The sequence below is a fragment of the Myxocyprinus asiaticus genome, chromosome 19, assembly GCF_019703515.2.
Source record: "Myxocyprinus asiaticus isolate MX2 ecotype Aquarium Trade chromosome 19, UBuf_Myxa_2, whole genome shotgun sequence".
Taxonomy (NCBI): domain Eukaryota; kingdom Metazoa; phylum Chordata; class Actinopteri; order Cypriniformes; family Catostomidae; genus Myxocyprinus; species Myxocyprinus asiaticus.
Window position 1 is genome coordinate 43,926,940 of NC_059362.1, and position 144,179 is coordinate 44,071,118.

Genomic DNA, 144,179 nt, shown 5'->3' on the forward strand with positions numbered 1-144,179 from the left:
GGCGAAAGACAGGAATCTCCAAAACGGTTGGTCAGGATCAAATCAAACCAAGGGCGTAGCTATGTTTCAGGATGATTTGGCTAATGCGCATGCACGGTCTCGAGTTGATTGACAGCTGATTGGCTCTTTTCACTGTAAGGCGGGACTTCCTTTTCTACTACCGTGTAGGACGTAGTCCATCTCTGCTAAATAGCCTCTGCAACAAAACTGCAGATTACACTCATACAAATGTAAAAGACTAAGTCTACGCAGAACATGTAATCCAATAATATATGAACCACAATAAGATAGTATTGTAACAATGTTAACTTAAGGCAAGTTTATATGTAATATCATATAAAAGTATTATGGGATTAAATGCCAAGTTTAATGGATTGGTGAAAGATGTTTTTTGCACCAAAGACTAAGATATATTAAACATTAAACATGTAATTATTTCAAATAACTCATATAAATCAAACCAATTATTCATGAACTGGCCAAAGAATTTAAGGAGGCTGTATTAAATTAGAAAACACATTTTAACATTAGCCGTAGACAGAGATACAACCTTTGTAAATTTGTAAGAATCGTATTGTGGTTTCTGTGCAAATTGGCTAAATTTGCACATGATTTCACAGTGTAAGAGTTGCACATACGTTTGAGATTTGTTTGCTCGCAGTTACCCATTATCGTTCTTTTAGACCTTTGATCTCAGATTTGCCTACTCTGTCTACTGACATTTTAAATAAAAAAAAAAAAAAAAAGAAAATCTTCTCCCCGTCGGGGAATCGAACCCCGGTCTTCCGCGTGACAGGCGGAGATACTGTCCACTATACTAACGAGGATATGCATAATGTAGGTACGGAAAAGAAGACTTTTAGTTTATACAATAAAATATATTTTATATACAATAAAAGCCCTATTCACTCTTATGAGATCAGGTACATCCTCGTTAGTATAGTGGACAGTATCTCCGCCTGTCACGCGGAAGACCGGGGTTCGATTCCCCGACGGGGAGAAATACTTTTTTTTTTTTTTCTTCGAAGTGGGGGTTGATGTGAGGGTGGTGGGGCAACAGTAAGCGGGCTTTAAAAGATACTGCTGCAAGCGGTGCATTTTAATTCCTGGAACGCATTTTTTCCCATTATAAAGGCTGCATACCCACCAGCCCTGGTATTCCAAATCTTCCTCCAAGTGTCTTGTGTTAGTGCTCCAAATCCAACTATATTGTCAAGCTCTGACAAAACTGGTGCTGGATCTGGTCTTTCAGACAGATATCTGGTGATCAAACAAAAAATGCATTAAAATATGTGCAATTAATGCATTCAATGTTTCTGTTTTACCTATATTTTAACTTTACATTTCATTCAAAACTCGGAACAGCGCCATGAAATCTACGTGTGGCCAAAAATATATTGCATCCGTAGTGTTAAGCACTACCATAGAGAATGAATGGGAAAAGTTAAGGGAAGTTAAGCTTAACCCGATTCCCCGACGGGGAGAAAAAAAAAAAAAAAAAAAAAAAAAATTGTCTATTTTAATTAAAGGGTCATGAGCAGATGAGTCAATAGAAATCTTTGATCCTACAAAAACAACTGCAACCTGACACAAACTGTCAACTTATGAACAACGATAAGCCATTAATTTATGAACAAAGCGTTTAATTGTAAAAACTGCAAAACCTGACAACATACTACATCCATTCGAAATTATATTATAATATACTACATTATTCTCGCAGTACAACAGAAGCCCCACCATTAGGCAGTGCATTAAAAAATAGCTAAAACTCATAGTGCTCCATCAGCGACACCCACTGGTGATGGACGACATTGCACTCTAAAGCCCACACGATTCCAGTTACCAATCGAGGCCATCAAAGTAATTATGATTGTTAACAACGATTGTGAATGTTAGCACAATATTACATAAACTCTTTACACATTACCTGTTTTTACCAAGCGACCTTGATTCGGCCAAATTCATGATATTCCATCGTCATTTGCGCTTACATGTAAGTTCCATAAACATTCCATTAAAGTGAGCAAATTCAATTCAATTTAATCGTTTAATCGGTATAAACAGTGACCCACCTTCGCCATCTTCTTATAACTCAACAGCTGTCACAGGGTTACCCTCCCCCCATACCCCCTCGGAGTCTACGCCCCTGCACAGTTTACACTTTATCATTAGGCTGAGAAAGAAATCTGGTTTCACCTTCTCACCCCCAGCAGACACATTAACAACATGGCGGGAGAGCTTCACCTACAAGTCCTAATTTTTGTGGTCTAATGAGGCCTATAGCAAATTAGTGTGCACACTGTTTGTTCTGTGTTCCTATAGCCACAATTGATTTAGAAAAACATCAATAAAATAAACGCACAAAAGCAGCCATAATACAGAAAATATGTAGAAATTAATAAATCCAGGCATTTGACATGCACAGGCAAGAGTCAGTACAATTATCCGACACAGGACCGTAGCTAGTGGGGTGAAAGGTGGTAACGATTCTATGGGCCCAAAGGTCCAGGGGGGCCCACAACAAATGCAAAGCTTTTTATTAATTGCAAAATTGGAAAGTAGTTCTAAGTGAAATGTGAATTTCCGATGGATTTTGTGAACAGTTAAAGTGCGGAATGGTTTTCATAAACACTTTCAGATGAAGTGACTCCCAATTCTGACCATTTGAATACTTACCAGAACAAAAGCACAAAAGTTCTTGCATGCCAATTAAACCCAAACATTCCCATACAGTGCTCATACTGTGTATATTTGTCCAAGCTTTGTGTAAAGTTACTGTAAGGGAAAATTCAGTGATGATCTGTCTTAAAAAAACAAAAACAAGAACCATTTCTTTATACACAGCAAGACAAAGTTGAAAATGTTTTTATGAGTCAACAATTTGTAATGAGATTTTACAGTTGTCTATTTGCACGCAAAATTCATGCACACAAAATGAACTTTTAGGCATTCTGGGCATAATAACTGCTTAAAAAGTGGCACAGTTCGTATGCACAATATAGTTGTTGGTGGAAATTACCAGTGCGACAAGTATTATTGATATTGCTGCTGCAAATGTAACAGTGATGAGTGAACTATTGCCAAGTTATTTCAGTAGAGGATGTAATTGGTTTAAGTTTGGGATTGTGTGAAAAAGCAGTTTCAACCCAAAGCAGTCTGCAAAGACAAACCCAGTTGTTTCACTGTCTGCCTCACTTTTCCAAGTGAGGAAAACTCATCTTGCAGGATCAGGGCCAAAGGGCGTGAGGTAAGACATGGGTGGCCGTCTGCAGTCTTGACTCCACTGCTGAAATCTTTTTCCATGCTGCAGCTCTGCACTTGACAGTGTGGGAAGACTTGGGGATGAAAGAGGGTTTGGTTAAAGCCCCAACAGCACAATGTTTAAAGTGTATGCAGAGATGCTTAGTTCCTTTTGCCGATCAAGTCAAGCTGAGTCAGACCTCTCAGATCAACAGATTGGCTAAACCTGAGTTTCATGTCAAAAAATAAAAATCGCAGTAAAAGTGTTCCATTTCGCTCATTTCCTCACTAAAACCTTTCAGAAATAATAATAGGTGTTCTGAGAATAAATGCACAAGATTTCCTCTTTGATTCAATTTTCCACCAGCCTCACTTCTTATAGAGGAGCTTTTAGGTCTTGTTCAGACAGGCACCAAAAAAATATGATTTTCTTATTTGACTAAAATCCGTTTGAAGTCTGAACAGCAGGAAAAAAAAACAACAACACATGAAATCCAATTTAAACATTTTTGTTAATGCATCTCAGTCTGAGAGGTCAGATCGGATCTTTGACATCTGTTTTCTGCAACGAATGTGTTCAGATTTGTATACTGCCCTCATGAGAAACCATAATCAATGGTGAAACATCCATTGCTAAAGTCTTATGCATAGTGAACCTTGAAAAGCGACTGCAAATCAGATCTGGCCACATATACCTTGCAGTTTGAAGAGTCGTTTAAAAAAAATCAGATTTAAGAAAAGAAACGAATTTCCCTGACAGTGTGAACGAACAGTTCTCTTTCACTGTGTCATTGTTTCCAGGTCCACATTAGCTTTTGTAATGACCCCTGCTAATAGAGTGTTGCAGTATACAGTATTTGAGGTCTATCTTAGGACATCTCAATGGTGGATAGCTCACATGAGCGTGGATGGTTGTTGAATTTTTGTTAAATCATTTTATACAGACTTACATGGTTTTAGGCTATTAAGCTATTAAGGCTATTGTCAATGTTATATAAAATATAAATGTGACAATGTGAAGCTCAACATCTTTTGGACTGCAGTCTGCCAGAATCAATTTAACATCTGCTAGCTTATGGCCCAAAACACTGTTTAGTTTTGTTGGCTTCCTGCTCAGCTCCTTTGCCAGTCTGTGATCACACTTTGGCCCTCTAGAAGAGTGAGTAAGTGCCAGTGTGGTTCGGGTTTCCACTGTCCCTCCGGTCAGACCACGACCTCCAGTATGACCTACGGGAAAATGAGAACACAAAATATACAAGCACACGTAACACATTTACTGTCCATTTGGTCTTCCAAATACATACAGTATATATTCATATAAGTGGTTGTTTAAAAAAGATCCTCTCCTCAACAAGCTGCATGATTTGAGGTATTAAGTTCCTTATTTTAATATGAATGAGAGTTATGAGATTTGTTTCTTCCCCAGTTTAAGATCCCAATGGATTTGGGCTTTGGACATTTGGGCAAAAGTTTTTGGACAGTAAAGTCATTGCGTTAGTTAACAGAAAATCTAATCAAGTGTCATCTGCAATCAAATGATGCTAGAGCTTCTCTTTTCTGAGCCATTTGTTTCTATGACTTTTTAGCAACTGTTGTCAAGGCCATTTTTAGTGGATGCATGATGCTAGTTCCCATAGGAGTATTCCGGGTTCAATACAAGTGAAACTCAATCGACAGCATTTGTGACATTATATAGTTTACCAAAAAAATTAATTTCGACTCATCTCTCCTTGTCTTTAACCTCGTGCGACCCCGCATCCACATGCGTGGGCGTTGTTTTTATGCTTCGCTATTCACATGAATAACTACATTTTATTTACACCAACTGATCTCAGTTCAGGACACTCTGTGCTGTCAGTACAGAGTTAAACTTTTGACGTATGGAGTCCAAAACAACATGGCTTTGACCACAGCGGAGTTTGTCTTTAGGAGAAACGCCAACAAAACTACATCTGGTAAGAAACCCAATTAAGTTTTTACATTTAAAACCCAATGGATGCATCCAAAAGCTGGAAAATGTTGCTTTCAGAGGCTTTATATGGCGTTAGGATGAAAATGAGGTGCATTTCAAACTGTTCTGAGACCAGTGCAGACAGACAGCACACTGGAGGTTAAGTCATTCACTAAATAGGGAGCAAGCGAGCATCATATAGATCTCTCTGCAGCTAAGTGCATTAAATCCAAACTTCCGATGAAAAGTTCAGTTTCAGGCTACAGATGATGTTTGGATCACTCAACATGTTTGACAGACATGGGACAAAGATAATCAGTACATAGATTCAGAATTTTCATGCAAAAGTTTATTTTAACATGGTTGGCAGTGATTGGATGATGCTGGCCATTACTTTGAATCAGAATTAATTATGCTAATTTCTGATGACTCTGAACCTTTTTTAAAAACAAGGAGGGAAATGTCAAAAATAAATGCTGTCACTTGAGTGACATTTCCACTCATTTTTGACAACCAGAAAGTAACCAAATATTTTTGGTCTGCATTAGTTATCATTTCAAATGCTTTTTTAAAAAAATGAAATGCTTTGCCTAAAAAGTGTGCTTGTTCTATCTTTCTTTAAAATAAACAACATTTGCTTTGATATTTAATTATCTAATGCACTGACATCATAAAAGTGTGACTAAAGTGTCCAACTATGTTTTGAGGCCACTGTGTGTAAAGAAATGTTACTCCATTAGCAGGAGATGCTGGAAGAAGCTACAGACACATGACATTGAGAAGGTGAACAGAGATGTTAACGGGTCTGTCTCCAGCATGTGGACTCCATTTGTGTAGCGTATGAGAGCGTTTGGCACAGAAGCCTTTTGGTATCTCTCTATCCATCTGCTATAGGGCCAAATTATTATATTCTCTAGACTCCAATGAACATAAATCAGCACCAGGAACATGGACACGTTTTCCCTGGCCGTCATAAAACAATGATTTAAAGCCACGGGCTGTCAAAACACAGCCATGCAGATTTCACGCAGCAGTTTAGTGAGGGAACACAAAGACTTCATCTCATCTGAGCAATTTATGGCCTCTGAGGGAAACTGGACAGATGAGAGTTCAGGCCACCAGCACACAGAAACACAGAGGGAACTCAGGCCTGCATGCTCCAGAAGTTCCTGTCTTAGTAACCCAAGGCCTTGAAATAGCCATCAGCAGGGAGTTCTATCCGTTTTCCAGAAGAACGTGAAGATTCATCACTTCTGGCATATTGGTATGTGTTTGGAACATTCCTTTTGGTTTAACTGTGTTTGTGAGTTTTGGAGTTTCAGCTCTAAATAGTGTTAAAGAACACACAATGTTTAGACTCCAAGCAAAAACCAAGGCCAAGAAAAATAAATACTGGTAGTTTCCTGCATTTGAGTGAGATGTATGTGATCATAACTGGGTTATTAGTATATTTCCAGGTCCCCTTGCCTTATATACAGTATAACACAGTACATTTTTTATAGACTGAAATCATATTAGTTAGTTTTCTTTTGTCAAAATTAAGTGATCTTACTGGTGAATTTCAAACAATTTAATATGGTTTGCACAGACATCGCCTGTCCTGTCTCCTGGTGCTGTGCGCTGCCTTCTTAAAACTGGTAATTTCATGTGTTTTTTTCAATTTATCAATATCTGATTTTTTTTCTGCCCTTGATATCCCTTTCCATACGGTTAGTCTTCTGTAATATCCCTTTTACTACAAAAGTAAGTTCCTTAAAGGAATATTCCAGGTTCAATAGTTTAACTCAATCATCAGAATTTGTGGCATAATGTTGATTGCCACAAAAAATTATTTCAGCTTGCCCCTCGTTTATTGAACAAAAGTGGTTACAGCAAGGCACTTACAATGGAAGTGAATGGGGCCAATGCATACGTGCTAAAATACACATTGTTTTAAAAGTATAGCCACAAGATAAATGCAATATACTGTACATGTTAACATGATTTTAGTGTGATAAAATCACTTCCTTACCTTATCTGTGTAATGATTCCATTGTAAGTGCCTCAACCAAGATTTTTGCTTTTATTTAATTAGACAACATTATTTTTTGTTGTAATCAACATTATGCCACAAATACTGTTAATTGAGCTTAACTTGATTTAAACCCAGAATATTCCTTTAATAATTTTTGGAGGGAAAAACAGCTAAAATTAAAGTAGCAAAATATTTGATAAAGTATCTGACCTCGGTTAGTTTGTTTGTATCCTGTTTGATAAAATTACAGACCTCATTAAGGATATTAAATTTCAAAAATAACTACACCCCCATGTAACTTATCTTTAGCTATTTACTTCCATTCTGTTAGGTTCCACCCTGTTAGGCATCCTGTTCATTTTCTTTATGCAAATAATCCATTAAGTTGCCATTAAATTATAAGTAATAAAGTGCTTGACCTTGGCCAGAGCATATTTCTGAAAAGTCTGGTATGCCCTTTTAAAGAAATACTTGCTTAAATGACAACTCGAACATATTAACTTTAAAAGGAGTCTAATTCAAAAGATGCTGCATATCTGGAATGCCTGAACTGCACATTCTGAAAATGAATATAAAGTGGAAAATTATTACCAAGATGACTTATGTGAACTTACATTATTATCAAATACTGATCATTTTCTCATCCTTACAGTAAATTAGGGGAGAATAGGATTTGCTGTCTCTACTGCAACATGTGTGGGGTGGGTATTTGGTGGCAGATAAAACCAAATGACAGTACCATCAGTGATGGTTTGAATCTATGCAATGAATAGGAATTGACTTTTGGAAAGCAGTGTGACATGAAGCTGCTTGACTGAGTAGTATGTCAAATGTGGAAACAGTGCTGGCCTACAAGCTCCCAAATGAATGATAAATGTGATATTTTCCCTGCAAACGCAAACATCTTCAGTGATTTCAGCTGTAGAGGATACACTCGGGACAAAAAAACCAGACCACCGTCACAGCCAAATGAGGATGAATTCTTTTTCTGATTTTTTTTTTTTTTTTCATCTATTTTTACAACTTCCATTTAATTCCCTGGCCGATCGTAGAGTTGCATGTGAAGACAGGCTGCATAGGCCTCACAAGACGATCCTGATGAAGACGGCCATACCTGCAGGTGCTTAACACTGTTTTAGAGTGCAAAAGAGTTTTCTTAACATATGCATTCCTTAAAATCACTTTTAATAGGCAAGTCATTATTCAGTTTATCTCATGAGATGAGCTGACATTTTTCATGAGACATTTTTGTGCAAAATCTTCAAAAACATCTTCAAATCTTCAAAGGTTATTGATGATAAACACTCACTGTGACTTCAAATTTGTCACACAAACTCAATTTTAAAAGTTGATTGAACTTTCAAATGTAGAACATACATTAAATGTTACTTAAAACAATCAATGCAGTCAACTTTTATGCCATGCATATTGTTGCATCTGCTACTGAGCATGCCAACTGAAGAAGCATTGTGGCTGAAGGCAATACCCACAATCCAATCCCTTGCACTTGGTTTTATTTGAGTGCGTTTGGTCAAAGCATTTATGACTTGTGAGGACATGAAAATAATTAGTAAATAATCTGTTTTGAATTTATAGATGTTTTAGCTCAGTGTGTGTTTTTAATTATGTTTTGCTGTAAAAAGTTGTGTTTTGTTTAAAGTCACCATCAGGGTAATTACTGTTCGCTTTGATGAAGATTCTTCTGTTATAAAGTTGACTTAACTCCTGAAAGTTTGAAGTACTTTATACCTACATCACTTTTTAAGTTGGACCAACTATCTTGGTATCATGGTGGGGCTGACACATGATCATATGTAGAATTAAGGGTCTGCTTAATAAAGAATATAATTTGTATATATATTGAAAATTATTAACAGCTGTACCTAGAATGCAAGTTTATTGAACTGAATGATTTTTGAGATTGCTGAACTTATTATATTGAGTTCATGGAATTTACAATCCAACTTGAATTTTTAAGTTGACACAACTAATTTTCCTGAGGTTGAGTATACTCAAAAATGCTTTGCAGCTGGTTGCCTTACTTTTTTAAGTTTACTCAACATTTTTTACTCTACTCAATTAAATTGAGTAATCCAAAATGTGTGTAATTAAGTTCACTTTATGTTCATATAGAATGAACTTAACTATTTAAGTTAAATCTAAACTCATTTTAATTGAATTGACTCAAATTTAGATCATTCAATAACACAGCTCAAATCAAGAAGATTTTAACTGATTAGGTGAATTATAAAATAAACGTAATTCTTCACAGAAATGCTTATACTTCAATGCACAAGGAAAACTTAAAGAGTGTTAGGGTGCAAATTGACCAAAGGGAACACAGATCACTCAAATGGTGACATTAACCTGCAACAAAACAATTTTCAACTAATCAACATAAATAATACCAAAAAAAAAAAAAAAAAAAAAAAAAAAGAAAAGAAAAAAAAGCTAAACGTCTATGAATTCTGTATAACAACTATTTAAATTCCTCCATAACTTCCCTTTGACCAAGGAAACATAATTAAACAATTCAAGCACAAGGAATTATGGGTATTCCCCATAGCTCAGTTTTGTACTCAATGGTTTGAGCTATTAACACTTAAAATCTTAAGTCAAAGGATTTTTAAGATAAATAAGTTCAAGGAGCTTAGCTATTTGAGTTACTCATTAAAAACCATAATTTTAATAATATTTTGCTTTACAGTCTATATTGTTAAAAAAAATACACATTTTCAACATACTGTAAACTATAAGGAAATTCATACTTGTTAAAAGTTTTTTTTTTAACTATATTTTACAGTATAATTACATATTTTGTCCTTTAAAGTATAGTTATATTTTTTTCAGTTAACTTAGAACCAATTAACAGGTTTTTACTGTAACAATTTAACATTCTTTATCCCTTAAAATGACTAACATTTTTAGGACTAAAACAGTCCCGTACTGCTGCATCTCTGAAGATGAATGTCTGTGATGAGATGGAAGATGGACAACCGTTGGATCAGTTACTATGCACCAGCCAGGCTAGAAAGACCATGGCTGAAGTGATTTTCCAGAAGTTTGTTCCAGAGAAGTTAATAGGGCATTCAGAGTGGTGAAGCTTTTGCACTGCGCCACTCTGGTCAAACATCAAAACTTGATTCATGTCAGTGCTGGTGGTCAAAAATGTACAGGGTACAACTAAAAAAACTATCTAAGAACTATTTGTCCATATGAGAACATTAAGTATAATAATCAGTCATATTAAAGGTCACATAGCCTACTTGTACAGACATGAAACATATATTTCAAAATAGAACAAAAATAGCCATTTTCATATGAAGTGTGTAGCATATTTCCCCCAGATAATAGTGGAAAATTGTGGGGTTTTACAGTATGTGTGCATGTGTTAGATTTCAGTCAAAACATGCCATGCCATGCAACTAATTTATTAATAACCACACTTTATTTAATTTATTTATATATTTATATGTATATGTATATATATACTATAGGTTTGTGATTAAATCTGTCACCACAGCCACATCAATATCCAGCCGTCAGGAGATGGCAGTGTTGTAAAATCATTCACTGCTCAATTGTGGCTGAATGGTGGTCAGAGATTCTGGCCCGGTGAGAGTAATGATCTGTCCCGCAGGAGTCATCACGCTATTTCCCAAAAGTGATGCTTGAACCCTAAACACATGTTGCCTGTCCTGTTTCCTTTTGCATGGGAGTATTTTGGGGAAGAGGACAGTGATCGCCCAGAGATGGGCTGTTTGTTTTTATTTTTATTTATTTTTATTTATTTATTTATTTATTATTTAATTGTTTTGCTGGGTAAAAACTTTGGATTTTGGTCGTGTTGCTGTGGGACAAGTCTATCTGCCAAGCTATCAGATTTAAGGAACAGGAAAGTTACAAATGTTTTATTTTAATTTTTTTTTAATTTATTTATTTATTTTTATTTTTATTTTATTTTTTTGCTTCTTTTTAAAGTTTTAGCTTTTGTTTGTTATTTTGTTTTTTATTTTATACGTAAAATCAACTACACTATAGTGTCTCCTTTAATGGAGGTTTCAGCTCTCTCTCTCTCTCTCTCTCTCTCTCTCTCTCTCTCTCTCATAATCATCCTTTCTTAATGGAATAAACTTATACGCCTAAACATTTAGGGACATTTGTCAGGTAACGTAAATGTGTTTCATGTCATAACATAAATTAATTGTTTCTATTTAAGTCAAAAATATTTAATATGACTGAATCAATTAGGTTACACCAACAAAAGTTATTTGATTTAGTAATGTGTAAGAAAGATAAAGTAAATATAACCTTAAGGTAACAATTGTTTTGTACAGTATATCACATTCAATGTTCCTCATTAAATTGAAAGGCACTGTGACTGTGTAAAACCTCATATTATTATATTATTACTATATTACTCCCACTAATATTATTGAATGAAATGGTACGTGCACGAATGCCCCATGCAGAATTAATCATGGCAACATGACATTAGTTATTAGACATGTTTTGTCTGAACTCGAGTGAGCAACCAAATATGAAATATTTTTATTGCAAATATTTTATGGCTTTATGTCACTTATTGGACATTTATGGCATTTTTAAAGGACATTAAGGACAGATCTGCATTCCGTCGTGTTTGTTTTTATTTATCAGATAAAACAGGATTTCTGTGCATACTTAAACACGTATAATATGTACTGAAATAGTATTAAAGGAAGCATCCAGTTTCAAATCTTTTCTCTGTTAGTGAAGAGTGGATTGAGAAACTTTATGTCTTCTTGTTTTTACAGGATTGCGCTCTTAAAGATTTCTCTGAGCTGCCTCTCCTCTCTTCGGCTTTTGATGTTTCATTCCCATCGTATGTGCTTTCTGAAGGTTCTGTGTTGTTACATGTTTTGAATGAATGAGGATGTTTTAAAACGAGAGCAGAGGCCAACAATTCGTTTCCGTTTAGGCCTTCTGCAAATTATCTAATATGTTTCGCCTTTCCGTCTTTGTGATTCACAGACCTATTTTAATTCTAAATCTTTTCAAATCCAAATCAAAGCACTCTTTCAATGTTTCCATAATTTATTTGGCAATTTGGGGAAGTAGCAATTAATATATAGCCTACAGAACGAAAACAATTATTAAAACAATTCATTTCTGAATATCGAATTAAAATCGAGTCTCTGAAAACACCATAAATCAAAACAGAAAGCATGTTTCTCCAGCTTTATATATATATATATATATATATATATATATATATATATATATATATATATTTCTTTTTTTTTTTTTTTAAATAAAAAAATCACATAATTAAAACTATCCAGATTTGAGAAGACCTTTAAATATTTCAGCTCAGAAAATTCTGTTAAATTCACCTTTACAGCAGGTTTAACTAACCTACTCTCTCTCTCTCTCTCTCTCTCTCTCTCTCTCTCTCTTTCTCTCTCTGTCTGTCTCTCTCTCACACACACTCACACACACACACGCTATATAAATAACTCTTGTGGGCCTCAAACAGGAAATCGTTATATCCCGCTTATCTTTAAGGTGTAGGCTAATGAAACTGTTGAAAATCTTTATTTTTCCTAAATGAGCTGACGGAGATAAATCATTCTTTCTGTTTGGTGGAGGTGTCCACGGTGCTGCATTTTTAATTCAAGCCCTTTTAAAAGTGTTTTGCTGAATGAAAACTCTGAGCCAGGCCTTTAGTGTGTTCACTATGAAGTCAGATCCAGAGCTGAAACCTTGAAAAATTAAAAACAAAAAATAAAACAGCTTATTTGACTCTAAATGGGAAGTGTTTGTTTATCATAAACTAATTTTACACACAGTTAAGGAATATACAATATTTTTACAATTTGCATCAGGTTAATTATTGATTGATTGATTGTTCTCTTGGAAAGACAGTGGGCTATATGTTACCTGAAATACAGCCTATCCCATATATTTGTACAGTTAAAATGATTAGTATTATTATTTTTTATTATGGTTAACGTACCACATTCCTGTAATGCATATGTGTACAAATGTCTATCAAAATATCTCTCATGTTTACACTATTATTCAGCAATTTATTTTAAATGCACTGGATGCTTTGCACATAAAATGTTTGGCACATATTTAATGTGTGGAAACAATAAAACTGATTTTATTGTTGCCAAAAACATGTTTGATTCAAACATACAGAAAGGAAAGAATAATTGCAAACCTTCAATTACAGAGATAAATCAGACACTATTAAAAGAAATAAAAAAAATATGTAATTTGTTAACAGTAGTTAACAACATAAGTTAACATGAACTAGCAATGAACAATACTTTTACAGCATTTATTAATCTTGGTTAATGTTAATTTCAGTATACTGTAATAGGGTACAACGGGGCTAAAGGCACCCCTTAAGGAAAATGCTTTTTTCTGGTCACAAAATGCATCAAGATAAAATTTTTACAAATGTATTTTTATTGAATATTGATGGAGCAACATCATATGTGTGAAAAGAAATAATAACAGAAGGTTATTTTGATTAAAATTAAAAAAATATTTAAAAAGGGAGGGAGCATTTTACCCCACACTTGGAGTAAAAGGCCCCTGGGAGGGTGGGGGGTAATAGTGATGTTGTGTAGATATAGGGGCAGTAGTTAAAGTGCAAAATTTGTCAGCTAATGCAAAACATTTTGAGACAGCAATATGCTTTATTGAGTAACAAATTAAGATAATGCTTATTCAAAATAACTCCAGAAAAGGGTGCAAAATTACTTGTTAATTTCAAACACATTTGGCATTTTTAACATCTCAAGTATTCTGTAAACAAATGAATCTCCATTGTGATTGGATCAGTCAATGTGAGCCCACTTTGCATTTTTTTCAGAACACATTTATTCCCCCCACTTAAACAACAATGTGTTTTATGGGGCATTTAGCCTCTGCAACATGGGGATTTTTTTTTACCCCAGATACCATCTTTTCACTTATTGGACAGTTATTAAAAAACTTCTAGTTTAATGACCTTGATCAAAACTGAAAATGATAAATAGGTATTTTGTCTCAAAATAAATGTGTTGATTTCAGGGAGTTTCATTAGCTACATAAAGTTGCAACATTTTCAAAACTATAAAAAATTAGATCAAATTGCCTAAATATCAGCCTTTAGACATTACACACAAAGATCTCTAGGATCAGGAAAATGTTGCAGTGCATAGGGACAAACAGGTGTTTAGGAAAGTACTGTGGTAGTTTTTGGTGCTATTGAGTGCTTTAGGAGTAAATACAAACCAAAGGAGCCTTTACCACGTTGTTCCCTACATTTTTAAAATCAAAAGTTGTATGTGTTAACATTGTATATGCACTATGAACTAACAATGAACAATTGTATTATTATTAACTTACATTAACAACAATTTTAAAAATGCTGTTAAAAATATATAGTCATATTGTTAGTTTATAATATCTAATGCATTAACTAATGTTAACAAATGGAAACTTACTGCAAAGTATTACCAAAATGGTAATATGATGTGATGTGCAAATCAGGTATGTCAGTCATTTACAGTTGCTCTAACAAGACTCAGGTCACACAATGCATTTACAATGTTTTTTGTTGGTGGTGATGTTTTATTCGGTAGTATTTTACAATTACAGAGAAGTGTTTTTTTTTAATTTTTTTAGCATGGTCTGGTCAGCTCTCTGGTATGATTTCAGGTGCTCTTCCATCTGTTGAAAAAATAAAAACAATCATATTTCAATTTCTAACAATTAGACTATTTTCCTTTTTTGCAGACTCACATTTTTATAAGGGTATAGAGTGAGATGTAAATGTAAACCACCTAAATAAATCAAATACAGCTTAATTTGAGAAACTTTTTCAATTCTTTCTAGATTCTGCTAAAGACCTTTAACTATGCCACCCAGGATTATAAAAAAACAGTTAAGGCTCTTGGTATGTTTTCTGATTATTGCAGTCGGTTTAAATCTAATAGCAATTATACCAAAGTGTAATTACACTCAAATCCTTTGATAAGGACTGAGTGAAAACAAACAGAGCTTTTAAATCGTTTCTTCGCAGTTAAGTTCAATTGGCATCATTACCAAAGTGCTCTGGCCACTGGCTGGATCTGAAACAAACAGCCCAAATGATTGTAAGCGTTCCATAAACATTCCCAAAATAAAAGACGCTGGAAACCCCCCTACTGAGTTTTTTTGCTTAATCCCAGGAGATCTCCTGATTGTTAGATTGTGGCTATTGTAAACTTCAAATCCTCCCTTTTAATCTGATAATGGGGTAAATTGAAATCAAAGTTGGCAGGACACTGAACACATTGCTGTTTAAATTTCAGTTACAGTATCCTGTCTTGCAAATGTGTTACCCAATGAAATGTTGCTAACATAAACATTTAGTTGGCCTGCTAGTAAGCAGATGTATGTGTAAACATACAACAACATATCAGAGTCTTTTCAGAGTCGTCCTTCCAATAAAAGTTCATTTGGGTATTTGTGAAAAGAAATATAGGCATATCTAATCACAAGTATAACCAAAGGAAAGCAGTAAAAGACAACAAATACAACTGAAGAGATTTTGATTCTACAAGATTCAAAACCTGATTTAAACCACAGCTGGGCATTTAAAATACTCTATGCCACATGTGTGGTCTCTCCTTTGAGGTTGGAATTAGGAAAATATCCCTGAGCTTTAGTGACAGTGTTGCACTGACATTAAATCAACTCCATCGCAATTGTAGAAACAAGGATGTAAGTCATACAAATCTGACCTTTTGTCCTGAGAGAGACTATGTTCATGCTGCAGTTGAATTTGGCAATCTTTTTTCCCCCTTGATTTATCTACACTTGAGATATATGTGTTAAAAATACTCATTCTGTTTAGTTACAACAACTCAATTACATTGAGTAAAGTTCGGAAATTCCAACCAGATCGAATCATGTTCATTATATTTAACATACGGGTGCACATGAGGTTTCAAAAATCTATAAGTTATTTCCCTATTTTCCAACTTCAAAGGATTGTTCTGTAGAACTTTGCTGCCAACACCATCTCTCTAATATTTTCTTATAGTTAGAGTTATAGGTATAACAGCTCTTATAACCACAACACCTACCATGCAGAATGCCAAGAACAAGGTTTAACTTAGTTAGAAAGAACATTAATTTCTATGAGGGTGACTTCAAATGAAACACCATGATTTAACACAAAACAGCATGGTAACACTAAACAGAGCTGTAAAGAAGAGTACACCCCTTACAAAAATTTCTTATTTACACTCCACATAAGCCCCCATAACTTGCCGGGGCCTATTTAATTAAATATTCGGGTGTTAAAACCTATGGCCACTCCCCCAAACACAGCTCAGCTGAAACAAAATTTTTTCTTATAATGACCTTAAATAGTTGAAATAAGTTTGTTCAAAACAAAGAGAATACGTTTAAAAACAACATCCTATTCTTAAAGGTGCTGACAAAATGTCAAAGGTCACCCTAGACATTCTAAAGTTCTTTGAAGAAGACACTGTTTGTGAATGTTTCCACGTTGTGGTCTCACCATTCCTGGCTCCGCCCGCCATTACACTGTAGGTCGGCAACATGACTTCAAAGGATGGTATTATAAAAATGTTGCCCCCTTTTCACCTCCTCATATCATTAATTAACATGCAAATTGACGCTGTTTCTGCACATCAGCTTCGCTTGCATTGCCTCATTTTTTGTTTACTTTTGATGAGAAATGCCTGAATGTTTTTTACGCATACGGGTCAATTTAGTAGCATCGCCTGTTCAGACAGTGTCTGATATGGGCCACATTTAAAAGGTTGTGCAAACAATCTTGCAAAAATCAGATTTGTAGTAGAAAATATGAATTGGGCAATTTGGCTTTTGGCTTGATACTTGTAACTCTAGCTGTAAAAAATGTTTTGTCAGGTTTACCTGAAAAAATTAAGTTGCACCAAAGAAATTAATTTTATGATTTAGATCAAGTATAAATAGATCCTTGAGGTATCAATTGAAGGTTAACTTTTCCCACTACAATAGCTGTGAAGGCGGATGGCACCATATACATAGACTTGGAAATGTTCTGTCTATCAGTTACCATGGTTTGGAACATTTTGAATGCTTGTTTTGTTAATATTTTGTGTCCACTTACTCTAGCGTCACTTTAGATTAATAAGATTACCACTGTTTTTGAGTCCTCTGTAGATTTCGAGACTTCCTCTCTAGGGTCATGATTGTGGATTGTCATTCCTGCACTATCATCACAGATCAGGAATATTCTGTCGACAGGAAAACCATTATTCCCCTTGGTTTGACTCACCCTCTCATTTTCCCATCTGCCCGTGTGAGCTCCAGCCCAAATGATGTGTTCTGATCGGTGTGCATCAGTGCCTCTCCAACTGTCTGTGGCTACTGGGAATTCACGGCAGCTCAGCCAAACTCAATATCAATACTCGGAGATGAGCCTTCAGCGGATGAAATTGGGAATTTCCTGACGTCTTTTGATAACCCACATATACCAATGTGAACTATTATGAGAACATAAGCAAAGATGGTAGAGAAGCCGCAAAATAAAGGGCTATATTTTACAGTTTTAGTGTTTGCTTACATTTCACTGTTCTGGCGGTGTAATAAAGATACTAACTGTGTTGAAGGCATCATGAGTCAGTTTACCAGATTTTTGTTATGAATGATGATTCCAATATATGTATAAAACATGGCTTGGCATCTTTGCCAAAAACTGCTAACTTGTTTTTGGAGAGTAATGTAAACACTATCCATTTGGTGATTTTTTTTAGGTTTGTTCTACTCTAAAAAAAATTATTTTGTTTCTATGCCATTCGGTTCAAAAGTTAAAATCTAAAATGTACATGAAGATTTGAACTGTTGCTGGTGCTAGACGGTTTGGGAGACTGACCCCAAATTTGGTCAGGTTACATTTTGTACCATTCCCAATAACTGTACCAAATTTCAGAAATTTTTGCCATGTGGTTCTAGGGACAGCTATAGACGTCCATGACAGAGGAAGAAGAGACAGCTAAGGACGAAACACTATGTAAGTACTGGAATGCTTCTTGCTAGCAAGTTCAATATGGTGTGCATTCCAAAATGTGTCAGATCACAGCTGAACGCAAATACGCATTGCATTCTCAACATTGCCACAAGTGGTGCTATATTGATCATTAGTTTGAACAGTCCCCTGCTTCTACGATGAGTTTCCGGTAACTACTGTAACAATAGTTTGAAGAGAATATTGTTGAGCAATTAAGGTAAAGCCAAACCATTGCCCAAGTGCTCACATCTGCATATGCATAATTGCATGGAGGATGTTTTCTGCCTACACTCATTGCTTGATTTAAATGATAAAGAGAAGAGAGCTCATGTGTTCTAAACACATTTAATCCAAGTTTATTGCATAGTCTGCAATGTATATAACAATTAAAACACAGATTAGATTATGTCGTCTACTTTCAAAAACAAGCCATAACCACTTGTTCTCAGAAATTACATGTTGGCAAAACATTTGCTGACTGCCACCTCTACCCCGCCCGTCCCCCTTCATTTCTGACCCTTTAAGCCACGGCGCCTTCCCGGTCGGCCTGCCACCCTAATTTTGCCCATAATTGAGTCCCGCCATTTCTCTAAACCAACAACATCAAAGTTTGACTCCAGCACTCCTGATAGCTGGATAATTTAATGGTTGAGTCTCGTTGTTTAGTGGGTGGAGGTCTGGGAGATGCTATCACCCGTTTCCAACCATTTAATCATAGCAATTAGAACAAATTTTCAATCTGTAATTTGCTTTCATCTGTAACAACAGAATCGATTGTCTGATGGAGCTTGTTGCTCATTGAGTTAAAAAAAGGAGGGGATTTCAAGTAAGTTCTATTTTGGGCCATTTCTATTTTCAGTCACAATATTTATTTTGGGTTTGCTGTTTCTTTTGGGTGAAGTGAATGTGATGTTGTGGTCTTTTAGTGCAGTCCTACTCAGAATCTTAACAGATTCAAGTCAGCTTGTTCATGGCTTTCTTGTAATTAGTACACACTATCTGACAACCTTCTCTCACAGAATCATGTTGCATTTTTGCAAAATTATTTTTACATGGCTTGTTGTTTGTATCACAGAAGTTGGTGAAATGAACACTAGAGATGCTACAACAACAACTTTCACACAAATCATGAGTAAAACAGCAGATTATCAGTTCATAAACAGTCAAATTCCAAATTTTTGCACTGTAGCTCAACTGATAGAGCATTGCACTTTTGATGCATAGGACCAGGGTACAAGTCCTGAAGAGCATGCAGGTCAACATGTGAGCTGAAAGTGTCATGATGTGGTTGTTTCAGCAATTGCATTTTTCATCTCACATTGGCTTCTTCTGACACTATCAGTTAGTTTAGTTTCAAGGTTTAGGGTAGGGTAGGGTGATATAAAACTCTTTAGAGCCTTAAGCTTAAAAACCTAAGCAAGTTGGGGAGAAAATTACACTTGCTTTTAGTAAAATAAAATGGTTATTTCACTTTGGACTACTGTGATACGTGTAAGGAACCACACAATATCATTTTGCAAAAATGACCCATGGTCACATAATTTTTATTAGGATAAGGCTCAAATGAGGGCATACCATAAACTTATATTGTTTTATATAAAGCTATAACCCTAACCTTAATTGTGCATATTTAGAATGGTAAAAAAAGACATATAATGTATATTTAAACAGTTTTTCAAATTTAGGATGTTTCTGGATGTCCCTAAAGTGAGGTTTTGTCAGATTTAGCTAATTTCTGGACACACACACACACACACACACACACAGTCAAACCTTAAGATACACAGAACTCACAGAAATCTCTGCTGGAATGTCTTTGTAAGAAATGTTCATTAAGGTTAAATAAACCCTTCACTCCTACACTGAAGTCAACTGCATCCTGATTTTAATCTTTCAGATGAGACAATTCTGGACATGACTTTGTTGAAGCTCAGGTTCTGCGCGAGAGGTGCTCATGACATGGTTTATTGCCCACACCAGCAGATCATTTACAACGGCCCCCAGCTCTTATAAGCAGACAATCTTTCAGCTTTGCTTACAAACTGGGGCGACCGATGAGGGCTCAGTAGCTCACGTCATCACCTCTCTGCGTAGTGGCCTACATCTCACACATAAACTCGCTAAGCCTACCGTTTTTAACTCAACTCCTGTGTATTTACATTCTTGCATTTGGCAGATGCAAACAGAATATTACCATGAGACTACCATTCTGTGCATGTGGTGCCATGGTAATGCTCAATCTCTCTCTCTCTCTCTCTCTCTCTCTCTCTCTCTCTCTCTTTTTTGGGACATGTCATTCTTTGGAATAGCATGAAAGTACCATCGTACAGAAGTATGGTAATATGGACAGTTTTCATTTAGTACGAAAAAGAAATTCCCTTTGTCAGACAGCCGTGCACTTCTTACATTAACCGCTAAGTAGCTATTTATCAAAAATGTTGTTTTAAAAGAATTTACATTTGAATTAAGGGTTGAGATGAGGGTCAGATTCTGGTTAGTGTTATGGTTAAATTTAGATGCAATAAACATAAATTGATGTGTTTTGTTCTGTTTATGTTAGCTACAAATTCTTGTATGGCAATTTTTTTTTGTACACATAATGACAGCGGTAAACTGCTGCCTCAGTCAAAAGAGTCTAATTATAACTTTTGCACCTGCAACAAAATAGTATCCATCTGCAGAGCCGCAGGTTAGGGTAGAGCTAATGACAACAAAACAATCATGGCAGAGTCTTTGTAATATCTTATTAAATCTTTCTTTATTAGGTGAACAATGCACCTATATATTAATGCTTAGTTTTTATCTGCTTACAATCAGCAGTCAGAGACACACCATCAACCACCAGTGCAAAAGTGCCCACGTTAGCAGTCAGAGACACATCATCAACTACCAGTGCCCACACCAGCAGTCAGAGACACACCGTCAACCACCATAGCAACAGTGACCACACCAGCAGTCAGAAACACACCATCAACCGCCAGTGTCCACGCCAGCAGTCAGAGACACACCATCAACCACTAGTGCAACAGTGCCTACACCAGCAGTCAGAGACACACCATCAACCACCAGTGCAACAGTGCCCGCACCAGCAGTCAGAGACACACCATCAACCACCAGTGCAACAGTGACCACACCAGCAGTCAGAGACACACCATCAACTGCCAGTGCAAGTGCTCAGACCAGCAGTCAGAAACACACCATCAACCACCAGTTCAACACTGACCACACCAGCAGTCAGAGACACACCATCAACCGCCAGTGCAAGTGCCCAGATCAGCAGTCAGAGACACACCATCAACCACCAGTGCCCACGCCAGCAGTCAGTGACACACCATCAACCACTAGTGCAACAGTGCCCACACCAGCAGTCAGAGACACACCATCAACCACCAGTGCAACAGTGCCCGCACCAGCAGTCAGAGACACACCATCAACCACCAGTGCAACAGTGACCACACCAGCAGTCAGAGACACACCATCAACCACCAGTGCAACAGTGCCTGCGCCAGCAGTCAGAGACACACCATCAACCACCAGTGCAACAGTGACCACACCAACAGTCAGAGACACACCATCAACCACCAGTGCAACAGTGCCCACGCCAGCAGTCAGACACACCATCAACCACTAGTGCAACAGTGACCACACCAACAGTCAGAGACACACCATCAACCACCAGTGCAACAGTGCCCACGCCAGCAGTCAGAGACACACCATCACCCACCAGTGCAACAGTGACCGCACCAGCAGTCAGAGACACACCATCAACCACCAGTGCAACAGTGACCACACCAGCAGTCAGAGACACACCATCACCCACCAGTGCAACAGTGACCGCACCAGCAGTCAGAGACACACCATCAACCACCAGTGCAACAGTGCCCACACTGTGGGGTTTTCATGTTGATGGTGAGGAATATCATGTTTTTGAAATAAATAAACCTATAATTGGTGTGCTTTATAAGTGTTTGTTGAAAGAAAGAATAAGGATACATGCATTTACATTTATTCATTTGGCAGATACTTTTATTGAAAACAACTTACAGTGCATTCAGTCAATTGACTTATAAATGTGTTTCCTGGGAACCAAAAACCAGGGACTAAAAACATTCTGAGCAAAAACAGTATTTTTTCGTTCCTTTTCAAAATTTCCACAGCCTGCTTTCCAAAAGGTTACCGGTTAGAATAAAATAAAAGAACGGTTAATGACGTTCTTTTTAAAATGACAGTACTCTGCACTAAGGGGTGGGTGAAATACCAGTTGCAGTGTTTCCAGATCTCGCAAGAGAAACAAGCAACCTGGTCTGGAAAAACAAGCCCAAAATAAGCCACTTGGCTAACCAAATAAGCAAAAATTAGCATTTAAATTTTTTCCTGTGTTGTGGATTTATCAGCATAGAAATCATAACCCAGCAGCATCAAATCTGTATTAAGGCATCATATCTAACAATAATTCAGTGAAGACTTGGAAAACACAGTGAAAAGTATTTTTTTTACCTCTAATAATGTTTTCCTTGTTCCTCTGGATTAGCCATGCATGTATATGTAGTATGTTTACATAGTTATTAAAAAGGTCTTCATTCACAGAATGCTTCATCTATAACGGGCAATTAGGCAAAGAAATGTGTGATGAAGCAGTTTCCTTCAGGATCAAAGCACGTTTCATTTTTTTCAGGCAAAATGAGGTGGTGTAGTTCCAAAAATGTACTGTGAAAAACCCATTGCTCTTTAGTTTCATGAAAAAAATTATCGGAACTAAATTAACCAGTTATAACCGGTTACCAGCATTTTAAAATAATGTTTTCACTCCGGAACAATTGAAAATAACTTAGTTCCAGTTTTTGGTTACATTCTGCTAAAAAATCAGTTCGTTTTTCATTTTCGTTCCTTGAACCGTTTTTAAGTCCCTGCCAAAAAATTGTCGTTACTATCATCCTATCGATCTCTACCAGTTGAAATGCAGGAGCTCTGTAGCTCAACTGGTAGAGCATGGATCATGCTTAACTTGGCATATATGATACTGTAAACACATATTTGCATAGTACCTTTTATGGAATTTGAACTGTTTTTGAAATTGTATTTTGTTGTTGTTTTTTAGTATGCTCTGCACATTGTCTTGGGTACATCCTTTGATTTTACTTCTATAAGTAATTTATTGCCACTTCAAGTAATTCAATTTGACTCAATGCAGTTGATATTTAAAATGTTTCTTTTTTTCTGTCTTCAAGTGTGACCTTCCCATTATAAGGAAATGATGGACTCTACTTTGGAGTTATATCTGAAAGGTATCTCCCTATTTCCCTTCAGACCACACTAGCCACCCCCTGAATGACAATTCAAAAAATCAACAAAAAATTTATGTTACAGGACAGAAGCCTATGTTCAGGAGTCACTTCCAAGAGGAGAACAAGGCACTCCCAGCAGCAATGAGGAATGTGTGAAATATAGACATATACATATGGATATGTATGTATATTTTACACACACACACACTTGTTTTTATATCATTGTGGGGACTCTCCATAGACTTCCATGCATTTTATGGATTTTATACAGATCTAACGATAATTTCTATCCCCTAACCCTAACCATAAACCTACCCTCACAGAAACCTTTTTGCATTTTTACATTTTCAAAAAGACATAATTTAGTGTTTAATAAGCCCCGCTGGCTGGGCCCCACAATGTAGGTGATCTCAGGTTTTACTATCCTTGTGGGGACATTTGGTCCCCACAATGTAGTATAAACATCTACACACACACACACACACACACACACACACACACACACACACACACACACACACATACTGTATATATCTAGGTGTTTTTGCCTTTATTAAAAAAGAAGGAGCTACCAATAAATAAAGACCTCAAAACAGTTGTGAAATGGCTGCATGTGAATAAACAGCTGTTCAGGGGCACAGTTGAAGAGACTCGTTTCCTACAGCTGGAAGAAGAGGACAAGGAAAGGGCCATCCGCAATCGTTTTGAAGAACCAGAACTTTCCAGAGAAACCTTCACATTTAATTTTCTTTTCAGGGATGACATGGAGATTTGTCTCCTGGAGTGTCATGATAAGATGGGCCATGAGTTTGAAGCTGTCTATTTATTGTATAAAGTTTGAGTGTTTCTGTTAAAATTTTGCTGTTGTTTACAAGTTGTTTATATTAATATTTTAGTTCTATTTTACCAATATTAACATTTCTTATTAGTTTTCTAATTGTTCAATGTACATTTTTGCTAGGCTTTGAAATTGAATGTTATTTTTAATTTGATATGATTAAATATACATAACATTAAATGCCCATGCTTTGTTCATTTTTAAGTACTATTTGTAACATCATAAACATGAAGGAAATCATATTATCTCATATAAAATTGTTAAACGGGTGTATAAACTTTAAAATAAGGTTCCATTTGTTAACATTAGTTAAGTACATTTGTTAAAATGAATAACAATGAATCATTTTCAGCAATTGTTAATCTTGATTAACGTTATTTTTAACATTTACTAATATATTTTTAAAATTAAAAGTTGTATATGTTAACATTACTTCATGCACAGTAAACAAACAAAGAACAGTTGTGTTTACCCATTAACATTACCAAGATTAATTAATAATGGTTAAAAATATAATTCATTGTTCATTCATTATACCTAATGCATTAACTAATGTTAACAAATGGAACCTTATTTAAAGTGTTACCATTAAATGCTTAAGATGTGAAAACAGCAAGTTTTTTATCATTTTTTATTTTTTATTTTATCCCCTTTTCTCCCAATTTGGAATGCCCAATTCCCACTACTTAGTAGGTCCACATGGTGGCGTGGTTACTCACCTCAATCCAAGTGGCGGAGGACAAGCCTCAGTTGCCTCCACTTCTGAGACCATCAATCTGCACATCTTATCACATGGCTTGTTGTGCATGACACCGCAGAGACTTATGCTACTCTTCGTGATCCACGCACAACTCACCACATGCCCCACTAAGAGCGAGAACCCCTAATCAGGACCACAAGGAGGTTACCCCATGTGACTTTACCCTCCCTAGCAACCGGGCCAATTTGGCTGCTTAGGAGTCCTGGCTGGAGTAACTCAGCACACCCTGGATTTGAACTCACGACTCCAGGGGTGGTAGTCAGCATCAATACTCGCTGAGCTACCCAGGCCCCCCAGAACAGCACGTTTTAAATCTAATAAAGCAAACAAATGTAAGAAATTGCACTTCAGAACTGTAGGTGATGCTGCTGTCCAGAAACTGCTGTGGCTCCATAAGCTCTGCCCTAACCTCCGGCCTGAGACTGCTGGCCTGGCGCTGCTGTCCTGAAACTGTTGTGAGTTATGCTCTGCAGATAGATATATCTCACCTGCGCCTGCAGGATTTCATCTTGGGGTAACCGGTCCTGCTTGACCGGCTCTGAGCTGATTTGAACCAGCGACTCCGGCATGGGAGGCGGGCATGATAACGAGGAGGCTTAAGGCTACTGCCCCTAGTGTCAGTGGCTAGTGCGCCTCTTGAGGCCAAGGGAGTGAGGTTTACACACTGCACAGCTACCTACCAGCTGGCTAACGTTACACTCACCCCCTAAACCTCACTACCATCCGGGCACCAGTGTTGGGTAACGTTACTTTTAAAAGTAACTCAATAGAATATTGCTTTACTCCTTAAAAAAGTAACTTAATTAATTAAAAAGCCATTTTTTATGGAAAGTAATGTGTTACTTTACTTTTGCATTACTTTTTTCTCACAGCCACTATGCTATGCATTACATAGAAATAAGCCATGCATTCCATACAAGAGACATTACAAGTCATGCTAGCTACTGTACAACACTCATGTCAAAACAACATAGTAAACAAACAGATATTTAGAAATAAAGGAAAATCATATTTATAATAAAGAATTAATAACATGAATATGCATGATTTGTTTTTCCATCAGCATGGCAAACAATATGAATAATGAAGAGTAACCACTGTCTTAACTAAAGCTGCAAAGTCCAACGCTTACAACAACCAGCAGCCATATCACCTTGCAGCTAAAGACTGGTTGCCTACTGAAGCTAAGCAGGGTTGAGCCTGGTCAGTATCTGGATGGGAGACCTCCTGGGGAAAATTAAGCTTGCTGCTGGAAGAGGTATTAAGGAGGCCAGCAGGGGGTGCTCACCCTGCAGTCTGTGAGGGTCCTAATGCCCCAGTGTAGTGACAGGAACACTATACTGGAAAAAGGCACTGTCCTTTGGATGAGATGTTAAAATGAGGTCCTGACTCTTTGTGCTCCCTGGTGTCCTGGCTAAATTGGCCCTTCTCAATGATGGCCTCTTAATAATCCCCATCCACTATTTGGCTCTATAACTCTACTCTCTCTTCACCACCATTAGCTGGTGAGTGTACTGGTGCACTATGGCTGCTGTTCATCATCCAGATGGATGCTGCACACTGGTGGTGGTTGAGGAGAGTCCCCTGTTTACTATGTAAAGTGCTTTAAGTGTAGTGTCAGAAAAGTGCTATATAAATGTAACATTCATTCAACCTGCATCAAATATATCATCATGTGCTGCCCATTGACAATGTCAGAGTCAACTTAAGATGTTTTTCAAAATCAGGATAAAATCCAGTTGCTCGGAGCCACTGATCCAGAGTCAGCTTTTCTCATCCCATTCTCCCAGTTAAGGGGAGCTGTAACACAGAGCAGTTTGGCTGCATAAGTCAGTGAATTGAGCGAGTACTTCATCTTGTGTATCATGTCGTGTCCAGTGGAAGACTAGTCTTATAATCCCTCTGCCTAAACGCGTTTACTGATTTTTTAATGCAGTGTGTATTAACACATGAATCAATCGCGTTTCACTCAACCGAATGTTGTTGATCTCATATCACACAAAATGCGCATGCAAGTTAACGAGTTGATTGACAGGCGATGTCTGTATCTAAATGGTGATTGGCTCATTTACCTGAAAGGCGGGACTTCCTTTCTACATCCATTGACTGTTGGGTGCTAGAGCTTCTTGGTTGGGCGTTCCAATTTCTCCCATTCATTTAAATAGAAGTGACTTGTCTCTCTCCGCTAAATAGTCTCTGGCCTCACACTCTACAGAAATAGAATCATGCACTACGTCATCTCCCCGAAGTTTGCACACTTTTACTCCTGATTTCTGGGACAGTAGAGGTGTACAAAAGAAACGTGTTACTTTATTTAAAAAGAATCTACGATATTATGATCTAAAATAAAAAATATTGCGTTACTTTACTAGTTACTCAAAAAAGTAATCTGATTACGTAACACATGTTACTTTTATTGTGTTACCCCAACACTGCACAGCACCACTGTAACCGGTCCTGCTCGACCAAGCAGGATTCAAACCAGCGTCTCCGGCATGGGCGGAGGGCACGCTAACGAGAAGGCTAAAGGCTACAGCCACTAACGTCAGTCCCTAGTGTGCCTCTTAAGGCCAGGGGAGTGAGGTTTACACACTGCACAGCTACCTACCAGCTGGCTATCCTTACATATGCACACAAACCTTTTTTTTTGTTGTTGTAAAAACAACACCAAGCTAGCAAGAAGGCTAAAGCTGCCAATATCAGTCCCTAATGTGCCTCTTGAGGTCAGGGGAGGGAGGTTTACATTTATGCATTTGGCAGACACTTTTATCCAAAGTGACTTACAATACCCTTATTACAGGGACAATCCCCCTGGATCAACATGCCTTGCTCAAGGACACAATGGTGGTGGCTGTGGGAATTGAACCAACAACCTTTTGCTAACCAGTTCAGTGCTTTAGTTTACATCTGGAAGAAGTTTTTTTTTTTTTCTCCCCAATTTAGCATGCTCAATTCCCAATGCTCTCTAAGTCCTCATGGTGGCGTTATGACTCACCTCAATCCTGGTGGTGGAGGACGAATCTCAGTTGCCTCCACGTCTGAGAACGTTAATCTGCGTATCTTATCACTTGGCTTGTTGAGCATGTTATCACAGAGATCTAGCACGTGTGGAGGCTTCACACTATTCTCTGCGGCATCCACGCACAACTCACCACGCGCCCTATCGAGAGCGAGAACCACATTATAGCGACCATGAGGAGGTTAACCCAACGTGAACCTACCCACCCTAGCAACCGGGCCAATTGGTTGCTTAGGAAGCCTGACTGGAGTCACTCAGCATGCCCTGGATTCTAACTTGCGACTCCAGGTGTGGTAGTCAGAGTCTTTACTTGCTGAGCTACCCAGTCCCCTGGAAGACGTATTTTTTTTAGGTTGTTTGCTCATTTGCTATACGTCTATCAGATGTTTCCTCATGGATGCCAACACGACATTCAGCAGATGTCTTTGAGATGTTTATGATTTACAAATTTGGTAACTGATCTGTTTAACATGTTTAGCAGATGTTAATTAGAATGCGATGCTTTCCAGATTAAATGCTTGTAAACAGACATCTCGAAGACGTACGCATGCTATCTGTGTCAAGACGCGTTTTTACAGTTGACGTTCTTTTTAACTTGACAAAACAACTTTAAAAAAAGTGGTGCTCCTGCGTGAGACGCTGAAAACGTTACATTTGCAGTCATGTTTTCGATCATTTGGATTGGTCATATTAGCATGTCCTCTGAAACAATTATGACCCGCAAAAGTGCACGACCTAATGAGGTGTATACATTGTGCCTTTTGCCCTTTCATCTGTTTGAATAAAATCCTAATATTTTCTACCATTTTTAAAATAACATTTACATAAGGGGTGTGGCTAAGAGCTCAACCTGCATTGCTGTAGAGATACTTGAAATCTAGGCAATGATATTGTTTCAGAGCTGAAGCCAAAACAAGTGATAAGTAACCGATCTCCAGTGTGCGACTAGTTCTTCAGATCTGCCCAAGTGTGCGAGGCAGAGGTTTGACTTCATGCTAAAATCACAAAAGGTCAGCTTCACTGATGTGTAAAAAAACTGTGCGATGTTTGGCAGCTATTTTGTTATGACAGACCTTGCCTCGGTTCCAGTGGTGTATTGTTGCACATGTCTTGAAGTAGATAAAGTCTCCTTCAGCTAACGTTGGTTGCATAGACGAAAGATGTTGTATTTGGAAAGAATAACTTTGATTAGAGGTCATTGGGTGAACTACTGCTCAGCTAATGGTGTATTTATTGTAGTTCCACTGAAATTAAGCAATCGTTTTCACATGCAATCAAACTGTGCCCCTGTGTGTTACTTTTGCTTTCAAAATCCATTTATTCCAACCATTAGAAGTGTGATACTTGAATATCTATTCACAATCAGTTTATTTTTTGTAACCTTATGACTTGCTGAGCTTAGACGCAATTGGAAAAATTCACAAATCACTTGTTTCCACTAATAAAAAGCCAGTCTGCTTGAATGCTTTACAGACTTATCTGTTAGCATAAAGACTGAAATAGTGAAAAACGATTCCACATGCTTCCAAAAAGGCCAAAAGCTTCAGCCCTATACAGTTTGTCCCTTAATGACAGGTTTACTAAAGCACACAGAGGGGCATATCTCACAAAAAGATGTGTGAGCCCAATTTAACCTCAAAATAAATAAATAAATAATATTTTGCTTAAAGGGATAATTCACCCCAAAATGAAAATTCTCTCATCGTTTACTCACACTCATGCCATTCCAGATGTGTGTGACTTTCTTTCTTCTGCTGAATACAAACAACGATTTTTATGAAAAAGGCAGTTAAAGTAATCCATAAAACTCGGTTAAGGCAGCGGTTAAATCCATGTCTTCAGAAGCGATATGAAAGGTGTGGGTGAGAAAGAGCGAATTTTCTTTAGTCCTTTTTTACTATATATCTCCACTTTCACTTTCTTCTTTTTTTTTTGGCTATTTACATGCTTAATGCATATCGCCACCTACTGGGCAGTGTAGAGAATTCATAGTAATAAAGGACTTAAATATTGATCTGTTTCTCACCCACAGGGTTTGGGAGTAACGGAATACATGTAACTGGATTACGTATTTAAAATAACTGTATTCCACTACAGTTACAATTTAAATCATTGGTAATTAGAATACAGTTACATTCTAAAAGTATTTTGATTACTGAAGAGATTAGTTTGCATTATATTGTCATTTGTTTCATTTAATATTTAGTCCTTTCAGATGGAAAACATTTATACATATAAATGATGCGATCCAAAGTGCAAAGAGTCTTACGGATTACTTTTATGCTGCCTTTATGAGATTTTTGGACCTTAAGTATTCTGGCCACCATTCACTTGTATTATATGGACCTACATAGCTGAGATACTCTTCTAAAAATCTTTGTTTGTGTTCAACAGAACAAAGAAAGTCATACACATCTGAGATGGCATGAAGGTGAGTAAATGAGAAGAGAATTTTCATTTTTGAGTGATATATCCCTTTAAATAAAATAAAATACTTTAGGAAAATTAAGATGTTTTAATTTGGAAATTAATTTAAGGACAATTGATCATATTTCCCTTCAAATTCTCATTACTGTTATGCATCTAGACATTCTCAATGGTGATTCTCATTAGCTATATATATATATGGTTATAGATGCCATTGTAGAAAATCACTATTCACAGTCAGACATGATTAATTTGATCCAAGAGTAAAAGTGTCCAATAACAGGATGGATACTGAGATTAAGTGAGTAGTATTCACCTGGTCATGTGATCATAACATGGCAGCCCCCATGTGTGGACCCTCTTCGTGTAGAATAAAACAGCTTTAAAAAGGTTACTACTGTAATATGACTGGACTCTTCATCTCATATGCGTGCTCATGATTATATTACATATGTTTCAAAATTGCAGTTAGTTTCTTTAGGAGTAAAATATTTTTATCATAGAAAAAATTACTGAGTGCACCTTTAATTGTCATGAAAATAATGTCTCTATGCATGAAATCCTCATGGTCATAAATTTTTTTTGTATTTTTTAAATATGACCTAGAAATGTTCTTGACAGGCTTGGAGTGTGCCATTGGAACACCCCTACTCAAAACCTTCCCAAACTGCTTTTACAGTGAGACTTGTGTGATCCAGGAAAACAGCGTAATGACCCTCTCTGGACCCTGTTTCAAACATGCAGGGCTGGGTGGTCTGCCTTAGTATCCCTGACACAAACACTCAAATGTGTGCTGTGTGTCCATTAAAGGGAAAAATAACAAAACGCCTCATTAAAAACACTTGAAATGACTAAAGCATACATTCTTATTGGCTCACTTATTGGTTAGATTAGTAACAAAACAGCAAAAGTCAAACATTTGATTTCTGTGACCTCACAGCATTATCAAATGTTTATATTTCAGCAGATTTCACATATGTTCAGAAAATATCCTGCACAATAAAGCTATCTAGATATTTCAGTACTTGGATTTAAAAAGTCTATCTTTGCCAGCCAGATACAGAATAAATTAATTCTATTTCAGGATCAATGGGACTATTGAATGTTAAAGTTCAGAATAAACTGCAGAATGTTACAGTCGCAAAACAAAAAGGTAATAAGCTGTATGTTTTAAAATGCAACGGCTTTATTTTGGGTACAAATTTGTACACTTAAAGGGATAGTTCACCCAAAAATTAAAATTCTCTCATCATTTACTCACCCTCCCATTCCAGATGTGTATGGCTTTCTTTATTCTGCAGAACACAAACAAAGATTTTTAGAAGAATATTTCAGCTCTGTAGGTGCATTCAATGCAAGTGAATGGTGGCCAGAATTCTGAAGGTCCAAAAAGGCAGCATAAAAGTAATCCATACGACTCAGTCGGTTAATTCCATGTCTTCAGAAGCGATATGTTTGTGTGAGAAACACATCAATATTTAAGTCCTTTTTACTATAAATTCTCCTCCCTGCCCAGTAGGTGGCGATATGCATGAAGAATTACAATCACCAAAAACAAAAGAAGAAGAATGTGAAAGTGAAAGTGGAGATTTATAGTAAAAAAGGACTTAAATATTGATCTGTTTCTCACCCACACCTATCAAATTTCTTCTGAAGACATGGATTAAACCACTGGAGTCTTATGGATTACTTTTATGCTGCCTTTATGTGATTTTTGGACCTTAAGTGTTCTGACCACCATTCACTTGCATTGTATGGACCTACAGAGCTGAGATATTCTTCTAAAAATCTCCGTTTGTGTTCAGCAGAAAAAAGAAAATCATACACATCTGAGATGGCATTAAGGTGAGTAAATAAGGACAGAATTTACATTTTTTGGTGCACTATACCTTTAAGGAGATTGTGCAGGTACATTTTTGTTCTGAGAGGAACAAAACATATAAATGTATACAGGGTTGGGAGGGTTACTTTTAAACTGTATTCCACTACAGATTACAGAATACATGCTGTAAAATGTAATTTGTAACGTATTCCGTTAGATTATTCAAGGTCAGTAACATATTCTAAATACTTTGGATTACTTCTTCAGCACTGGTAGATTTTTTTCACTTGTTTTGACTATAAAAACTCTGCCAGTACAGTAAGACAAAATACACATGTTAAAAATACATTCTCTGAAAAACCGAAATATCTTATGCAGTGTTGTTTCTAAAACAAGATAAATCTAATTTATCTTATTTTAAGGATTTTTAGATATTTTTACAGAAAAACAATACAAAAAAAATCTCATCAATAATAAGATTTTTGCCCTAATATCAAAGGTCTTACAAGAGAAAAAACAAATGATCTAATGTGGTTTTCTTCATAAAAAAATTATGAATTATTATGATCGTGCCTGGTAACGTGCATGCAAAATGGCTAGAAATAGCATTTGTGCTAAGCATAAACTTAAATGTTCACATGACAGTTTTAGAAAAGGTTTATTACTGTTGCTCCAAACGTACTTCTCTGTCTGCTCGTATGAATGTAACACTTCATAAGAAAGTGTTTCACCGCTGTTCAAATGCACTTTGGATCACATCATTTATATGTATAAATGTTTTCCATCTGAAAGGACTAAATATTAAATGAAACAAATTACAATAAAATGCAAACTAATCTCTTCAATAATCAAAATACTTTTAGAATGTAACTGTATTCTAAATACCAATGATTTAAATTGTAACTGTAGTGGAATACAGTTACTTATATTTTGTATTTTAAATACGTAATCCCGTTACATGTATTCCGTTACTCCCAAACCCTGAATGTACTTTTAATACGTAGTAGGTCCTTAGGTTAAAAAAAAAGAAAACCCCAGTGATGGCCCTTGTACCAGAAAAAGTACTTTTTTATTTTATTTCTGGGAGCGTACATTCCAAAGTTTTAACTTGTTTTGGTTTTGCCTGTGCAAAAGTCACTGCCACAATGTTTGGGTGTTCTGGGTGGTTGCTAGGGTGTTGCTAAGATGCTCATAGGTTCTAGGTGGTTGCTACACAGTTGCTTCAAAAGACTCAAAAGAGGCCAGCTTCAAGTCTTTGTAATATTCTAGTTCAAATGCAAGTTTATGAGATTTTTTTCAACTGTTTTGTCATCCTCCAAACAACAATTAAATTATATAATAATACTGAGTTACCAGTTAAAGAGAAATAGTAATAGTGATGCTTGCCTTAGCGAACACCAGAAATTAATTACTTGCAGTCAAACCTTACTGTTTTGCAAGTTCAATGGCGCCATTTCCCCAACTTTGACCACCTATTAAAACTCATACACAAACAGTTAGTTCTGTAAGTGGAATTTAATAACAAAGTCGCTCTTTTAATGTCTTTTTAAAGGTTTTACTGCCTCTCTTCTTACACCTTTGCTGTCTAGAGCAGTTTATAAGTGCTGTGATAAGGTTTCAAATGCAGGAAATTTTTTTTACTGTACTGTATCTGATTAAACCATGTAGATGGATTTGATTTAAAACAAACTAAATATTCTATAGAATATTTTTTTTAAATGAGCTCAGCTGCTGTTAGTTAGATATTAACTTCCAATTTCCGTGCATACATTTTTTTTCTAGTCAACTTGTCCTTATCTAAACATTATTATCAACTGATAATCAAGGTTGTCATTGATATCCTTGTTATATCTGGTTAAACTGCTCTTTAAATCTACCTGAACCAATTATAAAAGACGTTATACTGTAGGTAGACCGTGAACGTTAGATCATTTGTCTCGAGACCGAGCCAATGATTAAAGAATCTTATCACTGACATGGAACAAATGAGGAGGCAGTGTGAGAGGCAATATCCTCTGATCACTTTTAATTGCACTTTTCTTAACCTGTTTTATTGTAAACTAATGAGTGTGGCCGTACTGTTTACCAGGGTCAAGGAATTTTTAAACACTTTGAGACCTTTTGATCAGTCAAAGACAGATTTGTGCAAGTGATATTAACAGTGGATGTGTGCATCTGTATTTTCAGTTTATTTTAACCCTAATTAAGTCCTAATAGAAACAGGGTCGGAAAGGTGTAGCGGTGGTTTTGAGCAAAAAACAGAATCTTTGTGTTTTTATAGTTACATAGATAAGTCTGTCTTGCGCCATAGAAAGCAGATGCTGAAGAGAGATTACCTGCACATGTATCCCAGCATGCGTCTCTCGTGCCCTTCCTCATTTTCTTTTGTAACACATCACTTTTTCACATTGACAATACTATCAGCATCAGAGGTGTTCACAGTACCACCCACAAGGGTTGAAAACATCCTCCTCCACCACAGGGACTTGAATGAGCCCCCATTAGATGCATCTCTCTCAGTGTACACAAAACCCTTTCAGAGCTGATGAGCTGAGAGGAAACAACACATTCACACACTCACACACACAGATGATGGATGAGAGGAAGACTAAAGGCTTCAAGTGAGACACAGACTTAATTCAGTTTAATGAGGGATTTTAGGAGAAACATCTGAGACAAAATTAAATCCCTTAAGATATAAAAGAGCAACGTCTGAGCAATAACATTATTCTATGGGTGTCTTTGCACTCACTGACGTCTCAGTCATGATCTTCACCTTCATGTTCACACCCACCTGAGTGTCTTTGATCTCTTAATCCGCAGAGATTTCTGGAGAGGCAAAAGCACACTGCATCAACAGATAAAATAATCTTAAAATATTTAGTTAAGGGATTAGGAGGGAAGCTTTTAAAGCCCCTCAGAGAATGAGGAGTGGCTCGGTCACACTCACTCGTCTGTCGACGCTGAAGACTCACGTTTCACTAGAGGGGGAACAGAATGAAACTGAAGCACCATCTCCCCTTTGAGACCTACGTGATCCTGAGGTAACAATGTTAACAATGACATCTGTCCACAGTTGCAGTGACTAGCAGAATATCAGCAGTGATTTAGAATGTTTCCCTTATATCAGCTCTATATGTCTGTGTTGTTTAGCTTCACATTTTTATCTTCAGCTATTATTTTTGTTCATTCTTCGGAAAAAAATTATGTCTCATCAAAATAATTTTTGTTAAAATGGTTGTTTTGTGTTGCTATTTTAATATTATTTTCCTATTTTTTTTTTATTTCATTTTAAAGGAATAGTTCACCTAAAAATTATGATTCTCTCATCATTTACTCATTACTTTCTTTCTTCTGTGGAACACGAATGAAGATATTTTGATGGCGATATGAGGTGTTCTCTTTGTTTGTGTTCGGAAGAAGACAGAAAATCATACGAGTTTGAGATGGTAGAAAGTGTGAGTAAATGATGAGAGACCTGTCATTTTAGGACAAACTATTCATTTAAGTTTTATTTTTCAAACTACAGAATATCAGTTATTATTACTAATCTTTCAAAATTAGTTATGTATTTATATCAATTGTTAAGTCCTTTTGTTTGCAAATTGTTTGCATCATTTTCTCATATTTAATACTTGCAAAGGTTTGTTCTAATTTATTTTCTAAATACATTTCTTCATATATATATATATATATATATATATATATATATATATATATATATATATATATATACAGAGAGAGAGACAGAGAGAGAGAGATTTATATATATATATATATATAGAGAGAGAGAGAGAGAGAGAGAGAGAGAGAGAGAGATTTGTATATATATATATATATATTTATAGAGAGAGAGAGAGAGAGAGAGAGAGAGAGAGAGAGACAGAGATTTATATATATATATATATATATATATGAGAGAGAGAGAGAGAGAGAGAGAGAGAGAGAGAGAGAGAGAGAGATTTATATATACATATATATATATAGAGAGAGAGAGAGAGAGCAAGAGAGAGAGAGAGAGAGATTTATATATACATATATATATATATATATATATATAGAGAGAGAGAGAGAGAGAGAGAGAGAGAGAGAGAGATTTATATATATATATATATATATATATATATATATATATATATATATCTTTTTTTTTTTAAGTGTTACATTAATTTGAGTGACATGAAAGTCAGGAACTGAAGCTAAAATAGGTTGTTATCATAATTGTGTATGCAACACTGAAGGACACATTGGCAAATCTATTTTGAGAAATCTAAAGTCCTTTTGATTCAGAGCACCAGAATATGCTGTCTCAGCGCGGATCAACTCTGATTAAACCAGCACAACCATCAGTAAAGCTCAGGCTCGCTGCAGCTAATAGAGCTATTTACAGAATCAGTACTGTGCTTTTGGTAATTGTTCACAGTCTCTTGCCAAAACTGCTGATAATGTAGGAAATGGAGGAATGGGGCCATGCTGTGTGCCACGGCAGAGTTCATTCAGCTACTCTGTGAGTGATCCTTGCCATTTTTGCTATGACCAGCAACATACTTCATGCAGATAGCTAGCTAAACATATCAACTTTAAAAAACATGCTCAGCTAAACTTTCTTTAGACAAGAGAAAAGTAATTCTAGAAGAAGATGTTTAAGCTAATTCAGGATAGCGCCCATTGCGGCAACGCTGAGTATTAAATTGCATGAACACAACAACACACGAAACTGAGCTGGGTAGCTAGAAGCATTTGTGTTCATGTATTTGCATAGAGTATGTTTCAGGCCCAAACTGTGCCTGCACAATAGAAAACGATGGGTGGATCGATCCTAAAGTATCGATAATTCCAATACTGATGTTGTGAGAGGATCAACCCTCACAAAAAATACTTTTTTTTTAAATAGTGATTTTATAATTTATTCACCATGAAGATTAAATATGTATTACATGTATTAAAATTATATTACCAAATAGTTGTAGGCTCCTAATCCGAGTTTGGGGTAATCTTGGTCTTTTACAACACTATCAGTTATCAGTTCAAAGGTGCCGATAAGCTAAAAAGGGACAAACACTCTTACACACTACATACACACATACACACATTGGGGGGTTAAACCTAGGAGATGTTGTAAAGTGGACCTCTTCCATATCAGTGGGCTGAGAAATCCTGTGGACGACAGCCAGAAAGTTGAGATGGAATTTCCAGATTGCTGTCAAGACTTGAATTTTCTCTCCTCTGCAGGAGATAGCGATCTGTCCAGGTCAATGTGTGCGTGCAGCTTTTCATTAAAGATGCCTTTGACTCTCAGACACATTCACACCTTTCTTTCTGGAGCAATCAACACAATGACATCAATGAAAAGCATCTCAATACCTCACTGTTCTTTTCTTCGTTTTTGTTACATGTGCAGACTGAGTTTATAGTACAGCTCAGATTAGAGACAGTCATGTCAATGCAGTAGAAAAACGAGTTTGGCAGTCGCTAACCACCGTTACAAATGAAACACTCTGACGAGGTCAGCAGCGTGTCAGTGCAAAAGATGAATCAACACTTGGTGTCACATGACAGCACTAACTCTTGTTCAGGACTTTCAATAACAATAGATGATTTTGAAATGGACTCACCTTAAAAAAACACTGCTGACAGTTTGTCCCAGAATTAAATCCCTTTTAACAATAGGCATGATTTATTTTTCTTTATTTTTTCAGGGGAATGTTAGTAAAACTAGTTAACATTCAAAACAATTGCAATGCATGTGGAAACACCGACTGTAATTTATTATCACAAAATAATGCTTTTTGTAGTGAACCACCAGCCAAACATTCAGACACACTTATGTTTCTCATAATCTAAAAGACATTTGTGATCTAAAGGTTTACGCTTGAAGATATATTCCAGGTAATTTAGACTCGTCTACTTTATTTATTTATTTTTTAAATAATGCATTTACAATGGAAGTGAATGGAGCCAGTATATAAACCATAAAACACACATATTTTCAAAAGTATAGCCACAAGACATAAACATTACACATGTTAACATGGTTTTTGTGTGATAAAATTGCTTACTAACCATAGCTGTTTAAAATTATATCCAATATTACAGCTTTTTTACCATTGCGACATTACGCTGTAAACCCTGAAACCCTACAACACCCATATAAATGATGATTTAAACAACTTTACAGCTCAAACAATACACAAGTTTTAACAGAAGAATTAATGTAAGTGCTTTTATAAAATTATATGCTTCACATTTCTGCCTTTAAACCCTCCAAAAATTGGCCCCATTGACTTCCATTGTAAGTTAAACTCTTTGATGCCGGTGTTGGAAATAACTTTACACAGATAAGGTTAGTAAGCGATGGCTATACTTTTGAAACGATGTGTATTTTAGCATTTATGGACCGGCTCCGTTTACCTACATTATAAGTGCCTTAGTGTATCTGCTTTTATTTAAAAAAAAAAAAAACGAGGGACCAATAATTGTTTGTGGTAATCAGTTATGCCAAAAATGCTGTTGGTTAAGCTTTCCTTTACATTCCTTTAAATGCTTGAAATGAGTTTTGTTGATTAATATTTCCTTACAAAATACATTATACTAACAAACTGACACTTCTAAGTTAATCTAAGTTAAGGGTGGCTACTCCGAAGAAGCTAACATTTATGATAGTTTTGATTTATTTAACATTTTTTGGTCACTACATGATTCCTATATTCCATTTGTGTTATTTCATAGTTTCAATGACTTTACTATTACTCTAAAATTTGAAAATGCCATGTTTTGCATCTGTTTCTTGCATTACCCAAAGATTAGGAAACTGTTTACATGAGGAGCATAGCCCTTTTTGTCAAAAAGAGGAAATATAGTGTTTTAATTATTACCATACCGAACTTTAACAAATTTAGCCTCGACTCTAGTGAGGCTCCATATTCAGTGTGACCTCATAAGACCCATTGTTTTCTGGACTTCTGGACTATAGCTCATTTTCTTCCGCTACGCCAAGCTTCAAAGGTCAGCCAGTTCAGCCATCTTTCAGAGCCATGCCTCCAAACCAACAAAACAAACACCAGAACTGCAGAGCCTGGAGTCGGATCAGAACCGCAGGCTTCCGCAGCAGCACGCTGTTTATAAGAGCAAACAGAGACTGTTTAGAAGACACAGGCTGGGTTTGAAGACCATGACAGGCTAAACAAAAGAAATAGATGGGCGCACACCCGCACAAGTGCTCAACAACCACAGTAACCCTAAACTGCAGAGATCACATGAGCATCCATTAACTCATTTCCCATGAAGCTTCACATAAGGATGTGTTTGAGAAATGGGGAAGTAACACCACATTTTGCAATTCTGTATTTCAGTGGTGCATTTGGCATCAGGGTTTTTGTAGTGTGACCTGTTTTAGCAAATCAGTTCTTTTGAACTCTTCGTTTCAATTAATGGTTTAAAAAAAAATACAAATCCAGAGAGACGTTTCAAAATGGTAAACACTGTTTTCTTAGTGTCTGATTGTACTTTTGTGCTTGTGTCTTTTAAGTAACACACTGTTTCTGCAAGCTTATTTCTGGTGAAAACAGTTTTAACATACAATAAGTGTCCCGTACAAATGAGGAAATGGGCCTTTCGCGTACAACCAAATATGATTTTTGTCCAATTGGACAGCATGTCCAATTGTATTTACAGTAGTTATAATTCAGCTAATTATCAACACTAGTGTTGGGTAAGGTACTTTAAAAAGTAATCCACTACAAGCTACTAATTACTTATTTAAAATTGTAATAAAATTACTTTACAGATTACTTCAGTGAGAAAGTAATCACATAACTAATTATTTTACTTTTAAGTTACTTTTATGATACTTGTCACAGAAAATTTTTGTTTTTCTGCTCAACGAGTTCAAAATAATGTCTGTATTTCCTCCTTGTCCATTGTCACATGCCCTTCAGCCGTCACAGAAATGCAAACAGACGTACATATGAACATTATTCATACATAAATATTATCTTAGAAATATGTGATGTACTTAAAAGTAAATACCTAAAGTTATTAACTGTAATCTGATTACAGGAATTTAAAATGTAATGTGTTACCCTACACTGTAAACCCTAATTCATTTTTTTGAGTAGTAAAAAATATATTTTGGGGGGTTACCATTATGATGAATAATGAAGCTTGAGCTTAGGTTGAGGACAGGTACAATTAAATATTGTTCTACGGTATATTACTTTACTCATTGAGCAATTGCTATGCATTGTGTTACCAATTTGCATGCATTCTGCTAGTATTCACTGCTAGTTCTAGCTAGTATTAGTTAGTTAGATTTCTTCTACTTGAAGAATTTAAGTTGAGCTTACTTGGTAATTTTAAGTTCAGCCAAGAGATCAATTTAAAGTTAAGTACCATTAAAATGTATGAGTTAGCTTACTCAATATTTTAAGTTAGGAGCATTAACCTGCATGTGTAGATCTGTTTACTTAAACCTGGGAGTTTATTAACTTAAAAAAATGTATTGCCTCAATTTTTTGAGTCCTGTTAACTTATTAGGGAGTGCAGTGTACTTTTTGTACTAAATGTAATTAGATAAGAGTAACTAATCATTTTGTAGTCAGATTACACCCAACACTGGTCGGCACAAATCAAGTTTATCCTAACTGCGTGTGAAGCCATCTGGTTTGTATTTTCTTTTACCTTGCAAATATTTGTTAATGTTTTTCGAGGGTGAAGGCAAGTCATGCAACCTGCATATGTTGGCATCTGCCTAATTTTGGCTAACTTCTACAAAGTGACAAAGGAATTTGCACTGTAGAGTTTGATTGGATGCAACAACAAAAGATGGTTGATAAGAAAGTTGATAAGACAAACTAGGATTAAATGGTTATTTGCATTTTATTTCCCTTTGGCATTGTTGATCCCTGCTGTCCGAGACCCTTTCAGACCTGCAACCCATTTTTGGTCAATGAGATGGGGCACTTCAACCTCCACTTTTATGTTTAGGACTGGGTAAGAAAACTGTTTATGTTACAGTTGGCATTTTATTTAAACACAAGCAGGAATTCACAGACCTGTGACTGAAGTGTTAGTCACCAAGGAATCAAATGTGTGTATGATGTTGTTTATTTGTGTATGTAGCTTTGATTTGAAAAGAAGTGTTTATGATGAAGTGTGTGTGGCATTGAATGTGTGTGGTACTTGTGAATGAGTGTGTGATAGGTAGTTCTACGCATAAGACAGCAGTAACGCAGGATACGTCAAGCTGTGGTTTCACGCTCTGACTGTAGTGCATCTTATGGCGCCTGCTGTCTGCGTTTCACTGACTGAGACGTTCAAATCCTGAATGTCCTGAAATAGAGCCATATGCTGCATCTATTCGTGTTTGACTTGGATGAGATAAATGATTTTCCAAGGTGTGGAGAACAATCATAACTAACAAAAGTCAAAACGATTTCTTTACAACAAAGCGTGTACCATAATAGCCCATAATTATCCTCAGGCTTTGACATATGTCTCTTCATGTGATGTTGTTAGCGTTTTCCATCATAATGCTATAAAGAAAATCTCAGTTGATTCATCTATTATGTCATACAAAACTGATATGTCTGAGACATGGATTAAGATGTTTAAAGATGCATTTCTTCATCAGCTCTTTGTTTGACTGCTAATTCCTAAAATAAAAAATATTAGTATCATCATGTTAACCGCTTTTAAACTCTTTTGTACACAATGGGGTTCAAAAGCCTGGGACCACTAGTTACAATGCTTCTGTTTTGCATTGTTATAATTTAATATACGATTTTTCTTTACAAATGCTATCAGCATAATATTGTTTTTTGGGTGGAAAGTTAACATGAATTTTGGAGTGTCTTTGGAGTATTTGGTATGTTGCTCTTTTCATGACAACAAGCAGATTTGAGCTGGCACCACAACTTTGTGCAAAAGCATGATTATCCAAAATCATTTGAGGAATTTTCCACATAACACACATTGATTCTAAAAAAGTTTAAAAAATAAAAATAAAAAATACTTCGAAACTTACAGTAGCGATTTTAGCCATTCTGGAATTTCCACAAGATGAACCGTTGGCTTAGCCATGCCCCCTTTGTCCAAAACCCCACACTCCAAAGATACCAAATGAGCTTTATTGAGGCCAACACTGAGCACAAGTGGTGAGAGGGTACTGTCTGCATCCTGGAAGACTACTACAAGACACGGCCACTACAAGGCAGGCCCACTTCACATTACGCCCCCTCCAAATAACCAGTGAAATCCTGAAGTCTTGGAACAGATGGATGACACATTTGTTTGTTGTGTTCATCTGGAGTCCTGCAGCAACCATACACCTACATCTATTCATAACTCTAAACCAAACCATAACCACAAAGATTGTAAAACTGAAAAGTTTGTAAACTGAAAAGTTTGTAAAATCATTAAATATTCCACAAATTAAAAGTTCTTTTGAATTCAATCATACCGCAGTATCACTAGGTGGCGACTAGGTGGAGAAGAGAGAAGGGCAGGCATTGCTCCAAAAAAACATGTGAGCTCCAAATCGCCATTAAAGATATAGGGAGCCCCTAACCTTAACCTTTTTGGAGTTGGCGCAACCCCATTTTGGAGTAACCCAGCCCACTTTGGAGTAACCCCTCCCTCTTTTGGATATCCCACCCCCAGCTATACCTACTTGGGAGAAGAAGCTAGCAGCATGCTAAGCTAATAGGCTAACCGATTAGCTTGTATGCTAACTAGAGAAAACAGAACAGATAAATGTTTATCTTACCATTTATATCTTTTTTATTATTGAACAAGTAGAACACCTTCAGGGATAGAGTAAAGAGCACTTCCTCGAAATTTCACATTAAAAAAGTAAGTTCAGTTTATAATTTATATCTTCTGTTTAATAATATGATATGTCACATATAATTTAAAAGCTATGCTTTGTCATATTTAAAGAGTTAAGAGAAAATTTGTCATGAATCAGCCATTGCACAGGAGTTTAAAAGTTCTTGTAGCCAATAGAATCGCTTGATGATCCAAGGGGGGTGTTACGTGTAGTAGGCCTGTCGTGAAGTGGGTGTTCCTTGTTACCTTTGGACCCAGACAAATACACATGGAAGTGGTTGTCAAAAACAACAGCAGCTGACAACTGTTATGAACAACATGGCATACAAATGGCATTAAGCCTCACTAAATCGCTTCAACTACAATACTATGAAAACACGCAAAATGATTGACAGGCACTAAGCATCAGAGACCATGGCCTGCAGACACATTTTTGTTTGCTGTCACAGAGACTGGTGAGATATCTCACCATACTTATTTCATTAATATCTTTCAGGGAGTATGACCAGGGGCGTGTCCAGAATTTTTTGCCAGGGGTGGCAAAGGGGTGGCAAGAGTCGAGTAAGGGGTGACATCCATTAAGTTTATACTGGGGGGGGGGGGGGGAGGAACATTGTTATGGACCATGATCGACACGGACAGGTTAATCCATTGCACACCATCTCCAAGCGGGGTCCAAGTTGGGGTGCCAAGCACCTTAAGTAGGCCTACATTTTTGAAGTATATGTACTTTATCAGAGTATTTTCATTTTGGAAAACGTTTACTACACTACGTTCCAAAGCACACGCCGAATATTGTACTTTTTACTACACTACGTTTCAGGAGTACAAGCCATTCGTAGTTATTTCGAAGTTAAGAAATAAATAATAGTGATGTTTATTGATTTAAATGATTCGTCAGGAAACTGTTTGTAATGAAATAATTCATTCCTTTGAGCCGACTATTTTCAATGGTTGTGTCGGGTCGCAAAATGAACTGAATGATTCGTTTGTGATTCGGACTGATTCGGTCGCAGCGGTTCTCGAGTAAACATGAATTTTAGTGTTGTATATTGTAAATGGAAATCATATTTTGGTGATAAATTACCACAGATACGCAACCTTTAAATATCAGATTCCAAAAATATAAGGAACGTTAGTCCTAATAGATCATTCCTTTCAAACAATACTTTTGTACTTTTTCTCAAATAGAAATTTAAAAGGAGTAGGCCTGATTATACTTTTACTGGAGTAATATTTCATCATGTTATCTGTTCTTTTACTCAAGTAAAGGATTTGTGTACTTCATCCACCACTGGGTTTAAATAAAAAGTAAAAGTAAATCCAATATTTTCAATTTGGTTTCAGACTTTTAGACCCCACCATTCATGTGCATAAGTATTGTGCACATAAATGGTGGGGTCTAAAAGTGTTGCTTACTAAGGATTGCAAAACTGCAACACTTTTACTGCAAGGCCATGGAAACCTCAGCCTGCACATCAGCCTCCATGTTAAGGAGCTAAACTAAAATTTTGGGACCTCAGAATATTGGAACTAAATATTTATTTTACATTTTAGTTTATTATTGATGAGATGATTTTAAAACACTTTGATGTGCCAGTTGTGCAGTAGACAGCTCATTCATAGCTTAAGTCACACTGCATCTCTGCATAGAGTGCTAGCACACCCTTATTCAGAGAGGACTGTTTGCAACTGGACCATGTTACATCTCACATTACCTGCCAGGCGTGCCTGGGCTAACACATGAGTAAGAAAGAAGAGTATAGATGCTCTAGACAGGGCAGATAAGGACCAATAGCTCACTCAGCTGGGAATATACAGTCATGTCTCTAAACAGGCGCAGGATGGTAGAACGAGAACTTTTGTCCATAATTGTGGTGAATCAACCAGCTTTTTCTTCCAGGATAATTGTTTTCAGGGTGTGCCAAGTTTTATTTGATATCTCATCTTCTGTGTAAATATTCACCAGCATAGCATGTGATGTATATGCTTAGATCTACAAACATTATATAGCCTGGTGTTCTAATCTACAGTAAAATAGCTTTTGAGTAGTTTGTGGCTACCAGATGAATCTTATCATATGGGCACATGTGTTGTTTGTTTTATAAAACTGTGCCTTTTAATTAAGAAACATCTGAAAGCTGTGGAATCAGTGTTGAGTTTACTAATGTGACCCCATCTGTATAAGCCAAGATTTCCCTCTTCGAAAGTTTATAACTAATTTGCTGTACATACATATATTTATATCAAAATATTTTCCCTTTTGTAACCATGCTGTTCTAATATGTGTTTGCTGTTAAAACTTCTCTCATCATGCCTGTAATGTTTTATCAAATTAAAACCAGAAGTTAGACAGAGAAACAGCATTCAGCTCTGTGTTTTAAACAACTCGTTTCACAAAATAATGATAATAAACCTTTGAGCTGAATTTATTCCAATTTATACCTTTGCAAATGCCATGGTTACAACATTCATTTGCAAAACTGTCATATTGCCTCATCTGGAAAACAGTGTAACAAATTGTCAAAATTTGAGAGAAATATAGGACACAAAGAAGCTTGCTGAAACATTTCTGGAGTCTAATAAATAAAATGTCATGGTTATAAAAACATGTTGGCAAGAACCTGAACGAGAATGTCTATGAAATCCTTTTTCCCCCGTCAAAAATTATAAAACATATATATATATATATATATATATATATATATATATATATATATATATATATATATATATAATGCACAAAAATGTATTTGAATTATAAAAAGAACATTAACCTATCACTAATAATAATAATAATAATAATAATAATAATAATAATAACATGCTACAGTAATATCGTCTGGTGTTTATAACAGCTATAATAGTTCTAATCTACGTCTAATGACGGTATAAAAATGTAAATAATTAAATTAACCCACACTCCAAAAATATTTTTCAGATTTACGTATTTCAATTTCATAACTAATTTCCATCAAATTGAACTGAGCTCTCTAAAAAAAAAAAAAAAAAAAAAAAAAAAAAAAAAAAAAATTATTAAATTATGAAACCTTAGATATTTTACATTTTAGTTTAATTTTGTTTGATTACACAGTTCAGCTCGATGGAAATGCGTTATGTGCGTAAATCTTAAAAATAGGCTTATTTTTTGAGTTCATGTAATTCCAATTTTTAAAATCATAAATAATAGTGATAAAACTGTACAACGCAAATAAAATGTTTAAACTCCCGCGTTCATTCAACATTTCCATACACTGCACTTGAATTAGGCCTATAAAAGATGCTTTTTGTGGACTGTCAGTTTTTTTTTTCTATTATTATTAATTAGTTTTATTATTATTATTATTAGTTCTATTATTTATTTATTTAGTTTTGTGTATTTAGCAATTAATATATATATATATATATATATATATATATATATATAAAGCCACCTAAACGAAGCTTATAGATGAATGTATCGAATAAGTCCGTCAATACTCAATCTATTATAACCTGCTGCTGTTTTTATTATTTATACAAATTTAGAGTATCTAGAAATGTAATGAATTAATTGGTGGTATGATCCTCCTAATTAGTTATCTTTGCATTATCAAAGCATGAGTGTAAAATATTTACCAAAACAACAGTTTCATGTGATTGTCTGAGTTATTAATAAACTATTTATTAGTATGTATGGTAGTCAGCACAAATATTCAAGTAAACAAACATCACCACTAAAATCCTGCATAATCTCTCTGTAAACATGTTCTGTAATAAACTGACTACAGAGAAATGACCCATAGAATCGATGATAAGCAATAAGATAGTTCACTTTTGACATGCCTTTATTAAGCAGAAATCGAATTACAAAAATAGATATGTATATACTGCATTTTCTTTCAGTAATGGAGACGAAAATGAAACATGTTCATTTTCACACATAATATTTTCATGTCGTGGTGGCGAATTAGTCTAACAATGCTGGGTTATTGTCAAGAGAACAGTTCAAACAAAATGCAGTCCATTTAAAATACCAGTCAAACAGTAAATTCATATGCACCAAAAAAACAAAACAAAACAAGGCACAATTTACTGCAAATATTGCAAAAAATAAAAAATAAAAAATAAAAAATAAAACAATCCCCCTGTGATCTCCACAGCTTCAGATCCCACATTTCTAAAATGGTATGAAACATTCGGGTACATGCTTTATCAATAACTTACTGATGTGAGTCCTTAAAGCTGCACATGAACAAAAGATGAACAGATCAAACCTTTTTTTTTTTTTCTCCGGTAGTCTTTGTGTTATTATGATTCTGAGGTAGGAAGCGATAGTCCATGAACGCCACTCAGACCCTCTTGCTGATGTTTGCTCAGAGGACTCTTTCTGTCTACAGCTATAACCAAAATAGAGGAGTGTTTATGTAGCAAATAAGCCGTAATTGAGTCCTTCAGCTGAATTTTAAAAGCTTCTTCCTTCACAATACAGTCTGACAAGCTGTAGGGTCAGTTTGGAAATAAATACCAATAGTTCCTTAATTGAAAGTTGTCTTTTGTAGAACGTTTCAGCGCTGCATATAGCTCGTTTAAATTGTTTATTCTAAATTAACATTGTGGTTTTTTTTAGCTACTAATTTAACCACTAAACTTTTTTTTTTTTTTGGCCATTTCTTAACTTTCGCAGCTGAATCGTGCTTTTGCTTTTAAGTTGTCTTACCTTCTCGGGACTGATGTTTGAAGGATATGGTGCCGTGAAGGTTCGGGCTCTGTATCATGGTTCCGGTATTCGGATGGGCAAGACTCGAACCCTGAGACTGCCAGTGATGCCCATAATTACCGGTATGTCCACCGTAAACACCGTACTGATTAGTGGCTGAGTAAGCACACGCAGGGACACAACCGGATAAATTTGATGAAGCCTGAAAATGGTAGATATAATTGATAATGTCGCTTGAAATACAAATTATATTCCATATTTGTACTTAAAACACGCTGAAAATCTGTGAAAAAGGAGATAACCCAATAGCCAATATCTAACTCACTGATAAATAAAAACTCTTCTGTCAAACCCTGAACTTAAATTATTTTGAAATAGCTTATAAAGATGGCAAAACTTAAAGCAACATTGAAACTGAATTGTCAAATGCTTGTTATGAGATACATTCATAATAAACATGTACTTCATAGGTAGCCTATACGTTAAAATTACATAATATAGATAAACCATTTATTAATAAACCAATGAATTAAGAGCTTACCTGGGTGTACTTAATGTCGGGTTCTATCGGTGATTTATCTATCCCGTTGACTCCGTGGACAGAAGCGAATGAGGGTCTGTTAACACCCGTCCAGTCCTCCATTTTCGGCTGATAACTCTCGGCTCCAGCAATGGCTGTAAAAATGATTTGTACACATTATTTCGCGAAACACTGTAATGCATAATTAAAATCTAGACCTGTTTAATTTGTAAAAAAGAAATAGTTACTATAATAATAATTATACTGATAATATAATTAATTTTAAGAAGATAAAGAATTGGTCTTGATCCGTCTTTGTTGTAGCCTAATAGAATATATGTTACTCTGACCCTAAATATATCGTAATTGATTATTTAAATACGTAAACACTAATATTTACACAAACTAATATTTTAATCTCTCGTTGGCTCAGTTTGAACGGTGAAGGATGCTGGCCTAAAAGTTCTCTCCTAAACAAAATGTCTATAGGACCCCCAAAAGCCGACATTGTGAGAATATGTTATTTTGATAGGCCTATGTGCGTTTTCTGCTCATCACTATTTTCACTAAAAGTCACATGTCATATATGAAGAGCTCAATACAGATGAAACACAAAATTAAGAAGGTAATCCATGAAAATATTCGATTAGCCATCATACCGAACATTGCACCCCATTTCACCTGTCTTCTCTATTTTTAGAGAAACAGGCTATTATATCTTCTTGACCTGTCTGTCAATGGAAAACTGTCCAGCATTTGCATTTACATTTAGTCATTTAGCACACGCTTTTACCCAAAGGGACTTCTAAATGAGAAACAAAACAAGCAATTTATCATACAAAAGACAGCAATATCTTCAGGATGCACTCCAAAAAATAAATAAATAAATACATTTAAAAAAAAAAAAAAAAAAAAAAAAAAAACATATTTTTAAGATTTAAGCATTTCAATTTCATAACAAAATTCCATCAAAAACAAAAAATAAACACATTTTTTTAACTAAATTAAATTAAGAAAACTTCAAATGTTTAGGTTATTTTGTTCAAGATTACTCAGTTCAATTAGACTGAATTGAAATCGTAAAATGATTGTTTTGAGTGTGTGAATAGATGAAAACTGGAATCGTTTATTTTATATGCTGATAAGTTTATCGTTTCCCACTCATAAAAAGATAACCAAACTGTAGGCCTGTACCAGAGGCTAAACTTTGTTCAAACTTGAGCTTGAGACCGGGTAAATACCTGCGGGGTCCATGAAAGCCCGTATTCCTAATATGTTGCTGACGGTGTGGACGGAGGGCCAGGCCCGGGACAGACTGACAGACACAGCAGGGGGACTGCCCAGTTTGGACCCGGTCGGGGACATGGCGTTCGGGTAGGAATATGGATACATAGGATTGTAGGAGAGTGGAGGAGAGGGTTTGCTGCTCTCATACTGGCTCGGCTGTGACAGGTTTCCAATCTTGTTTCTTAAAATGCGACTGATGGAGCTGACAGACGGAACATTGTATTTGTCACACACTCCATCGGCCAGCAGTCGGTCGCGTATTTCCCAAGCAAATATTCCAGGATCTCCTTGTTTATAATCCCGTATACTCTTCACCACGTTTGGTGTCGTGACCCGGGGTTTACTCCCGCCTATAGCACCGGGTAAAATGGAGCCGGTCTCGTTGTATCGGGCCAGAATTTTGCTCACACACCCATGAGAGACCCGGAGCTGTCGACTTATGTCACACGGTCTGATTCCGAGCTGCGCAAGTTCGACAATCCGGATCCGAATCGCATTAGGAAGGGGTCGACCATTGACAAACACTCCACCGAGCTGGTTCACCTCACCGTACGTCTGATCTGCAAGAATTAAATACTGTATAGGCTAATATAATAAAAAGCCATGTCATATTTACATGCATTTGTTTATAGGCCTATATTAAAACAGATGGTTTAAGGAATAAGAAAATATACATGAATAGTTCCATGCATGGGGAACTATTCATGTATATGAAAAGTTTTCATGTATATATATATATATATATATATATATATATATATATATATATATATATATATATATATATATATACACACACACACACACACACACACATGTGATATAGGCCTATATATGTATATGTGAACTATTTATCGAATTAATATCGAAACGCTGTTTAATTCTGTTCAAAACTGATGACCTATATCCAATATTGTAACCTATATATTCCTCACTGTTATCATACAATTTACGCATTTTGTTTTCTAAAAGGATCTGTAGGTACTTACCCATTTGCATTGTAATATTTCCCTATAAAGCGGTTCCTCTTATTTAACCTTTAAAAGTTGCTGCAGTTTTGCATCATTGGAGAGAGGTTTCCCCGTATCTGCCGGTAAGGACTGTCCTGTTCGTATTTTTAATGGTTAAATTGCCTGAGTTTTGTACAGGGTACGTTTTGCAATAATCTTTGATCCACTGGAGAAACTGCGTCCATCCAGCAGACTGGAGCGTGCGCTCAATTTGACGCGTCACAGACGTCAATCTCACTAGACAGTTCGTTTAACTCCGCCCCAATTGTCACGTTGTGCCTCATTACGTATATACTGCTTTTTTTTTTTTTTTTTTTTTTTTGGCTTTTGACATTTTAGGAGTGACTTTGCAAAAGTTTGAAAAATGAAAGCAATAATCAAAAAGTACATTTGAAATGAAAGTGGGCATTTAGCCTAATCAGTCCTGTTTTACAGTAGTGATTATCGTTAATTTTCCTCAAGAAAACGTACTGAACGTAATGCAGAAAATCGTGAATAAACAACTGTGACTATCGACTATTCATAGGCTACTTTCAAAAGAGCAACTCAGACAGTAAATTTCAAAACAAATGTCACTAATAGGCTATACTACGTCGTTTATTTCTATACCGAACACATCTTAACTGTCAGTCAAAGCAGGTGAGGACGTTTTTATATGTTGCGTACAATCTACATGAGGTGAAAGCAAGGATTAAAGGGATAGTTCACCCTAAAATAAAAATTCTCTCATCATTTACTCACCTTCATGCCATCCCAGATGTGAATGACTTTCTTTCTTCTGCAGAACTCAAATGAAGATTTTTAGAAGAATATTTCAGCTCTGTAGGTCCATACAATGCAAGTGAAGGGCAACCAAAACTTTGAAGCTCCAAAAAGCACATAAAGGCAGCATAAAAGTAATCCAGTGATCCAATCGGTCTTTGGGTCAGTACAGAACAAACTCTAACACATTTTGTACAGTTCATCTTGCCATTGCAGTCTCTTGGCATGATTTCAAGATCGATAGATGGCTCTAGGAAGCGTAATCAAGCTTAAAATCATGATCGCCAAGGAGATTGCAGATGTCAAGATCTATGGTGAAAAAAAGGGTAGTATTTTGGTCTGTTCACAAAAACTGACTGGATCACTTCAGAAGGCATGGATTAAACCATTGGAGTCATATGGATAACTTTAGCTGACTTTATGTGGTTTTCGGGACTTTAAAGTTTTGGACCCCATTCACTTTGGATACATACAAAGAACAATATTCTTCTACAAATCTTTGTTTGTGTTCCAAGTTAAAAGATACTTAAACTAAAACTTGAAGTGAATATGCATTAAATGTGATGTGACTGAATTAAAAAAGCAGCTGACTGTCATATAAAATCTAATGCACACTGTCTCTGTAAAATGTAGTTTTCTTTGATCTGGCTTTTAAGAGACACTTATTTCAACAGCAACTGCAGGCGAATAAGAAAAACATGACAGCGCCGCCCTCTTATGGCGAAATTACAAACATTGCATTGCTTTCTGCTGAAGGGGCTACAACACAATGTTGGACTTCATTATTACGTGCAAGGATAAAAATTACAGTAATGAATACTGCGTGGTTTAACTTGAATAACTTCTGAGTGTGCTGAGTGGTCATGAAGCTCTTTGAAAGCTTTTTTGGGCAGTGTTTCTTTAATTAGTGGTGTTGCATTTTATTTTATTTTATTTTTTTATTTTTATATATTTATTATTTACATTGGCAATTTGATTTCTGCGGACAGCTGTCAACCTTATGAGGGCAGACTATTATACATATAGTTTGTCTTCTATAAAATACTGAACTAATATAATTCAATGTGGAATCTGTCAAACTTTACACGAAAATGTGAACCTAAACTTATTGATACCGTTACTTAAAGGTGCTGTAAGCTATTTTATTATTTCTAAACCTCAATAATCCAAGCAGGTATAGCTTCAGGCCGGAGACCTCCAAATGAGGGCGGAATCTCCAAGAGAGGGCGGGGTTATTCCAAAATGGGGCGGGGTTACTCTAAAAGGGGGTTGCGCCAAATCCGAAAGTGAGCGTCGCTTCCATTCGTGGTTAAGATTATTTCATATAAGAGTATTTCATTAATATCTTTCAGGGAGTAGAAACATTTTCTGCATACCATCGCTTACAGCACCTTAAAGCAGTTATTGATAAATCCCTGACAAGACTACATACTGTATTTGTAGTCATATACATTAGGATTTCCATACTACAGTGAAAAGAGATACCATTGGTTCTAACTTTGCGTTTGAAATGAATTACATTTGAGGAAATCATACAGTAAATTAGAGAATAATTAAAACGATAATACTGAAAAAAAAAGTATTATATCAAACTCAACCTGTGATGTACATATCCATTGCGGGAGAGGCACTCTGAAATGGTAGTGACGTTATTTGTCTACTAGGAAGAGTAATAATGAGTTAAGTTATTATGTATCTCAAGAACACTTGCACTTGCGTGTAATTTACATGAGGATGTGCGTTACATTTAGCCTACATCCAAAAGCAAATTTATCTACACGGTATGGAACCCAAGCTTAAAGTGCGACCGAAGTCTCTTTTTTGTGTGAATTGTTTACGTCATTATTTTATGTTTCATCTTAAAAGCCTATGCAAAATATCACGTTAATGAATACATTTACAGTGCATTTTTAAAATGTTTTCTGCTGGTATATGCAGAGCTCCAAAAAGGGGCATGAGCTCCAAATCGCCATTAAAGATACAGGGAGCCTTTCCCTTACCTGAACCATGAGTGGAAGTGACGCCCCCTTTTGAAGTTGGCGCAACCCCCTTTTGGAGTGACCCCGCCCTCTTTCGGAGATCCCGCCCCCATTTGGGGGTCTCCGGCCTGCAGCTATACCTACTTGGATCAGTGGGTTGTGCATACCAAACGGCCCCAGAAGATGGAGACACAGACAAGGGAAAAGTAATGTGTAGGCAGGGGGCCGCTCAGTCCGTGTATGGGTCATTGACAAATAAGGTTGTCCGAGGTGATAAAAATTTACAACACATGTGACAAGTTTGTAGACATGTAATCTTTGAGTTCATGTTTTAACAATTGTTTGAAAAACATTTATAGCATTTTGTAAAATTAAATAATAATAATAATAATAATAATAATAATAATTTAATGACTTGAAAAATGTCATTTGGTGCAACCATCAAGTAAAATGTATTAAAATAGTTTCCTTGCACCATCAATACATGAGTGTACACAACTTCATCATTAATTTTTCAAACATATGTTTCAAGGTGAAAAATATTTTGTACAAATATCATGAATTTTTAAGTCAAGACTAGAAGTTTTCTCATGGTTGCACCAAACAGTCTGAACAAAATCTGCATTTTCATAAAAATGTCAAATTATTGATATTTAATGATATGACAAAATAATGATTTGTTTTTAAATCTTCACACACAGTCTATGATGAACATGTTTTCAATCACCGAGTTCAAAGTCATTTTGATTATTTTTTATTTTTTTCTTTCTTTCTGGGGCTTAAAGTAAAAAATGTCAAGTGTTGCAACTGTCCGGAGACAGTAAAAACATTCAAAGTCTCATTAAAAGCTGAAATTCTTGAGAAAAGAAATGTTGGCATGAGTTGTGCTGAATAATCTATTATTATTGTTTCTTTAAAAAAAAAAAAAAAAAATGCAGTGAAACAGTTTTAGTTTAAAATAAGATTAATGTTAGAAAAACTTTTGTCCACCAAATCAAAGTCATGTAGTGTAACCAACATGTATAGAAATGTTGTTGACATGTGACAAAAATCATAAAACTGAGAAGATCTCTTTAGACCCACATAGAAGAGGTGTATTCAATCTCCTCTTTGGAGTTAGCATAGAAATGTGGCTGGTTGCTGCTGTCACATTCACTCACTAGATGACACTCTTACTCAGTATTTTAGCTAGTTTTTAATCGTTAGCTGTGTTCGTGTAGCATTGGGTATAGATGCTGTTCATGCACATTGGAGATAAAAGAACTCTTCTTGCCCAGTTTCTTTAAAACCCAAAATTGTTTGTATTGCATTGTAGATTTTGCAGAACATTTATAGAAATACAGTTTTCTGTAGATCTTTTCTGAGGTGTCAGCTGTGTGGTTTTAAGGCCCCATGCATTCACAGATCCATTTCAATGCAACTTTTTAAAAACATTCTTGAGAATCATAAAGATATTGATATGTAGGCTACACTGGCGGCCAAAAGAATGAATGTCCTGACTATATTTTGTGATCAGTTGAATGCCACTTTGGTGAATAAAAGTGCCAATTTCTTTCCATAAGAATAAAATCTGTACATTATTCCAAACTTTTGGCCGCCAGTGTATACTGTACCTCATGCCTTAAGCGTCCAATGCATATGCATTAAACTCTCACCCTCTCTATGTGTTATGTGTAGAGGTTTTGCCAGCCAGTTAAATGCCAGGTCGTTAGTCATGGAAAAGTATATGCATGAACCGCCGAACGCAGAAAATAAAATTATATCTAGATGGTCATAATTACCACAAAATATATTTTAAACCCTAAATTATATCGGTATGAATGTCTAATTTGGTTGGACAACCAAAGCTCTAAAACATGAATGAAGGATTCGTTCACTGAGGGCAGCTGAATGCCATGACAACAAGGAGCAAGCGCACTTTTAATTTACCAGTTTGAGAGTCTTGTGTGGGGGCGTCAATCAACCATTATTTCTGCGGCCCAAATAAATGCAAAACCTGATTTAGCACAAAAACTTCCAGAGGGAGCCTTTCACTGGCATTGTCCAGAGCTTAGCTCTTGGTTTGTAGATGTGTTTGCTCAGCCCGACCACCCATGACGCACGCAGAACGCACTGAACATTCACATCACATACAGAGACACCCAGATCATTTCAAATGACATAAATGAAAATAAATTAGGCGTTTTAAGCCGCCTAATACACAAAAAGACAGTTCTCTTGTCTAAATTATCATCAGAAATACGTTTAGATTTTAGGACATAGAATTTGACATAACTGTCTTTATAGGCTACTGCATTCTTTATTCTTTTGCATAGAAATCTTGGGTATGTGCTAAGACACATTTCATTTGGAAATAGTAAAGTTGAAGTTACAATTTGTAACAGAAAACAGTCTTTTGACAATTCGTACAAATTCGTACGAGAAGGCGAAATGTTAGGATCTCAGACTTGGGTCAAAAACGTACGACGTTTAGACCAACCAATCGCTTCCCTTGTATCCTTCTAAACCCTGTTATTTCCTTTCTTCCATGGTACACAAAACATATTTAGTTTAGTTTTAAGTAGGGTTTGGGTTCATATTAGGAAAAATCGCAAAGGAATATCTGTGTTTACAACAAGATGAGGTAAGCATATACGTATGATTGGTCAGTCCAAAATTCGTACATATTTGTACGACCTAAGTAAGATTAGGATTCCTTCATGGTATTTTTACCACTTTTGGCAAAGTTGAGGCAAAACTGAACTTACACACACACACACACACACACACACACACACACACACAGAAAATTTACAAATAAAAAGGAGAAAAAAAATAAATAAAATAAACCACTTATTAAACAGTAAATTATGGGCTATTTCAGCATAGTCGCAATCAACAATACTAATCTTTCAAACAAGAGAAACTTGCAATACAGCAATGCCAATAAATATCAAATCTACTGTCTACCTGTAACATTTTCTATAATATAAATATTCCATTGTAACATGTATCGGTCTAAAAATAGCCTAAATGCTTTAGGTTTTGATTATGCTTAAACAGTAGGCCTATACAGTGTAGTATGTCAATCAACAAAAAGCTTTTAAGCACCAGACTAAGTATCAATGACCTGCACATCATATAACATCAAGGAGGTCAGTAACAGGATTTTGCTCTTGTTCTGATGCATTTGGTACTTAACTTAAGCTCTAAGCAAAATATTGACCCAATAGGTTTTCATCATTTGGCCACTTGCCATTTTAATGACTCAATCAATCCCATTTCAATATGAACAGTTCATCATCCACGACGATATAATGCTTCCAACCAATCACATTTCAAAATGTACAAAGTGTGCAAGTTTTAAGATAATTATAACGAAGGGTTTCCATTTGTGACACGAACGCTTCTGATATGTAAATTTGTGGGGGCGTATGGTCTCACCCCCTTTGCTTGTTTAAGCCGTGTCACCTCATCACACTCATGCATTTCTGATGCTCCATTGATATAGGCAGAACTCGCAATTTCAAACCCGTTGAAAGTGCTCAGGTACTTGACTCGAGATCTGCCCTCGCTCGTCAAGGCCGTTTTTGCGGTTTAGGACGCTTCTCTGCGGGTCAAATATTCATCAACGACCTTAAATGCACCAGACTAATGGATTGGTTTGGTCAATAACTATTGCATCCGAGGAGCATCTGTGATCTGAGACTGAATCAGATTCAGTTTGTGCTTTCCAACCCGACATCTTCATTTTTTTTATTCACCTGAACACTTTGGAGAGATGTTGAGATACAATACCTTTTCCACAACATATTAGTTTAAGAAAATGTCTATAAAGACTTTAAAGTCAGGGTTCTCTGTTCGTGATATTTTGGACCTCCCGGACACGAATGATGAAGGATCGGTGACTGAAGACACTGAAGATGAGGCGGATGAAGAACTTAACCACAGTCTTCCTGGAAATAAGCAGCGCGCATCCTCCAGAGATGCGTTTTGGCCCGGATCTGCATGTGGCCATCAATATCCATGTAAGTATTTCTATTTCTATTGACGTGTGTTAACCAAAACCTATGGTGTAAAAATGCTGCTATTTTTCTATCGCAATATGCTTGTTTTATTATTATGAAAACGTAATTTTCCCGGATTGAAATGGTTTACTAAATGTAAACAAAATGACCACAGTTCTACTAATCGCACATAAATCTGTTATATGACCATATATGAGCATATTAATAAAAATATAGTTCAAATAATTGGCCATATATGTACATATTCGAATTCCTATCATTTATATAGTGGATAAAACATATGTTACATATATGAAAAGGGCCATTTTTTTTAGTATTTTGAAATATACGTTGCATTTATGTACAAGTTTGCAACTTTTTATATCAGTGAAAACCAAATGAACATACAGTATGTGTTTTATATATTACATCAGATTTCTCTAATGCTGAGATAAAACATCCAGACTGAATTTATGAATGAATAGCTTATGATCATTATAGGCAATTGATATAACTCACATCTTATTAATTGTGATAAATTATAATATTCGATTATTTTCAACACCACCAGCAGCATCTCCAGACGATTTAACACCGGAAGATCGAGACAGAGAGAGTTCAGAGGACTCTGGGGCCACAGGGAAAAAGCGCAAAAGGAGGATCTTGTTTTCAAAGGCTCAGACGTTTGAATTGGAGAGATGCTTTAGGCAACAAAGATACTTATCAGCCCCCGAGAGAGAACATCTCGCTAGGGTGTTACGTTTAACCCCAACACAGGTGAAGATATGGTTCCAGAACCATCGGTATAAAGTCAAAAGGGCCCGGTCCGAGAAAGGAATGGACCCGGAATTTCTGGTCTCTCCAAGGCGTGTGTCTATTCCCGTTCTAGTGAGGGACAGCAGACCATATCATGTTTTCAATCATCAGGACATCACCGGTACCTTTCCAGCAGGTGCACCATTTTCTGCTGTCCACATGAAGCAATTCCCCCAAATACAACACATCGGTCATAACATCTGCTACATGACACACCTGACAGCTGTCAGTCATCTATCCCACTTGCAGCCATGGTCTTGGTGAAAAGGTCCATTGAGAGCTTTTGCGTAACTGAACTTTGAAAGTATGCGTTATCTTTCCCAGTTGTCTCATTATAATTATTTATAGTGTGGATATATGTATATTTTGTTTTTCTTTTTAATGTCTTTTTAATGTGCTAATGTTTTATTTTTCTATTTTTTTTATTTTTTTTATTTTTTTTATATCTTGTCAGTTCTAAGATAAATGCATACACACTGGCACCATCTCGTAAGAGTGCTGTTTGTAGATCTATTTATGCATCACAATAGCATCGAAGTATCAAAATACTATGTAAAATTTTGAAACATTATGCTGAGCATGACTAAAGATTTAAAGGTGCAATATGTCATTTATTTACTGTACTAAAGCATAAAATTAACAGAGATTTAGGAAACATGCTTGTTGAAATACTGGCTTCTCTGAAAACAATGCTACAGCCAGTATATGCTACTCTGAAATGTCTGTTCCGGGCCGAATTTCTGTTTGTGTTTTGGCCTGTGTGATCCCGCCCACTGCCCATTTCCCAAAAGAATTTGACACCCGGGTTGCCAGTTTTGCAAACACAGCTCGCTTGCAGCCATGGAAGCCAACAATACATAGCTAACACTGACAGAGATATAAAAAATCCACATGAGCTGGTTTATAATTAGCAAACAATAAAAACATTGCAAACATACACATTAGCTGATCAACTTACAGTGTAAGGCTTGTCGCTTGCATTGTCAGTTTTCTCTTTCCTGTTGCGTGTCCTCAACCTGGCAACACGCGTGAGCTTCGAGTCTGGGGAGGAGTGGGTGGGGGAGACAGCTCTCTCCAATATTTTGAATTTGGACTGCAGTACCAATTTCAAACGCTTGATGTCAATGTTACATATTGCTCCTTTAAGAAATTATTTCAAAATTGTTTCTAAGCATTTCAGTGGTTTTCTTTTTTATTTTAATTGTATACTGAAATTATTCCGGCTAACATTTAATCAATATTTTTCTTTTTAACAGCGCACAAGCGGAATTACTGGATTGTTTTGTGTGGATTGTACTCTGCAAGATAAAAAAGAAAAGAAGAATAAAAATTAAAGCTTTGTTTGGATGTGTAGTTTTCTTAAAGAGAAATCGACAAAAGATAACTTTCTTTCCAAATAGTTATTAAAAGATGTGTATTAGCTACATTTAGCCAACATTTAGTCATTTAGCAGCAAGGGCGTAGCAGCCCTGGGCACGTGGGGGACATGTCCCCCGCACTCTTTAAAAAGGTCATTTTTGTCCCCCGCACTTTTCCAAGCTAAACCCATACCAAGTCCAAATGGTGGATATGTATACAGTATTCTTTGCATTTTGTTACTTTGGGCTGATTGAGTGACCATCCAGCCAATCACAGGTGAGTTTCATGAGCCGAAACAACCCTTACGTAATAGGCTATCAGTCAGACAGTCTAATCAACACGGCTCCATTCATTTCTACAAAGTTGCTTTCAAAAATGCTCATTTATCCATGTTTTTTATCGGCATTGATGTTGATCTAAATGAATAATCTAGAGATGAGGAGCACACAAGTGAGAGTTATTTATCGGTATATCGTTCTTGATTGGCAGCATTATGTGAAATGCACTGCAGAAAACAAAAACAAAGGACAATCCTTCTTTTAAGCACACATTGTAAGTGGAGTTTATGTCAGTGCCTGAGTCTTCATTAAGTTATGCTTTTTACATTATTTTTGTGAGGTAATAGTGTGATCGGTTGTTTTTGCCAATTTAAGCAGATTACTAGATCTACGTTAAATATGTATCATCCTATACATATAGATTTTCGTCTAATATTGCTCAAGTGACAGAGTTCATAGATTAAAAGTAAAACCAACTTGTCCTTTCTTAACATTATCATTTATGACTGAGACAAATAACCACCCAAAACAGTTTTCCCAATATTGTTGGACTGAGGTAGCCATGGCTGTTGGGAGCAGGTCACTCTGAGTGCACTTCAGTCTTATTCGAGGATTTTGTGGTAGGGGGTGAGGGAAGACGTGAACGCCCAGATGTCTGTTATCATGGTGGCTTTGGCAAGGATGGGTGAGACAGGGAGAAAAGTCACCTCGGACACATTCCCATATGAAGAATTCTTCATTCCTCCATCCTGGGCCTCTGTGGCTGATGAGGAACTCGAAGTCTGATCATCTCCATGAGTTTCTTTCTCCTCCACTCCAAATCTGACCACATGTATACTTAGTTTCCCACTGCTTGCATTTCTGTGCTCCATGAAAAAAGACACCAGTTAGTTTTTGGTGAAAGTTTTCAGTACTTAAATTTTTTATAGAGTCTCTCAAAGACATATTCCTGAGTGACGTCTTCAATCCAGTTCCTTTCCATTTCATCCCCAAGTTGAGTGTCCTCATGTACTTTTTGCTTGATCAGAGCAGTCACTTGAGTTTGAAAAGCCTTGTCTGATAGGTTGGTCATCATCTCCCCAAAGCTGACTAGAAATTGTTCGATTTTACCTTCTACAAAGTCAGACCTGAACCTGGTTGCCTGAGTCTCAACAGTAATGGAGAAACCAAGGACACCGGAGGTGTTTCGGCAGGTAGGGTACACCTGATACCCGAGAATTTCCTTTGTTCTCAGGAAATCAAAGCAGTGCGTATCCTCGCAAGTTCTTCAGCCCCGTCTGATAGTTTACGGTGACCTCTGAGTTAGCGTCCTCTTTATTGAGGGACTGGACTTTACATAAGTGGGGCTTCTGTGGTAACTCCACCACTCGAAACATTACAGGAGGTTCAACTGGAGGAGGTTTATATTGCAGCTTCCTGTAAGATGCCAGGAAATGCATATGATTACTGTAGGATTCAGTTTATCACTGAAGATGTGTTCTCTATTGCAAATATCAATGTCATAATGTGTCATATGTGGTTGTTAAAGGCATAGTTCATCCAAAAATTGTAATTCTGTCATCATATACTCACCCGCATGTCATTTCAAACCTGTATGACTTTCTTTCTAATTCAGAACACAAAAGGAGATATTTTCAATACAACGGCAGAGGAAAGTGCCTTATTTTAAAGCTTAAAAAAAGACCTAAAAGTATCATAAAAGTAGTCCATGTGATGTGTTATATTTCATGTCTTCTGAAGGCCTACAATAGGTTTTGATGAAAAACAACCTGAAATTTAAGCCATTTTTCATTGAAAATCCTAATGTTGCGCATTCATGAGCGCTATGAGAAAAGCTCATTCAGAGTGGCTTGCGTTTTTTAAGCGTGAACTTGCACTGTTTAGCACTAAAAACAACGCAAGTTCTTGCATGAACGTGTGCAGACATTTAACAAATGCAAAACTTGACTAAATTCACTGTAACATGGGGATAGGAATCATAAGGAATTTAACGATTCCGGTTCCGATTTCTCTTAACGATTCCGGGTTCTTTTTTTGTTATTAACTATTTTTATTGATTCCAGTGACAAATTAAATAAACATGACAGAAAATACGGAATGAAATTTTATGAATTATATGAAGAACTTAAACCTTTCCCTCCGAACATTCCTCAGAACACGATTACCATTCCAAATGAAGGACTTCGCTATGCTATCAAACTGCTTGAAATAAGAGAGGGGGACATCTATATGGAGAGACTGTAGCAGGTAGTTAAATTTTGGAATACAATTCATTTTAATAACATTAACCTACCCAATCATTGATAAATGTAATAAAGCCCACCCACCCACATCGCTCGAAAACCTTTTTATTAAAGGGTCAAAATGAACTCTAACTAAATCACACAAATTTGCTAGGAATAAAATACTCAAATACTTAATGCCCTGTTTAGGCCACTGGAAGGCGCCTGGCTGGAAGGCCGTTACTGGACAGTACACTGTAAAAGCCAAAGTTTCGGATTTAGACTTTGTATCCTGAGAACTTGGAAAAGGAATTAATAATTCTGTGGAGGCAAGGCATAGATCTAGTAGGCTCAGAGACAAATAATAAAATATAATCTGCGTAAAGCAGAAGCTTATGCGCCACACCTCCCGCCATCACCCCTGGAAAATCATCCTCCTCTCTTATCGCGGCTGCTATAGTTCCAGGGCAAGACAGAACAATAATGGGGAAAGAGGGCAACCCTGTCGGGTGCCCCTGTCCAGAATAAAATAATCTGAAATTAATCCATTTGTTTGTACCACCGCTACCGGGTGTCTATAAAGTAACTTAATCCATCCAATAAAAGTGTTCCCGAACCCGTATATTTCCAAAATCTTTAAAAAAATCCCATTCTACCATATCAAATGCCTTTTCAACATCAAGTGAGATGGCAGCGACCGGAGTCTGATCATTCGCCACTGACCACGTGATATTGATCAGATGCCTGATGCTATCAGAAAAGCTGCTGCCCCGAATAAACCCCACCAGATCTATATGTATAAGAGATGTCATAACTTTACTTAATCGGTTAGCCAAAACTTTTGACAATATTTTTACGTCTAGCTGGATCAGGGAAATTGGATGGTAACTCTTACACTCGCTTGGATCTTTGTCCCTTTTAAGAATCAGACTGATCCGGGCTTGTGTCTTGGTTGGCGGAAGCTTTCCATTCTTTAATGCTTCTGTGTAAACTTCTAACAAAAGTGGAGCCAGTTCTGTAGCATAAGATCTAAAAAATTCAGCGGCAAAGCCATCTGGCCCCAGAGCCTTGCCTGTAGGCAAGGCCTTAATTACCTCGCCAAGCTCTTCCAAGGTTATCTCAGAATCAAGAGAATTTTTTTTGCTCAGTCGTCAGTTTAGGAAGTTCAAATGGTTCCACAAAATTTCTAATATCTTCATCAGTAGACGAAGATGTAGAGCTATTGAGATCAAGATAGAATTCTTTAAAAGCATTATTAATATCAATGGCCAAGGTACATTTTTCACCACCAGCAGATTTCACTGAGGGAATGGTAGAGAAAGACTCTCTCTGCTTTATATATCTAGCCAAAAGCTTCCCTACCTTGTCCCCCGACTCAAAGTATGAGTGTCTTGCCCTGAATAACCAAAACTCTACCTTCTGTGACAAAATAGTATTATATCTGTATTTCAATACGGTAAATTCTCTGAGGCCATCAGAAGACATTTGGCACTTCAGCTCTGCCTTGGCATCTTTAATATTCCCTTCCAGTTCCATGAGTTCTCATGCTTTGGATTTTTGGGTGAATGATGCATATTGTATGATCCGACCCCTAAGAACTGCCTTAAGTGCCTCCCAAGCCACGCCCACAGAGGATATTGAGGACCTGTTGGTTTCCATATAAACATTAATTTCAGCCTTCAGCATTTGTTGGAATTCAGATTTGTGCAAAAGGGATACATTAAAGCGGCAACTATATGATTTATTTTTCTCCGTATGTGACAAAACCTCTAAACTCACCAGGGTGTGATCTGAGACTAAGATGTTTCCAACTGAGCAATCAACAACAGATGAAATGAGGGACTTCTATTCTAGAATAAATCTTATGGACTGATGAAAAAAAATGTATAGTCCCTACCAGATGGGTTCAAAAGTCTCCAAATATCTGTAACACCAAGATTTTTATACATCCTGAGAAGTGTCAATGTTGCTCTAGGGGGCTTGCACACTTTTGCTTCACTATGATCGAGTCCATCAAAAGATTAAAGTCTCCTCCCAGTTTCATATCATGAGGGGTGCCAGCGGCTTGCAACATCCCTTCAAGATCTATAAAAAAGCCCTGATAATCAAGGTTAGGTGCATAAATATTAGCCAAAATCAACCTTTGCCCTTGAATTTCTGCTAAAACAACAATGACTCTTTCTAATTTATCATTAATCTGTTTGAGACATTTGAACTGTAGATGTTTACTTATCAATGTAATGACTCCCCTGCTCTTACTTGAGCCAGCACTAAAGAAAACATGTTCACACCATATCTTCCCAGATTTTTCAGCTTCCTGCAGGGAAAGATGCATTTCTTGAAGAAACACAATATCATATTTCTTACATTTAAGAAAAGAAATAACCTTCCTTCTTTTTATGAACCCATTCACATTCCACGTGGAGAGAGACAATCCACTCATATTAACATTTTGACATATTAGAAAAAATAGATTGTGTCAAAAATACAATTATAAAGACAACCTTCCAACATTAGTGCAGCAATCAAACCCTGAATTTCCCCCCGAAACAAACAAACAGAAAAAAGAAAAACGTGTGCATTAACCCCATCCCTCTAAACTCAAACAGTCCATGTATGCCTACAAGAGCCCCCATGACAACTCTGCCATCGGATTGCTCAAGTCCGGTTCTTCTGAACAAATTTTGTGAGACAGAATTATACAACAGAAAATAATCTATAAAACAAACTCCAGCTAATAGATGGGATAAACACAAAGATGTGTAGATTCATCCACATAACTGTTCCGAAGGTGTGTTCCTCCACAAAACAATCTCCAGCCACTAGGCGGAACCAGTACAAAAAGAAACAAAAAAGGCGCCCAGTTTCTTCGGACAGTCAATTGAATGTTCAGTGAGTCAGGCCCACTCGGCTGTTACATGAGTGCAAAAAATGCCCTAATCACTCCAATGTTTTGCAAGAAATATTCCACAGAACAAGCTCCAACCAATAGAAGGCAGAAGCACAAAGAACATGCAGATTCATTCACAAACTGTCCCGAAGGAGTGTTACACCACAAAACATACTCCATCCACTAGGCATAACCAGCTCAAAAAGAATCAAAGAAGGCGCTCAGTTCCTCAGATGGTCAAGTGAATGTTCAGAGAGCACGGTCCACTCGGTTGCATAGACAGTATCACACAATAACTTTATGACTCACAATAACTCATTCCATTGACTTTATTGACTTTATGAAGGACAAACCTTGCTATGGGCATGTAAATATTTTGCAGCCATCCTTAGTATCTATTCTCAATTTGGCCGGGAACATCAGTGCAAAAGCGAAAAGGGAACTTCCGTTGATGTAAGAGTTTCTTGCATCACTTGAATCGATCAAGTTTCTCTCTTGTCGAATTCACAAAGTCTGGGAACAAGAAAATGCTGTGGTTCTTCCAAGAAAGCCTTGCCTCACTCCTCACCTCACATAACAAAAGATCTTTATCGGATGATCTCAGAAATTTGGCCAGAATTGATTGGGGCCTGTCTCCCTCAGCGGATCTCCGAGCCGGAACTCTGTGAGCTCGCTGGATTTCCAGCTTATGGCCTGTTATGTCAAGCAGACTCGGGAAGAGCTCATCTAGGAATTTCACCATATCTCGGCCTTTTTCGTTCTCAGGAATTCCAACAATTCGGACGTTGTTTCGCCAGCTACAATTCTCTAAGTCTTCCGACTTTTCCCAAACACGCTCCAAGTCTATCTTGGTCGCTAGTGGATTAGCAGCTAATTCCCTCTCCGATGACTTCAGATAATGGATCCGTTTCTCAACATCCGACACTCTTGTAACCATCTCAGTGAATTTTGTCTCCATGGTAGTGATCGATCAACGTATTACAGCAAGATTCTCCAAGTCAGCAACGACCTTCGCAAGCATTGTCGACATGCTCGACAGTTGACACTGAATCTCTCCCGCCGCACCATCCAAACTAAATCCCTGGTCTGCAGCCCTGTCTGGGGTATCAGCTTGAGCACGAAAGTGTCTTTTAATGTCTCCAGAGTCCGAGGATTTTGAATTCTTTGACATATTGTCTTCATAGAACAGTTATGGAACAGGGTGTATAGAATCTCACCGGTTTATGACACAAAAAGTATTAAAAACTAGCAAATTACCAGCCACCTACTGACAGCTAGACCCCCCACCCCCTTTTAAAATGACTGCTACGCCCTTGTTTAGCAGACGCTTTTATCCAAAGCGACTTACAAATGACGATAAGCAATTTGTCATACAAAAGCCAACAATATCCACAGTATTGTAATGCAATACTTTAATAGTAGCTGAGTAGTATAGAAGTTAGATCAGAAGAAAGAAACAGTCTGAATTTTTTTTAAATATTTTGTAAATAACCAAAGTGTACATCCTCGGTATTGCGTTGTGGATTATAAATGGGCTAAGTTTGTTTGGGACAAGATATTTTTAAGTCTCTTAAAGGTCGTTCTTATCATTCAAGAAATAATAGCCTACTACTATTGCTGCTGAGTGATGATAATGACAATGAAGACACTGGTCCACTTTGATAACATTTCTTAAAATGTATTGTTAATACGCTTGTGGGACGTTTTCGCAGAGTTTGACAAAGAAATCAGCTATTTGGTTTTATTTCACCATATCTGTAATATAATGATTACGCAAGAAACTGAAGTCACTGAAAAGTTACTTTTTTGTTTGTTTGTTTTTGAGGGTTGTATTGTATAGTATAGGTCAATTTTCAGTAAAGGCCCATACACACTGCCCCAAAAAACTCCATGAAACTCACCACACCAAAGTTGGTGGTTGGATTTAGAATGTTGAGGAACTGTTATAGTCAAACTGCCCCAACAAACACCAACAGGGTGAACACACTGACCCAATAAAACCATTAAGTGTGAATTGGCCATTAAGTGCAATAGCCTATATAGGACATGCACACATGCGCAAACAAAGCATTCTCTCTCTACTGACCACGTGGTGGCAGCTTTGTATTAAAATTAGGTCCTCAGAGCAGCATTAACTGAAGTTTGTCATGGTGAAATTTGAGCTTCAATCCTTTAATTGTCTCCACAAACCAGGCCTGCATACTGTTTTACTGAATGTAGGATTTGCCTCCTACATTTCCTCCTATTTTTTAATTGCGAAAAGAATCTGTAGGCTTTCAAAAGAAAGATGTACAACCCAAAGCAAAAAAGAAATTGCAACCTCAAAACGGGTTCAAAGAGGGATCCATTATTTAAATGTCACATGCCTGTTACAGACCTTATTCACAGTAGCGCCATATTTGATTATTTCACTTTAATGAAAATGAGGCTGTGAAGGATAGACTAACAGTTTCTTTAAAGGCATACATCTAATTTTACACAGCTTGTGTTTTTTGTCAACTGAAATGTCTTAGAAATATGTTGTTCAATGTTTCAGCAATGGAATAATCTAAAACACTTTAAACAACAATTGACTGTAGCCTAAGTCTATTTGTGATAGTAATTACAGGTAGGCCCTACTTAGAAGAATACCATGGAATATGTCCAACGTTTGTGTACTGCCTGTGTTTTGATACTCTTTTGCTCAGAAGATGTCTTTACCTTTAGTCGTTCAAACGCTGCACATGCAGGTGTTGAAATTATTATCCCTTGTCTGACTTTCGGGACATTTTTGTCTTTTTTCTTTTATTATATTTTTTTCTTTTCAATCATTTTGGCTGTGTTAATGCCAACGGCATAAATCTTGCCAAAGGTGTATATTTTTGGGGGAATTTTTATATTTCAACCTCAGTTCCTATAATATATCTATTATACACTGTGTACACAAAATAGTTACACTCAGGTCCTTCAGGACAAAAATGTCCCCATTGAAATCCATTAAAACTGCAATATTTGATCTCAGTGCCATTAAAGCATCAAATCATGAATTCTACGATATTATGCTTTCATTGCAGAGCCCTGGCTTCAAAAAAAAAAAAAAAAAAAAAAAAAAAAAAATATATATATATATATATATATATATATATATATATATATATATATATATATATATTCCACCAGATGGCGCCATTTCTCTCATGTTTAGCCTATGGAGCAAATACATGCTTTTTCCCTATTTTCTGTTTACTGTATTATAGAGCACTGCAGGCCAATTGGATAAACAATGCAGCTAAAATTGTGTGGGTGTGTTGGTATGGATGTCAGAGTGTGTGTTCTGTATGTGTGTATTGAGAAGTGTGTGTGTGTGTGTGTGTGTGTGTGTGTGTGCGTGTGTGTGTAAAAAAAACATTATGTAAACAAACTGCCATTTAAAGTGTTAAAATCCTGAAAATTAATTAATATTTGGTAGTTATGATCAGGACTGATGTTGGTTAAAAAATCTAAGTCAGTGAAAGTGGAATATAATATTAATATATAATATTTTTATGGCAGTTTTTTGACACGGACAATTTGTCCTCTAAGGTCCTGAGTGTGAGTTTTTATTTTTTTATTTTATTTTTTTTATCTGACACTGCACCCAAAATAATAATGTTGTTGCTAATCACTGACATATCCCAGACTGTGATAATACCAAAAAATAAATTAAAAAATTAAAAAATTCCCCTTAGCATTTAGTATATGGAATATAATTCATTTTTTTTTGTGTGTTTTTTTTTTTTTATTTTTTTTTTATAAAAAAAACAACAACAGTGGCATTATATAAACAAACTGCCATTTACAAAGTTAAAATCCTGAAAATGAATGAATATTTGGTAGTTATGATCAGGACGGATGTTGGTTAAAAAAATGTACTCACTGAAAGTGGAAAATATAATAATATATAATATTATTATGGCAGTTTTTTGACATTTTTGTCCTCTAAGGAAATTTTTTTAATTGACGCACAGGGTTAAAGACCTTCATCGTTGGCAGAAGATAGGATGGATAAATTTGCTGCATTTGTTTCAATGGATTATAGGTAAATATTCCACCTAGCGCTCTGTTTGTTCTGTTCTCTGTGTTCTAGTATCCCATGACTGTTTTACCAATTGAAAACAGCTCCAAATTCAGTGAGCTGTCCAAATTATGCGTTAAATGAGTTACACCAAAGCTAACCTGTTTGGCTAATACTTCATTAAAAAGAACCGACTCAAAAGAGTGATTAGTTCACGGAGCTGTAATCGTTAGTTAGCTGATTCTAAAACATCCGACGGAAAATACTGGGCTAGTGAGTTGACAGCGTTACTCGCAATTAGGGTTAATTTTCAGCTGCATTTGTCGGTAGATCATTTCAATCAATGGTTATAAATATGAGGTCACTGGTGATGGAGAGGTGGACGGATTTGTCTAGCTGTTGGTATGCCATCAGCCTACTAAAGATCAAAGTTGTCCTCTTGTAGCCTTGTAAATTTGTAAATTTAAAAAATAAATATTTTTTTTTCTTGCCAAAATAGATATATTTTAGGCTAACAATTTATCAAACTTATAAAGCTGTTTTGATTGTAAAATGGTGTTGAATATTAACATGCACTGTTCTTTGGCCTGCAGGTGGCGACATAGCAAAACATAAATAGTAAACCATCAATCCAAACTGCACACTGAAGATTCCTACTAATGAACAAATGCAAACGTGTGATTTGCAACACTAGAATCACTTTCATTTTCCCTCGTGAAGAAATCTGTTCAGGTGTGGAATACTATCTTCTACGAGAACCAAACTAGTCCTGTTTGCTGTTTAATCATAGCCTATAATATTAATGTATAGATTTTCTTCTATATCTATAGTACATGACCCCGATAAGATCTCTCATGAAGTTTTTTTGGCTGGTTTTCTGAGTTATATGTTTTGAAGGAATGGTGGGTGAGATGTTGTAATTTTGCTGATCCAGAACTTTCCTTTTCCAAGCCATATGATTGTGTTTGCTGACCTTGAACGTCTCCACGAAAAACAAACTTGTAATTTAGTTGTGTGTGGACATACCTGAATGCACTAAGCTTTCTCAAGGGCTCTTCTATGGACAAACATCTACACAAAACATCTGCTTACTTCAGCAAACTTTAGGGAAGGAACAGACGTCACTTTGTCCAATGAATCGTTGACAAAGATGCATGTACACTGAAAAAAGTGCTTTATGCTGTAACATTTAAATCAACTGGTTTTATCCAAGTCAAATATATGATTTAACATCACTAAAAACATATGAAACTTGAAAATATAAGGTTACCAACAAAACCAGTTGTTAAAGGTTAGATCAGCTCCTCAAGGTAACAATAGCAGGTTATCACTTTTTACAGTGATCGGCCTAAACTTAAAATATGACCATATGCAGAGTAAAATCTCAATATATACACTGACTTAATGTGGAAAGTAATAAACCTTATTTTATTTTTTATTATTATGTATTGAATGTTTATGTATTAACTTTATATTTATTTTAAATATAAAAACAAATGTTACCTATAATACAAGGCCCAAAATGAAAAACTACAAAGGTCTAATTTTCACATTAACACATTATCTATCTATCTATCTATCTATCTATCTATCTATCTATCTATCCTTCTGTCTGTCTGTGTGTGTGTGTGTGTGTGTGTGTGTGTGTCTGTCTATCTATCTATCTGTCTGTCTGTCTGTCTCTGTGTGTGTCTATCTATCTGTCTGTCTATCTATCTGTCCTTCAGTCAGTCTGTCCGTCTGTCTATCTATCGGTCTGTCTGTCTGTCTGTCTGTTGATCTATCTATCTGTCCTTCTGTCTGTCTATCGGTCTATCTGTCTTTCTGTCTGTCTGTCTGTCTCTGTGTGTGTCTATCTATCTGTCTGTCTATCTATCTGTCCTTCAGTCAGTCTGTCCGTCTGTCTATCTATCGGTCTGTCTGTCTGTCTGTCTGTCGATCTATCTATCTGTCCTTCTGTCTGTCTGTCTGTCTATCGGTCTATCTGTCTGTCTGTCTGTCTATCTATCTATCTATCTATCTATCCTTCTTTCTGTCTGTCTGTCTGTCTGTCTGTCTGTCTGTCTGTCTATCTATCTATCTATCTGTCTGTCCTTCTGTCTTTCTGTCTGTCTGTCTATCTATCCTTCTTTCTGTCTGTCTATTGGTCTATCTGTCTGTCTGTCTATCTATCTATCCTTCTTTCTGTCTCTGTCTGTCTGTCTGTCTGTCTGTCTATCTATCTATCTATCTATCTATCTATCTATCTGTCTGTCTATCTGTCTGTCCTTCTGTCTATCTATTTATCTATCCTTCAGTCTGTCTGTCTGTCTGACTGTCTGTCTCTGTGTGTGTCTATCTATCTATCTGTCTGTCTGTCTGTCTATCTATCTGTCCTTCAGTCTGTCTGTCCATCTGTCAGTCTTTCTGTCTGTCTGTCTGTCTATCTGTCCTTTTGTCTGTCTGTCTGTCCTTCAGTCTGTCTGTCTATCTATCTATCTATCTATCTATCTATCTATCTATCTATCTATCTATCTATCTACCTGTCCTTCAGTCTGTCTGTCTATCTATCTATCTATCTATCTATCTATCTATCTATCTATCTATCTATCTATCTGTCCTTCAGTCTGTCTGTCTATCTATCTATCTGTCTGTCCTTCAGTCTATCTATCTATCTATCTATCTATCTTTCTGTCTGTCTGTCTGTCTGTCTGTCTATCGGTCTATCTGTCTGTCTGTCTATCTATCTATCTGTCTGTCCTTCAGTCTATCTATCTATCTATCTTTCTGTCTTTCTATCTGTCTGTCTGTCTGTGTGTGTCTGTGTGTATGTCTGTCTGTCCTTCTGTGTGTCTATCTATCTATTTTTCTGTCTGTCTGTCTGTCTATTTGTCTATATATATATATCTGTCTATATATCTAAGTAAAACTTCACTTACAGTATATGTCACAGTACAATTAGCTTTTTTCAGAAGATATATACACAAACGTTCACAGCTTCAGAAAATAAATCTCGATAAAGGAAGAATAAAATATAAATGCATAAGGAGAAAATTAAATTGATCTGGTCTGGTCAGCTAGCGGACTGGTTTAAATAGGTTAGCTTTGGGGTTGCCAGGTGGTCTGAACTGTGTCTTTAATGTAGGCCGAGTGGGTCTCGCCTCTTCAGATGCTGGAGGAGCTCAGCTGCCTGGCCCAGGCCTACTGCTCTTCTCATTTAAACCCGAGAGGGAGAGAGAGTGTAGGTAAAGGGGGAAGAGGAAGGACAAAGAGGGAGAATAGGTGGGTAGGTATGTGAGAAAGGACCGACGGAAAGCTCAGCTGAAGAGTTGGAGGAGGGGAGGAGATTAGAGGTCAGATGTGAATTCAACACGAGAACATGGCCTAAAATCTCTTCGTTTTGTAGTGGACATATTTGGACTGAAGTCAACGAAAAAAAAGGTCAATTCAAGGGTTTTAAATGTGAAAAGATTGACGAAAAGATAAAGATGTTGCTGTTATTTGTGGAGGACTGCAATCCACCAGCAGACTAAGTAAATTTACAGACACTAGTTTACAAAACGTCAAGATTAATTTAAGATTCAACGCTTTTACTCCAAGTCGGTTTAGCGCCGCTTCTCTCCATCATGATTGGGGTAACAAACTAGTTTATATAGTAATTTTAGTGATTGCTTTTTCAGTTAAAGTCATTTCTAACTCATGCAGTTATTATTGTGTTTAAAGAAATCGGACTAGAATGTTTTTATCCTGTTATGCATTTCAGTATTTCATCAGTTTGTGTCCTGTCGTAAAGAATTTCTATATTTCACGTGCGTTTTTATCCCCGTGAATTTATGAATCGGGCAACAACCAGACTCATTTTACCTTTAACGAATGCAATTGATTATTATTGATCACTCATATGTTACAGCAAACGACGTGAGAGAAATACTAAAGCGTTGCAAAATCAGTCACACAAATATCAAAAATTAAATAAAACTGAATTAAAAGCCCGTGCTGTGACTTCAGATGTTGTGAATGAATCGCTGCAAGCCCATTATTGTCTGTATCCATGCAACAATACGTATAAATATGAATAAAAAAAGAAATAAATAAAATACATATTTTAAAAGTATAATTCAGGAAAACGTCTTTTTATTTACTGTTTGGAAGGGCAGTAGTCTTTCAGCCTGAATGTACAGTAAGAGTTGAGTAAATGTTGATTTCTAATATTTTATTTGAGTAGTTTTCTTTTAATTTCTAATAGAATAATTTTCTATGATAAATGAAGAATCGTGTTATTGTATAGGCTATTATTTGATTTAGACATAAATATGTTTTCTGCATAATTTGTATTTTGTGTATAATTTGTTTTTGTTTGTTTTTTTTACGATTTTTATAAGGGAAAAATATAATATTTCTATTTATTGATTCTAAACATAAACATGGATGTTTGGCTTGCTCTGGTTCTAAAGGTTTTGGTGTTTGTTTTTTTTGTTTGTTTTTGTTTTTTTGTTTTTTGATAATCTTATCAGATGATGTGATGATGTTGTTTCGGTGGCAAATGTTAAAACTCATTAACTGGGTAGTTTGTATTTTTTTAGACATCGTAAAGCCTTTAAGCTTCGCACATTACTTTCAGTTTCAATTGGCAGAGAAGATAAACTGGGAAAACACACTAGCTACAAAAACGTACACTCACTGTAACATGTTGTAACAATTCCATTCCATTTAACTTTATCATTATACTCTATTTTATGAATTAGAATTTTCAAAGTGCAATGAAGTTATCCCTGCTGGTTGTAACTTTGTCACCACTTTGATTTGTGCTTTTTTCTGTTGCTGTTGACAGCAATATTTGCAAATCCAGCATAGATTAGCCTACTAACTGTATATCTATAATTACAACACCTGTACTCTTGTAAATTATAACTTTGCAACCAACTGTTAAATTAAATTGAGGGAATTTATCCCCAGTTATATATTTACTTCAAGCTCTACATACAATAAAATGAAACCCCACTAAGATCTCTTAACGATTAAATGATTAGATAGATGGATAGGTACATGGTGTTGTTTCCCCATCATGTTTGGTAAATAAAAGAAAATATGAGTCTAGAAAAAAATTAACGATTGTATTTAGATCTTTGTTTAGAATGCGTTTTTGTCTGTTGCCTCCATCTTTGACTAAATGATGAGAATTTTATGTCACATATTTACTTATATGTTGTACTTATAAGGCCTACTACCTTTAGAAAATGAAATGGAGTGATTTTGCTACACACTCTCATGGCGAAATCGTAAGAATTCATACGAATTTTCTAAATTTGGCTAATTCGTATGAAGCCAATGACGTCGCTGGACATCTTTTCCATCTAATACCCGACAATTACTTCCTTCTGTCACACACAACAGCTTCCTGTCATGTTTACACACTTTACTGATCAGTTAGGTTTAGAGAAGGGGTTTGGGTAAGGGTATAATATTAATAAGCATGTCCTTAATGCCTTGTGCGCGAAACTCGGGTTTACTTCCACATTACACATCCGGGCATTTGCACATGATGAAATCGTACAAATATATACACTCGTACGAAATCATACGAAATAGCCAACTCATAAAATATATACGAATTTTCATAAGACTGGGATCGATGTTGGCGTAACATATATTGTAATGGAGCTTTTTTCTTTCTTAACAGCCATTAAAAATCAAATATTGGGTCAATGCTCCTGAGTTAGTTTATAACACTAACAGCTCAAGTTTTTTTGGAGGGATATTTTCACGGAGCTCATATGGAAATACAGAAGAGGCATTTAAACTGTTATAAAGGCTAATGATTTTATGATCATTCATTCAGACCTTACCTCATTTGAAATCACTGCAGGGAATTCTCCAAATTATCTTTTTAACCATTTCATAAACGCTATTCCATTATCCGCTATGGAATGGCAAAACTAAAAACTGGTATACTCTTTCCACGCTGCCAAATGTTTTCTGCCAAACTATTAGCATCATTTCAGTCCTTCAATAACATTAATTGCAGGAGACAGCAGAAGAAAGGCTGTTTAAGTGCTCTGTCACTTGCGTTGGACCTTTCACCTCATCACAGGCTGGAATGTGTACTCGAGAGCGCCACAGTGCCACATGTACACCTGGAGATTCATCCAAAACCTTTGGAGAAAAATAAAACAAAGACATTCTCTTTGTTTTCTCGTTTCTGGTTCGGACCTCGAAGCCCCGAATATCAAACAGCAGCTCTATGATTTAATGAAGCAAACGTTCTAGCCTTAATGGAACAAACGTGTTTGGTGTACAACAAAAACATGGTAATTAACAAAATAATGTTTAACAAAATAATAACAGTGAGAATAACTCTACACTCCCAAAATATTTAATAATATTAAATATGATTTATTTGAATTAAAATAATTATTTTAAAATGTACGCATTTTAATTTCATACATTTCTATCACATTAAATTGAGCAATCTTTAACTAAAATTATATTAATTTAACTAAGTATTATTATATTATAAAGTTTGATGGAATTTTGTTATTAAATTAAAAGGAGTAAATCTTAAAAATAGGCTAAAATATTTGAGTATAAGCTATTATAACTATAATTAACTTATGCTAACAACATTACAAACAATATTATATGTGTGTGTGTGTGTGTGTGTGTGTGTGTGTGTGTGTGTAATAAATAGGCGTTGGTTTGTTGTTTGTTTCCGCCGTATTTCTATTTCTATTGAAATATTTTGTTTCCATTTTTTCACATGATCTAAAATGTTTTGATTTATCTACATCATGTGCTCCTCTAGCCTTTTAAAACGAGTTTTGTCAGTATTTCGGAAATAATGCCACAGTTTCAGGACTTTTAGTTCAGTAGTGGTGACATTATAGACATGTTTTGTGGCAGGTTCTTATATTTTTTTTTTTTACCTCTGTGTTAAAACTTATAAAAAACAATGCACATTTGAAGTCTTTTGTGATCAGGGAACAGTAATTTATTTTATTTAGGTTTAGTTAATGCTCAGTCCTATTCCATGATCACTAATTTGAATAACAAAAACGTCTGTGTAATTCTTAAGAGCTGCCTATAGCTTCTTATCGAGCTAAAACAAAAAGAGTCGAATATTAAACGATTGAATAAATTCGAATAAACAAACTTCTGACTTGCGGGAAGGTATAATCTAATCAAGCATGTTCGGTCGGCTTCTGTAACATAATTATTGCGTTCTTTTATTATTATTTGATTGTAACATAATTAATGCTTTTTCATTAGTACTATTACATTTTTGACAGAAGAGTAATCCGAACAATTTCTTAATAGCTACATCTATAAAACAAAGAGACATTTAGTGATTATCGGATATTCTTTGGTTAGTTTTTATTTTAAACCTGTGCATTTGACTCCTTTGATCTTCAAGGCTAATAATAATTTAAAAAAATGCGCCTTTTTAAAACATAAATTCCATGTACCAAATCATAAACTCACCACTGTGTTTTGTGGTTTTTGGCCATGCACTCTGACTTCATATTCTACAGGGTTGAGGGTTCCTTGATTTGCATATTGAAATATTCGATATTTCCAGCCACGTGAGTCGGACTTCAGATATCACAACTTACAGCAAAAAATAATTTACTAACACAAAACACATTTAGGTAGAGTTTGTAAACTTTGTAAGCTTAAATGCTAATTAAATTATTATAAATGATCACCAAAATCCACAAAGTTCAATTAACGCATAACTGTGAAAACGATAGACCCCATGTTCATGTTTGTTTCATACTTGAGCAAATTATTGTACAAACCAATGATCTAGGCTTTATAATTTAGGTAAAAATTCGTTCCTTCAGTGTTCACGGTTTCAGTGTCGAGCACAGTAAAGTATAGTTCATATGCATGGTTTAGTGTGGTAAATTCCATCCAAATGCATGTTGCATTCCTCTGATTTTAGCATAAACTACCATTACGAGTAGCCTCCAAATTGTTAAACCATTCCAGTGTATATTCAGTTTCCGATTCTGATGCATTAAATCTTAAACTGTGCACTCGTGTGCATAAAGAGAAATGTCAGATGTTTGGAGAAGCATGCAGGAAATTCCGTACTTATCATAATGTGAAAGCTTAGATTAATGTAAAAAAAAAAAACAACAAAAAAACAACAACCCCTGATGCCACTTTAAAGCTCAAAATGATACAAATGTATAAATGCAAGCGTTCCGATGGCATTCTTTGCTTATCTTTTGTTTCGTGGGTATATTTTCTACAATTACTCTGCTAGGATGTCAGTGGCTCGTTTGCCGCATTGCTCCGCCCCTCGTGTTTGTCGTTAACCTGCAGTCAGACAAGAATAAGACAGAAATAAGAGCGTCCAGGACTCGCTTCTTTCTCAAGAACGAGCAATTGGACCTGCTTACGCACGGTGGACATTTGGCATCTGGTGGTTGCGTGCACATCCGCGGGCTTGTGGCAGCTTCAGCAAACTCAGTTGCGGGCTGAACCATGTCCTTGAGCCCCAAACATTCAACACCTTTCTCAGTGAGCGATATTTTGAGCCCTATCGAGGAGACCTTCAAGAAGTTTGCAGCCATGGAGAGCACAGCGAGCCTGGCGTCTCCTCTCTACAGACAGACTCAGATGTCTCAGGCAAACCTGCAACAACACAGCATGAGCCATAACACCTATCACATGCCCCACTCTCAGTTCTCACACACCGCCATGGGAGGATACTGCAACGGGACTATTGGCACCATGGGAGACCTGCCGTCGTACCAGGAGAGCATGAGGAACAGCGCAACGGCGACGGCCTGGTACGGCTCGAACCCAGAGCCGAGATATCCAACAAGTAAGTTCGACCCGTGTTTAACATAGAAATTATTATATTTGTAAAAACTAAATTAACACCTTTACCTGCATTCGTTAAGAAAAATTCCAATTATCGCTTTGCAAAATGACAAGCGTTCATTTTATTGATGCTTTTTGAAATTTAGAATACATTTATGTCTGGTTCTTCTTTTGAAATTCCTATGTGATAGTTCAGGATATCAGAAATAATTGATATTTAGAAATATCAATTGTCGGATTACATATAATAATAATAATAATAATAATAGCACATTTGGATTAAATATATCTCTTTCTGCCTGTACACGCCAGTAATCTGTACACTAAATTAAATATTTAAGCCTATTTCTTTATTTTTCTTCCTTTTTTTTTTTTTTTTATGATTTACGCATTTCAATTTTATAACAAATTTCTATCAAATTAAATGGTGTAAACTTAAAGAAAATGTAATTCTTAAAAGTGAACATATTTAAGTAAAAAAAAAAAATAAATAAATAAAGATTTATAATAGATGACTCCATTCAATTTGATGGGAATTTAAGAAGTTTAAATGCGTAAATCTTAAAAAAAAAAAAATTAGATATGGCATTGTATTTTCTTTTTATTTCTTCTCTTATTTGTATTCTATATGCATGTAATTATGTACAATTAGGGGAGACCATGGCTGATTGTCACACTTTATTTCAGAAAGTCTGTGTAGACACATTCCTTAAAGTTTTGGCTACTAAAAAAAAAATAAAATAAATAATAATAATAATAACAACAATAATAATAATAATAATAATAATAATAATAATATATATATATATATATATATATATATATATATATATATATATATATATATATATATAATTTTTTTGTAGAGAGAAAAAATATATTTATTATAATTACACATTCTTTATTATAATTATTTTTCTTCACATTTTAGAATAATAGTAAAGTCATCAAAACTATGGAATAACATAAATGGAACTATGGGAATTATGTTGTGACTAAACAAAAACTGTGTTATATTTTAGCATCTTCAAAGTAGTCACCCTTTGCCTAGAATTTGCAGACATGTACTCTTGACATTTTCTCAACCAACTTCTTGAGGTATCACCCTGGGATGCTTTTTAAACAGTATTGAAGGACTTCCCATCTATGTTGGGCACTTATTGGCTGCTTTTCTTTATTATTTGGTCCAAGTCATCAATTTCAATTTCATATTTTTTTTTTTTTTTTTTTTATGAAATAAATTAATATGTTGGCACAATTATATTTTTGCCTACAAAACTAATTTCAAACATTTAAGCATACGCCTTCAGATCAAAAGATTTTTAAGATCATGAGAAACATTTCAGTCAAATGTTTCAAAACATTGTATGCGTGTGTGTGTGTGTGTGTGTGTGTGTATATATATATATATATATATATATATATATATATATATAGTAATTTCATGTATTGTTACTTTTTAATTGCGGGAATGTTCAATAGATTTATTTATTTATTTATTTTTGGGCCAAGACTTTAAGGAATGTGCCTACAGACGTTCGAATTCAAAATAAAGTGTGACAATTAGCCCTACTATGTACACATAATCACATACGTGACATATCCACAATTAAAAAAAGAACAAAACATTAAATTACAAAAATATCAATTAATATAATAATATAAATAATGTTCTTGTTCTCTCAAGTTTCCAGGTTTATGGGTCCATCGACGGCCATGAACATGGGAACACTAACAGGAATGGATGCAACTAAATCTCTGGTAACTTTACACGCTGCGCCACGGAGGAAACGGCGCGTCCTCTTTTCTCAAGCGCAGGTCTACGAGCTGGAGCGACGATTTAAACAGCAGAAATATCTGTCGGCACCGGAGAGAGAACATTTGGCCAGCATGATTCACCTGACGCCGACCCAGGTGAAGATCTGGTTCCAGAACCACAGATATAAAATGAAACGCCAAGCGAAGGATAAAGCGTCCCCACAGCAGCAAGGGGACACTGGAAACATGTGCGCGCAACAGTCGCCGAGGCGCGTCGCCGTGCCCGTGCTCGTTAAGGACGGTAAACCGTGTCAGAACGGTTCCAACACAGAGACACCTGTCCATCAGCAGGTGCAGAATGTGATGAGCAGTGAGACTTTAGTTTCAGCTGAAGATTTGGAGGAAATGTCACCCAGTCCACCTCTCATGAACAGCCTGTCTCAAACTGACGCAGCGCTCATTGAATACACCAGCAGTATGGTGAACTCAAACCTGCTGTACGGCAGAACATGGTGATGTTTCTGAGAGTCAAAAATGAGACGGAACAATATTTGACTTTTTTTAAAGATCATTTTAAACAGCACTCGTCTGATGCAATGTGTTGAGCCCATGTGAATTGTATGGACTGACTTTAATCATTATTGAATGACAATTTGAGGACGGATGTGGACTCTGTAATGAAGACTAGACTAGTGTGATGCGATTAATCCGACATCGATTTTGTTGCTTTTGTAAAAATCAAGCTGTAGATTAAATGTTGTTAAAATATCTAACACTGGACAAAGAAGTGTTTTAAGTCTTTTGTAAGTAAAAAAAAATAATTTCTGCATATATGAGATCCAACTGGAATTTTACAATAAACCACTTGAACTGTTTTTGGTTTCCAAAAAGTTACAGAAAACAAAAAAGTACTAATTATCAATAATGGTTTTTATCTATTAATTATTAGCATTAAAACAACAGTATCGAATAAAACAAATCAAAAGAGAGCAAAGTAGTAAATTGCGAAGCTTATACAAAATATAATAATAATAATAAAAAAAAACGTGCATCAAATTCCGATTCGAAATAATAAAAAAAGAGTTCAGAAAATGTACAACATATTAAAAATCTGTTTAAAAAAAATAAATATCATTGGATATTACTGAGACATTTGTACCGTTTATGAAATTCCATATTACAACCAGAATAATTTAATTTAAGATTTTATTAAACATTTGAGGACACTTGCAAGGTTTCTTGAATTATTTAAATGTATTTAAAGAATTTAAGTATGTGAAAAGAGACCTTAATTTGTAAGTTGCTCAATTATACCTTAATTGATTTAAACAAAATATATTTTTCTAATTATGCCAAAAATAGAAAATGCACCACAATTGTCCCGATTTACTATAGTTAGTCATTGTCATACATTCCAGTCAACTCCACTGTTTGATCTCATTTTTAATAGTCTCTCAAAATGTTGATCTGCATCTATAATTGACAATAAGACAGATATGAATATTCAGTTAAAGATTACAAAACGCTACAAAACACTGATTCAACTATGAGAGTAAAACAACTATAAAACAGAGAATTAATCAACACATAACACCATCATAGTCAAGAAACACATCAAGCTCAGTGGTCTCGTCTCTCATGTGTATTTCGTTTTACAGGCATATTCTTAAAAATCAGTACATAAGAACATTTAGTCAGTAAAACAAGAAAAAAAAGTTACAAATCAACAGCGCAAAAAAGAGACAAAGTTGCATTGAATAAAAAAAGAAGCCGTTTTTAACCCCTTCAAATAAGTCAGAGTTCAATCTGTCCATCTGTAGTTTTTTGGAGGTATGGGATAACCCCGTCCAGAATTAGACCCCTAAAAGACAAAAAGAGGTTAGATGATCAGAGGTCAAAAGTAGTAGCTGATGCATATTAATCAAGAGTTTAGGTTAAAATGTATAAGGGACAGTGCATAATCACAGGTTCTGTAACTTTTCACCATTTCTTTGGCTTCCATAATTTAATTTTAAATGGTCCTGTGGTGACAAATCAAATGTTTAAAAGTACAAATATGCCACGTGGTTTTAAATAATTTGAGCGCATAAAGGTGCATGGAATAATGATGATCAAAATGCTGTTTAAAGTAGTTTAAGATGGAGTTTAGCATGTCACACCACAGGAAATGTAAACTTTCCAAAAGTATTTCATGTCAAAAACCCAATTACAAGGACAATTAATAAGGGGATAAACCTATGTTCAGCCTTGAGCCCTGAATAAAAAAAAAAAATGTATTTGTTACAAGGTGCTCAGACCTGCTGCTGTCCACCTCTACGGTTGTCATGCTGATTGTGAGGGGGTCTCCAGCCTCCTTGTCCCCTCTGCTGGTTCTGCTGGTATGCAGCGCCCTGAGACTGCATGGAACGATCCCAACCATGACCTCCCTGTTGGAACCTGTGGAGATCAGACCAAACTATTAAACAAAAAAGCAATACAAAACATCTCTCAAATAGAGCTGACATGTCTGCTTTCAAGTGTTTCATGAAGTCCACAAACTGAGATCTCAAACTCATTCACTTATAAAGAGACAACTTGTTAGCTGTTATGAAATGCTTGTTTTTAATTAAACAAATAACAGGTTAGTTAAACTGGGGGATTCATTTCAAATATATGAAGATTGAAAAAATATCTGGCCAAAAACACTTGTATAAATGTAAAATTGACCATTACATCATCCCTCAAAACTGTAAATAGTAATATTAATCTCAAATTGTAAAAAAAAAAATAGTTTACTCAACTTAAGCTTAAGTTTTTACTATTCTTACTAGTTTTAATTAAGTTACCGTTACTCTCTAAATCCTAAAATTGTCATTAATAAAAGCATTTACGTGATCCTAATGAAACATTACTTGAAATGTCACATTTTGGAATCATAACTCATATTTACTTTCTTTAAAATTTGGCTTCGAGTACTACTAACTCAAAATTATCAAGTACAAAATTGCAGCTGTGTGGAATACACATAAGCCCTTGCTCTTGAATAATTTATGTATATTTGGTCAAACAAGGGAACTTATGTAGTAAAATAATGATTTTTTATTTTAAAATGTATACAATTATATTTCTTATCACTATTGTTGTTTTGTTTAGCTGGTTGATAGCCGTGAAGTCACCATGAGGGTGATTATTGTTACCTCTGGTGAACTTGGAGCCTGTTAAATTTAAGCCATTCTTCTTTACTCAACTGTACTTTACAAAGATGCAGATTTATGTGCACTAAGAAGTACTGAGTAGAGTCCAGTGTGCCATATGGCTAACCTAGAGTCTAGTCATAATTTCCCTTATACTGTATAACCCAATTAAAATAATTAAATCAAAACAACAACACTTTAATCATAGATGAGTTAAGATTACTTGTAACTAGTCAGCGTTACTTAAGTTTAGTTTACTTGAGCCAAATAATATGTTTACTTAGAAAAAAACATGCAAACTGATTGCCTTGAAAAAATCCAAGGTCAATTTATTAGATTTTACAGTGAGGGCTCTCATATCTTCAGAGCAATACATTTCCAGTCATTACTTTTCCACACTATAAAGGATTTCTAAAAATCATTTCTACACTCAAAAAGAGAAATTTCAAATCAGAGAAATACATTAGATCTGAGCATACCCACAAAAATGTATATTTACATTAATTTCTTTATATTTATCAATTTCCATGACTTCCAGGCATTTGTGATTACTGGATAAGGATTAAAAAATGTTTTTATAGGGGGCCTGGGTAACTCAGCGAGTACTGACACTGACTACCACTCCTGGAGACGAGAGTTTGAATCCAGGGTGTGCTGAGTGACACCAGTCAGGTCTCCTGAGCAACCAAACTGGCCTGGTTGCTGGGGAGGATAGAGTCACATGGGTTAACCTCCTCGTGGTCGCTATAACATGGTTCGCTCTTGGTGGGGCACGTGACGAGTTGTGCGTGGATGCCACGGAGAATAACGTGAAGCCTCCACACGTGTTATGTTTCTGCGGTAACGCGCTCAAGTCACGTGATAAGATGCGTGGATTGACGGTCTCGGATGCGGAGGCAACTGAGATTCGTCCTCCGCCACCCGGATTGAGGCGAGTCACTACGCCACCATGAGGACTTCGAGCGCACTGGGAATTGGGCATTCCAAATTGAGGAGAAAAGGGGATAAATAAATAAATAAATAAATAATACTAATATAGACATTTCTATGCACTCGCAAACAGAAATTTATTAAATATTTCAGATGCGAGCATAAAAAAAAAATCAGAGAAAATTTCAATTTTCCAAGTTTAGATGATCACCAAACTCAAAATGGGTTGACAAACTGTCCAATTACTTTTTAAATCAACATCAAGATTTTAAAATGAAGAATTTTAATAAAATAACATTATATATAAATTTGTAAGATTAAAAAAGGCAAAAAGTTGGTAATTGTAAAATAACAATAATATTATATATATATATATATATAAAAATTAACCAACTTTATAAATTTGTAAAACATTAAAAAAGGCAAAAAGTTGGTTAAAATTCTAAAATAATAAAAAAAAATTTAAATACATTTTAAAATACTCTATTAAAGGCTCTCAATTAATATTAGGGTAGAAAGGCTGCATGCAGAATTGTAAAACAATTAGCAAAAAATGCAGTCTAAAATAGTGTCATTCCTGGATAAGGAGATATATATATATATATACACACACACACATATATATATTTTATATAGACATTGCACTCACAAATAGCAATTTATATAGTCTTTGACAATCTGGGTGGGGGATTTCCATGAGTTAAAAAAAAAAAAAAAAAAACTTAATTTTCACAGCTTTTCCAGGCCTTGAAATGATCACAATTTTCAATTGCCTGACATTTCCATGTTTTCCATGACTATATCCTTCTGCTCATATGAAGCAAAGAAAACAAAAAAAATCTAGGAGAGTACAAATAATGACATTTCTGTTGAATGTGCAAAAGTAGCATTTTGGAATGCAAAGACCAGCTGAGTTTGATATCCACTTCATTCATCCACCGACAAACTATTCTAAATCCTCTTAATGAATGCTATGAATAACGCTGTCAACTTGTGCTTGGCCACAAACCAGGTCACCTACAAACGCCTTCCAAATTTCTATCAGTTTATAGAGGAGGAATCTGGACAGAACAGCATCCCTCATTACTGAAACGGGTCACAATCTTCCTGAGGAATCCATAATCCCCTTCTCCAGGTTCCTTATGCGTTTCATTTGGCTCTGTCCTGAACAGTTCAAGAAACTTCTCTCTAATAACTACTGACCTAAGGTGACACAGGGCCACAATGGGCTGCCAGGCCTAAAAAGTTGAACTAAAAGAAGCTGATTAGTCCCTGAAGTGGTCTGGAGCCAGAATCAATGGTAGCCCCTGCACACAAGAGACACTGAACTGCAACAGCATTAGTGCTGCCTCATTAAGCCCTGCAAACCTCTTTAGGAGAAAATTTGTTTAGCGTGCACAAAAACTAATTCCAGTCCAGCCCCCCCATGGAGAACTTCAATAACTTGTAAGATAACTAAAGCAGAGAGGAACAAGGTGACTCGTTTCTTTCTATTTACTAAATGTTATTATATGTATAGTTCTGACACTGGCTTCAGATTGGATGAGCTGCATTCAAATCTGTTGTAAAATTATTATAAATACACACATGAAACCACACATTCATGTCTCAGGGGTTTATTATTTTTAAAACAAAAAGATCAAGTTTTTTTCTTTATGTGAAGGTCTCATTAAAATCAGGCCTTCATTTATTTTTCGTACTTGTCAAATGCCTTTTATGTAGCATAAAACCCAGACTTTCAATATTAAACTATGAAAATCCATTCTAACAAAGGATTACATGTTTAAAACTGGTAATCGTGAAATAAACTGCAATGATATCAGCATTTATTGTGTGAAAAAAAAAAAAAAAAACACGACTGTCCCACAGTTGTGACATCATTTCCACCACACCAAACAATTTTGCCCCTAATAAATATTTTTCTAAAGTTATTGTACTTGTTAACCAAAGTCAACAAAAGTAAAATGAGACAAATGAGGTTTAAAATAAAATGTCACTAGTAAGCAAAATATTGTTATTGGATGTCATTTCCAATATAGCTGTCAATTTGCCAAAAGATGCAAAACATGTGTATATAGGATACATCGCTATTAAATTAGCCTTGGCAACTTTATTAAAACAAATGTCATTTCTTCTGTCATTTCCACCACTGTTTTGGAAATCATCATGACTTTCTGAAAAAATGAACAATCTCCTGTGATGCATGCATGTTTGAAAAATGTTTTATCAAGTCCACAGTGCTAAAACCGGCCAAAGTTGAATTAGCACCCATTTATGCACCAAGCTGCATTGCTTGGCAACATTCAAACAGCCTACATTTGAGATAATCAACTACATTACTAGGAATTATTCAAACATTGGGGTCTCTATCATATTGTTTTTATAAACCATCAGCAACAGGTTACTCGAGTTGACCTTATACTCGTGCGACCCCGCATACACATGCGTGGATGTTGTATTTTGGCTTCGCTATATGCAATGCATAATTTAAAATTCTTTTAAACTGACTGATCTTAGTTCATTAGACTCTGTACTCTCAGTAAAAGGTTAAACTTTTGACACGCAGTCATGTGACAAAACAACATGGTGCTGATCACAGCGGAGTTTGTCTTTGGGAGAAACGCCAACAAAACTACATCTGGTAAGAAACCCAATTAAGTTTTTACACTGAAACCTGTTTTAGTCAAAAGATTATAGTCTCTAGTTTCATCCGATATGCCTTTTTTTTTATTTTTATAGATTTATAGAGAAATGCCAAGCTGCTAAACACAATGTACACTAATGTGTACTTAAGAATTGTTTTTCCTTAGAAATCCTATATTCACTGTGCATTATCACGCTGAGAATCAATGGGTTCATCTAAAAGCTGAACATTTTTCTTTTCACAGGCATCATATGGAGTTAGGATGAAAATAAGGTGCATTTCAAACTTTTCTGAGACCAGTGCAGACAGACAGCACACTGGAGGTTCAGTAATTCACTAAATAGGGAGCAAGGAAAATCCTATAGATCTCTATGCAGTTAAGTGCATTCACTCCTAAAATCCATCCAAAAGTTCAGTTTCAGGCTGCAGATGATGTTTGGATCACTCAACATGTTTGACAGACATGGGACAAAGATAATCAGTACATAGATTCAGAATTTATAATGTATCATTTTATTTGAACATTGTTGGCAGTGATTGGATGATGCTGGTCATTACACTGAATCAGAATTAATTATGCTAATTTCTGATGGAATAAAAATCGGACTTTCTATAGCTTGGTACTATTTAAAATTTCACAACTTAGTCCCGCTGTCCACATATGTGGACATCAATATTTAGGAAAACTATTTCCTCTAGATTTTATTTTTTTGCATGTTTCGTAGATGCTACTAGTTACAAATCAAAAAGGGAAATGGAAAATGCACACAGCACACGCTCAGGAGGTTAAAGAACACGCATGGGCTCTTGTGGCTTATTGCTTTATTCTGCATCTTATTTGTGGCACTCACATATACATAGAGACATTCACAGCATAATCTTGTGTAAACATAGAAATTAACTTTTAGAAGTGTTTTATGGGAGACCTTGCAATACCTTTCATGTATTCTTTCTGGAAGTAAAGGACAAACATGGAGTTGTCTTACCTGGGATTTGATGGGGGATTGGCTCGGGGAGGCTGATTAAACCCAGGCTGTCTGAAATCTGTGAAAATGACAAATGGATGATTTTTTTTAATATAAAAAAATAAAAAGGGCCAGGTAGGCACCAGGCCACAGCAGAAAGCATTTGGCTTTGCATGTAAAATGTTCATACAAGTACACACTTACATTTACATTACATACTTTTACGTATTAAACTTCAGAGCCGAAAAGTAGTGACGAGCATAAATGATAAATTGTGCACCCTGTTGATGAGTGGTTTGCTATTTTCAGAGACTTGGGGTGGTATGCAACCACCTAGAACACTTTAGCAACCATATAGCAACACCCAGGCGACCAGACACACACTAACACACACACACAACACCCTAGCACTGTGGCAGCGGGTTTCGCATTGGCACACCACTCATTTTCTTCAGAAAACCAAATCTAGTTTCATTATAACATGAATTTGCTTCAATGGGGAACCTTGAAACTAAAACTACAATAACTTTCTGAAGAGGCTGGATAAACAAGATATTTCAAATGCTACACAGACCAAGCTTGACTGATGTTTCTTAAGAGAGTCTATCCATCCATCTTCCCATGAACATGTCCATTAACTGAGACCAATTTCTTATTTTAAAAACTGGGAAAACCGAGTGGGCCAAAGGTCTCCAAAATAAATACATAAAAAAGACTTCATTAACCCCATGTGTCGGCTTCTCATTTCAGGGGAAACAGTTGCATAGATGAAATCCGTTCGGTAATATGAACAGGATTTACATGGGGGGTTTGGGTGGTATATCAGAAGTGCCACATTTGCATTTCTTCCCGTGCTCAATGAAATAAGCATTCATCAGCTGCCGCTGTGTCGAGCTCAAGTGCTCTAGTTCCAGAGCTGCAGGTCCTTCACAAAGACAGACTTTGTGTAAAAAAGTAGCAAGCGGCTTCTTTCCGATCCTCCGTTGCCAAGGTGATCACCAGCTGCAGGGGTTCGAGCTGTTTGTTTTATAGGGGCAGGAGCAGAGATGAGTGTGTGTGTGTGTGTGAGAGAGAGAGTGACAAAGACAAGAACTTCAGCCAAAGAAAATGCTGTCATTTACAAATGTGGGCTTGAAGGTGGAATAAAGACGGAAAGAAATAAAAATGATTACATGTTTGGAAGCCAACAGGATTGAGACTTTCAAAAGGAAAACCGTAAAGTTGTATAAATGGTCGTGCAGCGGTGGAACTTTTCTAGGCGGATAATGCAGGTTTATCGGTTTTACATAGTCACGACATGAGTTGAAAGATTGCATTTAACTTTACATAGACAAAGGTACATATCACATTAGTCTCATGTTAAGTTTAATAAGTCTTGTCGGTATATTTTAAGCTGTTGAGTTGTCTAAATAGTTATTTAAAGATGGGACTACTTTTCTAGACAGATGCTCCTGTAGCTATAAAGGTTTATCGACTTTACATGGTCATGACATGAGTTGATTGTATTTAACTACAAAGACGACATTTTATCATATTAGTCTCATGTTAACATATTTAACACGTGTTTAATAAGTCTTGTGTAGGGGTGGGTAAAAATATTGATTTCCTGATGCATCGAGATCTTCATTTGAACGATCTCGATATCAATTCTTAAATCCCAAGATCGATCTTTTACTCTATGCGCAACCCTCCATTACAATGAGAGGAAATCACTCGCATTTGCAACCAAATTTCACGCAACGCACCTAAAAATGTATATATCTGGCAACTGGCTGGCAAATGTTTAGATTTCACTCAGCAATGAAAGAATTGTAAAGTATAGAGGTGAAGTATTCAGTAGCGAGATACTTTCACTGCATTTTGAGAGTAAAAGTTGTTCCGTGTGTCCAAAGACGTGATCCACGCGACTGATTTCTCATTGAATGTCTCTTTTAATACCCTTTCTGTTCGTTACAGTCAGTTGTTGATCAAAAAACAATAAATAAATATTTAATTGCAATCAGACCTAGCACAGATGAGATAAAGTCATTGGAGTCTCTCGATTACATGCGCTAATTTACAGAAATGCCGTGTTTCCTTAAAGAGACAGTACCGGTTTTTAGCATGTGTTCAACAAATCCATGTAAATACCTGTAAATAGTACAAATTATGCAATTAAACTCTAAACATGTAAAAAAATATATATGCAATACAATACCATATTTATTGATTAAATACATTGATTCAATTTTGAAAAGCTAAAATGTGACCTCACCAAAATGATGAAAAACTAATTAAATATAATTAGTAAATTTATATTTTCATATTGTACCTAGTTAGGTCTACCGTATAATTAACAGCATTAGCTGGGAGACAATTGATTTAATATGCAAGCAAAAGGGTAATTATAACTAAAACATACCCATATATCGAATCAAAATCTAATCAAAAGCTTGTGAATTGGAATCTAATTGAAAAATCTGTATCAATTCCCAGCCCTAGACTTGTGGGTATATTGAAACTATATTTTGTGTATTTTAAAATGTTTCCTGGTACAATGCCTTGCCCCATTGACTTCCCTTATGCAAGAGCATTAATGTAAATAATTGTTATTACAAACTGAGGGATGAGCTGAAACTATTTTCTGTGGTAATGTCATCATTATGCCACAAATGCTGTCAGATATTCCAGACTCTTTAATTCTACACCCAATAAACACCTTTGAAATCCAGTTTGCAAACGAATGACCAGAAAGAGAAAGACCGATCGGACCACCCACTTACACCTCCATTATCATCGTCTAATTCATCCCAGCTCATCTCACAACCAGCCAAACGAAAAGGCGAAATTACAGCCAATTCATCCTCCCCTCAATAAACACTGAGCACAGTCCACAAACTGAATGTTGCAACGTTAAAGCCAGTTGACACAAAGCTCAAATAGGATTACGCATTTAAAAACACAACAGTAAATAGCGTTGTCATCAACTTTACAGAGGGATTACATTGTCCTAGAGCACAAGACGTACACCCTGATCTCTGTAATGGGCACATAATGAACCTCTCAATGCAGCTTATTAATATCCATGGAGCGCAGGACGGTAGGACTGTAATACACTAGTTGGTCCTTTAACACCAGCTGTTTTGATTAGGTTTAACAAAAGCCTTCAGTGTGTCTTGGGAACTGTGTATTGAGCCGACACTGCAGGAGGGAGAGAGTGTGAGACAGTGAGCTGGAGAAAGTTAACGAGGATTTACTGCACACAGACACACTCTTCAAGAGAAAAGCAGCAACAGAGAATCCTGTCGTAGCCCTGGAAGATGCTTCTGGGAGTAGCGTTATGTTTTTGATGCAGGTTTGTTTAATATGAAGTTCTAGACTGTTAAAACTATTCAAAGAATGGTTCATCCAAAAATGACAGCTTTGTTCTGATTCAGTCGTCCTCGTGTTGCGCTAAACCCATAAGACCACTTCTGTGAAACACAAAACTAGATGGTTTGAAGAATTGTGACACTGCTTTTTTCCATACAGTAAAGCTGAATGGAGATTAGGCTCCAAAATGAACAAATATTTTTTGAAACATGCTTTTGAAACTAAGGTTTTTGGTTCTTTTTCAGAACTGGCCCCATTTTAAAAAAATTAAATACCAACATATCTCACAACACAATATTTATTTTTATCCCCTTTTCTCCCAATTTGGAATGCCCAATTCCCACTACTTAGTAGGTCCTTGTGGTGGCGCGGTTACTCACCTCAATCCGGGTGGTGGAGGAGGACAAGTCTCAGTTGCCTCCGCTTCCAAGACAGTCAATCCGCACATCTTATCACGTGACTCGTTGTGCATGACACTCCGGAGACTCGCAGCATGTGGAGGCTCATGCTACTCTCCGCGATCCACGCACAACTTACCGCATGCCCAATTGAGAGCGAGAACCACTAACCGCGACCACGAGGAGGTTACCCCATGTGACTCTACCCTCCCTAGCAACCGGGCCAATTTGGTTGCCTAGGAGACCTGGCTGGAGTCACTCGGCACACCCTGGATTCGAACTCGCAACTCCAGGGGTGGTAGTCAGCGTCAATACTTGCTGAGCTACCCAGGCACCTACAACACAATATTTCTAAGTTCTTGTTCCTCAAAAGTATTAAAAGAATCTCTAATTGAACCAGGAACCAGAATCTTTAAGAGGAATTGGAATCACTAAATTTCTTACAATTCCCATCCCTATCTGTAATCATATGATAGCTTTAAAGGAACAGACCTAAAGACATTTATTCACCTTTATTAATCTGCCACAACATCTGGCGCCATATTTAAAGTGCACCTATTATGATTTTTAAACAAGCCTAATTTTGTTTGAAAGGTCTCATACAATAGATTTACATGCATCCAAGGTCAAAAAACACTTTAATTTGCTCATAATTTAAATTGCAGTATTACCTTTTTTTCCCAGTGTCAAAAACAACTTGTTCAATGATCCGTTCTAATGGATTCATTCTAAATACTTTTCAGAGAGCCTACTCTGCTCTGATTGGTTAGATGTCCCAGTCTGTTGTGATTGGTCTAACACTTACAGTGCGTGTCGGAAAGGAAACGGCCACTACCATATCCGAGTTTCAGCTCCGTCTGAAAAAATTTCTGTTTTACCGTACCAATTTGAGCAGAGTCCGATAGTGATACATCGGAAAATCAACCCGAACCACCATCGCAAGCACGACGAGAACAGGATGTTTCTCAGTGGTAAGTTTGTATGTAGTTTGACAATAATGTGAGTTAACCGGTTAGCAGAGGCTAACAGGCTAACAGCCTGCACTGGCTGTACATGTAAACAGACCAGAGGCGGGGTTTTTTTTGTTACCAAATTACGTAGGTTAGTACAGGAAGTCCATATTTCGTGCACTTTGATTTTTGAAACTTTGCTGACTTTTTTACATTCACAAACAGCTGTATAACACACTACATGAAAGGTAATATTTGAAAAACCATAATATGTGCTCTTTGATATATGAAACCGTGAATTATCTTTTAGAGCTGCAGAGGTAAGGGGGAATTTTCAGTGAGTAACAACAAAACTTTAGGCGAAGACTACTTTGAATACAGCACGTAAGTCGTAAGGACATCCTTTTGTAGTACTTTGTCATTTTTGGAGGTTGACAGCATCTGCCCCGATACATTTTCATTCTTTGGAAAGGTGGAAATCTTCTTTTGTGTTCAAGAAAGGGTAACCCTAATTGAATAAAGAATTTTTGGTTGTACTAACCCTTTAAACAAATCTCTATGAAAAAAAGAAACTCTAAAAAAGAGAAACCTGGTTCACAACCTATCAATTACTCCATCACAGATACTTGCAGTATTAAACTACCATATAATTTTAGGCTCTTTACAGAAACCCATAGGTAAAAAAAAAAAAAAAAAAAAAAGCAAATATCTCTTGAACGAGTTATCAAAGATGGTAAATTGCTGTCTCAATTCTTGTATATTTTCTTTGATTGCATTATTCAAGGAAACATAACTGACATATGGGACAGTTAGTGGGTTACGTGGGTATGTTTAATTGGAGAGTTTCATATTACAGCCGAAGCGCACAGTGAAGAGCCACAGTGATCAGCAAGAACCCCCAAACCTCCATTTGCATCAAGTGGCAGCAGGGCGGCTTCCATTCGCCCACAGATGAGATGATGAATAATCTCATCTGTAGGCGAATGGAGGCCGCCAGTGCAAATTGGCACATCAAAGTGACAGAGGAGGAGAGTAGCATGGGGAGACCGGAGCCGTTCAGAGGGGAACATGGTCTGTGTACAGATGGTCACTGTACACGCTGTCATTCTATGTCAGCCTCTTTGTCACCAAACCATGAGGTAAAACAAGATAACGGTTCATATTTGGTTCAGTCTTTTTGGTTGAATGTTCAACACAAAAATGAATGTGAATAATAGTAATGGACTCTCTGCTGAGGCCATTAGTCTGCAACATTTCTTCAATTTTTAAACAAATTGTTTAATAGCAGAATTTGTGAAGAACTACACTACCCATGATCCTGAGGGAGAAAATCCACCAATCAGAGAATCACGGCAAACAAAGTGTGCCAAAACAGCTTTTCAGCGACCGCTCACTCCCATTAGCGTTTTAGGGTTTGTTGACATTACATCGTCATGACAACGAAGTTGTAAAATTAGATATAACTTTACACAGAAATGGTTAGTAAGTGATTTTATCACACTAATATCATGTTAACATATTGTTTATGTCTTGTGGCTATACTTTTGAAATGGTATTTTAACGTTTACAGATTGGCCCCATTGACTTCCATTGTAAGTGCTTCACTGTAACAGATTTTTGCTTATTTAAAGAAAAGGAGGGACGAACAAAAATTAATTTGTGTTAATCAATATTGTGCCACAAATGCTGTGCGATTGAGCTTAACCTGTATTGAACCCAGAATATTCCTTGAACTTCAAATCAATAGTTTTATATTTTTCCATAGTTTTTAATTCGATTACATCATTTACAATGCTTCGAGTGATTACAGTTCATTGCTTCAAATCAAAGTTTTGTAATGTTGTGATTCACCTTAGAGCTGGTTGGTTTGGTTCAAGGATTAGAATTTGTTTATTAAAGATTTGATTAAATCCCAATGGAAAAAATGAATGGGGAAAATACTTCAGGAACCAAGACAGCTGAAAGAGTGGGCGGGTAACGTTGAGCTCTACGGATCCGTCAGGCCGATTAATCAGGCAATATTTGGCCATTCTGAGATTATTAGATCAGCAGCCAATGAGTAAATGAGTAAAATAAAATGATAATTTCTTAAACTTCTATTTGAATGTATATTAAGTACATTTTTATAATGTAATCTTTTATGTAGAGAGCAGTTCAGCCGATTGCATTTGCATTATAAGTCACAACAGGGTCAAATTGCATCAGCACCTTTTAACATTTTTTAGGCACTGATTTTGAAGGAAAATCTGCATAATGGATTTAAACATGGTAAACAGTGTTAAACAGAGCTGAGAGTCATTATTAAAGTGCCAAAATATTTAATAAGTGAACATGCAAGGGGAAGAGAACATGTAGAACTTTAAGTGATTCTGCAGAAATTTCCAGACACAGATTCTGTGTGGGCCACTCCGTCCTCTAGATATTGACATCTGTTATTGAAAAACCCATAACGGTCGACCTCTAGTGAAAAGAACGCATTTGAATCTAAAGGGAAACCCAGCTGAAATCGTGATCCAAATGAGCAAGATCTTAAACTTTGCGATTCGTTACCCAATCTCACTTAAATTAATTTTTTGAATGAATCCACTCATTTCCCATTTAAAACAGGACGTGATCTAACTCACTCTGGTATGAAGAGTAACTGCCTCTTTGAGGTGGACGGTAGTTTCCTTGGTGATAGTTTCTAGGGGGCGGGGCATTGCTGTACTGACCACCCCATTGCTGACTCTCGACAGGATGTCCAGGGCCAAACAGACCCACCCCTTGATTTCTGCCTGCATGGTGACTGAAAAGAGAGAGAGAGAGAGAAACACACACGTTTAACCCTTAAATGCATGAGAATTTCACAAGCTACACATAAGATACACATGTATTTTCTCAGGCACTGAGTCTAAATAGACATACAACTTAATTTCAGTAGTACACCCAAATGACAATAATTATATCATACTGTTCATGTGTTACACTTGCTATAGTTTACTTCCATGTTGTTTCTTCTTCAAATAGCAATGTCAAATGTAAATCAAGTCAATCACTGACACATCAGCGCCACCTTGAGTAAGAAATAACGTGTACACACATATGGTATATAGTCATAAATCACCATTGTCGCACAGAAAATCAACGTGATATAGTATTTATTTATATGAATACAGTACTAATTCCTCTTGTAATAAAGAAATAGATATCCTGTGATGGTAAACACAGATTTATACATGTATGAAATAACCATAATTTTATATTTTTATGGAATTACAAAAGACGACGAAAAAAAGACTATTCCATACCTAAGGTCTCTAATGACCCTATACACTTTTGGTACTTAAACCATTGCAAATTTTTTGTTTGCGTTTTTTTTTTTTTTTTTTTTTTTGGGTGTATAAAAGATAGGTTGAGGAATACTAAAGAGGTGTGGGCACAACTCCAAAAAAAATGGAGGCGGCACAGGGGGCGGAATAAGGTCCTGGGTCACTAAAGATACGAGGTATGCGTTTAAGGGTTAAACAACAGTTTGAGAGTTTAACTTGATTTGTTCTAAAATAATGAAATATCCAAGATGCTAAATAACAAAAGATAAGCAAAATAAAAATTATTGAAATGTATTTGAAATTATAAAGGAGGACAAACGTTTGATTCTCAGATCACAATGCAAGTGTGTAATCAGAATTAACAAAAACCCAACCGCTGGCTATTTTAAGTCCAACAACACCTGTCCGCTTCCAGTCAAACGCAGTAACAGCTTTCATTAAGAAATTAAGTCTATGCTGGGCATTAATCTGCATACATCTCCTTCCCTAAACACCATGCATAATTCATCTTTAATCGTGGGCTGAATTCACCAGATGTTTAATTAGCTGGTTTTATAAGAACTATTGCACTAATTTTACAATTTCGTTTTGGACAATAGCTCTTTAAAAAAAATAAATTGAAAAAAAAAAAAAAAAAACTTCAACAAAATAGCCCCATTTTTGGGATTTCAGCAGATCTTTCAGTTATTTCTACACTTACTTGAGCGTTCTGAAAGCTGATTGGTCCAAATGGGCTTGTCGGCGGTTTGGGTTGAACCCCAGCTGAGGTTTCCAGTGGCCGCGGTTACTCTGTTCCCAGTCTCCCGGCTTTAGAACCTTGTTAGGGATCCTGGAAAGTGGAATTTTATAAGTGATTTTATCTGTTTAAATAAACAATTGGCATTCAAAGTCATTGCAAAAATTTTTGGGTAATTAATTCATCACAATTAGACAAAATCATGTCTCATCTATGGCATAATACATGTCAATTAAATGGACCTTATGCCTGCGGAATAAAACATCAGTTGCCGCATTGTAAATCCCCAGTAGATCATTCTCTTTTTCACATTGAGGTGAAGCATCATGTCTGTGATATAAGGTACAAGAACTTACTTTGCCCCCGGTAAGACAACAGCCTTGAACACATGACCGTCTTTATACTGCGGATCCTTGAATTTGATCCTGCCAACCACAAACCATCAGTATTAAAAGTCTGGACTCCAGAGATTAGTACAAAAATGTATAGAGTGATGTCTGACTATTTATAATGCGAGTACTGGCGGTTTACTCAAAACAGGGTCTTTCATGGCAGAGCTATTCAAATTAATTGCATCAGTCCAGAGTTTAGAGCAGCTTTATCCAAAGTTTTTGTTGAACATTTCAGGGTTTCATGATGTGCATGACCTCTAGAGGAACCAGTAAATATAAGCAGGAAAAAGGCCAATGATTCAAGGACTGACACAATGTACAATCATGCTTTTTTTAAGTGGTCTAGTTTGTCTCTGTAACAAGACTTTGAGACTTGAGGACACAAATGTGAGTCCTTGAGCAGATATTCATGCTTAATTAAAATATAAGACTGATACACAAACAAACTTATGAAAAACATGTCACATGTTTAAGATTTCCACTTCCGAAAGAGTGATGGACATTTAAAATCCCCATTCCAAAAACAGCCTGGGATAATTTTGTTAAATGTAGTTAAAGCGTGACATATTACAGGTTGGTTGATTGTTTTTGAGTTTATTGCCATATCAGCTTCAAAGGCTATTTCAAGGCAAAAACAAGTTATTATAGGTTGATGTGTAAATGTTAACTCTTACCCAATGGCGGCACTGCTGGCGATGTCTCTGAGCATTGGGATAGGAGACTCGACTGACCTAAGGAAAAATGAATGACATATACAATATAAAGCTTTAGCCTCTTCAGACAAATCACATAAATGACAAAATACAACAAAAATATTGAGTAACCAAAAGAGATAAATGCTGTGTCCTTACTTATCTGGTAGAATAGGGTCATCGTCTAGATTTAATATACCTTGGATTCCATGGCAAAATTCTGCAGGGATCTCAGTACCCTAGAAAAGATTGGATAGTTAGAAATAATGGGTAAGTCCTTGCCAACCCAGAGCATAAATCAAATATGGTGACACGCAATAACATCAAACCTCATTGGTTCTTGTGTCATTACGTTTGGTCACGAGATGCACAAGAACCATTGAGGTTTGATGTTATAGACGTGTCACCATATTTGAATTGTGCTCTCTTTACAGGAATTGATCAATGATTTGATTTGAGTGCATAAAAACTCTGTTCAAACAACGTACAAAGTATGCGTTCAGAAAACTTGGAATATGATGCACAAGTTACATGGACGACTTTCATGTAGTCTGTGCGGTATATTCAATATTCACAATATAAAATCACGATAATTTTGCTGATGATATAAAACTAATATAGTGCTTTTCAGAAATTTGCCTTTTATTTGGCCATTAAGTTTCAAATGGAGCACAGCAGCAGACTAATTTCACGATCCTTCAGGTCTGCACAAACTGGCGAAATGGTCATGTGTGATTAAACTGTAAAAGGCTGCAATTAACGACAGATAAACATGACTGCGTGCACTTTAAAATAAACCGGTAATGCGCTGTTCTGTGCACGCGTGCTAGGCAGGTTCAAGCAGTCGCACAATTCCAAACATTATGAACAGCTACAAGTTATTATACAAATCTGCAAAGTATTTGCAGTATAACTTGCACAGTATAACATAAGAAGAGATTACAGCGTTTCACCAGATGCAGAACATTGTAAACTACAAACCAGGGTTTATTATATTTTTGGATATTTAATTAAATTTGTATTTCTATTTTATATTCAATTTGTCATTTCATTTTTAGTTTAAACTTTGTTAGTTTAGTTTAGTTTTTATTTTGGCTTTAGTATTTTATGGCTGCTAAAGTGTTTTAAAATCTCTAACGTCATTAAGCTTCTCAGAGCAGTCTTGAGTTCCTGCTATCTAGTGGCATTTTTATGTTTAAGTTAGATTGTAAATGTTTCAAATTTTAGAACATAGGGTGAAGATGGGTAAAGTGGGACAGTTAAGCTTCATCTCCATTGTATCCATATGTATTTCCTTAAATGGTTAAAAATCATTACTAAAACTAATCTTTGGGAAGTAAACAATTAACACTGACGTTTTAAATTGATGATTTTATATCGGGATGTGGCAGAGCACATTTCATGAACACCTGTGGGAAAAGCAATACTAAAGAAATTGACAGAAATCTGAGTCAAAAAGGTGATAAAAATAAAAGTTGACAATGTTTGTAAATGTTATATATGATGATTTATGATGTGAAAGTCTAGAAGAAAACATAAAAATTAATTAAATTTAACAAGTAGATATTTTCTACAGAATCATTTTTCCTTTGTCCCACTTCAACAATACTGCCTGAAAAATAATCTGGGATTTGGTCAAAAGAGGGTCTTTCAAAGGTTCTTCCCAGTATTTAATATTTCTTCATTTTTGCTTTTGACTAAGGTAGGAGACATCCCAAGCTTTCTATAAAAGTATAATGTCAGGTTATGTGGTATTTGGATCCTATTTAGAAGTGCCAAGAAAATTTTAATTTCCAGAAGTGACCCACTTTGCCCAAATTCACCCTACTTTGTATAAAAAATTAAAACATTTAATTATTCTTTCGTTTGAGTTTTTTCCAATCAATTCAGTTCTAATTTTTATTTCAGTCAAGGAAAATAACACTGCTACAAATTGCAAATTCAATGTCAAAATAAAAGCTACAGGTGAAGTAAATAGGACAGAAATGTATTACTTTTATATAAAACAAATCTAATTCTCAAAATAGAATTTTTAATTCAGTATCATATTATAATAATAAACTTGACTGGGTACCCCACAGCAGTCATTTTAAATTAACTAGTACTATACTTATATTTTGGAACCCAGTCGAATATTGCAGGAATTTTGCACATCTTATTAAAAAAAAAAAGTTCTAGTAAAAATATAAATAATGCATTTTATTAAGCTACTATTTATTGTATATAAAATATAAAAGTGCATATCAATCAATTATTAGATCTTATTTTTCCTTGTTCATTTAGTGAAAAACATGCCTTAATAAAATTTTAAATTCTTTATATAATAGATTTAAAAGTTAAGCTCAATCAACAGCATTTGTGGCATAATATTGATTAACACTGTATAAATTCGACTCGCCCCAATTCAAAGGTTACAGTGAGGCACTTACAATGGAAGCTTATAAAAGCACACAATTCTTCTGTTAAAACTCATGTATTATTTGAGCTGTAAAGTTGTTTAAATCATAATTTTGGGTGCTTTTTCATCTTTAAAAACTGCTCTTGTATGGAAATTAGCAAACAGATTATACTCTAAAATGTGTTCTACAAAAGAAAGTTATAATTTAATAATTTATCACACATTATACATTTGCACATATACAGTGAAATTCTTTTCACATATCCCAGCTAAGCTGGGGTCAGAGTGCAGTATTATATTATAATAATAAACTTGCAGTCATTTTAAATTAACTAGTACTATTGGGCCTTGCTCAGGGGCCCAACAGTGGCATCTTGGCAGTGTTGGGGCTTGAACCCCCGACCTTCTGATCAGTAACCCAGAGCCTTAACCGCTGAGCCACCACTGCCCCTATTTTCGCATATCCCAGCCAAGCTGGGGTCAGAGCGCAGTGTCAGCCATGATACGGCGCCCCTGGAGCAGATGGGGTCAAGGGCCTTGCTCAAGGGCCCAACGGTGGCATCGTGGCGGTGTTGGGGCTTGAACCCCTGACCATCTAGTCAGTAACCCAGAGCCTTAACCGCCAAGCCACCACTGCCCCTAAATTTTTGGGTGAACTATTCCTTTAAGTTTTTGGTCTTATTACCAAACTTCAACACACTCAAGGGCAAAAAACAACCCTTGTGCTCCCGAGTCATTACATTGTGACAGTTATAAACAGCTGATGCTAGTACTTATGGTGGTAGTTGATGATGATGATGCAAATATACCACTAAACATACCAAATGCTCAAATCAAGTGTGCAAACATTGTAGAAATTTCAGGGCTTAGTCTAAGCCTTTATGAAAACACATATTTCTCACATTGTGCTTCTGACCTATGACATGGGCAATGGAAGTGTCTTATGAAAAAGAGGAAAAGAAATGAATGATTCATACCTCATCAGCTTCTGCACGGTAGAGCTCCTGAATGAAGTCACACAGAGGGTGGGACCTCCCCACAAACATGACATCACTTCCCAAACTGTTCCGTCTCACTGAAAACAACCAACAGATGGTACTGTCAGATCACAACACAACTGATAATCACATTATACCTGAAATACAACTATTTTTAAGGGCAGAACAATATAGAAAGTCACTATTTCTGCAACATGATTGGTCATTCTGACTAATATTTTAATCATGTAGTAATACTGTTTATTGGAATTAAAAGTATTTGCCCTCTCTCACCTTCCTCTGGGGTTAAATCAGGGTAGACATCAGCTAACGCCGCTCGTAACCTCCGCTCGTCAACAAACGGTAACAAAGCAACACCTATGAAGACAAGGGCCAATCGCAAAGATTAAAATGTAATGCATCACTCAGTATTGCTGTTTAGACTGTGAAGCTCCAAAGATGATTGGTTACCCTGCCAGGCGTATTTCTTTCCATTCAAATCAATGGCAAAGTCATCAGGGTAGAAATCAATGATAGATGATTCCTGTTAAAGACAGATGAAACATGTTAGAGATCAAACAACATACAGATCTCTGCGGTTAATTTGAAGACGAGAAATCAAAATGGACCCAATTTACTTTCATAAAACCTGTGGTCTTACGATTCACAATTGTATTAGTTTAGGAGTGTCAGTTAAAATAAATCAATCAGTCAAATAGACATTTTAAACTGGTTTAGTCTTGTTTAAAATGTAGATAAAGTTAATAAAAAAAACATTAGTTTTTAAAAACAAATTACATTTTTAAAAAGCATTTGTTGTGCTTGCACCAAGTATTTTATATGTATTTTATTGTTAAATGTAACTACATTTATAAAATGTTAAGTTGAAAAATTATATATATTCAGAAACCTTCATTTTTTTTCCTTCACATTTTATGTTGCAGCCTTATGCTAAAATGCTTTAAATGATGTTTAAAACTGAAAAAACTGAAATATCACATTGAAATAAGTATTCAGACCCTTAACTCAGTACTTAATTGAAGCACCTTTGGTAGTGATTACAGCCTCATGTCTTTTTGGGTATGATATGACAAGCTTTGCACACCTGGATTTGGGGGTTTTCTGCCATTCTTCTCTGCAGATCCTCTCAAGCTCTGTCAGGTTGGATGGAGACCGTCAGTGGACAGCCATTTTCAGGTCTCTCCAGAGATGTTTGATTGGGTTCAAGTCCGGGCTCTGGCTGGGCCACTCAAGGACATTCACAGAGTTGTCGCTAAGCCACTCTTGCGTTGTCTTGGCTGTGTGCTTAGGGTCATTGTCGTTTGGAAGTGGAACCTTCGGTCCAGTCTGAGGTCCTGAGCGCTCTGGAGCAGGTTTTCTTTAAGGATATCTCTGTATTTTGCTGCGTTCAGCTTTCCTTCAACCCTGACCAGTCCCCCAGTCCCCGCCACTGAAAAACACCCCCACAGCATGATGCTACCACCACCATGCTTCACCGTTGGGATGGTATTGCGCAGGTGATGAGTGGTGTCTGGTTTCCTCCAGACATGACGCTTGGAATTGAGGCCAAACAGTTCAATCTTCATTTCATCAGACCAGAGAATCTTGTTTCTCACAGTCTGAGAGTCCTGTAGGTGTTTTTTTTATGTGTCTTGCACTGAGGAGTGGCTTCCGTCTGGCCACTCTGCCATAAACCCCAGATCGGTGGAGTGTTGCAGTGATGGTTGTCCTTCTGCAAGTTTCTCCCATCTCCACACATGATCTCTGGAGCTCAACCAGAGTGACCATCGGGTTCTTGGTCACCTCTCTTACAAAGGCCCTTCTCCCCAGATTGCTCAGTTTGGCTGAGCGGCCAGCTCTAGGAAGAGTCCTGGTTGTTCCAAACTTCTTCCATTTAAAAATTATGGCGGCCACTGTGCTCTTGGGAACCTTCAATGCAGCCGATTTTTTTTTTTGTAGCCTTCCCCAGAACTGTGCCTCGACACAGTCCTGTCTCTGAGCTCTGCAGGCAGTTCCTTTGACCTCATGGCTTGGTTTTTGCTCTGATATGCATTTTCAGCTGAGACCTTATAGACAGGTTTGTGCCTTTCCAAATCATGTCCAATCAATTGTATTTGCCACAGGTGGACTCCAATCAAAGTGTAGAAACCTCTCAAAGATGATCCAGAGAAATAAGATGCACTTGAGCAAAATTTCAAGTGTCAACACAAAGGGTCTGAATACTTGTGATATTTCACCTTCCAACAGGACAATGACCCTAAACACACAGCCAAGACAACGCAAGAGTGGCTTAGGGACAACTCTGTGTATGTCCTTGAGTGGCCCAGCCAGAGCCCGGACTTGAACCCAATCGAACATCTCTGGAGAGACCTGAAAATGGCTGTCCACTGACGGTCTCCATCCAACCTGACAGAGCTTGAGAGGATCTGCAGAGAAGAATGGCAGAAAATCCCCAAATCCAGGTGTGCAAAGCTTGTCAAATCATACCCAAAAAGACCTGAGGCTGTAATCACTACCAAAGGTGGTTAAACTAAGTACTGAGTTAAGGGTCTGAATATTTGTCAATGTGATTTCAGTTTTTTTCTTTTTAATAAATTTGTAAAGTTATCAAAAATCTGGCTTTTGCTTTGTCATTTAGTATGGAGTGTAGATTAATGTGAAAAAAAAAATAATAATAATTTAAAGCATTTTAGCATAAGGCTGCAACATAAAATGTGAAAAAATTGAAGGGGTCTGAATACTTTCTGAATGCACTGTATGTTCTGGTACCAAAATTTGGGCTTCGGTATGACACCAGGCCTGGTACCTTGGTATCAATATTAAATCGATACTTGGACACAAAGTAGCCTCAGATTACTGATGAAATCACACAGAAAAGGACTTGATTAAAAGAACTACATACAGTCTAGCAGTTGCAAATTCTGCAGTTTTTCTATAACATTTTCTGGATTCCATGTTTTATGTTTTAATTAAATGTTATCATCAAAACAATGTTTAATCAAATTAATATATAAAGCTTTAAACAATATATAAAATTATAATTTTTTTTAAAAAAAAAAATGGCAAATTTGTTTTTGTCAAATAAAATCCTGCACAACAGAGCTTCACAGCATAAATGAAAGCATTAATGAAAAAATCTTGTTACCACTGGTACAAGGTTGCTACGGCTAAATCACAGTGAGCTGATATACAGTACACTAGTTTTTGTGAAATTGCTTCCATGTAACAATAATTGTAATATGAATAATGATAATAATAAAACAATTTATTAGTATAAATGAAAACATTAATGAACTACATTGCTCAAATGCATCACATTATGTAAGATAAATGCATTGCAAATGCAGTTTCATGTTGTCTTCAAGAGGTTAATTTACTGTCACTCACTGGGTCACTCATCAGGGCTCTCCATGTTGCTGGCAGGAAGTTTCCACTGGCAGCAGGAAATACACCCATCAGCTGCTCCAGTGGTTTGAACTATGGAGAAAGAATAATAACAATCATGACATCACTGCAAAATAGCTACACAGATTCAGCATTCAATGTACAAAACAACAGGCACATTATTATATTAGCATTAAGGCAAAACAATCAATCACGGATAACAGTGGGTCACTGCAGTCAATGTGTTTCAAGTTACCGGTTTGGTCTCTTTCTCGAACTCGCTGAACATGCCCTTGAGGTCTTTGAAGTCGGAGGCAAACGGCGCGTAATGAAAGGGGAAATACCACTTCCAGGATGCGCAGCCCTGTGAGAAAAATAAAATAGACATTGGTGTAATTTTGTGTTAAAAATAGGTGGGGAGTTGGGATGATTTTTATTTGATCAAATCAAATAATCCATTACGTTTAGATAAATAGTCATCCTTGCGGACTAATTCAAGTGCTCAAATAAATTTCACATTAATTTGACTTCCCTACATTTGCTACTTTGTCATTAACTGCTATTTTTCAGCTTTTTGATGATCTTCCATATAGATCTCCATTTACACATTTGCTCTACAATGGCTTGAAGGAAATAAACATAACTTTGACCAAACTGCCATTATTGCAAGAAGAATCAAATTTTAATGCAACAAGTGGGTCAATGACGTGACGCTCATTTTTAGTCCAGATCTATATCACTTAACAACATTTTTTAAATTGCAATTACACACACAAAATTATAAAATACTACTACACATCTACGATGATAAACATGTTTTCAATTTCTGTGTTCAAAGTCAATTTGATACATTTCCCCAGTGTAAGTGGTGTAACCGTCAGGAGACCAAAAATCACATTAAAAGCTGAAATTCTTCAAAAACTGTTTTTCTTTTAATTTTAATATCTGAAAAACTTTTGTCTACCAAATCAAATTTAGGTGTAACCAACATGCAATAATCATTCTGTCTTGTGACATAAAACAGAGGACCCCTTTAGACCCTCATGACAGTAAATTTGTTTTTTTAAATCAGATATTTACATTTTTATGAAAAGGCACATTTTGTTCCAGTCAAACTGAGTAACCCCAAGAAAATGTCTTGATATTAGTGAAACAAATGCTTGATGTCTAAATATGTTTTACTTTGAAAACTTTTTTGAAATAAACCATTAAGTTGTGCGCACTGTTATTTGAGGTGTAAGGATTTTAATACCTTTTACTTGGTTACATCACTTGACATTTAAGTCATTAATTGTTTGTAGAAAATGCACTAAATGTTTTATATATATATATATATATATATATATAAACCCCAAATATGGACAATGATTACACCTGAAACGTGTATTAATTTTTTTTTTTTTTTTTTAAGATTTCTAATTTCTCCACATTGGACAACCTTGTTTGTCAATAACCCAAGTATTACAGTAAAACAAATGTAGGTAAAAATAATTAAGGATGTTTTCACACTGAATTTGCACTAAATGACCAAGAATGATTCATTTTCATTTAACTGCACCAATTTAGCAATACAGACATTAGTAATAACTAGTAACAAATTAATCAAATATTTTGGCATGCAGGGACTTCTATGAACATTAGAATTATGACATGAGCGAACCTTTAATTCGGTTTTGAATGGATTCACTGAATCAAATGGTTTTAACAAATTCACAATAATGAATCAAAGCAATTAAAATGAAACTTTTGCTCCCGTAGTTTAAATCAGACGCTAATAAACACTTGTTTTATCATACTTCTATTGGTAAATCACAAGTCGAGGAATTGCGAAATTAGTCCAATGGCATGTTTAAGAAACATGATGCATTAACCAAATGAAGTGCATTAAAATAATTTTAATATTCATTATGTCACTTCATTTCCAGCAAAATCGATATAATTATCGCAAAACAGTCAGCACGGATTATTTTTGAATATAAGAGACAAATGACATTTGATAGCTACAGTGGAGGGAGGGATTTTCAGCAATTAACGACTTTTAACATTTTTCCTCAAACAATCACACAGTACGGCTTTAAAAGACTTTGAATATAGCGCACAAGTCAAACAGACTCATTGTGGAGCACGACGGCATCTTTACCCATTCACTTTCATTGTATGGCAAAGATCTGCAGGAACATTTTGCCTAATGTCATTTTTCGTTTGGAACAATACGATGGCGAGTAAAACACAATTTTCCTTTTTGGTTGAACAAACCCTTCAACATTAACTGTCCTTTGTCACCAACAAATGATTTTTACTCTTAAAATCCAAACTGCTCAACTTTGAGATGTCTGTTTTCTGAGTGAGATTCCTGCTTTAGAGAGTGAAGCAATCCATATTAACTTTTCCATATTTAAATAGACACTATCAAGTGGCAAAAAGCAGAAAGGGGTACAAAACCTACATAATAAATTATACTTGTGACTCCTAAAAAATAAAAAGACACCTTAATGTGGGTAAATAAAAGCCATGTGGTGATCTGCCTCTTGCACTCACTCTGCAATAAAGCAATTTGGCAGGGTCTCTGTGTGTGTGTGTGTGTAAATCCGTAAATATGCAGTAGAAAGCAGCAAACACGTCTCATAGACCAGCATGACTCCATAATGAATCCATTCAGAATTCTCATGAGATGGCTCTTGTCTGCTGAGCACATGCAGTTGAACACAGGCTGTGCATTTATATAGAGCTTCAATTACTGCAGACAAATCCCTGAACACAGAACTCTAATCAGAATGAGATCTACTCAAGAGAACTGAGCTCTAATGACTGAATCTAAAGCTAAAGATCAAGACTCCGCATTAAAACTCAACTAGATAACACTAACCAGCTCAAAGACCATAGCAAACAGCACAAAGCTGTTTGATCCGAGAAGTAGTCCGATCTTAAAACGGAAGGTGGAAAAAATATGTATTTTTGGATTCGTAATTCAAAAGGAGTATAGAATATAAAAAGGTAGGAAATGGGTGCGATTTTGACAAACGAGAACAAAATAGTGCAATACTATTTTACGGAAACTAAACTGCAAAAACTTATTAAAACAAACAAACCAAAAAACACAAGTACCGTAACATGTGAACGCCCACTTTACATAGTGTATTTTGATACCCATTTCACATGCTAAGATGTCAGCCAATCATAACAGAGGTAATTTACAAAAAGTCTTAGTTACAGTAGCAAAAACAGTCAGTTTAAATTAAAATTAGTGAAAAGAAATAAATCATCCAACGTCTACAAAACCTACCGGCTGCAGTGTTTGTAGGACTAGATAAAAAATATACAGAGGCAAGAAAAAGTATGTGAACCCTTTGCAATTAGCTGGTTTTCTGCATTAATTGGTTATAAAATCTGATCTCATCTTCAAAGTCACAAGTATAGACAAACACAATGTGCTTAAGCTAACAACACACAATTAGAATACACATTGATGAGGATAAAGTGAAATCTCTTGGATTTAATAACTGGTCAATCCTCCTTTGGCAGCAATAACCTCAACCAAATGTTTCCGGTAGCTGCGGATTAGACCTGCACGACGTTCAGAAGGAATTTTGGACCATTCTTCCTTACAGAACTGCTTCAGCTCAGCCATATTCTTAGACTCCTCCCCAGTCTAAAAAGAGCATTTATAGGTTGCAACCCTGCTAAAACATCTCGTTTTGAAATCTGTCCGTTCGTGACGTCACAAAACATTGCTCATATGTATTTACACATCCCACAACATGCGTCATCGCACCTTTAGCCCCGCCCACTGGAGAGCAGTTCAAGTCAAGAGAGCAGGCGTTGTGTGGCTATTCCTAACATAACACCACAGGGGACCCATCTGGACTATTTTGAATATGAACATGAAATACACCAACTCTGACCGCTGTCATGCATCTTGATGCTTTTAAAAGATACAGTGTCAAGTTACAACTCTGAAAGGGAGAAGCAATTCTCTCATTCAGCTGCTGCCTCTTGTTGTTTTGAGCACAAACGCATCATGGACGCATTCTTTCGCACATCTGCGCTATTTAATTGTTGGGGTATGTAAACATGAACTAAGATGGACGTCTTTGACCGTTTTGATACGTTTCAGCGATGTGCACCTCAGTGCAGGATGATACTGTATGTGTGTGTGCGTCTAGTTTCACCGCTCTGGACTGCGTGTGCGTTTTTTTTAGGTTAATTTCGGTATGGATTGCTTGTGAACTGGACATAATACAATTTAAGCTTTGCAAAAGGAACTGTTATTGAAGGATGAGGCAGTTAAAAACACTTGAACTATCAAAAACACAAGTAAATTGTTTCATTCATGAATATTTCAAAAGCCATGACTGTTTGATAGTTCATGGTGCCGAGTGTTAACAGTTGTGCTTGAGATGAACGGTTTAATATATTCGGATGCAATGTGTTGGATGTGTGATGTGTGAACACTGCAATTTTGTTTTATAATGTGAGGTTTCTCTTCCGACCGAGTTTGCTGAATTTGAGGGGCTGCATGATGTTAGCCAAATCATAACAGTGGACGTTTACACTGAATGTTTATGGAGGCGCTTAGGCCAAAACCGAGCATTTCAGACAGAGGGCCAAAAACAGGGTGGAAAATGATCATATATTACTAAATTGTGACTGTTTTGGTCCAAAAAAAACTTCTATAACATTATCATTGGCCCTCAGGGAAGATAATTATGAAAAACTGCACTTCGTGACCCCTTTAAGCAGTTCCAATGATTCTATGAAGTCTTTAGCTGTCACTCTAGGGTTCTTTTTTACCACATTGAGCAATCTACAGTGTGCCGTTTGAGTCATCTTGGCTGGATGGCCACTTCTAGGGAGAGTATCCACAGTACTAAATCATCTCCATTTATAGACAATTTGTCTAACTGTGGACAGATGAATATATAAGCACTTTGAGAAAACTCTTTCCAGCTTCATGCAAAGCAACAATTCTTGATCGCAGGTCTTGAGATCTCTTTTTTTGAGGCATGGTCCACCTCAGCAGATGCTTCTTGTGAACAGCAAATTCAAACTGTTGAGTGCTTTTTATAAGTCAAAGTAGCTCTGATCCACACCTCCAATCTCATTTCATCAATTGGATGCCAGGTTTGCCAACTCTTGTGTCTAGCTTTTGTTGATGTCAGTAGCCTAGTGGTTCACATAATAACCATATATTCAATACGTTCAATGTCAATACAATAATTTGTGTGAAATTAGTCAAGACAGTTTGTTAATTATTGCAACTTAGGTGAAGAGAAAACCAGATTTGAAGACAAATGTATACATAAATGCATGAAATTCCAAAGGGTTCCCATACTTTTTCTTGCCACTGTAGATTTTCCGATGCATCTCTATCTTCAGGTGAACAATCAATATCAATTCTTAAATCTCAAGATTGAACTTTTACTGTATGTAACTCTCTACAATGCCAGTAAAACACTCGAATATGAGACCAAATTTAATGCTATACAACTAAAAATGTGTGTGATTAGCCAATGGCAAGTAACCATTAAGATTTTACTCACCAGTGATTGAGTAGTATATTGGCGAAGAAGTTCCCATCACTGCTTGTTGAGAGTAAAAAGTTTAAATCGAATTGGGGAAATCGAATTGGGAAATCTGTATCACTAGCCAGCCCATTTCAGATATGGATCAGCTCTTCAGATGTTAAGTAAGTGCAATCAGTATTGTGAAAGCCATTAACCTAAGAACAGGTGTGTACCTGTGACCTACCTGATAGTAGTATCTGAGCACCCAGCACAGTCCCTCAACGTAAGACTGCACCACTTTCTTACGAAACTCATCGTCTGTCGCGTCAACATCAAATTTGGTCTTGTAGTAACGCTGTTTCCATCCCTCCTCCCATAACCTGCAAACCACACATTCTTCAGAGTTTAGAGATGATGACAAGACTTTCTGACTGGTGGACAAGTCATGATCGAATTCCTTAAAGGGATAGTTGACCCAATATATAGATGTTTTTACATTCTTGCTTTCATCCATGGAACATAAAATGAAATGGACTGCCACGGCATTATATAAATTATTTCTTTCCCCATGTCGGGCTTTTATTATGGTATGATACATCTCTGATAACCCCGCCCCTAAACTGCATGTAATGACAAAAACATCTGTGACTGATCGCGTTACATGTCACAGACATGTTAGACATTGGGCGGTTCTTGGCCAATTTATTCTGCTATTCGGTCCAGACTTTTGCCGTTTTAATCAAAAGTCTAGTTTTAATGTGACCTTCACATAACAAAAAGGAAAAAGTGGTAATCTGTTTTAATAAAAAGCAAACCCTGGGACATGAAATTGCCCTAAGTAGCAGAAACACCCATGTACGGGTTTGGAACAACATGTGTCAGTAAATGACAACAGAATTTTAATTGCTGGTTGAACTTTTCCTTCAAAGAGGAAATGGTCTCTCGTGTCAAACCGAGCGAGTTCACTTCTATGCATATGCACGCCTGTGAGAATTGCCCACTGTGACAGACTCTGTTAAGAGGCAAAGGGAAAGTCTCTTTCCACCTCAGCGCTGGTCAGGATGTTTTGACATGCTCCGGAAATTCAGCTCACATAATCATGGATGAGCTGCATCTGTCTGGTGTAACCTCAACAGCGTCCCACCGGGCACATGGAAAACCTCGATGAATACCAATTGAACCCATTTTATTTAGACAGCGTTGAAAAGCTGATCACTGAAACATATGCCATTTTAAAGGGATAGTTCACCGAAATATGAAAATTGTCATTATTTACTTAACCTCATGTCTCACTAAACCTGTAAGAATATCCTGTTCTTTTGCATACATTTAAACTGAAAAGAATACAAAGTCTGTCAAGCTCCAAAATGGCCCAAAAAAGCACCACAAAAGTCTTCAGAAGCCATACGATAGCTTTGTGAGAAATTAACGGAAATTTAAGTCATTATTCACTTATAATCTTCCCCTCAGTCAAATCTCTGAAATGGACTACTTAAGTGGTATGGGCTACAAAAATGAAGAGTCAATGTCATATGACTGCATTGATGCCGAATATTATTGGTGCTTGTGTCTCTCTTGACCTAAGTCTTAATGTCGTCATATTTGATTAATGAGTCAATTACATTTCAGTCTGCTCCTCACACAAAGCTACTGCATGATTTTCAAAGACTTGGAATACAGCGCACAAATCACATGGACTACTTGTGCGTGTTTATGTTGTTGTCCTTTTCGGAGTTTGACAGCCGTGGTCACAATAAATCATTCTATGATAGTTCTTCAACATTTCTCCTGCGTTTCATAAACGAAAGTCATTCAGGTTTGTAATTACATGAGGTTGAATAAATTACAGAATTTTCATTTTTGGGTAAATTATTTCTTTAATTACTGGCAGCAGGGAGATGTGTAATGAGACTCCTTTCTCTGTCGTGAAGGTTCGGGGTTTGTGTTCTTGTTACCTGACGTTATCTTCAGGTTCTGGTTCACTGTCACTGTCTTCAGCTTTCCGTTTCACACCACGACTATCCATTGCATCACTGGGTCCAGCAGGAGTCTGTGTACAGAAAGACTGTTATAAACTAAAGCAAACCAAAACAGGATGGACAGTCATGTGTTCATTTATGAATCTAAATATAAATTATACTGTGTCTTCAAAATCAAATCATTTCTTCACTCTGGGAAACTGAAAAATCATATCCAAGGTATTGGACTGAAATGCAAGGTATGCTGACTGAAAACAGCCCTAAAATGTTTGACAAACCAAACCAAAATGAAGAGAGAGGGAGAAAAAAAAAAAATACATGCCTTCCCATTTTTCATCATGGCTCTCAAGGACTGAGCTGCATCCTGAAAAGCAAAACTAACAGTTCAACAAAGGCAAAATAAACTCTTAAGATGACAACAATATGACACTAAAGAACTAAAGAAATAATGCTCATGTTAAGTTAGTGTGGTGTTTGTGAAAATCACAGGAGGACAGTATGAAGGCAAACCAGATTGCGCTGGTCTCGGTTCCCCTGCATCCTCATTTCATATGCTGTTTGTCTGGCATTCTGCACTGGCATGGGTCCGTCTCTGCCACCCAGTGCCTGAGGGGCAAACTGACCACGGGGGACAAACGATGGACGCTGTTCTGCCTGGGAAGAAAAAAATAAAACATTTCACACCAGATACACAACCAAACTGTTATCACAGTAGACACATTTGATCCATAACCGCATGGTTTAGACACTTCTGCATAGACTCCAGTATGAAAGCTGAATTGAAACTGTTTCCTTACAAATCATAAAGGCTAGGTGATGTATCAAAAATAATATTTAAGATATCAGATTTTTTAAGTTGTTAGTATAAAATTAAAGAGATAGTTCAACACAAAATGAAAGTTCTCTCATCATTTATTCACCCTCATGCCATCAGAGATATGTCTGACTTTCTTCTGCTGAACAGAAACGAAGTTTTTTAGAGGAATATCTCTGCCGTAGGTCCATACAACGCAACACAATGAAATTTGAAGGTCTAAAAAGCATAAAAAGGCAGTATAAATAATAATCCATATGACTCCAGTGGTTTAATCCATGTCTTCTGAAGTGATATGATAGGTGTGGGTGAAAAACAGATCAATATTTAAGTCCTTTTTTACCATAAATTCTCCTCCCTGCCCAGTAGGTGACGATATGAACGAAGAATGTGAATTGCCAAAAACAAAATTGTGTGAAAGTGGAGATTTATATTAAAAAATTACTTAAATATTGATCAGTTTCTCACCCACACCTACCATATTGCTTCTGAAGACATGGATTTAACCACTGGAGTTTTATGGATTACTTTTATGCTGCCTTTACATGCTTTTTGACCTTCAAAGTTCTGGCCACCATTCACTTGCATTGTGTGGACCAACAGAGCTGAGATATTCTTCTAAAAATCTTCATTTGTGTTCTGCAGAAGAAAGAAAGTCATACACATCTGGGATGGCATGAGGGTGAGTAAATGAGAGAATTTTCATTTTTGAGTGAATTATTCCTTGAAAAAAAAACAATGTGAATGTGACAGTCAATCTTTTTATTTGGCCATTATGTTTTCCCAAAGAGCGTCTAATTATCAAATTTTATGATGTATAAGCACACGAGACAGACATTTGAAAAGCGTCTCTGATTTAAACTTCAGTAGCAAAAGTGTTGGCAAGTTCGGTTAATTTCTGTCAGCGAGTTCAAACTGTACGCTTTAATGAACTGATTTAAAACTCTTGATTAAACAATTTAAAGAATAAATACAAATTTTCTACTAAAACGTAGGTAAATATTGCTGCTATTACAAAGTATACTGAAGTCAGACATCAACATAAGTGTATATTGAAAAACACGCCATGCTTAACTAAACTGAGTGTTTTACATATTGCAATAAATATTTTTCGTCTACTTGGCTAAAATACTTTTTAGCCATAATCCTCAGCCCTACTAATCATCTAGTTCATGTCACAGTTAAATGCACGTGTTGCATTCATTATGAACAAATATATGCATCTGCAGGGTCAAGATACAAGCAATTCAACTACCGTAACCGAATTATACGACCTTGTGAATGAATTCAACTCACTGGCTCTCAAAAGGAACTGTGTAAGCGTGTTGACATTTCAAAATGAATTACTCAGAAGCCTCTCAATGTTGTTTATCACCACTAAATTCAATGGTGTTTAGAAAGAGGAAATTTACTTACTTTCATCCGCTTTTTCTTTTCTTTCATTCTCCGCTTAAAACTTTCCTGCAGGAAAAGAATGTTTAACATCAACATCCAAAGCATGACAAGAACTGTACATTTCTATTGGATTATAATCAGTGTACAAGGGGTCAGAGGTCATGACCCCTTCAGTGCATTTCATGTGCAGCCTCACATCGTCTTCTTTGCGCTTTCTGAAGATGTTGTCCTCGGCCACGCCCACAGCTTGCATAATAAGCTCGACCCGCTCGAGGTTAACAAAACCATTTTCTGTTAAGTAGCCCTATAAAAACAGTGTAAATGTCTGGGTTTTTTTTTTGGTTTTTTTAAAGGAGCTTTCGATAAAATATTTCCCTTTAAAAGATGGTGGGATTTATATCAGACAGTTATGATTTTCAGACAAAAGGAGAAGTTTGATAGAATGTTCATGATGCTCTTTTTCATACAATGAAAGTGAATGGAGACTGAGGCCATCAAGCTCTAACAATGACATTGAAATTACTTTATAGTAGTTCATACAACTTAATCGCTATACTTTTGAGGCCATTAGACAGCTTTGTGTGAGAAACAGACTAAAATAAGTCACTCATCTTCCCCTCCGCTGTAGCTCTCAAATCACATTTGCATATATTCAAACATGGCACCTCAAGATGAGTCACGCAAGATTTGTTGTGGAAACTTTGTTGAGACCTGTAAACATGCATTAGTAGACAGCTCTCAGTCAGATCAGTATTCTGAAGCACTTGGATTCTCTTAAAATGTAAAGATGTATTTAAATATTTAATTTTAGGGTTTTTTACCAGTGATGTTTAGTGTAACTGATGTCAAACTAGGGGTAAAGCACCTTAAGACTAACATACTTTAATGTACAAGTGCTACGGTGGAGGGGAAGATTTTCAGTGAATAAAAAAAATGTATTGTGCTAGTTCTCACACAAAGCTATCATTTACCTTTAGAAGAATTTGTATATAGTGCACGTATCTGGAAAAGAGCAGCGAACATTCTACTAATAATCTCCTTTTGTGTTCCACAAAAGAAAGTCATACGAGTTTGGAACAACATGAGTACATTTGCGATATTTAGGAACATGGGCAAGCAGTATTCACCCCAGTTTTGTGCACAACGTCTTTGTAGATGCCAACCAGGCGATCGATTGCGCCCTCTCTGCGTGGAGACAGACAGATGACAGTCAGAACTCACGGCAAAGGACATTGGAATGACTGTGAAGGAATGTGGTTTGTGCAAACATGCCTGATCTCAAGAGATGGTAAGTGGGGCAGGAAGTCATTTCCCACAAAGAAGCACATGAACACCCAGTCATCGACGCTTCGCTCGAAGTCGAAAGGGAACGGCAGGCTGGCCATCGTTAACTCTCTCTCTAAATACTGCAGGACAACAACAGATGTTATAACGGACAAATACAAAAAAAGCTCCTCTTTCAAATAAATGCCTGAATCAGACACTCTGGCAACCACCCACAACACTAGTCTTTCCCCCACACATTTTCTACAGAATCTCATTTAAATTTACAACGCACCAAAAAGAAAGTTTTCGGCCTATATTCTCAATCGGCTGAAATTAAATGGAATTTTAGGGCCTTATTGGCCAAAATGGAACATACCTCTCTTAACACAGCCAGTCGGATGAAGATGAACTCCTGTTCTGATACTGGAATGGAGTCTGCAAATTCATCATGCTGTGATTGAAAACACAGAACAGAAGGTCAGACAGTTAGCAAAGGCGAAGCTCTGCATGGATGGAGGAGGAGCGTGGTGGAGAGGGTGAGTTTGTTACCTCGCCCTGTTTTTCTCGGGCCAGTCCCTGACAGTCTTTGATCTCATGGCCCATCTGGCCACACAGGGCGCAGGGTCTGGGTTTGTTGGGTTTAAATTCTTCTCTTATAATGGTGAAATTGGCCTCATGCGTTGCCAAACCCAACATGATCAGATCAGCTGGAGAGAGGAAAAAATAATTTAAAAAAATAATATAATCAGAGTTTTGTAAAACGATACTTTATCATGGGTGGTTCATGATTTATTTTGATAAGAATAGTTTCAGAGGAAGGTGAATTTTGTATGAAGCAAATGTTTTTAGCATTACATAAACATGCATTAGCAGACAGCTCTCAGTCAGATCAGTATTCTGAAGCACCTGGATTCTCTTAAAATGCAAAGATGTATTTAAATATTTAATTTTAGAGTTTTATGCATTTTCAAATTTGAAAGTAAAAATTACCATCAGCTCCACAGAGACAGTGATGCGTGTTTGGGTCATGGTTTGGTTGAGCTGAAAAAGAAAAACCCAAATGACACATTAGACCTGAAGTCCTTTGCTTGTAGATTTTTGGACATTATTTATCTTATCCTAAAGCATCTATAGGGTACAAACAGATGAAAATAGAGCACCAGAGGAAGAGCCTCAACTAACAATCAATCTAAAACAGACAATTCAAAACCGAATCACATAAATATTTAAAAAGATCTGCTAGGAATGTAACGCTTCACTTGTTTTCTCGATGCATCGATTACTAATCCTAGCGATTCATATGCATAGATTTTTGAATTGAGGATCATTAGTGTTGGTCAATGATCAGTTTAAACAGCTAAAAATCGAATGAATCACAATCTAGCTAAATAGTTAACGCATGTGACGCGTTAAAGCATGTGATTAAGAAAAATTAACACATTAAACTTTTAGTCGTGATTAACACATTTACCATAAATAAAGCATAAACCAGCATAAACACTGGTCGGGTAGGGCGGGACCTTTGCGATGTGTCTGTCCGCAGTCATTACACTAACACACACAACAGCTGTATTATGATGCACAGTGGGTATTATCACAGGAGACTTAAATGAGTCTCCAGTCACCACTTGTGTTCGGATTTGGAGGGTCTCTGTTTCATGACGACATTAATCACGCAACAAAATTAAAGCGCAACATAGTCATTACAGACAAAGCGAGAAAAAAAACAGTGTGCTGTTTCCTCCCAGATGTGGTTACAATTTAATCCAAGTATAAACACAATATGTCAAGCAGAGTTATGTTAGTTAAGTGTATTACCTGTATTAAAGGAGCTTCAGGTGTTCGTGCTTGTCATCTGTGTTGATATCAGACACACTAAAGACCCGTGAAGCTCTCATGATTGTGTATGTATCCGCTCTTTAAAACTTTCCGATTGGATGGTTATTTCCTTTTAAAGCCACTCGTAAACGGCACAGTTTAAACTCTTGTTTTAGCACCGCGGTTGATTGACAGATATGGGGTGGCGCTTCACTGCTGCTGGGATGCATACAGGACAGATTAGCATTTACACCTCAAGTGTGATGTGTACACATGCGTTTTTGACCACATTCATATGTGGTTTTTGTGATCTGATCACAAACGTTTTAGACCTCGTTTAGACCTGTATTAAGCGCTGAACACATGTGATCGGATCACCCAAAATGCATCTTAATACCAGGTGGAAATGGGGTCCAAGTTGTACACAAATAGTCCAGATGGGACTTGTGATAGAAATCAAGCACTTTGCAGCCTCTGTAATGCGCAATTTAATTACCAAAGAAGAATGTAAAGTCTTAACCATCACGAAAATGCAGAATGAGATGTTATATGCAAGCGCTTTTCATGTGGAGTTCAAAGCGGCGTTTGATGCTGGCGTTGACGCCCTGAAGTGAATAATGAATGTGGCTGAAGAAAAGCGGATAGCCACAGTCTACCGGCAGATTCTTTAGCACGCCTCGCAGTACGCGTCCTCACAGTCCTCCCTTCAGAGACGGGTGCTGCACTCTTCCACCGCCCTTCACGGGATCGATCAGCTTTCAAGCACCTTATGTCTGATCTCTCCTCCGGATGGCCACTGACTATAACATGAGCAAATGACAGCTCGCAATGGTGCTCTTGTCTCGAGTCAAACGCACCTAAACCATTTGATACAGCTGCCAACTCGTGGCCACTACTGAAATAAAATGCTTTAATTGTAGGGAAACAAACCCGTTATTTTCTATAAGATAAAATAGTGCCATTTTACTGGTATCATTGTTCAGTTGGGGACTTGGCATGCAGAAAACATTTAAGTTGAAGTAATCTAGTTGATTGCTTCTCTTTTCTTTTAAATGTAGTCAGATAATGTTACTTTAATGTTGTAATATTCAGATTAGTTCACTGATTCAAGGTCCCCACAGGTTTCCAGTCCTAAAAAAGTCATGCAAATGAATACCATCTTAAAAATCACTGACTTTTTGTAGTGATATATGGAATACTTTTCTAGTTATGCTTAGCTCTAAAATATTTTATTGGCACATTACACTATTTGTTGTATTCCTAGTAGCCTGTATGTAGAAGTATTTAATGTGTATTCTTTCAAGTTACTTTTGGTGCAATAAACAATCTTAAGTAGTTTTGTTTCTTGCTTAAGATACATTATGGCATGTATTTAAAAAAATACTATAAATGCATTGAAAAACAACAACATTTGAATCGAATCAAAAACATTAATCGTGTGTTGAATCGAATCGTCCTGAATAAAATAAAAATCAGTTTTGAATTTAATCAAAAATCTATGAATCGAATCGTTCTAAATTTGCAACAAAAAAAAAAAAAGCTGAGTTCGTAATTGCATACTACCCATACTACTTCTGCCTTATCTGTCTATGGCAGAAATAGTAAGAGTAGTATAGTAATATGCAATTCCAAACTCAGCAAAAATCACTATTGAATCGAATCAAAAACCTATTAATCGTGAATCGAATCGATTTGCTTTCAACCCAAAGATTCACACCCCAAGACCTGCACATCTTACAACAAGATCTTAATATGTACCTCTTTGTCTCCTAATGAAATCCATAATCTTATGTTCTCCTTCACCAGGTACACTGGCATCAGATAGAAAGACCTATAGGACAAATCAGAAATAATTTATTCTATGGTCCAACCACAAAACGTTTAAATCACAGTTAAAAAGAGAAGACCTACGGCGACATTTTGCCATCCAGGGTCATTGGTCAGTCTGTCTGCAACGTAATATCGCAAACACTTGGCCAAATTATCCATGAACTCCGTGCCCTAAACACAAAACCAAAAAAGAAACCATTACCCAAATTACGATGCATGCCGATTTACATATGTTCACTAAAAAAAAATAATCCCTCGTAAACACAGGATATTACAAAAAGTACTATAATTTCCACAATAGATAATCACAAGCAGAGTGATACATGCATTGTGTTTTTGCCTGTAAGTAATGACTATATATGCAGTTATTAAAGGGCAAGTAACTTCACTTTCAACCATCCAACAAAAGTTGGGTGACACTTACTGGAGTAATGCAGTTGCTGTCAAAACGTTCTTTTATTTCATCAGGTGGCAGGTAACCTCCTAAAAAAAAAAAAAAAAAAATCGAGAAAGAAAACTAATTAAGCAAATAAACCAGTTTGATGCCGCCAATAAATCACAAAGTTACATAATTCAATATTTCTAAAGACATAAAAACAGAGCTGATGTAGGAGCAAAGCTTGCATGCAGTTTTGACCATGTTTAATTCAGTGAATAATTGTGTGTAGGTTCAATAGGGGTCACATAATATGTTTTTCACCTCTCTGAATAACTTCCTCTCTCATTCTTTCTTTTTCTTCTGTCAGCTCGACTCCTTCTTTAGATGCTCGGAACCGTCTCGAACGCTGCTGGTTCATTTTGGCACGAGGAGCCTGGAAAACAAATGTTCACCAAAATGGTGACTACAGTATGCATCCTGATATATACACAATATTAAGTTATTAATAATGTCACGTACCACACCATCAATCGCCATGTACAGAACTCGTCTCGGTCGCACTATGTTAAATAGCCGGTCAATGTATTCAAAAATGGCAACCATCATTTCATCTTCGTTTTTAGGTGCTGGCCTGCAAAGGGCAAAAAATTAATATTTCAATAGAATTCCCTTTCAGATATGGTCTGTTAATCAATGTTAATGAAATAAATTATGGATAAGACTCACTTGTCTTCAGGATGTGTGCAAGGATGGATAATTCCATTCATGTCTAAATACAGGTTGTCAAACTCCACTTCATTTGGGTTGGGTTTGCTGGTATCAACAGGAATTTTAACACCATTGTACTCCTTAGCCTGAAAATGATAAGAAATAAGCATTACGTGTTAACATAAATGAGAGAAACTGTTCTGACTGCAACAAAAATGTGACATCCACCACCTAGACGGCATGTTTGGGCATCAGAATCTAAACCATAGTGAGCTGCCTACGTAGACAGAGTTTTCAAAAACCTACCTAGACACGAAGTTTGGGCAACCATCACAGACCTATTGCGCTGACTACCTACTAGACCTGGGGTTTTCAAACTTTTTGATTCCAAGGACTCCCAAACATGATGATCCCCTTGCGAGGGACTCTTTTCAAAAATATATAGGCAGCTTTATATTTTTGATATAAATTCCCTTTTATATCGTGAGAAAAAATTGTGTGGTTTGCAAATTTAAATAACTGGCTGTTATAGTGTAATGAAGGAAATTAAGAAAATATAATACTAAACAAATCTGGAAAATATTACTTTGTATTAAATTGAGCACTTCTTGCTTTATACCCACTGTTAGAGTAATATTAGATGCACAAACCTAAATAAAAACATTTTATTTAATTGAAATATATTTATACTCTTTAAAAAGCAAAATGAAAGAATAAGTCAATTTGGGTCTTTTTTTTCCCCCTGCGGACCCCTTCTGGAGGCCCCATAGGGGTCCCCAGACCCCAGTTTGAAAACCCCTAATGAGTAGCCTACCTAAGCAGAATTCATTCACGTGGCATCATATGCTTGTTACTATTCAAACTTCTGCTGATTGGTTACTTTTATTATTATCCTTTATTTAACCTAGAAGTCCCTTGAGATTAAATCAATTTTTCAAGGGAGACCTGGCCAAGAAAGCACACCAAACAAGGTAAAAAAGTTATAAGATCAACACAACAAAAACAGACATGAGACAAAAATAAGACACATTAATGAAAACAATGGACTACAATTACAGAATCCATCTTATGCATAGCAACTGCACTCTTCAGTCATACAATTATTTATCAAAGATATGAATTCATCCAAGGTAGCAAAGTGAACCGCCGTCTTCGTCACAATTGGCTGAATATTTGTACATAGCTCTGTGATTGGTTGCTCGATTGAGCGGCCACACGCGCACTACGTTGGCCAAGTATGCCGAGTAGGTAGTCAACTCGCTAGATGTTTGAGTTACAGCCTACTCTAAATAATCTAAATACAGTCAAAACATTGAAATTCAACTGAACTCAAAGACAAAAACAAGCGAATTAATTTCAGAAAAGACACAAACACATTTGAGGGCAGCAAAGCTTCTTTCATTATATAAATAATTAAAGCATCGTTGCTGCGTGATTGTCTCACCTTCTCCTCCAAACAGTGAACTATTATTGACGGATATTTCCGACTCAACCAGCGGAAAAACGCGGGGACTCCCATCTCCCGTAAAATACAGCGTCTTTACACTGAAAAATTACTTTAAAAACGGTTAAAAACAGTGAAACACACAGGATGTTGAATACTCAAACCAAACACACAACACGCACACGCTAAATTACATGCGCATGCAGTGCGTCATTTCCGAGTCATCCGGAAGTGTCGCAGAGAGCGCCCCACACCGACTGATAAGCGAACTGCACCACCGAAATCAACATGTTTATTTACACATGAGGGAAATAATCTAATTTTATGACACTTAACAGTGGTAGTTGTAGTAATGATAGAATAATGACTTCACTTGACTTGAAATAAAGTCGTATTATGGCGCTTTTTTGGTCATTTCTGAGCTTGACAGACTAATAGGAATAGTTGCCAGTATATTTTTCAGAAATTCTCCTTTTGTGTTCCACTGAAGACAAAAACTCATATGGGGTTTGCACGACTTGAGGGTGAGTAAATGATGACAGAATTTTCATTTTGGGCTGAACTATACCTTTAACATTGTTAACAACTGACCAAGAAATTAACAATGTGGTCTCAGACTTTTGGATCCCACTGTATGAAAGATGTTTGTCTGAAGCATGTCAAAATTTTATTGGTAAAAGATTCCAGATATTTTTGGAACATAATAGCTAAAAGCAGCTTTCCTTGATCACTTGTGGTTTATATTGTAATATGAAAAAAAAAAAAAAAAAAAAAAAAAAAAAAAAGCACAACATATTTTACTAATATTTCTTGTCTTTTAGCACATTCATTAATGTAATGTGTAATACAGTGTTTGCATTTAAAAATTAAATTCTTCTTTGTAATGATAGAATGATTTGGGATGACTGAATAATGAAGGGTATGTTTTGTATTAAAAAGGTATTGCATTTATGTCTCTATACACAGTGACAGGTCTCGTTGCCTTTGCAAATTAGTGGCATATATGCCAATATATGGAGTCTTGAATCATTCAGTGTATTTCCATGTACACGTATGACTGCACTGCAAACGACCCCACTGTCTAGCTGAAGTTTGCAGATGACACCATGATCATCGGCATCATCCGCAACAGTGACGAGTCTGCATACATATGGGAGGTTGATCAGCCGGCTGTCTGATGCGGTCACAACAACCTTGAGTTGAATATACTCAAAACAGTGGAGATGATAGTGGACTTCAGGAGAAATCCCCCCACACTCCCCCATTTCACCATCCTGAACAGCACTGTGGCAGCAGTGGAGTCATTTAGGTTCCTGGGCTCTACCATCTCTCAGGACCTGAAGTGGGACACCAACATAGACTCCATTGTGAAGAAGGCTCAGCAGAGGTTGTACTTCCTTCGCCAGCTGAGGAAGTTCAACCTGCCACAGGAGCTGTTGACACAGCTCTACTCGGCCGTCATTGAGTCTGTCCTTTGTACATCTATAACTGTCTGGTTTGGTTCAGCCACCATATCAGACAGAAGGAAACTACAATGGACAATCAGGACTGCTGAGAGGATTATTGGTGCCCCCCTGCCCACCCTCCAAGACCAGTACGTCTCCAGAGTGAGGAAATGGGCAAGTAGAATCACTCTGGACCCCACACACCCTGTGCCCACTCCCTCTTTGAACTGTTGCCCTCTGGCCGGCGCTTCAGAGCAATCAGCGCCAAGACAACCAGGCACAAGAGCAGTTTTTACCCTCAGGCCATTTTCCTCATGAACAATTAAACTGCCTCAGGACTCCCCCATAGTGCAATAATGTAAATACATATCTCATGTACATATGTAAATTCACATATTTAAATAACTGAACATACCCCTACCTTGCACATACATTACCACTTGCACATGTACATACGCCATTCTGTTATATGTCCTATTATTTGTATGTCTATTTATACTCTTACCTTGTTTTATATTCAGTGTCTCACTGTAATGTTCTGTGTGCACTTGTTTCTCCTATCACCAAAACAAATTCCTTGTGTACGTGAGCACACTTGGCAATAAAAATTCTGATTCTGATGTCCTCTTGAACCATGTGTGTCTTCACGTTAAGTCCATGAACCTAGTGGCTCGTTCATTAATTGAGGCTCTTGTCGCACAAACACAGACACACACAGACACACAATGCACAAACATTTAAGTAATTGTCTGTGAAATCACATACACAGTGAGACAGATAAACACACTCCAAAATATATCATTTAACTCAACCCACCATATAATAAACCAAAATGTGCCCATAGAAAACACATTAAATGGATCGCTTGAAAAATTGAAATGCTGCAACGTGCAGTCTCTTAAAACAGATTTGTTACGATCAAGTGCCCAGATGATATAAGTCAAAACATGTTTTACGATGATTATAGTCTCTCTAACCACATTGTTCAGGCATAAAAGCCTACATCCTTTCTTATAGAGCAAAAAAGCCAGTCAGACAGTGATTATACGTTACACTGTAAGTTATTACCAGGGAGCAATAGAGATGGCATATGTACTTGTAATCGGATAGTTCACAAAAAAACAAAAACAAAAAAATAGAACATTTTAATAGTATAAAATTAAGTAAAATCTACTTTATGACATAATATTGATTAAAGTGAGTAAATAAAAAAATCTGTTAATACAGTAACTATTACTTACAAATCTGATGTACAAGGTACTTAAATTAACTTTGTACAATTTAAATGAACATTTTATGTGAACATTTCATATTTTCTACTCTAAAAACACGTTCAATCATGTACCACATGACACACATGAGCCTTCCATAGAGAAGTTTATTGCATGCTATGTGCATGTCATCATGTAGTAAATCCTAAAGTTGAAAACCTTGTCATATTTATTCACTAATTTAAGTACATTTCAGTGGTAAATAAAATAAGTAAATTTTACTTAAAGGGATAGTTCACCCAAAAATGAAAATTCTCTCATCATTTACGGTACTCACCCTCATGTCATACCAGGAGTGTATGACTTTCTTTCTTCTGCTGAATACAAATGAAGATTTTTAGAAGAATATCTCAGCTCTGTTGGTCCATACAATGCAAGCGAATGGTGACCAGAACTTTAAAGTTCCAAAAAGCATACAAAGGCAGCATAAAAGTAATCCGTACAACTCCAGTGGTTAAATCCATGTCTTCTGAAGTGATATGATAGGTGTGTGGAAAAACTGATCAATATTTAAGTCCTTTTTTTACTATAAATTCTCCCTGTCCAGTAGGTGGCGATACGCACAAAGATTGTGAATCACCAAAATCAAAAGAAGAAGAATGTGGAAGTGAAAGTTAAAGTGGAGAATAATGGTAAAAATGTATCTGTTTTTCACCCACACCTATCATATCGCTTCAGAAGACATTGATTTAACTATTTGAGTCGTATTAATTATTTTATGCTGCCTTGATATGCTTTTTGGAACTTCAAAGTTCTAGCCCCCATTCACTTGCACTGTATGGGCCTACAGAGCAGAAATATTTTTCTAAAAATCTTTGTTTGTGTTCAGAAGAAAGTCATACACATCTGGGATGGCATAAGGGTGAGTAAATGACCAGAGAAGTTACATTTTTGGGTGACCTATCACTTTAAGTCAAATTTACTTATTTTATTTACCAGTGAAATGTACTCAAATTAGTGAATAAATATGACAAGATTTTCTACTTTAGGACTTATGCTTGATGATGCATTGTAAAGATAAACAATCATAATAATATTCACTTATAAGCTAGAGCATGCATTTTTACATGCTTAAATTGAGGACAAATGTAGAGTTTACTTAATATTTTCAAGTTCTCTTCAGTCAGGTTTTCTAAGCAACCAATTGGCCCGGTTGCTAGGGAGGGTAGAGTCATGTTGGGTTAACCTCCTCGTGGTCGCTATAATGTGGTTCTCGGTCTCGGTGGGGCACGTGGTGAGTTGTGCGTGGATGCCCTGGAGAATAACGTGAAGCCTCCACACGCACTAGGTCTCTGCGGTAAGGTGCACAACAAGCCACGTGATAAGATGCACGGATTGACGGTCTCAGACCCGGAGGCAACTGAGATTCGTTCTCCACCACCCGGATTGAGGCGAGTCACTACGCCACCACGAGGACCTAGAGCGCATTGGGAATTGGGCATGCCAAAATGGGAGAAAAAAAAATAAATATTTTCAAGTTCATGCTTAAACTAACCTATTAAATGTAGAAAGTATTTAATGTTTTCTGCTATATTTATTAAATTATTATTCAGTGTTTTCCATACACAATTTAAATCTCCATAAAAATACACCCCAAATAATTTGGTCCTGAATTTGCATAATATCTTTGAAATGTTCACCTAATTTATTCTTGAAGCCTGTCAGATTAGCATATGTGAGTAACTGTGAAAAATATACTTGTTTACTATAATGTTCTCTTCTCAAACTACTACAACATTTCAGCACTCCAAAAGATATCAGCCAATTGACATGTATGTAGTGATAATATTTATTTTGTGTGTAAAATGTAGCACCACAGTGCTAGCAATTAAAAGATGTAGCCCAAGGATATAAAGGAGTGTAAACTTATTTGGATTCTCAATTCATTAAAAGTTACTTCACTGTTTGTGTTTATGTGTTGCGTTATGAATAACAGTGTTCCATTCTGCATTCCATTTCATAGTTTGACTGACCCATTGTGGTGGAGTATGGTACTTCGGATGCCTGTATTTTCTATTAATAAGCTTCTTTACTCAATAACTCTATTATACTCATGAACACCATTCAGAGTTTTATGAGTAGACATGAATAGAAGTTTCAGAGCATTTACTGTGAAACTCAGTCATCCAATGGTCACTACTGCATGGATGTTAGTTTAATTTTATTAAGTAAAACAGGTAAGATTATACGAAATGGTCTTGCATGCTGTCATAGCACTGCAGTGCAGTAGCCAACATAACGCCTTGAAGAACAGCGTCCTCTGCTGGCCAAAAGAGCCCTTGATGGCTTCCACATTGCCTTAACCCTGTAATAGTCAGATCACAACATTTCTGTTGAGATTGAATCACATTGAGGACAAAACACTTAAAAAACAAAACAAATTATTTAGAGGTGACTGAGATAAAACCATATTTTCTGAAATCTACAGTGCTACACTCTGCTAGAATGTATTTTTTATATAAACCAGCTTAACATTGTAAAAAAAATAAATAAAAAAAAAAACAAAGATTTTTCTCAAAGAGAACTTTTCAGTTTCAGTCAAATCTGTCACTGTTTTATATAAAATGTTCTAATTATCACTGAATGTCCATAATATATCAATTCTGCATTTTAAAATCCATAACAGGAAATTAAAACATATAAATGTGTTAATAGTTGATCTTTTGTGGAGAAATCTGTAAATTATTCTTCATGTTTTATTGGCTCCTGAATGGACAACCTTAACACTCACATAAACCACCGCAGACCATAACCTTAATGAATTAGGCTTACAGATAATGAGGCTCCTTACTGAGGAGCATAAATGCATTTAGTCTGCAGCACAGCCCATTGTCACTGTCTCACTGGGGTTGCATGCTTATGTGTCTCGGGTTTAGAAATAGAGGATAATTACAGGACAAAATAACTATTTATTTGTCAATATCACATGTACCTGTACGTTACACACACAAAAGTATAATAGTCAACCACTGAATCATATAAATGGCCATATCCTGCCTAAAGAAAATTAAGCCTATTTGAAGACCATTAAGATTTTTTTGCTTTGTGCCATAATATTTAACGATAATTGAGCACATTTTCCCCCTCAAATTCCCATTATCTTAAATACCATAAAAATAGGATTTATATATTTATGAAAAATAGACCTATTTCTTAATTGCTTTAGAGACCCAACACATATATCTTTCAAAAATGGACCTACAAAAATCCCAGATAGTGTAACATTTTCAAAATACTTTCAAGACATTTAGCAATTATATATATATATATATATATATATATATATATATATATTGATGTTTTATTTTTTATTTATCAAAGGGATAATGCAACAAATTAGGACAAATCTAGAACAGGATTTATTACTTTCACACTGAAATTTCATGAGATGCAACTGGCTGTCAAACACATATTGAGCTACACATAACACATAATCTACACATATCAAATACAATAGCAATGTCAAATGTAAATCAGGTCAATCACTGAAACAACAGCGCCACCTTGAGTAAGAAAGAGCATGTACAATATGTCTGTGTACACACATATGGGATACAGATAATTCATTGTTGCTTAAAGAAGTCAACGTGATATAGTATTTATTTGTCTTGTAATAAACATAGAAATAGATATCATGTAATAGTAAACTTATATACACTACCGGAAGTTTTGAATCACTTACTCATTCTTTATTATAATTTTTTTCACATTTTAGAATAATAGTAAAGTCATCAAAACTATGGAATAACATAAATGGAACTATGGGAATTATGTTGTGACTAAACAAAAACTGTGTTATATTTTAGCATCTTCAAAGTAGTCATCCTTTGCCTAGAATTTGCAGACATGTACTCTTGACATTTTCTCAACCAACTTCTTGAGGTATCACCCTGGGATGCTTTTTAAACAGTATTGAAGGAGTTCCCATCTATGTTGGGCACTTATTGGCTGCTTTTCTTTATTATTTGGTCCAAGACATCAATTTCATTTTCAATTTCAATTTTTTTTAAATATTTTTTTTTTTTAATGAAATAAATTAATATGTTGGCACAATTATATTTTTGTCTACAAAACTAATTTCAAACATTTAAACATACGCCTTCAGATCAAAAGATTTTTAAGATCATGAGAAACATTTCAGTCATGTGTTTCAAAACTTTTGACTGGTAGTGTAGATATGAAATAATCATAAATATATGATTTATGGAAGTGCAAAAAAAAAAAAAAAAGCGACACTATAACATACTTAGGGTCTCTAATGACCCTATACACTTTTGGTACTTAAACCATTAAACATTTATTTATTTATTTATTTTGTTGCAATTTTGGCTTTTGTGTGTATGTGTGTATGTGTGTGTGTGTGTGTGTCTGTGTGTTACACTATTTAAATGAGATAGAGTGAGGAATACTAAAGAGGTGTGGGCACAACTCCAAAAAATGGACGAGGTACAGGGGGTGGAATGAAGCATCAACATAAAATCCATAATATTTTTGGTACATTCTCTTGTGTGTTAAATTGACAACCACTTTTATAAGAAAGTTTTTTTTTTAATGTTTATAGGTAAAGTATTTACTATCATCATCATTATGCAAGTACTGTGAAATCACTGAAAGAAATCTGCATGATCTTGCCTTTAAGTCTACATTGTTTCTGTTTTTTTCTTTTCTTTTAATGTCCAACTTAAAATCTCAAACTTTTCCAACAGAATTGCAGCTTCATAAAAATCATGATGGAAATAAATGGATTCACTTGAGTACGGATTTACACAAGTCACTAAATGGCAACAGGGTATTTAGCCTTGATTCCAGGGATCAGTATTAAATTCAAACAAGGAAAATCTAAGCATTTGGAAAGGTAAATTACCTTTATTATTAAAGCTAGTCAGGATGTGTGTTTGCACAAGTAATACGGACCAAATGAGACACAAATTGCAATATAAACTTACTTTAGATTTTGGCAAATCATGAATTTGGCAGACTGACAATGGATCCTGCGGCTTTATCATGAGCATTTGTTGATGCAATACCTCTTTGCAGTTTTTTTTTTGACTACTGTATGTTGAAGGTCAATGCAAACAGACATATTAAAAGCATACTTTATTACTACAGCTCACAATAACAGTACTGGAATGAAACTTAGAACTTAAAACAAATATCATATGAAAAAAAAAACATATTAAAGATATTTATTTTATTTAAATAAAGTGTTTGTTTTTTTCATCAGTATTGTTAATGAGGTTGTATTAGATTTGTGCATAGTGAGGAAAAAACTCATTTTTCAATAACTCATGCTGCATAAAATTTTCTCAAAAAGTGCTGCCAAAAATGTTTTTGTAATATGATGATTTGTATTTTCTTTAGCCGATGGTGCATTATTTAGCTATGTTTTGTCAGTGTAAATGCAATTCACATACAACATCTGACTAAAGTACAGCTTTTGTTTATTAAAAGCTGAAATTGTTTTGCAGATGAGGAATCTTTATTGCATCTAGCATTGCCTAGACCAAAAGCTACAGCATTAGATTATGTTTCATTTTTAATGTGCTGAGCTCACATTAAACTGGAAGCAGGCACAGATATGCCAGTCAATTTATTTGCAACAGTGAAACCGTGTTCTTTGTCTTTTAGCTTAATTGAAAAGAGTGGGTTTGTAACGTGGCTCTAAAATGCTCTTCGTGCAGGCTGAGCGCTTTAATTGGGCTAAATTGATGAGAATTGAAAGCACTCAGTTAAAAACAAGATACCACGTTGGCAGGCGGCCTGTTGTGCCCTGTACCATAAAAGCACAAGGGCTCTTACCTGACCATTAGCATAGAGATGCCATGGGTGAGGATCCGCCATACACGGTTTTAATAATAAACACATTTTCCTGTTAGCCTCCAACACAAGAGGGAGTCAAACATTTTCAGAGAGCATTTGTCATGCATCTATAGGCTACTTTACCTCATTTTAATCAGTGTACACATTTAAGCCATAATACTGAGCTAAAAAATACAGTAGCTTTTGTCATAATGGAGGCAGCCTGTTTTAGAAAGCACATAGAAAGCAGGAGAATTTGATTCCACTGGTGACACTGTATGTTTTGTGGCGTAGATTTAAAAGTACAGACTCATATGAGTACTCATTTGGTAATTGCATTCCATTGGTTGTGCTGTACTTTTTTTTGCCATAAATTAAAAAGAACCGACTCATAAGAGTCAACATGAGGAATCGGATTCCACTGGTTGCGCTGTACGTTTTGCGGCATAGATAAAAAAAAACCTGACTCATAGGAGTCATTAATTTGGGGATCGGGCTCCACTGATGTGCTGTATGTTTTGCAGTGTACAGTAGATTCTAAAGAACCGACTCATAGGAGTCATTCATTTGGGAATCGGGCTCCATTGGTTGTACTGTACATTTTGCAGCATAGATTCAAAAGAACCAACTCATAAGAGTCATCATGGGGATTCGGATTCCACTGGCAGCGCTGTATGATTGTGGCACTGATTCAAAAGATCCGACTCATAGGAGTAATTAATTTGGGAATCGGGCTCCACTGGTTGTGCTGTATATTTTGCGGCATACAGTGCATCCGGAAAGTATTCACAGCACTTCACTTTTTCCACATTTTGTTATGTTACAGCCTTATTCCAAAATGAATTAAATTTATTATTTTCCTCAAAATTCTACAAACAATACCCCATAATGACAACGTGTAAGAAGTTTGTTTGAAATCTTTGCAAATTTATAAAAATAAAAAAAAATAAAAAAAATCACATGTACATAAGTATTCACAGCCTTTGCTCAATACTTTGTTGAAGCACCTTTGGCACCAATTCCAGCCTCAAGTCTTTTTGAGTATGATGCTACAAGCTTGGCACACCTATTTTTGGGCAGTTTCTCCCATTCTTCTTTGCAGGACCTCTCAAGCTCCATCAGGTTGGATGGGGAGTGTCGGTGCACAGCCATTTTCAGATCTCTCCAGAGATGTTCAATCGGGTTCAAGTCTGGGCTCTGGCTGGGCCACTCAAGGACATTCACAGAGTTGTCCCGTAGCCACTCCTTTGTTATCTTGGCTGTGTGCTTAGGGTCGTTGTCCTGTTGGAAGATGAACCTTCGCCCCAGTCTGAGGTGCAGAGCGCTCTGGAGCAGGTTTTCATCAAGGATGTCTCTGTACATTGCTGCATTCATCTTTCCCTCGATCCTGACTAGTCTCCCAGTTCCTGCTGCTGAAAAACATCCCCACAGCATGATGCTGCCACCACCATGCTTCACTGTAGGGATGATATTAGCCAGGTGATGAGCGGTGCCTGGTTTCCTCCAGACATGTCGCTTGCCATTCAGGCCAAAGAGTTCAATCTTTGTTTCTCATGGTCTGGAAGTCCTTCAGGTGCCTTTTGGCAAACTCCAGGCGGGCTGTCATGTTCCTTTTACTGAGGAGTAGCTTCCGTCTGGCCACTCTACCATACAGGCCTGATTGGTGGAGTGCTGCTGAGATGGTTGTTCTTCTGGAAGGTTCTCCTCTCTCCACAGAGAAATGCTGGAGATCTGTCAGAGTGACCATCGGGTTCTTGGTCACCTCCCTGACTAAGGCCCTTCTCCCCCGATCGCTCAGTTTGGCCAGGCGGCCAGCTCTAGGAAGAGTCCTGGTGGTTCCAAACTTCTTCCATTTACGGATGATGGAGGCCACTGTGCTCATTGGGACCTTCAATGCTGCAGACATTTTTCTGTACCCTTCCCCAGATCTGTGCCTCGATACAATCCTGTCTCGGAGGTCTACAGACAATTCCTTGGACTTCATGGCTTGGTTTGTGCTCTGACATGCACTGTTAACTGTGGGACCTTATATAGACAGGTGTGTGCCTTTCCAAATCATGTCCAATCAACTGAATTTACCACAGGTGGACTCCAATCAAGTTGTAGAAACATCTCAAGGATGATCAGTGGAAACAGGATGTACCTGAGCTCAATTTTGAGTGTCATGGCAAAGGCTGTGAATACTTATGTACATGCGATATTTTTCATTTTTATTTTTAATAAATTTGCAAAGATTTCAAACAAATTTCTTTCACGTTGTCATTATGGGGTATTGTTTGTAGAATTTTGAGGAAAATAATGAATTTAATCCATTTTGGAATAAGGCTGTAACATAACAAAATGTGGAAAAAGTGAAGCGCTGTGAATACTTTCCGGATGCACTGTTGATTCAAAGGAACCAATTTATAAGAGTCATCATAGAGAATCGGATTCCACTGGTGGCGCTGTATGATTGCAGCATAGATTCAAAAGAACCGACTCATAAGAGTCATCATGAGGAATCAGATTCCACTGGTCGTGCTGTACATTTTGCAGTGTATTCAAAAGAACCGACTCATAGGAGCCATTCATTTGGAAATCCACTCCACTGGTTGTGCTGTATGTTTTGTGCTGCTGATTTAGTAGCTGATAGTCATGCTGATTCAGTAACAGTGTTTCAGTGCAGCTGAACGGTAATGCAGGAAACACTGTATTGTAAATTACTTCTGTGAAAAAAGCACATTCGAGAAGTTTTAACTGAACAGAAAGAGATAAAAATCATCCGGTTGGTATATTTTAAAAAACGGTAACCAACCGTAGTCAGCCAGTCATTACTGTAAAATAAATCCCTTCAGAGTGATACAAGATGACTCTAGTTCATGTGGTAGTCCTGATCATCCCGTCTTGGTTTGTTTTGCGATAAACACTGGCTCACGTATGGCATGACGTCTGATACTGGCATTCTCAATTGAAATGTTTGTGAAGGCTATTAATCCGAAGGCTGCCACCCAATTTTCCTTTGAGAGAGCTTGAAGGCTGTTACAAACTATGAAATTCATCATATATCTGACATCCTGCATTGATTACATTCAGAGCAAAAGCTGATCCAATCTGTCATTGAAACAGAAAATAGATTTGAATCACATATTTATGATACAATGTCACAATGTACACATTGTAAAGGAGTTTGTCCTTATCCAATTTCAAACTATTATGTTGTGTGACACCATTGAAAGGAATAGATCGCTCAGATATTGTTTAGCTGTAATAATCTCTCTGTCCTTCATTGGCTCCGGTGTCTTGTATCTGACCTTCAGGAGCACAGAGGTCACATCCAAAGCATTCTAACCTTGGCTGGTTAGCATTTCACATTTAATATTTTAGCCTTGTTTTCTTTACTTGTTTGTTTTCTTGGTAAAACTAATTTATAAAATGAACATGCAGCATAAAATGTTGTTCATTCCACCACTTTTCAGACTTTTCCAAACCTGGAAAATCGTTTCAACTAAACAGGAACAGACATTGTGTCAATGAAGATAAAAACACATGCATCATGAGGGTCATCAATAGATTATCGTTGCTTTTTTGGAGGACAGAGGAATCAACTATCCGTAACTTGCTATTGTTTTCATTAACCGCAGCATGCAAGGGTGTAGATTTGGCTTGAACATTGGGGGGTTACAGCGTGAAGCATTTAAGCATGGATCCATTGATCATGGTATAAATAATGGGGGGTTTTACTTGCTTGTAATGGGGGGTTTACTTCCCCCCCTTCCCCCTAGAATCTATGCCCCTGGCAGCATGCCATATATTGCTTTAATGAAACATCAATATCATTAGATCAGTTTTGTTCTAAAAACAATCTGGATGAATACTGTCAATAATTAAAAATTTAGATACAGCAAATCCCCATGAGGTGTCAGTCATTGTTTTTATTTCACCTCTGCTGTTATAATATAGAATCCTCCAGCACCTCCAGAGTAAAAAAAAAAAACAAAAACCCATTAGCATTTATTTTTGTGTGACAGTCTGCTCTGTGCACGCGTGGGACTCATGCGTGTTTTTAGCACTTTTAGAGCAGAGCAGATCACATGCCCTGAATGTTCAAGCATTTGCGCAGTTCCAAACATTAGTAACTGATACAAATTATTATACAAATCTACAAAGGCGGCACAGTATAACAGAAAAGGAGTGGACAACAGCGCGTCACCAGAAGTGGTGCATTGTAAACTACACACTGCACTTTCGGTGTCAAAATAAAATCTCCATGTAAAGTGTCAAAATAAAAGCTCCAGTTGAAGGTGAAGTAAATAGGAAAGAAATATATTACTTAAATAAAACAAATCTAATCCTCAAAATAATAATGATAATTCAGTATTATCATAATAAACTTGTCTGGGTCCCATGGTAATAATTTAGTATCATGCAATATTCAACTGGATTTAAAAAAAATAAGTGGAGTAGTTATTGCACACCTTGTTCAATTAAATTATTGTTTTTTTTTTTGTATAAAAATATGAAGGTCTCCCTTGTGTTCATTTAGTTCAAAACTGTAGGGAAACATGCCTTTTTTTATTTTTAAATAGATTTTTATTTAATCCCTTTAAAATATTGAATCAACTTTACTACAATGGCTGTATGCATGAAATTATGGTTCCTCTGATTAAAAAAAAAAATCACTTTTGAGCCATTTCAGAGCAAATAAATAATTATTGATATATATATACTGAATATCATCAATAGGCTGAGTAATATCGAGATATAATTTTTGAAGCCATATCGCCCAGCCATAAATGGCTACCTCTACATATTAGTATTTTCAACAAACAACGGACATTTCAAAAACATAGATGTACAGACAAATTCAGCTAAAAGTACTTCTTTTGTTGGTTTGATCTCAAGGGCTGTTTCATTGTCATGCTTTGAAAACAATTAGAGAGGATTCATTTAATGCCATTATAATGAGTTTGATGAGTGTGTGTGTTCTTGAGAGGGACTTAAGAGCATGAAAGCTGGCAAATCACGTGGGCAGATCTCTCACACTCATAATTCTCCTCTCCTACAATCATAGCTTTGATAGACAGCTAGACTTTGAAGGTTTGTACAGAAGTCCATAAAGTATTATAACCAAAAAAATGCATGTATGTCATTGCATTGAATATCACAATATCAACGCTAGCATCATCTGCGCTACAATGCTGCTAGAGCTTTTCTCAGAACTACATTTTTTTTTTGCAATGAATTTTAATCAACTGATGTCATGGTAATTTTACATCTAATATAATTCTTAATATTTTATTATTGTCATAGTTATGTATATTATGGCATAAAAATATGATTTGACGATTTATTTAGGGTAAGAGGTAATACATTCTCAATCTTGAGAGTTTGTATTAATGAATTGATTAAATTGTAGGCAACAGATGAGTTTGTTGTAAATGGTAAGAAAATAAAAAAAGATGCCCCTGAAAATCAAATCCAGGAGCAAATATTGCACCCTAAAATAAAAATTAATTTCTGACACTAGTATGAAGTCAGTTCCTCTCAAGTTCACACAGGTGTCCTAGCAGAGTAACCAAAGGTGGAGTTCAGCACTTTAACTATGGACATGTTTCACTAACATTTCACAACCACAAATTATCACAATACTTTTTTTCCCTTCATTTTGAACAGTACATTTCTTGTTTTATCACATTACATAACAAACTTACAAACACAAACGTGTGCTTGTGCAGTCTTTCTTTCAAATAAAAACAATGCTGTTATACTGTATTTTTGCTGTTCAAAATTTTTAGAGTAACACAATACAACAAAGGTGCTGTTATCAGTGCACAATGAGAAAATTTACTGAATTCAATTTATCTTTAGGTCTGTGTTACATATTTTACATAGCTCTCTTTACATAGCTCCTGAAATAGCCCATTCTTTAAAAACGCTTATTAAGGAGGCAAACTCAATTACAGCAGCGTCTCTATGAATAACAGATTCTCAGTACCAATTTAGGTCAGTCTCGAACGCATTCTTAATTCTCACATTGGCATGAAATATTTTCAGCAATCAAATGATGCATTTATGGGACACAATAGCACAGGAAGACCTCATTAGAGTGCTATGCATGTGAGATCGAGTCCAATCGGTCAGGCTCGGCTAATGGAGTTGTTCACAAATCCTTTAAAGTGTTTAGCTCTCTTATCAGTGTGCTCTCTTAAGCATGGGTCAAGTTCTGTCTGTCCTCTTCATATGGACCAAAAAGGCACTTTTTATGTTCTCTTTTCAGCAAAGAATACAATTATAGCAACAAAAAATAGGTGGAGTAGAAATTAACTGTGAACATTTTTGAATAAAATGAGAAATTGGTTCTGTATTTGTATTGTAAGCACATTGCCCATGATTTGAACCATATTTATGGTAGAAAAGTATTTATGTATCAGCTTTCATTGTTACAACAAGAGTAACAGATAATACGATTTCACGTACAAATAACTTCTGGGACCACCATATTATATAATCATTAAAATTAATAACAGTGATAATGGAAAAGAGTCACAACAGTGAAATTGGTTAAATTAATAGATAATCAAGCAAAAAATAAAAAAAATTAAATACTCACTGTGCCATTCTATCAAATGTCACATTGAGTAAGAAGTCACATATATGCAGCTGGTCCTGCTCGACCCACATCGAACGGGATTCGAACTGGTGTCTCCGGCATGGGCGTGGTAACGAGGAGGCTAAAGGCTACAGCCTCTTGAGGAAAGGAGAGTGAGATTTCACATACCGCATAGCTATCGTGTACCAGCTGGCTCCTGTTACACTCACCCCCCTAAACCTCACACCCATCCGGGTCACGGCACCATTGAAATCAGTCCTGCTCTGAACGAGATTTGAACCGGGGTCTCCGGCATGGGAGGTGCACGTGCTACCAAGGTGGCTAAAGGCTAGTGTCAGTTCCTAGAGCGCCTCTTGAGGCTACCGTTACATATAGAAGTTATCTGTCTTTCTTTATAGAATATTTATGTAATGTGCTGATACCTCATATTATATAATATATTGGGTGTTTTGTCTTAATGTTCATTATTTAATATGTATATCACTGTTATATTATCCTGGCATTAAAAATAGAGGTTCGTCAATTTGTTTGGACTATGCTCGTAGTAAAATATCACATAAAAGACACTTTACATGCAATATACTTTACTATGAGTGTAGCCAAATGAAATGCCAAACCTCACTGCTATTTTTATTGCAAGGATAATACAACACATAAAGCATTCCTGTAGCAATGCTTTTTTTTTTTTTTTTTTTTTACCATGCACAAGAAACCAATTCAATACAAATATGCAATAATAATAATAAAAAAAGAAAATCTGCAAGGCTGTGTTTTTTTTTATATAATTTTTAATGTTATGCATCATATTTAATACTATACCTGTTTTTAATCAATGCACATTATTCCACATGTGTATTACAGTACCTTGTGTTATATTATCCAGGCCTGTGTCTGATAGTTTGTTTGGAATATACTTTTAGCAAAATACATGTTCATAAATATAAAGACAGAAGACAAGGGACGTATGCAACAGTGCTCTTTACTAATCTCACTTGCACAAAAAATACACAGATTCTATATTCCTCAAAATGCATCAAAAACATGAAAAGAACATAAGGAAACAGTTACGCAATATTAGGTAAATAACGAATATCATGCTCTCTTTTATTAAAAATCCCACTCATACATAAATTATTGCACACAAACTCACCCACAAAATCACTTTTCATTAACACACATCTCATTCTTTTTCTGAAATGCCATTCAGTGTACAACCAGAGATTATTTAGCAGAGATAGGCCACTTCTATTGAAATTAATGGGAGAAACTGGAACACCCTACGGCAGCCAACGGTCAACGGATGTAGAAAAGAAGTCCTGCCTTAAAGGTGAAAGAGCCAATCACCTCTTAGATACAGACATCACCTGTCAATCACCTCATCAACGTGCATGCGCGTTAGCTATACAAGCTGAGAAAATTGTGTTTTTTAGCGTAATCTTAGGTAAAGAAGCATAATTTATGATACCAGTGTTTTCAGATTTGACTGCTGATTTGAAAAATGTCCTTTGATCATAATTTTGACCAACTGTTTCTGTCTTTTCCATTTCAAGTAGATAGGAGTTGCACTGGCATGACTGGAAATAGCCTCCTGAGAGTGTTCCAAAGATGGCCGACAGTGGACTGACTTGCTAGAAAGACTTTGGTACAACCCAAAATACCTGCGAATGTTCGTTCAGCATCTCATCCTAACCAGTGAGTGTCTGCCTGCTCATTTATCACAATAGATCTCTCTGAGCCATGTTTGTGAGTGTAAAACTGTCCCAGGGGGCCGTCAAGGGGCGGACCACCAACACTCAGCAGACAGAGCAAGACAGAGTAAACAAACCCAAACAAAAGCGCAAAGGCACCCTAAGAGAAGTCTTTGTACCCTCCGACATGAGGTATTTCTATTGAGCTTGGCATTAGTCTGTTTCCTGTTGGCCTTACTGCACAAACCCAGAACTGCCCGCTTAACAAGCACCTCGGCTCATTAGAGATGGATACCCCTCACTCCATGTACCCTGTGTGCTGGGGTTATTGTATGTCATAGGGCTGCATCTGAAAACATATGATTGAAGACGGTAATGGAGGGCAGGTGCTGGGGGGTGGGGGGTGATCATTTCTATAGTAGAGTTGAGCTCATCTTTAAACCTATTGAAAAGAACCAGGGATTCTCTACAGCTGTTGGACAGAAACACATCAAAAGACTTTTCTGTCTAATGATGCCTTTGTCCAATTTAACAGCTGGTGTAGACAAGCATCACAATTAATGTTGCTCATACTTAGGGTTAAGGATTAAACAAACCCCTAACACTTAAATACAAAACTTTGGTACTTAAAACTTTGGTCCTTAAATCGTCCCCGTCATTTATGCTGCAACAAACATGAATGATGCTGTTATTAATTTTCTAAGCAATCTGACATAGTTTTGATAAAATGGGTGTTAAAATCCCATAGACTTACATTGAAGGAGGGACCTTGGCCATATCTAGACCAGGATAACAGACTAGGGGGTGAGCTTTTTTATTTACACTTATAGTCAGTTGGCAACCACCTAACAACTGTTCAGAACACCCTAGCAACCGCATTGAAACATGCTTACATCCTCTCAGAACCCCATAGCTTAAATGGGTGTTTCTTCAACTTCTGACAGTTTCATGTCCCAGGGGTTGAACTTTATTAAAGAGGCCCTATTATGCTTTTTGGGATTTTATCTTTCCTTTAGTGTGTAATATAGCTGTTTGTGCATGTAAAAGGTCTGCAAAGTTACAAAGCACAAAGGCTATGCCAAAGTGAGTTACACTCTCCCACAGAAAACACTGCTTCTGAACTGCCTAAAATGGCTGGCTTGCAGTCCAGCCATTACTTCCGTGACATAGCTACGTCACTATAACACATTTGCATAATGCCCGCCTCAGGAATGCGCTGCTCAGGAAGCCTCGGGAGCTAAAACACGGTTATGGTAAGGGGCGTTACATTTCCGACACACGCTCTAAGCGCTTGACCAATCACAACAGACTGGGCCAGTTGACCAATCAGAGCAGACTGGGCTTTTCGGAAAGGGGGGTTTTAAAGAGACAGGAGCTACAACAGAGCTCGTTGTTGCATTGTACTGACATTTAAAGTACCTGCATTTAATTACATCTGTTGATAAACTGTTAACTAACGCTAAACCTAACCCTAGCCCAACCCTTACCCCTACCCCTACTTCTAAACCTACCCGAACCTCAACCTCAGTAGCAGCAAATGTGAATCTTGTGAGCATTTCTGCAGTAGTTACACAATAAATACATTGTATTGTATGTATTTGGATGTTATAGTACATAGTAGTTAAAAATACCCAATATAAACTGGGACTGAAACTTTTTAACAGGCCTTCATAATTTATTTTTCATACTTTTCAAATGCCTTGTATTTATAGATTTTACTTTTTTAGCCCTGTCCCAGACCCAGACTTTCAGTATAAAACTATGAACATTTATAAAATGTACAATTATTAAAACTCTGATAATGTAAACAAAGAGTGAAGTAAACATAAACCATTTAAATATTTATTGTGCCGTCATTTCCAAACAATTATGCCCCTGATAAATGTTTTTTTTTTTCAAAGGTAGTGTACTTATTAACCAAGTGGACAAAACTATCAGTGAAGAACATGCTTGAGAATAAATATGAGACAATTTATAATATGACTTGTGAGCAGAATATTTTTTTCCACACAAATTATGCAAAAAGTGCAAAAACGTTATTTAATTATGTGTATTTAGAATGCAAAAAATGTTAGCTATCAAATGAGTATTTGCAAGACAAAGGAGTTTTTTTTAAATAATTTAAAAACGTTTTTCTATTAGCCATTTTATAAAAAATAAAAAAATATTAATAAAATATATTTCTTAAATGCCACTTCCAAACATGTCAAACCTTAGTCAACTATATAAATATGTATATATATATATATATATATATATATACAGCATGTTATGACTTTAATAGCAAAATATTCATAAGAGAATGTTCTTTATATACGGCATTGAACGTATCTTCTTAGAATTTACCATCAATTGTTGATTATATAGCCTTTAGAGCTGCATTTTCTTGGAATTGTGTTCATTTCCTGCCACAGTGTCAACAACTCTCTCTCACCATATAAAGTTCCTCATGCCCAGAGCTTTTTATTCCCTTCTGTGCATTGTTAATAAAACAAGTAATAAGTAAAAATGTAGATGTAAAAAAGATATTCCTATAGCAGAAGAAAAAAATCAATTTAGCTAGAAGCGTATGCGTTCCTAATTAGAGAATTCTTAAAATACAATTTGTAAAAGCTCTTTATTTACTAAAAGCTATCTAGCATATATTTTCTCAGTAGTGTAGGTAATGGCCGTGTAGTTATAAACACACTAGTATCTGCATCATATTGAGTGTTTTGGGAAATATGAATAATCTGTTTTAGAGGGTGGAAATTACAATTATTCAGACTGGTTTCAGAGCAGCACATGCAGTCTTTTAAATTTATTACTATGATGTGAGAATACAGAAATAAGGAAATCTTGTATCGTCAATGGATCGTCTTTTCTTTAAATGTCCTTTCATTTCAACATATTGTGTTGGCGGGATTTTTTTCCTTGAAATCTGGCCATAAGTTTGCCTTAACATTATGTGATGTAACATCTTATTTTTCTCATTATAATCCATTTTTGTAAATAGTGTTATGATTTTAATGGGAAAATATAGTATTTATAAGTGCTAATTTTTAGTTTTTGATTTTGCCTCAGCATTGATGACTTAAAAATATTTTCAGTGTCTTGAATACCTCATAATTTGTATTAATTTATTATTAGTTTTGTTTGATATGCTTTGTTTTACATTTCAAGTCATTTTAACTTTCTATATTATTTAAATCAACATAAACAAATAGGAACAAACAAATGGACGGATAGATAGAGAGATAGATAGATGGAAAGCATAAAATGGACTAAATCATGAGGGGAGAGAGAGAAAGAGCAAAAAAATAAAAAATAAAAAATTGAGAGGGTGTCTGTATGTAAGATGACAGAAAAAGAGAAACAGAAAGAGTGTGTACATGAGATGGAGTGAGAGAAACACACAGTGTGTGTGTATGTGTGCGTGTGAAAGAGAGAGATTCACTGATGTGTCCAGTAAGTGTTTTGGTGATGCTACAGCGTATTTTAATGGCCACTTGAAGGGTTTGCTCTTTTCCACACACCGTAAATGCATCTCTAGTGTGTGTGTGCCTGTATCCAGTAGTTTTACAGCATGCTCTCTGATACACACAGAAACAGGCTATGTTGGGAATGGAATAGTGTAATGTAATGTTTACAGTAATGTATACAGACAATTTGCAGTGTGCACAGTGTACATACTGTATATTACAGAAATGGAATGAATAGCATGCTAAGCGATTCTGAACATAGCCATAGTCTGAATTCTGTGACATATGGGTCGTTGACCAATAAGGTTGTGTTCTAGTTTGAAACACGTCAAGTTCATAGAAATGCAGTCTTTGTGTCCATGTTGGTTTCATATATTTTTGAATAACATTATTTTCTAGAAAATAATTATTTAAAGACTTGGTAACACTTTACAATAAAATTCTATTTGTTAGCAAACATTAGTAAATGCATTTGGTATCATGAACTAACAATGAACAATATGTTGTTTAATGTTAATTTATAAAAAATAAAATTGTGGTTAGTTCGTGTAAGTTCATAATGCATTAACTAATATTTATGTGCAACTTTTAGTAAAAAGTGTTACCGGTGAAATGTCAAGTGGTGTAACCATCTGGTAAAAGATATAAAAAGAGTTTCCTTGTAACTTTAATACACGTGCATGTACACAATGTAATCATTCATTTGAAAAGTTTTCAACATATTTTTCAAGTTTTTTTGTTTTTACTATCTCTGGATGGTTTCACCACTTAGACATTTTTTTCTTTTACCCTCAGAAAAAATATCACAATGACTTTAATATCAGAAATTAAAACATGTTCCTCATGGTAGAGGTGTATTTAAGTTATTGTTTTGTTTGAATTACATTTTTAATGTATTTTTTAATAACTTAATAGAACTGGACCAAAAAATGAGCATCACATGATTAAACAATATGCTTGAATGTCTGTGGGATTTTTTTTCACCCATTGTATTATCTGCCAGATTAAAATCAAAAGTCTGCATTTCCTGCTTTGACAGATCATCTGTTTTAGCCAATGGACAGCCACCACTGAGGTCATGGCTGAATCCTGAAGAGTTTTCCGTTGTTGTGAGAGACTCAGGAAGGTCACAGACAATAACTTAACATCTTTTAACCCAGGACAACATTACCCCTAAACCGTTCACACAGAGAACGGCTTTAAAGGGAAATGTAATTGGCATTGTTGTAGCAAGCTGTTTCACTGGTGCTGTCTGTTGAAAGCTCTAGTTTGTCTTTATTAGATTATCTGTCTTGTCTCTATGTTTATGATTAAGAAAGATAGTGTTAGTTCAATCAACGTGCTCTCGACAAATGGGAGGGCTGTACACAAACCCATTATCATAGCCGTTAAAACAAGAAACAAATGATTTGCTGGTCCATTGTGAATTTTCAGTGTAGCTATGTACAAAGTGCTGCCCAGTGCACACACAGAAGTCACTACCAAAATAAGCAACTTTTTCAACGTTGTGAATTAGCATGTCAAAGTTCACTAAACTTGAACCCCATGCAAAATTCCAGACTGATCTCACAGTGAAATCAGAAACTGTAGGTTGAATTTCCTCTTGGTAAAATCGGTGTGTGCTTACCAAAATTTGAAACACTGCCCCCAGTGGCCAAAGCGGTAAGTGTTGTTGGGAGCATGGGCATGTGTGAGCTCTATTTTCCTGGTGAAATGTCCACAGAGCGGGTTATTTTCAGCAATGAACTATTTGCCATGAAACAATCAAATATATAAGCCTACATTTGTATAGACTATAATATTGCCTTCTACCTTGAAGAATAAATGTGGTACATTCTGTGCCAACTCAACCAAAGGTCACCATTTTAGAATTTTCTGATGAAAGATAAACATAAATGAAGATGAAAGCCAAAATATTAAATGTCATGGATCAATATTTACTGAGAAATCCATTGTTTTGTTGAGGGGGGTCAAATTGACAGCCACAAAACTGCGCCACAATATGCTGAAGGGGGCAACCCCTTCACCCCCCCCCCCCCCCCCACCCCAACACCTTTTGGGCAGGTAAGATCCAGGGCTTATTGCTCTTCCCAGTCCAGACTTGACTTCAGCACCCCCATTTTATGCCAAAGGTGTGAGTCCAAAAATGGGAAAAAACACTTTTTTGTTGTTGTTTTTCCAAAGTCATAACTTCAGAAGTAATAAAGACGTCATAATATCCTTTTTGATTCTGGTTCAGAGCAAACTGTCTTTTTTGTGTCTTCATGTTTAAGGCCCTACATGTATAAATCCCAAAGATATGGGTCTTTCAATGTGGCTCCATGCAAAAATTGTTACATTTTTAATGGCCAAAAACCACAGGTGGGTCCCATGGAATGAAGCTTGTTTTTGTTGTCCTACAAAACAAAGATCTGAAGTACAAATAATTTGGAAACTAGAAATGTGTCTATTTATTCACTTATAATGTCAGAATCTCACTATTATTGAATAAGTGACACACGTGGCTCTTCAGTGCAATACCTATATATAATTTTTCAATTTTTAGAATAATGTTTTTTCAAGTATCTCTAGATGATACATTTCAAATTTTGTGCAAATCAGACAAACAGCCTATGAAAATTTGGAAGAAGTTGGAATTTGGTTGATTTGACATGGAATAACCCAGGTCCTTTACATTGCTTTAGTTTAACACAAAGAACCCTCTTCTTGGTTTTATAGTCTTTGTAGATCAAAAATGTTTTTTATGTTAAATTATATGTTCTTCAGATTAATTACTTTTTTTAAGCAATCATTTTTCCAACTGTCAGATGATAAAATGGGCACAAAAATCCCATAAACTTACACTGAA

At 36.2% G+C, this 144,179-nt stretch overlaps 4 protein-coding genes and 2 non-coding genes across 7 annotated transcripts; 3 read left to right on the forward strand and 3 right to left on the reverse strand.

The window, feature by feature from the left end:
* Positions 1-755: 755 nt before the first annotated feature.
* trnad-guc (transfer RNA aspartic acid (anticodon GUC)) lies at positions 756-827 on the reverse strand. Its single transcript has one exon. It is a non-coding gene; the product is annotated as a tRNA-Asp (tRNA).
* A 101-nt stretch (positions 828-928) lies between these two features.
* Positions 929-1,000, forward strand: trnad-guc (transfer RNA aspartic acid (anticodon GUC)). The gene has a single exon. It is a non-coding gene; the product is annotated as a tRNA-Asp (tRNA).
* A 12,695-nt stretch (positions 1,001-13,695) lies between these two features.
* On the reverse strand, positions 13,696-50,943 carry pax1b (paired box 1b). Of its 2 annotated transcripts, none has more exons than XM_051644446.1 (5): positions 50,729-50,943; positions 49,694-50,299; positions 48,474-48,607; positions 47,933-48,134; positions 13,696-14,918 (listed from the first exon to the last, which is right to left on the reverse strand). In XM_051644446.1, exons 1-5 carry the CDS (start codon positions 50,736-50,738, stop codon positions 14,884-14,886), a joined length of 987 nt encoding a protein of 328 aa, XP_051500406.1. In that variant the 5' UTR covers positions 50,739-50,943; the 3' UTR covers positions 13,696-14,883. The 2 variants fall into 2 exon arrangements, with proteins under 2 accessions (XP_051500406.1, XP_051500405.1); XM_051644445.1 differs by lacking the exon at positions 13,696-14,918 and adding an exon at positions 47,038-47,612.
* A 6,352-nt stretch (positions 50,944-57,295) lies between these two features.
* Positions 57,296-58,556, forward strand: nkx2.2b (NK2 homeobox 2b). Its single transcript, XM_051644494.1, has 2 exons — positions 57,296-57,495; positions 58,040-58,556. The coding sequence occupies exons 1-2, from the start codon at positions 57,296-57,298 to the stop codon at positions 58,554-58,556; spliced, it is 717 nt and encodes a 238-aa protein (XP_051500454.1).
* An 18,987-nt stretch (positions 58,557-77,543) lies between these two features.
* nkx2.4b (NK2 homeobox 4b) lies at positions 77,544-80,472 on the forward strand. The gene is made up of 2 exons (XM_051644478.1): positions 77,544-77,886; positions 79,573-80,472. Exons 1-2 carry the CDS (start codon positions 77,544-77,546, stop codon positions 80,157-80,159), a joined length of 930 nt encoding a protein of 309 aa, XP_051500438.1. The 3' UTR covers positions 80,160-80,472.
* A 360-nt stretch (positions 80,473-80,832) lies between these two features.
* xrn2 (5'-3' exoribonuclease 2) lies at positions 80,833-121,292 on the reverse strand. Its single transcript, XM_051644287.1, has 31 exons — positions 121,079-121,292; positions 119,653-119,780; positions 119,446-119,557; positions 119,248-119,359; positions 118,972-119,030; positions 118,629-118,718; positions 118,476-118,548; positions 115,890-115,940; positions 115,449-115,606; positions 115,276-115,350; positions 114,906-115,039; positions 114,761-114,818; positions 113,830-113,937; positions 113,655-113,699; positions 111,935-112,078; positions 111,747-111,788; positions 111,401-111,495; positions 109,690-109,825; positions 104,198-104,305; positions 103,945-104,034; positions 101,029-101,101; positions 100,852-100,935; positions 100,558-100,655; positions 97,342-97,421; positions 97,165-97,221; positions 96,455-96,523; positions 96,063-96,191; positions 94,679-94,839; positions 87,377-87,434; positions 81,941-82,079; positions 80,833-81,504 (listed from the first exon to the last, which is right to left on the reverse strand). The coding sequence occupies exons 1-31, from the start codon at positions 121,151-121,153 to the stop codon at positions 81,445-81,447; spliced, it is 2,901 nt and encodes a 966-aa protein (XP_051500247.1). The 5' UTR covers positions 121,154-121,292; the 3' UTR covers positions 80,833-81,444.
* Positions 121,293-144,179: the final 22,887 nt, after the last annotated feature.

What these genes read in the sequence shown, in the direction of transcription:
- pax1b (XM_051644445.1), bottom strand. An exon ending in GGCTTTCATGGACCCCGCAG is followed by an intron (nt 48,608 to 49,693) that starts GTATTTACCCGG and finishes TCATTTTTACAG; the next exon opens with CCATTGCTGGAGCCGAGAGT. An exon ending in CCGACATTAAGTACACCCAG is followed by an intron (nt 48,135 to 48,473) that starts GTAAGCTCTTAA and finishes TACCATTTTCAG; the next exon opens with GCTTCATCAAATTTATCCGG.
- nkx2.2b (XM_051644494.1), top strand. Translation starts at nt 57,296, where the DNA reads ATGTCTATAAAGACTTTAAAGTCAGGGTTCTCTGTTCGTGATATTTTG. An exon ending in GCATGTGGCCATCAATATCC is followed by an intron (nt 57,496 to 58,039) that starts ATGTAAGTATTT and finishes ATTATTTTCAAC; the next exon opens with ACCACCAGCAGCATCTCCAG.
- nkx2.4b (XM_051644478.1), top strand. Translation starts at nt 77,544, where the DNA reads ATGTCCTTGAGCCCCAAACATTCAACACCTTTCTCAGTGAGCGATATT. An exon ending in AGAGCCGAGATATCCAACAA is followed by an intron (nt 77,887 to 79,572) that starts GTAAGTTCGACC and finishes TGTTCTCTCAAG; the next exon opens with TTTCCAGGTTTATGGGTCCA.
- xrn2 (XM_051644287.1), bottom strand. Translation starts at nt 121,153, where the DNA reads ATGGGAGTCCCCGCGTTTTTCCGCTGGTTGAGTCGGAAATATCCGTCA. An exon ending in ACAGCAACTGCATTACTCCA is followed by an intron (nt 118,719 to 118,971) that starts GTAAGTGTCACC and finishes TTTTGTGTTTAG; the next exon opens with GGCACGGAGTTCATGGATAA. An exon ending in GACCCTATTCTACCAGATAA is followed by an intron (nt 97,222 to 97,341) that starts GTAAGGACACAG and finishes ATTTTTCCTTAG; the next exon opens with GTCAGTCGAGTCTCCTATCC.